Below are 144,179 nucleotides of genomic sequence, written 5' to 3' on the forward strand. Positions count from 1 at the left end.
TGATGAATATGAGGAAACAGGACCTCAGTCCTACAACCACAAGGAACTGGGTTCTGCGAACAACCTAGAAGAGCTTGGAAAGGGATTTCCCCCTGAGCTTCCCCCTGACAGCCCAGCAGGTCGATACCTTGATGTCAGCTCGTGAGACCTGAGGCAGAGGTACGGGCTGAGCCGACCTGGCCTTCTGACCACAGACCTGTAGCCAATCGGTGGTGGTCTCATCCTTCCCTCTGCTGAACTCTCTGAGGCCCGGTGCGGCAGTTACGTCCAGCCTCTCCAGCACCACGAGGCCCGTTGCCTCTTTCTCTTCTCCACGTGCTCCTCTTCCACCCTCTCCTCCAGCTGAACAAGATCCCCCGTTTCCTGTACTTGCTTCGCACAATCCCTTGGCCCCTTCACCCTGAATGCACTTGCCCAGCGTCGCTTTTCCCTCGCCTCCTCAGGGACTTTGTTCAAATGTCACTTCTCAGTAAGGCGTGCCACAGCCCCCTCGGGCCACCACTCCTGCTTTACCTCTCTCTACAGTGTAGCACACATATTTTCGCTTATTCATTTCATTGATCATCGGACTTTCCCATTGGACCAATGGTTCTCTCTCCCGGGACCAGTTGGCAGTGTCTGGAGACATTTTTGAATGTCATGAACAACCGAGGATGCTATAGGCATCCGGTGGGTAGAGGCCAGGGATGCTGCTATACATCCTACAATACACAGGACAGTCCCACTACAAAGAAGGATTTGGCCCCAAATGTCCACAGGGCTGAAATGGAGAAACCCTGTCATAAACTATGAATTCCATGAGGACAGCAACTTCCTAGTCACCACTGTGTCCCAGAGCCTAGGACAGAGGCTGACATGTGCTCTGTGGATGCGTTGGACTGAGTGAACATGTGGAGGATTGTTCCGTAGGATGTGGGAAATGCTTGCCCATCTATAACTGGCTGGTCACTGGTCATCCATTATTATCTCTTCCTTTCCCAAAGTTGGGAAACTGGGAATCACTTTCAAGTTTCCCTTTTTCTTCTCCCCACCCCCAGGGTCCACAGGGGCCCCTCACTGCTGTGCAAGGGGTCCTACCCTGGTCTCCATCCTCCCAACCAGAAGCTATGGGGGTAGGTGGGATCCCACAGTCCCAGCTACAGAAAATGGAGCAAAGGAACCAAAGCAGGCCCTTCCTCTCTGTTGCAAAAAGAAGCATCCTCTCCTCCTCCTTTCTGGCTCACCTGGCTTTCATATTCAAGAATTCAGGAAGGGAGGGAATCAGATGGAAGTCCCTGGCACGGTGGGAGACCAGCGCTAATATTTTGCTCCCTCAGCTTGGGGAACACCAGCGTCAGCGCAGCCTGCTTTATACCAGCTGCTTTAACTAAGTGAATGGAGCAGCCGCGGGGCCCTTGCAAACAAAGCCGCGCTCTCTGGGCTGCCTGCCGAGCTGAAAACCGCAGGAAGAAAGAGACGAGATCTAAGCGATGGGTCTCAAATAAGGCTTTCTCCCAGAACCTAATGTTCTGGGGAGATCTTCCTAATTAGTCATTAACTGCTACATTATCAGCACCGTGGGCCAAGGATTAAGTGGGTAATTCCCATTACCTCGAGAGCAAGGCAATGTGTCCAGTCAGCCAGACAGAGCGGCCCTTTGCTTATGCAACGGCCGCAGCCAGCCCTCGGCGAGCTCTGCAGAAACAATGCTCCTTCCCATCTTTGAAGCAAACTCTGGAGACTTCTGTTTCCCCAGCCCTGTGGAGAAGCATTTCTATCATTTAGGGCTGATCTTCATTTCCTGCTGTTGGGTATACACTTTCCTGAGAATGGATTTTTCCTCTTAAAGACACTTTATTGTTTAAGTCTTGTTCTCCGGCTGGGGAGCTTCATGTTTCCAACCTCTTGGTCATTCCAGGAGAGCACTGCAGGCAATTTTAGCGTCGCTAATTGGTTCTGCTAAAGAAGCTTATTTTAAATGAGTATGATTCAGCTCTTAATCATAGCATTTTATTATACTGTCATTACAAAAAGATAAAACCCTAGACTTTATTCTGCACTAAAAAACATAATTAAGTCATCTTAAAGTCTGGTCATTCAATATAGGGGAAAACTTTCTATATTTCTGTATTATCCAGATGTTTTACGGCCAAGGGAACAGCAGTACATGGAGAGAGAGAGGATCTGAGTCCCAGTTCATACTTGTGCCTATGGACTCTGTCTGTAGAACAGTCCCCACACTCCCTGGATCTGTAGGGACCACCGGGGTGGGGCAGCCTCGCCTCCGTGGACAGGGAGGGGATGACCTCTCAGAAGGAGAAGCAAAGGAGAACTGAGATGAGGGAAGGGCGATGAGCAAGGCGCAGGAGCGTGCCTGCAGGGCGGGAGCACCGGAAGAGGCAGTACCCTCCCTGTCTGCTGCGTCTGGTGTGTCCACCAGTGGGAGGAAGGGCCAGGGTGTGGTGGATGGGGAGAGTGTTGGGGATTAGAGAGCACCAAGGCCTCTTCAGACGGGCGAAGAGAACCTCTCTCTCTCTCTCTCTCTCTCTCTCTCTCTGTCTTTCTCTCTCTTTCTCTCTCTCTCGTCCCAGGCCTTTCAGAAACAGAGACCCCGAGGAGGGAGGACAGATGCCCCAGGGTTGTCAGGAGGAGGAAAGCTGGACACGAGCAAGCCTGGATGTGCAATGGAGATGCACGTGCCATCGGTCACGCCTGCAGGGCCAGCAAAGGACTCGGTTCATTAAGGGCTCGACACTGCTAGGAAGAGACCCTCTTGGACATGGTCCCTCCCCCGTGTTTGTTCTTCTCCTGCTCCTCTAACTTGGGGTGTCACTTACACTCAGAATCCCAGCGTCCCCTGCCGGCCAGGTTTATGCCCTCTGTTCTGCTTTCCCTTTACACTGAAGGGCCTGAGCATCAGCGCACCCCTCGCAGCGTCTCTGGGGTGTCCTCCGTGTGCACCTGGCATGTGACAGACACACCATAAGTGTCAGCGAGGTTCTCCTGAGTGATCCAGGAGATGTCCCTTTCCAGATAGTGTCAAAAGGCCAGGCAGCCCGCAGGGACACATATGACAGAGGACTCGGGTCTGGGTGAGGCCCCCTCCTTCCTAGGCGGCTGCATCCTGGGCACCTTGCAGTGGGTCTGCCACTCTCTAGCAGGCAGCCCTCTGTTTTAGCCCCAAAAGGTTTAAATGTTGAAAATCGTCAAGTCAAAGAGTGGATGTACATATTCTACTAGTTAGGGTCAGCTAGGATAACACTGGCTTAAACGGCATGAAAGGGGGCTTCCCTCTCCCGGAAACCCAGGCAGAAGCAATCCAGATCGGCTCCACCAAGCTCCTTCCACCCGTCCCCTTGGCCACCCCGACGGTTAGGTCCTTGTCTCCTGGTCCAGCTGGCGCCTCTGGCGCCACATCTGTGTTCCAAGCAACAGGAAGGCTCCACGCGGCACAGATGGACTCCATTGCTGTCACCTCAATGGCCAGAATCAGTCACGTGTCTTCACCCAGCTGCAAGGTGGCCATGTGTTCCGCTGAAAATTCTAGCCTTCAGAAGAGATTTGGGAGAAACATAGCAAACTCTGCCTCGGATATTATGGTGAGGGTAAGTGGTAGTTCCTTTTCCAGAAAACAAAAATACCTCCACTTAGAGTTTCTGTGAGCAACCCTACCCTAACCTTAGCCCCACATGTGTCCAGGCAACACAGTAGGAAGGTGACAACCAGCACAAGAGCTGGTCCAGGCGGGGATGTTGCCGCTGGTGCCACACCCAGGCCTCCCCCTCCCCAGAGGCCAGTGCTTCTCCCCAAACCTCGGGTGAGGCTGAGACGGCTGGTGGGCAGCCGTCTGCTCTCCGCAGGGACCCGCTGGATGCCTCCAGCCAGGCTCAGGTAAAGTGGTCTCCACTCCGCCAGCCCTGTGGGGCTTTATCACCAGTCCCTCGCCTCAGCCAGCCCCTGCTAGCCACCTACCTTAAACCAGAGTCTCCCACGGACACAGTGGGCTCGATACATCTTTGTTGCAGGGCTGTCCTGTGCAGTGTAGGATATTTAGCAGCATCCTGCTTTTTATCTACTAGATACCAACAGAGCCCCCAGTTGTGACAACCCAAACTAGACGGTGCCAAATGTCCCTTAGGGGCAAAATCACACACTCCCCTCCCTCACTGAGACCATTACCTTAAACCCAGTACCAGCTACTTCTACACCTCTAGCTGAAGCACCCACGTTTATAAGCCTCAGAAAAGGAGGCAGGGCTGGGACCTCCTCCGTCTGTGGGCAGGGGAGGTGTTTATGGAAGAAGGTACATAGGATTTCAAATGAAGAGATGGGAAACTGGGAAGAGGGAGACAGCCCTGGTGACATCATCTGAGACCCTGGATCCAGTGTTATTTTAAATTTTTATGTATTTATTTTTGCTTAAGCCAGTCGGAACTCAGTTTCTGTCACTTATACCTGAAGGAGTCCTGGTCACTTCAACAAGTGTCTGGGTAGTATCAGCTCTATGAAGCCCTAGTAGCTCTGGACCTAAATGGTCTTAATTTTATTTAGTTTCAATTGAGTAACATGCTTTTTCATCCAATACTTGCATTTCCTCAGCATGAAAGCAAAAAACAGAACCAAATGCAGGCCTTATTTTTAACTGGAAACTTGAGGCATAGTTTGTCTTCTGTGGTGGACAATGCCCCACTGATCCGAGCATGGCGGATGAGCTTTGGGGAGCATCTTTCCAAGAGTCAGTGCCCTGTGCTTGCTCTGAACCCCGTGGCAGCCTCATCCACACCATGGATCAAGCACAGAATGTATCACTCATTTAATTTTCTTTGCTTCAGAGAAAGCATCTAGATTATAAAGCCCTGGGTGGCTTTTGTGTTTTCAGCTCCTTTGCAAGACTTGACTCAACACTGTTGAAAGAACACAGGTAACAGATACGTGAGATTGTTCTTTGCTTTTAACAACATATTATGAAACAGGATTATCCGTTTGAAACCTCCCAAGTAGAAGACACTGTCATAAGTTTCATATACCATGGAATTATTTTTAAGCTATGGAATAATAGTATTATATTTATTATGAAAATTTGCTGGATATGGAACAGTTCAAGTTAGAGCAAAGAAAACTCAGTGCAGATGATCAAAAGCTTAGAGACAATCACAGAACAACATTTACATTTGTAATTTAAATAATATCAGCAGCTTTTAGTCGGCCCAATGGTGTCCCAGAAATGCAGCATGACTCAGATTATCACGCTTAGGATCTCAGAAACATTTCTTTCCACCTTTGGTTTTCTTTGAAACACTCCAGTACAATCTCAAAGCTATCACCCAGTGTTTTAGCTTTTCTGTTTTTATGAAAGAGTGGGGATGTTTTGTCCAGACACCACTCCCATTTCTGATCCGGGTAACCACAGGAGTGGATCAGCCAAAGTCAAAGCCTTGGTTAATGAAAAACCTCATTAGGAGGAAAAAAAATCAAAGTAATCTAGACTCCACCTTGGAGCGTGTACATATACAGACTGTTCACTGTGTATGTTGACAGTGGTTTTATAAAAAAGCTTTTTAAATGTATCCTATTAAAACTTAACTGCTACTTGTATCATTTACTCAAATAACGCATGAAAGGACTGGAGTCCATCCACCGTGGAAGCAGTTGTTTTATTACAGGGCTGACGTGTTACACAGTGTTCCCTGCCCTCTCGGTTTATGGGATGGTTAGAGCACACTGCTGGCGAGCGTTGTCTCCACATGACTGTAAAGCAGCCCTTAAAGACTGTCCAGAAACATCAACTCGTTAAATATCTCTAGATGTAAGTCTGAGTGCCTATATTTTTCGATTTCCTGGGTCATGTTTGTTTAAGAAAAACCCAACTGAGCATCTTTAGGTCCAAAAGTTGAAATTTCAACTCTGAATATGGGGTGAAATGGGAAACTTTCATCAGGATTGAGACTTAGACCCAGGGCAACTCTAAAAAGTCCCTAAGAATCACAGATGTTAGACTGAGATTGAATAGATTTCCATGGAGTGATTGCTGCCTGCATGGGACTGTGCTAGGTGCAGCATTCATTGCTAAAATCAGCTAAATTCTATGAGATTGGTTATTTTTGTCTCCTTTTTACCGTGAGGGCACGGCAGGTCCGGGAGCCTTGCCTGGGAATGGAGTCAGGTGGCTGAGCCTCAGGCCTTTGAACTGTCCTTACCAGCAGCATGACAGTCACCTGCCAGTCCTGTGACCATGCAGCTTCTGATTCAGATGGGGGGGTCGGGGGCTGGGCTGAGATTCTGCATTTCTAACAAGCCTGAAGGCCATGCCGATGCTGCTGGTGCTCGGACCGCACTTTGAAGAAAAAAATCACACCTGTCCAGCTAGTGAAGATTTGGTCACGCCCTCCTGTCTTCAGATTTCCCATTGGAATGTAAGCTCCCGGACGCCTCGAAGCTCCTGTGGCCAAAATTCCTCAGAAGACACCCAAGCAGCCACCCTTGCCATTTTCACCTGCCAAGTGAGGACACAGCACTCTTTTCGGTCAATTCAGACCTTCTCAGCATAGCCCAATGCAGACAAAGGACACGTCACCCATTCCCACAGGAATTATGGAATTTTCAATCTGGAAAAGACAGCAGATAGATGAGCTTACCTTTCACCATTTGAAAAACTATATCATGATCAGGCTTTTCTTCAATGAAACTCTGCATGGATTCTTAGGGCATAAAATACTCAAAGCAGAGCTGTGATCGTGGAAGAGGAAAGAGGCCAGGCCGGGCAAAACCCCTCTCCCCGCTGTGAAGGCAGCCCAGGCCCCTCCATGGAATGTTTCAGGCTCCAGAGGAAAGTTGGAAATGCTTGGATTTAGTACAATGTACCATTTTTTCCCTTCTTCAGTATCACTGAGGTGAAGTTCATTTTAAAACAACCATTTTAAAGTAAACAATTCAGTGACATTTAGTGCATTCACAATGTTGTGCAGAGATCTAGTTCCAAAGCATCGTCAGCCCTGAGAAGATCACCCCGCCCCCCTCAAGCAGCCACTCCTCACCTCACCCTCCCCCCAGCCCCTGGCAACCACCAACTTGCTCTGTGTTCCTATGCATTTACACATTCTAGATACTCCAAATAAGTGCAGTCATACACTATGTGGTCCTTTGTGTCTGTCTTTCTCACTTTACATAATTCTCTCAAGGTTCACCTACACGGGAGCGTGCATCAGAACTTCACTGGTTCTTATAACTGAGTAATATTCCACTGTGTGGGAGACTGCGTTTTATTTGCTCATCTGACCATTGATGGGCATTGGGGTTGTTTCCACCTTTTCACTGTTGTGAATTATTGCTGCTGTGCACTCTCACGTGTCAGTATTTGAGCTCCCGTTTTTAATTATTTGGAGTGAAGGCAGACCTCGTTTTCCTGTGCTTCTCAGATATTGCATTTTTTTACAGATTGAAAGTGTGTGGCAACCCTGCATTGAGCGTCTATCGGCGCCATTTTTTCAACAGCATTTGCTCACTTCATGTCTCTGTGTCACATTTCCAGTAAGTCCCGCCATACTGCAAACTTTCTCATTGTCATTATATTTGTCGTGGTGATCTGTAGTCCGCCGTCTTTCATGGGACTGTTACAAGAAGATAACGAGTCACTGAAGGCTCAGAGGATGTTGACCCTTTTTAGAATTAAGTATTTTCTAATTAAGGTATGTACATTTTTTTAGACAAAATGCTATTGCACACTTCACAGGCTATACTACAGTGTAAATATAACTTTTCTATGCACTGGGAAACCAAAAAATTTGTGTCATTCACTTTATTGTGATATTTGCCTTATCGCAACGGTCTGGAACCAAACCCACAATATCTCTGAGGTGGGCCGCTGTACACCTCAATGCACTAGTTTTGGAGATGAAGAACCAGGCCATAAAAGATTGGGCGACTGGCCCAAGCTCACTCAGCTAGTTCAGGGTCAAGCTGGGACTGGAAGCCAGGTCCCAAAGGTCTGGTCCAGCCCCACAGTCCCTAGCCCCCTCATCGCTCATCCCCATGCTGGTTCCCTCTCTTTCCAAACATTTCCACCTTCAGATCTCAGCTGTCCACCCTCCTTCCCCAGGAGCCTTACCTGATCAAGCCACGGTCCCTCTAGTTCTCCTTCCTCTGATGGCCACAATTTTATAAGAATCACCCTAATCCCACATGGAGAGCTGCGTCATGGTGTCTGGCTGATTCGACTGTAAGATTTTGGAGGACAGGAGCTTAATCGTGTGTCACCAGCCTGGTGGCGTCCGGTCTGGGGGTGTCCATTCTGGGGCCAAAAACTCTGCAGGTGGCTATGGTGACCATGCACCCTGTCATCAGCCACAGCCGGAGCAGCCACTCTGGCTTCCGTCCCTCTCTAAACAGTGCGCCGTTTCACCTGCTGGTTATGACACGGCAGCAGAGCCACCACGGATGTGCTGAGATATACAAGTCTTATCAGCCCCACGCTTTCCACTTTTATCCATTAACCATGTGGACAGACTCCTGGCCGGGAGGGCAGCCTGGGAGGGAATGGACACCCCTCCTCCCACCTTTGAACAAAAAATGACCAGTGGATGCCACGTGGACTCAACCGACGGCCTCTCCACTAGCAAACCTGGATCCCAGTTGCAACACTTGATCTTCTATCGAAATTTTTATTAAGGAAGTGCTTTAGGGTCTTTGGAAAGATGCCAATAGAAAACACAAAATTTTTGAAGTCCATTCCAGAGATTTCCATTCCCCAGTTAGGTCCTCATTAGAATCATCGAAGGATCAGCAAATCCAAGAAAGGCCAAAAAAGTTCAATTTTTGAAAAATGGCAAAGCTGGAAAACCTAAACCTCCCCCTCATTTTTTACTTTCCCACATTTATAGATTTAGAAAAAAATGCTATCTTTCAGTCTCAAAACTTGGAAAAAGTAATGTTCCACTATCTTTCATGTCAAATAAAGGAGACAAATATATCCATCACACAGAACAAATCTCTTCCTCTCTAATATGAAATAAAAGAAGTTTGCATTCTTTTCAGCACAAAAATAGATGCTTTGTTCAAAATATATATGCTGAAACATCAATAATTAAAAACGTATGTCCCCGAGGCAAGAGATCTCTGTGTGCTCTGATTGGAAGGGACCGGTATCGTCCTGGGTACTGAACCTTTGTTATCAATTTAATGTTCCCAAGAATGCCAAAGGCAGGCACTATAACCTCTGTTTAAAGGTGAGGAAACCCAGTGCTTGGGGACAGTTAAGTCACCAATGCTAACCTCACGTATAAATATTCATGGGATCAGGCTAGAAGCCTAAGGCCCTGCTTTTCCCACCACACTGGAAAGGAGTTAATAAGACATGAACCACCTTGCGGGAGAAGCTGCACAGGAGCCACCAGCTCTGCCGCAGCACCTCCCCTGTGTCCACCCTCTGCGCGTCCTCAGGTCTCCCGCACCCTGGAGAGGCACAAGACTTCTCAACCTCTTCACCCGCCCAGCAAGCCCCATGGTCCAAACGACCAGGTGCCCACAGGTGTTGTGTACACAAGACTCCTATAAGAGGATACCTGTGTCTATCCAATTTCCCTACCAGCACCAGCTCACCCACTGGGTGTGAAAAGGAGGAAAACTACTAAGCCACTCACTGGGTAAATAGTCATTGTTTATCCTCATGCTAAAAAACACCCTTCTGGAGGAATAAAAGGAAGAATGGAAAGATGGAGAGAAAAAGGGGAGGGGGCGTGAGCAGATAGTCCTGGGTTTGGAGCCTGCTTCTCAGCTTGTGTGGACAAGTTACCCCCTGCCCAAGTAGCCTCAGTTTTCCTCTCTGTGAATGGGGGGTAACAATCAAACCTCATTGTTATAAAAATAATGTTTGCCCACAGTAGCTAAATGGCGGAAGCAACCCAAGTGTCCATCGACAGATGAATGGATAAGCAAAACATGGTATATAGAGAATTCAACCTTAAAAGGAAGGAAATCCTGACACAGGCTCCAACGTGGAGGAAGCTTGAGGACATTCTGCTCTGTGAAATAAGCCAGCCACAAAAAGACAAATACCGTGTGATTCCACTTCAATGAAATTCAGAGACACAGAAAATAGGATGGTGGCTGCCAGGGGCTGGGGGAGGAGGGACCATGTTTAATGGGTATAGATTTTCAGTTTCACAAGATGAAAATGTTCTGGATGTGGATAGTGGTGCTGATGGCACAGCAATGTGAGTGTACTCAATGCCGCGGAAATGTGCACTTAAAAATGGTTAAGATGGGACAATTTACGTTATGTGTATTTTACCTCAATTTAAAACTACTACTAACACAACATTTTTTTTTTTTTACGGTACGCGGGCCTCTCACTGTTGTGGCCTCTCCCGTTGTGGAGCACAGGCTCCGGACACACAGGCTCAGCGGCCATGGCCCACGGGCCCAGCTGCTCCGCGGCATGTGGGATCTTCCCAGACCGGGGCACGAACCCGTGTCCCAGGCATCGGCAGGCGGACTCTCAACCACTGCGCCACCAGGGAAGCCCTAACACAACATTTTAAATCAACTATACTCCAATAAAATTTTTTAAAAATAAAACTCATGCTAGTAATAGGTACTAATGTGTTTGCCCATATTCTATCTTTGTTGCTAAGGAGAGAGGAAAGCCATCCTGCATCGTGGACCCCAATTCACTGAGTCTGCTGCTCTCGATCTCTGCTGCATCTAGAATCCACCCAATGGGTAGATGGGAGGCAGGATTAAAACCACTAACATCAGAACTTCCCTGACGGTCCAGTGGTTAAGACTTCGCCTTCCAATGCAGGGGGTGCGGGTTCAATCCCTGGTCCGGGAGCTAAGATCCCACATGGCTCACAACCAAAAAACCAAAACAGAAGCAATATTGTAACAAATTCACTAAAGACTTTAAAAAAAATGGTCCACATCAAACAAATCTTTAAAAAAATATATAAAAAACAACATCCAGAGCCTGCCCCAACAAATCAAATCAGAATCACTTGGATGGGTTTTCCTAGAGGTTGTATTGTGTGCTCGACTCATTGGCACCAAATTAGATGAGAGCTCAGCTCAGCCAGCAACTGTAGGCCCAAGGCTCACTCGCCACCCTGGTGAGAGCATCAGGACTCTTTGGGGCATGTAGGCATCTATGCGCATTGAATCCCATTTTTTATTCAGTTCAGCCTAAGACACATTTCTTGCCTCCAAGCAGCGCTGGCATCATGGCCACAAGACCCTGCCCCCAGGGGAGCCCACTCCAGTTTTAATGCTCTGCAGTCACCATCTTGAAATGCTGAGCTGTTTTTGAACGTGGAGCCCCTTTTTCCTTTTGCTTTGGGTCCTGCCCATTGTGTGTCCAGTTCTGCCTGCAAGGCCAGATCCTGTTCTAGGCCTGCCCAGAGAAGTTAGAGCTGAAAGTGGGGTGTCCACGAGTAGGGAGGCCACCGTCTGTAGAAGGAAAGGCCGGCCCTACCAGGACCTCCTGTCCACCACCACCAACTGACCGTGTGAGCCAGGGAGCCGGGCACAGAGCTGCCTGTGGAGGAGGGAGGGAAGCAGCCCTGGCCATGGAATCATCCTGAACAAGCTCATGACTAATAATAAGTAACAAACACAGGGAACGGTGACATAAAACATGGCTGTACTTTAGGCTGTAGAGCAAGGCTGGCTGTTCATAGAACAGGCATCCAAGAAGTGGAGGGTCCGAGAGCTCTGAGCTCTGGGCGTGGCCCTGTGCTAATTCTGCTTCTGGCTTTCACTGGACATCCAGCAGCTGAAGCACTGACCCCACAGCTCCTGCAGCTTCCAAGCTAAGACATGGCCAGAAACTCGACCAGCAGTAGCCAGCATTCACTGAAGGCTTCCTTCCTTCCAGGACAGTGCTGCGTGTTTTAAATAAATCCTTGCAGTTAGTTCCCGTCATGGCTCCATGAGTTGGCTATGAACTGACCCATTTTACAGATGAGGAAATGGAGGATCAGAGACGCTAAGGAACTTTCCCAAGGTTATGTAGCCAGTCAGCAGGTGATCGAATGTGAACTTGGGTCTTCGGCTTTGGAGTCTGTAACTTTGTCGTTCACTATAATACACTCTATGGTTGTTTTGAACCGTAAACAATTGACATATGGCCACACACTGTCAATGTCCTAAGGCAACGTGCGACCCAGCGCAAACTGAGCCCATCCACAGGGGCTGTAGAAGGTCAGTAGACCCACAGATAAATCTAGACCGTTCTCCTTCCTGCAAATCCTTGTGCTGGGCGAACAGCTTGCTTAAGGAGAGAAACGAGGAGAAAAAAGAACCAAAGAGTGGCAGCTCTGTAAGAACAGCACGTGTGGGCATGTTGAGTGAAAGCTCTTACCTTTCTCCCTCAGCCGGCTTGCTTAACAAGTCAGGTGACCAGTTTGTTAGAAGCACCTTTTTTTTTTTTTTTTTTTTTTTGCGGTACGTGGGCTTCTCATTGTTTTGGCCTCTCCGGATGCGCAGGCTCAGCGGCCATGGCTCACGGGCCCAGCCGCTCCGTGGCATGTGGGATCTTCCCGGACCGGGGCACGAACCCGTGTCCCCTGCATCGGCAGGCGGACTCTCAACCACTGCGCCACCAGGGAAGCCCTAGAAGCACCTTTTTAAAAGAAAGGTGAGCGTGGACAGCTGCTCTCCAGATAATTCAACTGAGCAGGGCCATTGCTATTAAAGCCACACCAGAGATAATGCCGCTTTTCTCAGGAATCAATTTGGGGGCAGGGTCAACTGAAAATGTGTAATCTCAGATAATAGATCATAAACATTCTGTTCTGGAGCTTCTAAATTAAGGCTCTGCCCCTGCTGGAGGGCTCCAGTGTCAGCACCAGGCCTGCAGATGGCTTTGTCTGCCTGCCATCCCTGGATTTACCCAATAAAATCCCACTCTCGACTTTGCCATCTGCTTCTCCCTCTTTCTTGGTGGAAATCTACCGCCTCCTTCAACCAGTGCATGGAAAAGTACATGGTCAGTGCCGCACGCAGGGCTATAGAAGCACACATATCCCACGGTGATTTCACACCATCCAGCCTTTCATCACTTAAAAAAAAAAAGTCTGTGGGCAAGGTGGCAGGAAGAATCGTGAGCCCCAAAGCTGATGACTCATTTCAGAGAGAACTGACAAGGCCATTTCTGAACAGGTGGGCGGATAGGACACTGGCCGATGCTGCTCTGCATTCACTCCTGCAGGCTCACGTACATTCATTCATTCATTCAGCCCATATGACCGAGCACTCACTGAGCCCCAGGGGGGGTTGAGGGCCCTGGGGGAGTAACAGCAGCACAAGAAGCAAAGCCCCAAATTCCCTCTTCCCTGAGCGCTTCCACTCGATGGGGGTCAGAGAGGCAACTGTTAGGAAAACCCTATCACGTGGTGATGAGTTATGGGATAAAGAAAGCTGGGGAGAAGGGCCTGGGGTAGGGGCTGGGCGAACAGGCCAGCAGCAGGGAGGGGAGGAGGGTCCACGGAGGGCCTGGTGGCCTCCACGAGTGGCGTGGGAGCCGCTGCTTTGTGCAAAGGAAGCACGGGCTTTCTTTCTAGCAGGCTCGCTCTGGCTGCTGGCTGGAGCTGGCTAAGGGGTGGCCAGCTGGGAGGAGGAGAGAGAGGAAGGCGGTACAAAGATGGGGTGCAGGGGCATGGAGAGGAGAGCAGGGTCTCGCTGGGTGTGGACGGGATGTGATGGACAGAGACACGGTAGCGACCCCTCCGGACTGTGCGTTCCTCTCCTCACCCCTGGACGGCATCCCGACCTGAGATTCTCAGCAGGAAGTCTTTCCGGGGTGGCCTGCGGGTGGCAGAGTCCCCATCTGTGTCTGTGGCCTGTGGTGACTGGTGCCCAGAGCTGTGGCCATGTGCTTCCCGGCAGCCCCAGGATTAGGTCATGATCTCTGTTTACTAACAGGAAAGAACGCTTGGATGGAGGACTCAGCTAGCTGGAAATGGGAGCCCTGGTCGCACTTTTGCCTCTCCCCGTGAGGCCACCCTGAGCCCCCGGGGGGAAGAGCCAGGTACAGACCACAACTTGTAACCCGATTCTTGTTTGCCCTAAAGACGGGCTGTTTTTTAAGATCGTGATAAGAAATGAGTAAACGCTAAGTTCCAAAGTCTTCGGGGGTTTATCGTGCAGGGCTTATCAAAATAAAATAGAAATAGTTCACGTGGAGAAAATGTTTCCCTCCTCATCCGCAGACTTCCAGGCTTGCAAGTATTTCTTTTAAACAAGCAATGTATTGATCTCCTGAGATGAAGAAGCAATTGAGCTCAAACCCCAAATGCAAACCAATTCAAAGCACACATCTTAGCAGGTGCTACTTGAGTTAACCTGGTGGGTGACCATTAACCTGGTTTTGCACCTGGTCCTTGAACTGTTTTCCAATTAACAGAACACAATTCCGTGTCATGTTTCTGACGATGCTGCTCTTCTTCACTGGAGGTCTTTCAGGCGTGACTCATATTAAAATGAGGTTGAGAAGTTTGCTTAGTAAAACCTAGTAAAAGACCTGGGATGCTCTGAGCTGTCGTGTGAAGGGGGGCGGAGATGTTAACCATAGCTGCCACGAGCCAGGCAGTCGGAGTGGCTGGAGCGAACGGTGGACCCCAAAGCTATCTCTACATCTTAACCCTCAGACTTTATAAATGTGACCTTATTTGGAAAAGGGAGCTTTGCAGAGGTGATTAAGTTCGGGATATCAAAATGAGATCATCCTAGATTTAGGGTGGGTCCCAAAACCAGCACCAAGTATCCTTATAAGAGACGGAAGACACAGATGGAGGCAGAGACTGGAGTGATGCAGCCACAGGCCAAGGGATGCCTGGAGCCACTAGTAGCCAAAGGAGTCGAGGAAGGATTCTCCCCTAGAGGGGGCATCACCCTGCTGACACTTTGATCTCAGACTCTGGCCTCTGAAACTGTAAGAGCATAAATTTCTGTTGTTTTAAACCACCTAGTTTGTGGTGCTTTGTCACAGCATCACTAGGAAACGGATACAGTTTCCAAAAGGGAACACAGCCCTTCCAGTACCTTGATTTTGGACTTGTGGGGCCCCAAGCAGAGGACCAGCTTAGTCACGGTGTGCCTCAACTTCTACCTGCAGAACTGGGAGGTAGTAAGTGGGTGTTATTTTAAGCCACAAAATTTGCAGTCATTTGTTACGGCAGCAACAAGACACTCACATGGTAGGATGTCATGTGAGTGACCAGCGGAGCATTGGCCTCAGTGGAGGGTCAGGGAGGCCTCCTTGAATGGGTGGCTTCAGGCTGAGAATGAAGCAGTGGGTCTTGGAGAAAGTCACGCATGGGGGTCTCAGGGACCTGCGGGCATTGAGCACAGAACTGATGGCCTCCGTTTCCATGTATTGTCACAATCCCAGGGCAGGAGAAGCTGCCTAGGGTCCTGAAGAGCAGGGAACGGAGAACTCAAGGGTCCGGGGTGAGATGGCAGCCTCGACGGATACTGAAGGCAGCCGTGTCCTGAGAGGCTCTGCAAACCGTCTCGCCGGCCCGGAGGTCGAAGGTGTTTGGGCCACGGCGTTTTACGTGGTACTTATGGTGACAGCCAAGGAAGCCCAGTGACTGACAGCTCCTGATGTAACCCCAACATTTCTGGGGTGAAGTCAGCCGTGGGCAATGGCACTTTCCTGTGGGATCCCGCCTCCCTGGAGACTTTCTGGGTGAGTCTAAGGCAGGACGCTGGCTTTGAAATTTCTCAGCAGCAGCTAATCCCCCAAGAAAACCATATTGCTCCAGATTCTTTCCAAATGAAATTCAAGTCTGCCTGAACGCCTGTTCCAAAGCCTGTTATTTAGACTCCGGTGGCATTAAGCGAACTGGCAGCTCTCGAAATACTTTGGTAGCTGGCCGGAGCTGTGTGTTTTATGGCCACAATCACACTAATCCACAGCATTTGCATAGGGCCTAAACCGGTTCCTAGAAGCTTCCCCCGGAGCCAGGTCCATGGACCACCAATGGGATCCCATCTCCCACAGTCAGTGAGGTCTTGTCAATATTCTAAATAAGTCCGGGGGCGGGGGGTGGTTAAATTTACTTTTATTGAAGTATAGTTGATTTACAATGCTGTGTTAATTTCTGCTGTACAGCAAAGTGATTCACCTATGCATATACATACACTCTTTTTCATATTCTTTTCCATTATGGATTATCACAAGAGATTGAATATAGTTCCCTGTGCTCTACAGTAGGACCTTGTTGTTTATCCATAAAATATATAATAGTTTGCATCTGAAAATCCCAAACTCCATGTTGGGTTTTTCTTTTTAAATATGTTTGAGGAACATCTTTTTCTAAAACCAAACAGATCACTACATAAGTTGCAAAATTTTCATTACATCATTCCAGCCACAACGAGGTGTCCTTGGTGATGGTTAAACTCAAATATTAGCAGTGTGATTCTGTCCTGAGGAATGGGTCCAAGAGAGGGGTCAGGTCCAAGCTGAGGTTTTCTCCTGCTGTGATGTGAGAACTTTTTCCATCATCTTTTTTTTTTGGCGGTACGCGGGCCTCTCACTGTCGTGGCCTCTCCCGTTGCGGAGCACAGGCTCCGGACGTGCAGGCTCAGCGGCCATGGCTCACGGGCTCAGCCGCTCCGCGGCATGTGGGATCTTCCCGGACCGGGACACGAACCCGCGTCCCCTGCACTGGCAGGCGGACTCTCAACCACTGCGCCGCCAGGGAAGCCCTTTCCATCATCTCTGACCCTCCCCTGCTCACCCTCCTTTCCTAGGTCTCCATCAACACGCACGCGGAGGATGTGGGTTGGAGTTTGACCGAAATCACAGCCCCTGAGACCTGAGGCTCTGGTGGGTATCTGTCTGCTGAGTGCAGCTGGAGTGAGCTTTCTCACAAGGGGCAGGAAGACAGTTTGCAAAGCCAAAGAAACTTTAACTCGGGTGTGTGATTGACAGTGGCTAGTCTACCACCTGCTACTGCTTCCACACTTATATCCGTTTGTCCAGAGAAAAAGTCACAACAAATCAAGCAGCCGCGTCACTGGTGCTTCTCTGACTCTGTCTCTGGTTGGGGAGCCTGCAGTGGACTTCAGTGCCCCCGACCCCCTACCCCACCCTCACCCCCGACCCCGTTGCCAAACTCTTCTCATCGGCCAACGTAACTCGTGCTTGTAAGAGACGTGTGGGCCCCTGAAATATCCCTTAGATTCATTTTGGTATTTCTCAGTGGGATTTAGTTATATGATCTTTCTTCTCTCCACCTTGATTAGTTTCCTAATGCAGCTGTAACGAACGACTACAAATGTAGGGGTTTAAAACAAGCCAAATTTGCTAACTTATAGTTATGGAGGTCAGAAGCTCAAAAATACATTTCGCTGGGCTAAAGCCAAGGTGCTGGCAGGAGCTGGTTTCTTCTTGAGGCTTTAGGCGTGAGTCCTCTTGGCCTTCTGCAACTTCTAAAGGCCACTGCACGTCTAGCCCCTTCCTCCAACTTCACAGTCAGCAGCAAGACCAGAGGCTCCTCCAAGCTCTGTCTCTTTGCTTCCACTGCCCCATCACCTTTTGCTAATTCTTACCTGGCTGCCTCACTGTTATAAGGACCCTTGTGATCACATCGGGCCCAGACAAATAATCCAGAATCGTCTCCCCATCGCAACCTCTTTAACTTATTCATGTCTGCAAAGTCTCTTTTGCCATGAAAGGGGACACATTCACAGTCCTTGGGGATTGGGAATCCACGTCCCCCAAACAAGCCAGGGTCCCAGCCACAGCACATGGGGCCTCGCATGTCAGGGAGGGCAGTAGAAGGGAGGCAGCAGCAGCTGTGGTCTCCTGGTCTGGCATCCCGGGATGACAGCACTTACGGTCCAGCTCTCCAGAAAATCCACACACCGCCACCACCCTATAAGTGTCCTTTCTCCTGGCCAGCTCAGTGTACTGATCTGGTGTTAAGAAAATGTGGTCACGGAGCCGGAGGAAGATGGCGGAAGAGTAAGACGCGGAGATCACCTTCCTCCCCACAGATACATCAGAAATTCATCTACACGTGGAACAACTCCAACAGAACACCTACTGAACGCTGACAGAAGACCTCAGACCCCCCAAAAGGCAAGAAACTCCCCACATACCTGGGTAGGTCAAAAGAAAAAAAGAATAAACAGAGACAATAGGATATGGACGGGACCTGCCCCAGTGGGAGGGAGCCGTGAAGGAGGGAAGGTTTCTACACACTACAAGCCCCTTCGAGGGCGGAGACTGCGGGTGGCGGAGGGGGAAAGCTTCGGAGTAGCGGAGGAGAGCACAGCAACAGGGGTGTGGAGGGCAAAGCAGAGAGATTTTGGCACAGAGGATCGGTGCCCTCAGGCACACACCAGCCCGAGAGACTTGTCTGCTCGGCCGCCAGAGCGGGCGGGGCTGGGAGCTGAGGCTCGGGTATCGGCTTTCAGTCGGAGCGCAGGGAGAGGTCTGGGGCTGGCGGCAGGAAGAGACCCTGAAGGGGTTAGTGCTAGCCCGGAGGGAGTCCGGGGAAAGGGTCTGGAGCTACCGGAGAGGCAAGAGACTTTTTTCCCTTTTGTTGCCTGGTGCGCGAGGAGAGGGCATTCCCCTCCCTCCCCTCTGCCTGAGTGAGCCAGAGCCCCCGAATCAGCGGCTCCTTTAAACCCGTCCTGTCTGAGCGAAGAACGGACGCCCTCCGGCGACCTACGCGCAGAGGCGGGGCCAGGTCCAAGGCTGAGACCCGGGAGCTGTGAGAGCAGAGACAGGGAAATCTCTCTGTGCAGCCTCCGAGGCAGCGGATTAAAGCTCCACGGTCCATTTGATGTGCCCTGCGTCTGTGGAGTGCATGAATGGACAGCGAATCATACCAAATTGAGGAAGTGGACCTTGAGGACAAGATTTAAGACTTTCCCCCCCTTTTTTTTCCCTCTTTTTACAACGAATTATCTCAAATTAAGGAGGTGGACTTAGCAAGATTTCAGACTTTTCGCCCTTTTCCTCTTTTTACAACGAATTATCCCAAATCGAGGAGGTGGACTTGGAGAGCAAGATTTTTGATTTTTCCCCCTGCTCTCTTTTTGTGAATGTGTATGTGTAATCTTCTGTGTAAGATTCTCTCTGTATAGCTTTGCTTCCACCATATGTCCCAGGGTTCTTTCGGTCCGTGTTTTTTTTCAATAAGTACTTTTTAATTTTAATAACGCTACTATATTTCATACTTTATTCTATTTTACTTTACCTGCTCTTTCTTTTTTTCCTCCCTTCCCTTCCTCCCTCCCTCCCTCCGCTCCTCCTTTCCTTCTTTCTTTTTCTTTCCTCCATCCCTCCCTCCCTCCCACCCTTCTTCTTTCCACTTTCTTTTTCTTTCCTTCCTCCCTCCCTCCCTCTCTTCTTCCATTCACTCTTCCTTTTGCTTTCATTCCTCCCTCCCTCCCTCCTTTCTTTCCTTTCTTTCCATCCTTCCTCCCTCCCTCCTTTCTTTCTTTCTTCCTTCCTTCCTTCCTTACTTCCCTTCTTCCTTTCTTTCAATCTCTCTTTCTTTCTTCTACTAATTATTTCTTTCTACTTTTTCTCACTGTTATTCTGAGCCGGGTGGATGAAAGGCTCTTGGTGCTGCAGCCAGGAGTTAGTGCTGTGCCTCTGAAGTGGGAGAGCCAACTTCAGGACACGGGTCCACAAGAGACCTCCCAGCTCCACATAATATCAAGCAGCGAAAATCTCCCAGGGATCTCCATCTCAACACCAGCACCCAGCTTCAGTCAACGACCAGCAAGCTACAGTGCCGGTCACCCTATGCCAAGCAACTAGCAAGGCAGGAACACAACCCCACCCATTAGCAGAGAGGATACCTAAAAACATAATAAGGCCACAGGCACCCCAAAACACACCACCAGACGTGGACCTGTCCACCAGAAAGACAAGATCGAGCTTCAACCACCAGAACACAGGCATTAGTCCCCCCCACCAGGAAGCCTACACAACCTACTGAAACAACCTTAGCCACGGGGGACAGACACCAAAAACAACGGGAACTACGAATCTGCAGCCTGCAAAAAGGAGACCCCAAACACAGTAACATAAGCAAAATGAGAAAGCAGAAAAACACACAGCAGGTGAAGGAGCAAGATAAAAACGTACCAGACCTAACAAATGAAGAGGTAATAGGCAGTCTACCTGAAAAAGAATTCAGAATAATGATAGTAAAGCTGATCCAAGATTCTATTTCCCAGATCCAAAATCTTGGAAATAGAATAGACAATATGCAAGAAACAGTTAACAAGGACCTAGAAGAACTAAAGATGAATCAAGCATCGATTAAAAACACAATAAATGAAATGAAAAATACTCTAGATGGGATCAATAGCAGAATAACTGAGGCAGAAGAACGGATAAGTGAGGTGGAAGATAAAATAGTGGAAATAACTGATGCAGAGCAAAATAAAGAAAAAAGAATGAAAAGAACAGAGGACAGTCTCAGAGACCTCTGGGACAACATTAAACGCACCAACATTCGAATTATAGGGGTTCCAGAAGAAGAAGAGAAAAAGAAAGGGACTGAGAAAATATTTGAAGAGATTATAGTTGAAAACTTCCCTAATATGGGAAAGGAAATAGTTAATCAAGTCCAGGAGGCACAGAGAGTCCCATACAGAATAAATCCAAGAAGAAATACGCCAAGACACATATTAATCAAACTGTCAAAAATTAAACACAAAGAAATCATATTAAAAGCAGCAAGGGAAAAACAACAAATAACACACAAGGGAATCCCCATCAGGTTAACAGCTGATCTCTCAGCAGAAACTCTACAAGCCAGAAGGGAGTGGCAGGACATAATTAAAGTGATGAAGGAGAGAAACCTGCAACCAAGATTACTCTACCCAGCAAGGATCTCATTCAGATTTGATGGAGAAATTAAAACGTTTACAGACAAGCAAAAGCTGAGAGAGTTCAGCACCACCAAACCAGCTTTACAACAAATGCTAAAGGAACTTCTCTAGGCAAGAAACACAACAGAAGGACTATACCTACAATAACGAACCCAAAGCCATTAAGGAAATGGGAATAGGAACATACATATCAATAATTACCTTAAATGTAAATGGACTAAATGCTCCCACCAAAAGACGCAGAGTGGCTGAATGGATACAAAAACAAGACCCATATATATGCTGTCTACAAGAGACCCACTTCAGACCTACAGACACATACAGATTGAAAGTAAGGGGATGGAAAAAGATATTCCATGCAAATGGAAATCAAAAGAAAGCTGGAGTAGCAATTCTTATATCAGACAAAATAGACTTTAAAATAAAGACTATTAGAAGAGACAAAGAAGGACACTACATAACGATAAAGGGATCGATCCAAGAAGAAGATATAACAATTGTAAATATTTATGCACCCAACATAGGAGCACCTCAATACATAAGGCAAATACTAACAGCCATAAAAGGGGAAATCGACAGTAACACAATCATAGTAGGGGACTTTAACACCCCACTTTCACCAATGGACAGATCATCCAAAATGAAAATAAATAAGGAAACACAAGCTTTAAATGATACATTAAACAAGATGGACTTAATTGATATTTATAGGACATTCCACCCAAAAACAACAGAATACACATTTTTCTCAAGTGCTCATGGAACATTCTCCAGGATAGATCATATCTTGGGTCACAAATCAAGCCTTGGTAAATTTAAGAAAATTGAAATTGTATCAAGTATCTTTTCCGACCACAATGCTATGAGACTAGACATCAATTACAGGAAAAGATCTGTAAAAAATACAAACACATGGAGGCTAAACAATACACTACTCAATAATGAAGTGATCACTGAAGAAATCAAAGAGGAAATTAAGAAATACTTAGAAACAAATGACAATGGAGACACGACGACCCAAAACCTATGGGACGCAGCAAAAGCAGTTCTAAGGGGGAAGTTTATAGCAATACAATCCCACCTTAAGAAACAGGAAACATTTCGAGTAAACAACCTGACCCTGCACCTAAAGCAATTAGAGAAAGAAGAACAAAAAACCCCCAAAGTTAGCAGAAGGAAAGAAATCATAAAGATCAGATCAGAAATAAATGAAAAAGAAATGAAGGAAACGATAGCAAGGATCAACCAAACTAAAAGCTGGTTCTTTGAGAAGATAAACAAAATTGACAAACCATTAGCCAGACTCATCAAGAAAAGAAGGGAGAAGACTCAAATCAGTAGAATTAGAAATGAAAAAGGAGAAGTAACAACTGACACTGCAGAAATACAAAAGATCATGAGAGATTACTATAAGCAACTCTATGCCAATAAAATGGACAACCTGGAAGAAATGGACAAATTCTTAGAAATGCACAACCTACCAAGACTGACTCAGGAAGAAATAGAAAATATGAATAGACCAATCACAAGCACTGAAATTGAAACTGTGATTAAAAATCTTCCATCAAACAAAAGCCCAGGACCAGATGGCTTCACAGGCGAATTCTATCAAACATTTAGAGAAGAGCTAACACCCATCCTTCTCAAACTCTTCCAAACAATATCAGAGGAAGGAGCACTCCCAAACTCATTCTACGAGGCCACCATCACCTTGATACCAAAACTAGGCAAGGATGTCACAAAGAAAGAAAACTACAGGCCAATATCACTGATGAACATAGATGCAAAAATCCTCAACAAAATACTAGCCAACAGAATCCAACAACACATTAAAAGGATCATACACCATGATCAAGTGGGGTTTATTCCAGGAATGCAAGGATTCTTCAATGTACGCAAATCAATCAATGTGATACACCATATTAACAAGTTGAAGGAGAAAAACCATATGATCATCTCAATAGATGCAGAGAAAGCTTTCGACAAAATTCAACACCCATTTATGATAAAAACCCTGCAGAAAGTAGGCATAGAGGGAACTTTCCTCAACATAATAAAGGCCATATATGACAAACCCACAGCCAACATTGTCCTCAATGGTGAAAAACTGAAACCATTTCCACTAAGATCAGGAACAAGACAAGGCTGCCCACTCTCACCACTCTTATTCAATATAGTTTTGGAAGTTTTAGCCACAGCAATCAGAGAAGAAAAGGAAATAAAAGGAATCCAAATTGGAAAAGAAGAAGTAAAGCTGTCACTGTTTGCAGATGACATGATACTATACATAGAGAATCCTAAAGATGCTACCGAAAAACTACTAGAGCTAATCAATGAATTTGGTAAAGTAGCAGGATACAAAATTAATGCACAGAAATCTCTGGCATTCCTGTACACTAATGATGAAAAATCTGAAAATGAAATCAAGAAAACACTCCCATTTACCATTGCAACAAAAAGAATAAAATATCTAGGAATAAACCTACCTAAGGAGACAAAAGACCTGTATGCAGAAAATTATAAGACACTGATGAAAGAAATTAAAGATGATATAAATAGATGGAGAGATATACCATGCTCCTGGATTGGAAGAATCAATATTGTGAAAATGACTCTACTACCCAAAGCAATCTACAGATTCAATGCAATCCCTATCAAACTACCACTGGCATTTTTCACAGAAGTAGAACAAAAAATTTCAAAATTTGTTTGGAAAAACAAAAGACCCCGAATAGCCAAAGCAATCTTGAGAACGAAAAACGGAGCTGGAGGAATCAGGCTGCCTGACTTCAGACTATACTACAAAGCTACAGTAATTAAGACAGTGTGGTACTGGCATAAAAACAGAAAGATAGATCAGTGGATCAGGATAGAAAGCCCAGAGATAAACCCACGCACATATGGCCAACTTATCTTTGATAAAGGAGGCAGGAATGTACAGTGGAGAAAGGACAGCCTCTTCAATAAGTGGTGCTGGGAAAACTGGACAGGGACATGTAAAAGTATGAGATTAGATCATTCCCTAACACCATACACAAAAATAAGCTCAAAATGGATTAAAGACCTAAATGTAAGGCCAGAAACTATCAAACTCTTAGAGGAAAACATAGGTAGAACACTCTATGACATAAATCACAGCAAGATCCTTTTGGACCCACCTCCTAGAGAAATGGAACTAAAAAGAAAGATAAACAAATGGGACCTAATGAAACTTCAAAGCTTTTGCACAGCAAAGGAAACCATAAACAAGACCAAAAGACAACCCTCAGAATGGGAGAAAATATTTGCAAATGAAGCAACTGACAAAGGATTAATCTCCAAAATTTATAAACAGCTCATGCAGCTCAATAGCAAAAAAACAAACAACCCAATCCAAAAATGGGCAGAAGACTTAAATAGGCATTTCTCCAAAGAAGATATACAGACTGCCAACAAACACATGAAAGAATGCTCAACATCATTAATCATTAGAGAAATGCAAATCAAAACTACAATGAGATATCATCTCACACCAGTCAGAATGGCCATCATCAAGAAATCTAGAAACAATAAATGCTGGAGAGGGTGTGGAGAAAAGGGAACACTCTTGCACTGCTGGTGGGAATGTGAATTGGTACAGCCACTATGGAGAACAGTATGGAGGTTCCTTAAAAAACTACAAATAGAACTACCATATGACCCAGCAATCCCACTACTAGGCATATACCCTGAGAAAACCATAATTCAAAAAGAGACATGTACCAAAATGTTCATTGCAGCTCTATTCACAATAGCCCGGAGCTGGAAACAACCTAAGTGTCCATCATCGGATGAATGGATAAAGAAGATGTGGCACATATATACAATGGAATATTACTCAGCCATAAAAAGAAACGAAACTGAGCTATTTGTAATGAGGTGGATAGACCTAGAGTCTGTCATACAGAGTGAAGTAAGTCAGAAAGAGAAAGACAAATACCGTATGCTAACACATATATATGGGATTTAAAAAAAAAAAAAAAAATGTCATGAAGAACCTAGGGGTAAAACGGGAATAAAGACACAGACCTACTTGAGAATGGACTTGAGGATATGGGGAAGGGGAAGGGTAAGCTGTGACAAAGGGAAAGAGAGGCATGGACATATATACACTACCAAACGTAAGGTAGATAGATAGTGGGAAGCAGCCGCAGAGCACAGGGAGATCAGCTCGGTGCTTTGTGACCGCCTGGAGGGGTGGGATGGGGAGGGTGGGAGGGAGGGAGATGCATGAGGGAGGGGATGTGGGAACAGATGTATATGTATGACTGATTCACTTTGTTATAAAGCAGAAACTAATAAAAAAAAAAAAAAAACTAAAAAAAAAAAAAAAAAAAAAAAGAAAATGTGGTCACTAGAAACCCTGCGCTGTGGATGTCATCCCAGGAAACAAACACCCACTAGAAAGCTCTATGACACCTGCAGATGCCACCTGCCACATCCGCATTTTCTAACCCACATCCTTGTGGGCTGTAACCTAATAATGCTCTGCCTATCTGGGCAGCTGTCAACCAAACTTATTCCAAATCCATCCCCTCTCTCTGGCCACCGCTCCCCCTGGTCCAAGCTGCCTGAGTCTCTCCCCAGGACAATGGCAGCAGCCCCTCAAACCATCCTTCCACTTCCCCACATGGCCCCGTATGCCACTGACCCACGCAGCAGCCAGCGTGTGTCCCCAAAATGTACAGCCATCATGTCATTTGTTGCTTAGCAACTCCCAGTAGCTTCTCACCACACATAGTGTGAAAGTCAGCAGCTTCAAGCAGCCTCAAAGCCCTGTGACCTGGCCAACCCCACTCCACGCCGCCCCCTAACTCAACCCCTGCAGCCCCAAGGTTTCCTTTCTGTTCCTCAAATACCACTCACTCCTGCATTAGACCTTTGGCCCCAGTGGTTCCCTCTGAGATGAATCTGCCCCCCAACAGCTGCCCCTTGGCCTGTGGTAGAGTGTAGACCTTCCCCATCTCCAGTCCGTCGGACTTTGAGGTCTTCTTCCTACAGAAGCTGAGTGCTGTGGGCACAACCGTGTCCCCCAAAGTCATATGTGGAAGTCCTGACCCCGAGAACCTCAGAATGTGACTTTGTTGGGGGATAATATCCTTACAGATGTAGTCAGTTAAGGTGAAGTCATTAAGGTGGGTCTTAATCCGATATGACAAGCGGCCTTATAAAGAGGGAAATTGGGACACAGGGACAGGGACACAAGGGACAACATGATGTGAAGGTGAAGGCAGAGAAGGTGTGATGCCAGCAAATTCCTGGAAGCTGGGCGGGGGGGCGGGGGGCGGTGAGGCAGGAACACACCCTCCCTAACAGCCCTCAGGAGGACCCAACCCCGCTGACACCTTGGTCTCAGATGTCCAGCCCCTGGTGTTGTGAGACAACACCTATCTATTGTTCAAGCCACCCAGTGTGTGGTGCTTCCTCACAACTGCCCTAGGAGCGCTGCAGGGGGAAGCCAACCACCACCTTTCCCAACCCCCAGGGCTGGGATTCCACACTTGCAGGAGATGGGGAGGGGGAGAGGAGGACTGGAGCTGTCCTGCAGCACGGTGATGGCAGCACGGGGACCAGAGGGGGAGTCCTGCCCAGCCACCAAGGCTTCTCTGTGGGAGCAGTGGCCAGACCCAGCTTTGTGGGCCTCCAGGGGCACTTCCAGGAGCTTCCCGAGCCCTGGATCCAGCCTCCGACAACTTCCTGAGTCAGACTCCCCTCACTGGCTGCTGGATCCCCACTTTCCTGATAGCTGCAGTAGGTGCAGCTCCTGGCAGGCCATGTGGGTGGCCCAGGGCCTTCAAAGCGTTCTGAAAGCACCTAATTCCCCGCATTAAGTCCCGTTCTGCTTAACATGGCCAGAATGGCTGCCTTTCTGAAACTGAAGCAACCCATAGCCTCCACTTAGACTCAAGGGCCACTCTCCTTAAAGACTCAACCCCACTCTTGCTCGGTCTGCTTTTTGGTTGCCCTCACTGACGTCTAAGTAGTCATGCTTACGTGTCTATTGTCTGAATGGTGGAAACACGGACCTTGCCTGTCTCACTGTCCCGTGTCCCCTCATCTAGCACAGGGCTCGGCTCACTGGGGCGCTCCCTGGGTATTTAGGGAAGAAGCGGGTGAGGGTAGCAGAAGATGCCACCCCTGAAGGCATCTCTTTGGCAGAGGATTATTTTGAGCTGGTTATTTTTGAGAAACTACAGATAGTGGAAAAGCTCTGAAAACAGAGTCGAGGTTACCCTTGTGCAAGGAAAATTTACATGTATAAAGGAAATCTCCATTTACAAGGGGGCCTCTCTCTTTACCTGGAAGAGAAGGCTGATGCACTTTGCTGTACGCCTGAAACTAACACAATATTGTAAATCAACTATACTGCAATAGAACTTTAAATAAATGAATAAATCCATTCATGAAATATTGGGAGAAGCTATGTATAGTATTGATAATAATAAAAGTTATCAACTTAAATAAATAATAAATAAATTACAAGAAACTCTTGTAAATGGAGAAGCCCCAACTTAAACCTGCAGAACCACCTGCCCTCGTACGACACTTTTCCCATCACCTCCCGTAACCGGCCTGCCTCTCCCAAGTGGCATCTTTCTTTGTCTGCAGCTGAAGATGCTTAGACGGTGGTGGCTTGGGCCGTCCCGGGGAGTTTCCTCGTTTTCCTTGGTATCTGCCGTGTACACAGGCGGTATACATCTTAATACACTGCCTTTTCCTCTTGTTAATCTCTTCGATTACTCTGGTTTCAGGCAGAAGTCAGAAGGGCAGAGGGAACATTACAGGAGAGGAAGAAGCAGTTTCTAAGTTCAGCGTCTCCTTTAAGAAACTTCCAAAGGCGTTTTTAGAACACTTGAAATATTGGAAAATAAGGGCTACGTGGGTCATAGGTGAAATAAATTATGCTTGAGAAGGCACTGCGGAAAACGCGCCAAGTCCCGTGGGCGGTGGTGTGAGGAAGGGGCCAGCGATCTGGGCGCCGGCGAGCGGGGCCGCTTCTGGCGCTCCTCGGCGTCCCGGGCGGCGCCGCTTCGGGGAGGTAGTCGGGGCCGGCGCCAGGCAGGACGGAGCGGCCGCCCGGGGTTCCAGCCCCTGAGCGCGGACGGTCACTCCCCGGCGGGGAGGGCGATGGGCCCGCTTTTCCGTGGGTCGCGGGCCGCCGCGGGATCGGGGCAGGGGCTCCGCTGTTGCCTTGGACCTCGCTCTGGGCCATGACCAGGTATGACCGGTGATTACCAGGTGCCTGTATAAATTAATTCTTGTTAACTCCATGGGATTTGAAGAGAAAATGCCTGTTGTCATACCTAGTGAAAGTAATGGGCTTTCAAGAGGTAGTCCATCAAACAACAACAACAACAACAACAACAAAAACCCAGACTTTCCTTGAAGCATTTTCAGAAAAAAGAAACCAAGAGAGGCTTGGATTTCACAGGTTCTCAAGAAAAGGAAGAAAAACCTTCTGCATGTAGAGGATCTGAAACTGATCAAGTTGTTCCTGCAGCAGTCCTCACCTGTCAACTGTGAGAAGAGAGAAAACTTGTTACCCTTTGTGGGACTGAATAACCTCGGCAATACTTGTTATCTTAAGAGTATACTTCAGGTATTATATTTTCGTCCTTTTTTTTTTTTTTCTTGCGGTACGCGGGCCTCTCACTGTCGTGGCCTCTCCCGTTGCGGAGCACAGGCTCCGGACACGCAGGCTCAGCGGCCATGGCTCACGGGCCCAGCCGCTCCGCAGCATGTGGGATCTTCCCGGACCGGGGCACGAACCCGTGTCCCCTGCATCGGCAGGCGGACTCTCAACCACTGCGCCACCAGGGGAGCCCCCAAGTAAAGTTTTGAACAAAAAAAATGTAGACGCTATTGGACTTCTTGGAGGACAAAAGAGCAAAGCAGATTATGAGTTATACAACAAAGCATCTAATCCTGATAAAGTTGCCAGTACAGCATTTGCTGAAAATAGAAACTCTGAGACTAACAATACTAATGGGACCCACGAATCTGATAGAAACAAGGAATCCAGTGACCAAACAGGCATTAACGTGAGTGGTTTTGAAAACAAAATTTCATATGTAGCGCAAAGCTTAAAGGAGTATGAGGGGGACTGGTTGCTTTTTGATTCTGAAATGAAAGTTTCTGAAGAGAAGGACTTTCTGAATTCTCTTTCCCCTTCTACATCTCCTACATCTACTCCTTACTTGCTGTTTTATAAGAAATTATAAAGTGACTGTATTTTCCTTGTGTATATATTAAACAGACCTGGACAAACATTGGCAAATTGATTACAGCAAAATGTCTTTAGCTTATCTTTTGAAGCTATTGGATATTATTTGTCTCTATGTTTTTATATAAATAGTGAAATTTGAATTATTGAAAACCATGTTAATTTTCAGAATTCATTTTCCTTAGTGGAGACTAGTGATTGATGCATTAGCTTCTGGGAACAAACTTGTATAGGTTTTTAATTGAATTATTCAAAATGGAAACATTTAAACACTTTGAATTTACACCTACCTTTCGTGCTTTTTCAAATGAAGTGCTTGTATTTGTATCCCCATATTTTGGAATAATTATCTACATGATGTTTATAGGTCCTGTGGTTTCTCAGCTAAGAAGCAGAATCTCATTTCAGTACATTTAGTTTTGTAAGTCACGAAGCCAAATCTTTGATGGGCTGTATTAGAGACACATGTATGTATTCACAATAGTGCACATTTTGTGCCTTGAATCGCTTTGAAAAGTGCCTCAGAAAACCTGAAGAGTCAGTCCTCTTCTATCTTCACAAGAATTTTATATGTATTTATGAAAATGATTCTGTACTCTAGTAAATCTTTTTCAGCCTGGACTAATTTGTATCTCTTTGTAGTCATGCTCTGCACGATCTGTATATAGTGCATCAAACTTAGAGATGTGACCTCAAACTTAGAGATGTGACCTTAAATTTAACTTTTTAAAAAAAACCAGGGGCTTCCATGGTAGCGCAGTGGTTGAGAGTCCACCTGCCAATGCAGGGGACATTGGTTCGTGTCCCGGTCCGGGAGGATCCCACATGCCGCGGAGCAGCTTGGCCCATGAGCCATGGCCGCTGAGCTTGAGCATCCGGAGCCTGTGCTCCGCAACGGGAGAGGCCACAACAGTGAGAGGCCCGCGTACTGCAAAAAACAAAACAAAACAAAACAAACCAGGAGGTCAATAAAATTTAAACTGCTTAACAACTAAAAAAAAAAAAAAAAAAAAAAAGAAGGCACTGCAAGAAGCTAAAAATAGAATTGCCATATGATCCAGCAATCCCACTCCTGGGTGTATATCTGGACAAAATTAGAATTCAAAATCATGCATGCACCCCTATGTTCATAGCAGCATGATTTACAGTAGCCAAGACACCCTAAATGGAAACAACTTAAATGTCCAACAACAGATGAATGGATAAAGAAGGTATGGTGTATATACAAAATGGAATACTACTCAGCCATAAAAAAGAACAAAATAATGCCATTTGCAGCAATGTGGATGGACCTAGAGATGAACATACTAAGTGAAGTAAGTCAGAAAGAGAAAGACAAATACCATATGATATCACTTATATGTGGAATCTAAAATACGACACAAATGAACCTAACTACAAAACAAAAAAAGACTCACAGACATAGAGAACAGACTGGTGGTTGCCAAGGGGGAGGGGGTGTGGGAGGGAAGGACTGGGAGTGTGGGATTAGCAGATGCAAACGATTATCTAGAGAATGGATCAACAACAAGGTCCTACTGTGTAGCACAGGGAACTAGATTCAATATCCTATGATAAATCATAATGGAAAAAATATGAAAAAATGTGTATATATGTTTAACTGAATCACTTCATTGTAGAGCAGAAATTAACACAACGTTGTAAATCAACTATACTTCATAAAATAAATTTAAAAAAAAGAAGACACTGCAGCTGCTATCTTTTCTCCTCTGCTTTAAAATGTCATGTTTTGCCACTTCAAATAAGAAACTAACAGTTCCAGAACAGGGAGAGAGTTTCCTTCTCTTGAAAAAGTCGTAGGAGTAACTGAGGTCCTTTAAGAATCTGTGGGTCAAGGGTAGAAACTTGACATCTCGACATCCAGGTTACTGAAATCCTGACTGTGGTCATTTCTGACACATTCACACACCCCTCACTTTGTCTAACTCCTCATAGGAGCCCTACCCCCCTGACAAATGAGAAGCTTCACTTGGAATGTTATGTTTTTATTAAAAACTCAACTGGGGCTTTCTAAGGGATGATCTTACCCTAAACCAGGCTGAGCAAACTATGGCCCACCTGTTTTTGTAAAGAAAGTTTTCTTGGAACACAGCCACGTCCATTTGTTGACACGTTGTCTATGGCTGTTTTCCAAAGATGAGCAGTTGGGACAAAGACTCGATGGCCACAAAGCTTAAAATATTTACTCTCTGGCCCTTTAGAAAATGTTTGTGGACTCCTCTCAACACACCTCACTGGCCAAAAGGCCTCTGGCCCTGCCTGTGGTTTCTGGGAGTGGTGGAGGCCAGCTGTGCTCGCTGGCATCCCATCGCCCCACCTTGCTGGGGAGATGGGAGCCCGCCCTTCCCAGCCTGTGCGACCTGTTCTGGCCCATGAAATACAAATAGAAGCGATATGTGTCACTTCCAGGCTGGGGCGGTGACAAGCCCTGTGCAATTCTTCACTCTCTTCCTTCCCCTGTCATGGCGATCAGCAAACTTCCAGCGAGTGAGGCCAGGGACCCTGAGTGATAATGTAGAGCAGGGTCCCCACTGCTGCTGCCCTAAGATGGGCTTGCAATGAGCAAGAAATAAACTTTTACATATTATGCCACTGAAATTTGGGGGCTGTTTGTTGCAGCAGCGTAAGCCTAGGTTGTCCTGACTATTACAGTGGTCTTTGGGGAAAATAATTTATTTGCATTTTTCAATGATTAAAAGAGTGTGTTTGCCCCAAATCTCAAATGGGCATTTATTTATGAACTTGCCCAGAGAACAACTAAGCTCAACAATCTTTTTTTCCAGCAAAGATGGCAATTCATTAGTACCTCTAGGCAAATTAAAGACTCCCCAAGACTCTGGCCTTTCCTGCAGGCCACTGGGCCGATAAGAGCACATAAGTGGACACTGATGACTATGACGACAACTTCTACTCCTAATAATAACTGTGCAGTGAGAACATTTTAAATATGCCAGGCACTGTGGCAACTGCTTTCCCAGCATTACCTTACTTAATCTGCACAGTGCCCTACGAGGTAGGGATTATCCTGGTCCCCATTTTATGGATGAAGAATCTGAGGCTTAGAGAGGGAAAGTGACTTGTTGAAGATCACCCACGGCTACCAAATGATAGGACTTGGGTATAAACCCAGGCTACTTTCGCAGAGTCAGAGAAAAAGCAGAAAATACAGGAAGTAAGGGACACTACCTCACATTGTGTCCTTGCAAAGGGGGGCAGGCTAAGAGACACAAAGATGGCCATCTGGGGGAAGCCTTTCCCCGATTGCAGGAGGGAGGTGGCCGGCTACCTGCAGTTGTCCAGCCAAGAAGGCCTTGGGGACATGCACATCAGGCTCTGCTTTTCTTTCCATCGGCAACCTCAATGCCACCCCCTTGAAAAACATGAGAATATGAAAATAACACTATTTGATTTAGAGTTGATTTTCTTAATCTTTTAAAAATGTGGCCAAAAGCCTCTTGCTCCTTTTATTGATCTGAAACATGACATCTAAGTAGGAGTTTGTCAACTGGATGTCCAAACTTAACCTTTTCCTTCAACCAGATTATATCCCCAAGCCTCTCCTTGGGAGAAGTTCTGGAACCTACACTGCTGCCCAGCCCATCTGTGACCAGACCTGAATCACGGCACAGGTATGGGGGGCAGGGCAAGCCTGAAGGGTACATCCTCTCAGTAACGAGCAATCCCTGGCTCCTCCTAATTTCTGGGTTAGAAATCTCCTCGCTGGCCTTTGACATCACGACCACCCCCTTTCTTATTGTAGACACTTGTTTTTCATGTTTCAGTGATTTTGTTCTGGTTTTGAGATTTTGGGGGGAAGTTTCATGACATTATTAAATAACCAGGAGGTCCTATTACCTGACAGGTCCTCTATAGAAAATCATCACCCTGGGGAGAAGGAATAAAGACAGCTAAGGCATCTTTCCTCGTGAACTGGAGTCGCAGCACCTCCCCTACCCCACAGTGACCAGACCAAGAATCGAAGGGTGGTTCTTGTTATACTTTATGGCATTGTAATCCAGACTCGGTCATTTTGGGGATCATAGTTCTTAGCACTCTGGCTTGTGTTTTGTGATTATGGAAACATCTACTTGAGTCCTGGATGGGTCACAATGCCCTTAAGCCTCTGGGCCCCATGTCTTGAAGCCACATGAAAGTTTGAATGTGCTGGTCCAGAGCAGAGAACATCGAGAGGCCAGACATGTTGCACAATATCTTACAATGCACAGGACAGCCCCCATGACAAAGAACAACCGGGCCCAGAAGGTCAGCAGCACCGAGGCTGAGAACCCCTGGGCTAGCTTAGTGTGTTTGATAAAGAAATGAGAGCCATGGGCTTCCCTGGTGGCGCAGTGGTTGAGAATCTGCCTGCTGATGCAGGGGACACGGGTTCGAGCCCTGGTCTGGGAAGATCCCACATGTCGCGGAGCAACTAGGCCCGTGAGCCACAACTACTGAGCCTGCGCGTCCGGAGCCTGCGCTCCGCAGCAAGAGAGGCCATGATAGTGAGAGGCCCGCTCACCGCGATGAAGAGTGGCCCCCATTCGCCACAACTGGAGAAAGCCCTCGCACAGAAACGAAGACCCAACACAGCCAAAATTAATTAATTAATTAATTAAAAATGAATATCTGGTTAAAAAAAAAAAGAAATGAGAGCCACGATTGATTCTGGAATTCTAAACTCTTAGGAGAGCCAAAAGCCAGTTTCCAATCTGCTGGGCAATTACGCCTGGGCAAAGAGAGCTAGCAATCTCATAAAACTAGCTCTCTAACTGTTGTGGTTAACAGGCTCAGACCTCAGGCTGAGCAGGAGAAAAGGAGAACAGCACCCACAGACGCCAGACAGGGCACCTCCGCAAGGAGCAGGGAGAGAGGGCAGGGAAAGTGCAGCTGGGCTCAGCCCTACAGTTCCCGTTGGGTTTGTGGAGAATACAATCTCCTGGGCCATCCATAAGCATGATGTCACGTTCAGGAGAAAACAAGTGAAGCTGAGCTGGCGATTTAAATAGGCTCAGTCATCCACCAAAATTGTAAGATGAGTGTTATTTTATTCCAGTAAAACCTCAGTGACCTATGGCTATGTTACTATCCACAGTGACTATCTCTTTTGGCTGATGAGCACGCTGAGGTTTGGGGAGGTCCAATGACACGTGAGAGGTTGTACAACCCCCAGAGACAGCCCCGGGCAGCCCAAGGTCTGCCTTCTGGACCATTGGCCATTCCACACACCTACTTCAAAGCCAAGGGGGAGGAAGGATAGCACAGACTCATCTGTTTCAAACCCTTTCTTTCCCGGGAGGCAAGGTGAAGCTCTCATCTGACCTAATACTGGGCATCTTCACAGAGTGGGCTTCGTATGGAGTCAGCCTTGACCTTGACTCATATAGAGGACAGAGCCTTGGAAGAGCCTTTAACAAACAGGCCATGTGTCTAGACCTGGAGGTTCCTGGTTAGGGCCAGTGATAGATGTGGGTACCAAGGGGTCCATTTCATTTGAACCAAAGAGGTCGTGTCAATTTCAGTACCGTTCTCTCTTAAATCGCCCATGCTAATGTCCTTCTATGTCTCTCTCGAAGGATCATCTGAATGGGAAATGGGATCAGAGCTTTGATCCTGGATTTTTTTGTCTTTTATTCTCTCAGTTCCTATCCATGTTTTTGCCATAGTCTCTTCTCAGGTCCTATGAAACAGGAGCTGGATTGACCCAAGCCTGTTTACAAATAGAGATGAAGAAACAACATAAAATATTAAAGATTCTGTCTTACCCAAGGGTGTCCTTGCTTACCATGGAAAAGGCACTAACAGCTCCTATACCTCTTTTGTGGACACAGAAAGGGAAAGCTGCTCTCCAGATAGGATCCTGCACTCTCTTTACCTGTAAAGCCCATGGCAGCCCCACTCTTGAGACTCACACAGTGGGTACACCTCACAGGGCTGACATTAACCACCCTTTGGAGGCCATCCTTTGTGTCAGGGCCTGGGCTACAGAGAGTCTCCATATACGCTGAGAAAATGAAATGAATGATGTTAGCTCCATACCTGGTACTGCTTACCAGGTGGGCGCTCACCTTACAAAAGGGGGCGTGGCCAAGAGGTGAGGGTATCCATTAGAGCTGGATTGCTGGGATTAAACCCCAGCTCCACCCCTTAGAACCACGTGATCTTGTGCCTCAGCCTCCACTTTTGTGGAAAAGGGATAATAACCAAGCCTGCTCCTGGGGTCAGTGTGGGGATTTGCTGGGTCAGCAGGTATGAAAGGCTCAGCCTGGGGCTGGCCCAGGGGAGCCTCAGAAACAGCAGCTGTTACCGTTCATCTTCATAATGGCCCTGCAAGCAGATATTTGGGGGCCTTATTATAGAATAAGAACCAGAGGCTCAGAAAATGTATGTGACTCGCTCAAGGTCACACAGCTAGTAAGTGGCAAATGGGTGCAACCCCAAAACCAAACACACTCCCCCAAACTCAGCCAGTGAAGGGGTCAGCGTGGTGGGTGACCAGCTGGGAGGAGGGGCTCCCCTTGCTTTCGGCAGCTGTACAAAAGGTGTGTTTTTGTTGTGACTCTAATTTGCTTTTAATGGAAATCTAATTTTTTGAGTCTAAGGGAGATGATGTGATACCATGCAGCGCTTTTGCTTTTTTTTGGGGGGGGTGTGCAAAAGCCTAAAGCGTCAGGATGCAGCACTGCCTTGCAGTGGGTGTACAGGAGTATTTGTGGGCTTGACTTGAAAAGCTCTCACAGGAAGGGTTAGGACTCAGTTAAATTCCCCATTGAAATGCTGGGGTAGCAGACTTATTAGAGAGCACAGTGGGGACAGATCCCAATGGCTGCTGATTGCTTCGCTTCCTTATGTCTAGCGGTGTCAATGCATCTGAATCTGCCCTCATAGACAAGTGGCCATCTGGGCGCAATCCTGCCCACCCCATGGTCGGGTGTGGGTCTGACATCATGAGAAGGGGTAGGAGTCTGGGAAGGCAAAACCAACACCCCCTCCAAGGGCAGAGGACTGGCCCTCCAAGGGCAGAGGACTGGCCTTCCATGGGTAGTGGACTGGCCCTCCAAAGATAGAGGACTGGCCCTCCAAGGGTAGAGGACGGCCCTCCAAGGGTAGAGGACTGGCCCTCCTCTGGACCCAAGACTCATTACCCTCTCCTCTCGCTGAACCTCCTCATCTCCCCGTGGCAACCAGACTACACCCCTTTATGGCCCTAGTCCCCACCTTCCTAAGATTGCCTTTATTGGTGGGCAGTTCACATCAGGGCTAAGAGAGTACATGATGTGTTCTCTCAGCCTGGTGACAAATGTTGAATGATTGAAAAAAGGAAGGAAGGAAGTGGTCTGACATCTTTCTGCTCAAACAATAAAAAGTCGTTGCTTCAGCAGGCTGCTGTCACCAAGCCCCCTTTCCTGCCCTCAACGCCAGGAAACCAGACTTCAGCTGAATCCTGACCTCACCCAAAGGCCAAGCCAGCAGACCTTTCTTATGTTGCTGCTGTCCTTGCCAACCTGAGCACTGGGGTCGCTGAACAGGGGGAATCAGTGGTTTAGAAGAGCCCATACCTGGCCGGTCTCAGGCAGCCTGTGAGGACAGAGCAGAGGAGGGTCTTGCTGGGAACAGTGAGCACAGCCCTTCCCGCCTGAGGTGTGTGCACGCACACCTGCACTCAGGTTCCCCACACCCTGGCCCCAGGCTAAGCTCCGTTCCTTTTACTTGGTGCACTGGAGGCCTTAGCATCTTAATCATGGCTGTTTTAAATTCCCGCTCTGATGATTCCATCAGAGCGGAATCATCTGCCATATCTAAGTCAAGATCTGATGCTTGTTCTGTCTCTTCAAACTCCTTGTTATCTTTTAGTGTGTCTTGTCATTTTTTATTGAAAGCCAGACATCTTGCGCTGGGTAAAAGGACCCAACACTCATTTCAGGGAGGTTTCTGCTCATGCATTTCTGCTCCCAGGTTCTCTGTATCTGGTTGTTGATTTTCAGTTTGTTAAGTGTTTTTCTTCTTGTGTGGGTGAGAGGGATGACTCCCAAGCTCCCTACATGCTGGACAAGAAACTGGAAGTCTAACCATCACTTTCACTGCCAACACAGCTTCTGAAACCTGTTATAGCACTGCCTCTGAGCCTTGGATGATACTGTGAACTCCACCTGGGGGTCCTGTCCCCTCCCTTCCCTCCATTTCTCCATTTCCAACATCCTTGAGGTCCGGCTGAAGGCTTGTTCCCGTAGCAAAGTCTTCCCTGACTCCCCAGCTGGAACTTTCAACAGCACTGCTGCACCTCACTCTGGGCACAGCAGAGGTTCTGCTTCAGGTAGTAGTGCTGCTCACTCGGACTGTCTCTCTTATGAGCCTGAAAGCTCCTGGAGCATGGAGAGCCCTTCCGCCCCCAAGAGTGGATGCTTGATAGATACTGATCAGACAAATAAACGTGACTTTAAATTCCCGTCCTACAGCCAACCCATGTCATAGGCATCTCCAAAAATGTACTATCTTAAGTTTACCAGACTAGACCACCTCACACCGGTCAGAATGGCCATCGTGAAAAAGTCTACAAATGACACACGCTGGAGAGGGCGTAGAGAAAAGGAACCCTCCTGCACTGTTGGTGGGGATGTAAATGGGTGCAGCCACTGTGGAGAACAGTATGGAGGGTCCTCAGAAAACTAAAAATAGAGTTGCCATAGGATCCTGCAATCCCACTCCTGGGAGTATATCCAGAAAAAACTCTAATTCAAAAAGATGCATGCACCCCTATATTCATAGCAGCATGATTTACAATAGCCAAGGCATGGAAACAACCTAAATGTCCATCAACAGATGAATGGACAAAGAAGATGTGGTATATATATATATATATATATACACACACACAATGGAATACTACTCAGTCATAAAAAAGAATGAAATAATGTCATTTGCAGCAACATGGATAGACCTAGAGATTATCAAACTAAACGAAGTAAGTCAGAAAGAGAAAGACAAATACCATATGATATCACATATATGTGGAATCCAAAATATGACACAAATGAACTTATCTACAAAACAGACTCACAGACATAGAGAACAGACTTGTGGGAGGGGCGTGGGGGAGGGATGGATTGGGAGTTTGGGGTTGGCAGATGCAAACTAGTATATATAGGCCAGATAAACAATGAGGTCCAACCATATAGCACAAGGAACTATATTCAATATCCTGTAATAAATCATAGTGGAAAAGAAAATAATAATAATAAAAAATTTAGGTTACCAGGGTATCTTTTCGGGAAGCAGCTGTCTCTGTTTAGCCCAACATCTCGATCCAGCTGCTTGGGGTAGAAATTGAGAACCTAAGGACATGGGTTAGTGTAAAAGAAGGAGGTAAATTGCAGCACTGGGGGTTATCTGAGGAATTTGGGAAGGAGGAAGAGCCAGGAAGGGCCTTTTCAAGGAAGGGGAGATGGTGAAGGAGCCCAAAACCACAAGGAGGAGGTGAGTTGCAGCTGAGCAGATGGCCCTGAGCAAAGGGGGACTGTTTTGGGCACAGAAATAGTTCTTTCCAAAGTCACTGGTGTTGCTAGAGCATAAGTGCTCCAGCTCCCCAAGCCACTGGCCAAATCACACAACGCTTTGTTGAGTTATTTGTAGTGGAAAGATCTGGAACTCCATGTCTGGCCACCCAGGGTGCACATCCCCCACAGGGAGAAACGGGGATGGCAGAAGAAGCTGATGAGATGGTCCCTGGAGGGAAGCAACTCAGCTGAAGCAGAAGCTCAGAGAAATTGGACTTCCCACGACCTGCAGAATGGGTTTGATGCAGCCTCGAACTTCAGAGGCTGAGTGATCACAGGTGACGTCTTCGGCACAGACCCCCAAACCAACAATGAACAGAGGTACTCTGAGCAGTCGCCCTGCAGAGGGAACCCGAGGGTGCGGGCTCTGACCGTGAGTGAGGTTCAGGACTGGCCTCGGGATGGAGCATGGAGGAAAATACCACCCACACCACAGAAAAGCCATGTAGAGGAAAGAGGCCTCTGCCGGTTTGCTTTATTCCACTGTATTTTGCAAAGCAGACACAGCAGGGACTTCATCTGACCCAGTGAAGAGGACCAGGATGGATTTGCAGCTATGGTCTGTCTGCGAAGAGCAAGGCAGCCACTCAAGTCGGGGGCAAAATACTCAAGCCACTGGGCTCATCATCCGGCCTCTCCTGGTGTGGGCCTGGCCAGGGGACCCACGGTGACCTGCCATCCCGGAGGGGCAGAGCCTGGGCTCAGGGCTGACCCAAGGGTGGGTTCTGCCCTAGGATGGTTGGCTTGGTTGTAAAGAGCCTCTCTCTCATCTCTATTATTTGTCCCTGGAGCCCAGGTGCTGAGAAGCCTGCACCCACAGATTCCACCTGTTAATCTTGCAGCCAGACTCCTTCCAGTAATCTCATTGTCCAATGCAGGGAAGAAACGAAAGACAATCCCCAAACACATAGTGCACGTTAATTAATTGCCGGGAGACCTCCCCAGAGATCGCATGGAAACTCTACAAAAGCAAAATGAATCCAAACCAAAAAAAATCCCTCGACCAGAGGCCAAGGTCCTGAAGTCAGTTGTAATACAACGTGAGTAATTTTTCTTGGGAAAACAAAGAGTCATATAACACAAGCTTTTAAAGAAAGTTACTGAATGTCCTCAAGCAGCTTCAACAACAGAGCTCGGTGGATTAAAATCCGTAACTGTATCTGCAGGTGTATATCAAGTTCAGACATCTGATTCCAGTTATCAGGCCCTGGCAAGGCCGGCAGGCTCAGTATTAGACATAACCATTCTGCTTAATGCTGTTTTCAAAGTCCATGCAATTCACTGCTGGGGTTGGATTTCATGTTTAGGTTGTCTGGCTTTCTTTGTTCTTAAGAAAACAACCAACCCATACCAGCGGGCCAAACATTTTAAGAATTGTGAAATCATAGAATGTCAACCCTGGGAGGCAGCTCAGAAATCCAGATGCCAGTCTCTCTAGTTTTCAGACCAGGTAACTGGGAAAGCAAGTGGCCTCTTGGGCCAGAGGAGGAAAGAGTCTAAAGGAGAGACAGGATAACCCTCAGCAAAGAACCAAATTCCAGAGCTTACACGAAATGGTACCTCCAAATTTCACACCACCTGGATTGAACAATAATAACACCTACTACTTGTATGATTTTTTCCAGTTCATAAAGAGCTCTCAATTGGAATCTCTTTTGATGCTCAAAATATGCATCTAAATGCATGTATTAGGATTCCCATTTTACAGAGTAGAAAACTAAGGCTTAGAGAAATTCAGGGATTTGCCCAAGATCTTAAGGCTTGGGGCTTACGTTGAAGTTAACAGTATCTTTGACTAGTTTTGAGAGTTGAAGGGTCACTAGTATGAACCATGACTGCCCCAGGCAAACCGGGGGACCAGGTCACCCCATCTATGACATCAGACCATGCCAGTCCCATTGGGCTACATTGCTCCCAATCCCACCATCCACTGCATTAGATCTTATATTTTTCAAAGGACATTTATGGTTCTCTGGAGCTAAGTGACCCTGTGGGTTTGGCAGGGTAGGCGTGCGGGTCTTTTACACAAGAGGAAAGAAAGCGTCCAGAATTGGGTTTTTCAAGGCCATGTGGACGCTAAGCATTACGGCCCAGGTGCAAAGCCAGCGTCTCTCACTCCTGCTCTGGAATCCTCTTCCCCACGTGTACTTCCTCTACCCATGAAAGTGCGGAAGTAAAAGGATGTATTAACAGACTGGTAACATATGAAACCAAAACAGATCCCTTAAGAAAGAGAGAGAAGCAGCTGGGGAGGGAAGAGACACCTCCCTGGAGTCAGGCCTCCAGGCAAATTCCGGGAAGGCCAGCCTGTGTGTGTGGGCTCTGGGACAGCAGGCCTACCCACTGAACCTGGGGAGATTAGAAGGGTCCTAATTCCCCACAGACCATGAAGCCCACGGCCAACAGTCCCCTGAGAAGAAAGTGTCAGCCTGGTTATGTTGGCCTTGGGGCCAAATCACATCCTGGCTTGATGGAGGCCCTGAATCTGGCTGCCCATAGGAGTAGCCTGGAAGAGGAGGCCCCTGGGATCTAGGAATCAGAGGCTGGTTTTAACCAGATCTCCAGGTGGTCCCAATGGGCAGCCAGGTGGAAACCAAGGGTTTGAACTAGGTTCAACTGGTATTACAATATATGTAATAATAACTTCTGAAATCTTCCTTTTATTTCAAATGAGATAATGAATGGAAAACCATTAAATCCATTTAAAAATAAATAATATAATTATTATTTTTACAAAGCAATTTTAGGCTATTTGGGTAAAGCATGGATTTGAACAGCGGAAGGACCCAAGTTGAGGTGCTGGCTCTGACCCTAACGAGCTGTGGGATCTCAGGTAAGTCATTCGATTTACCCCAACCCTGGTCATCCCAACTGGACAATGATGATGACGATGGTAATTATGGTGATGGTGATGATGATGGTGATGATGATGGTAATGGTGATGGTGATGGTGATGGTGATGATGATGATACTGATGGTGGTGATGGTGATGATGGTGATGATGATGGTGGTGATGATGATAATGGTGATGGTGATGATGATGGTGATGGTGATGGTGATGATACTGATGGTGGTGATGGTGATGATGGTGATGATGGGGGTGGTGATGATGATAATGGTGATGATGATAATGGTGATGGTGATGATAATGGTGATGGTGATGGTGATGATGATGATACTGATGGTGGTGATGGTGATGATGGTGATGATGGTGATGGTGATGGTGATGATACTGATGGTGGTGATGGTGATGATGATGATACTGATGGTGGTGATGGTGATGATGGTGATGATGATGGTGGTGATGATGATAATGGTGATGGTGATGATAATGGTGATGGTGATGGTGATGATGATGATACTGATGATGGTGATGATGATTGGCTGAGCATTGAAGAGCTATTGTAAGAGTCAATTATAACATGTATATAAATCGCCTGGTGCATTGGGGGCATTTAAAAAATCATAGCTTCGGTGCTTTGTGACCACCTAGAGGGGTGGGATAGGGAGGGTGGGAGGGAGGGAGACGCAAGAGGGAAGAGATATGGGAACATATGTATATGTATAACTGATTCACTTTGTTATAAAGCAGAAACTAAGACACCATTGTAAAGCAATTATACTCCAATAAAGAAGTTAAAAAATTTTTTAAATAAATAAATAAAACAAAAAGGTCACGTCTTACCTTATAAAGTTTATCAAATGGGAATTAAAGACTGGTTAAGCAAATGCCAACAGCCAGGACCATTGTTGGGGATGGAACTGGCTATTTGATATTGTTCTGTTCCATGGGAAATAAAAATTGTCTTTGCTTTTGGATCTTTTGTAATCTTCTACTCATGTTTTTTAAATTAAGTTAAAGCAAGAGTGGTCAGGCATTTGACCAGAGTGCAAGATCTGGGTGGGATCAGTAAGTAATTTAAAGGAACAGTGTCCTTTCATAACAAGGCTGTGTTTTCCAGGCTGCTGTAAAAATGGGCAGATTTTCTACATTTTAGGCATTTATTTACAGCCTGCCTTTGTTTCTCATGCCATGTTCTCTTTCTATTCTTTTGCCTGGGGGTTGTTCTGTAAGATACAGTTTCTGAAGAGCTCTGTGAAAGAGGATAAGTCATACCAGACTCAGGTGCAAACCTGGTTTTTCAAGAGAGTTAATGGGTTGCTAATTATTGAAGCTGGGCAATGAGTATATGAAAGTTCATGATTCTAGTCTTTCTACATTTGTGATTTTTGAAATTTTTCATAATAAAATGTATAGAATATAAAAAAATTGTAGCTTTTAGAAATATTGTTTTGTTATTATTATCCTTGGTAATTTGGGCAGTTCACACTGTAAAGTGTGGGATTTTTACTTCTCTCACTGTGTCACCATATTCACCACCCAGTTTAAGCCAACACATGTAACTGTATTTTGTCATGCACTGTGCACCCAGCCAGGCTGTCTGCAATAGCATTTTGCTGTTCTGCAACCAAGGCAATCGAAAGAGGATGGGGTAGTCCTTCTACTGAGTGTTTTCCCAGGTCAGGTTCAGACCCAGACCTTCTGGGGGAGGTGAGGGTGTTCAGTGAAATCCCTTCCCACGAGTCAAGTAGGAGAATCACCGTGACAATCAAACCTAAAACAGTGTAAGCATTTGAAAGGCCCAATAGGAGTTCAAAGGTGTGACTGGGAAAGTCTGATGGAGACGGAGGCATCTTAGCCAGACTTTGATGAACAGGTGAGATTCATGCAGGGAGGGGTGTCTGGAAGTGCCCTCTGGGTAAGGGAAACAGCAGGGTAAGAGCTCAGAGGACAGGCAGGTGGCCCCAAGCCTGGGCAGTCGGGAGAGTTCCCAGGCCTGATCAGTGATGCATCCACACTTGGGAGAGAAGAGAGGGTGGAGAGGGTGGGGAGGGCATGAGGCCAGCCCTTCCCATGCCACTCAGCCTCCCCAGCAGATGGGGCTGCCAGGAAGCCAGGGTGGGGCCCAGCTCCTAATCCCCTAAGGAGGGGCTGACCCTCAACCAACCCTCTGCACAATGGCGCATCAGGCTTTGTCCTTACTGCTTCTGGTCTTTACTTATACTGCCTACATTCAGAGCCAAGGATGTCCCAATGGCCATGGCTTTGACTTTGCAATTCAACCACAACCAGCCCCGACTCTGTGAATATCCAGAGGCATTTATACCAAGAGTCATCAGAGTTAGACTAGTGGGTACCCGTATGCTGGAAGGTGTTATGGAGCCACTGGACAGACTGGCCCAGGTGAGAAGCTACCAGGAGGTAAAGGTGACATCCCAGCTGTGGTACTTCTGGCGCTCAGCACTGGAGTTATGATTGGATTGGCCAAAAATGGGAGTTGGTTTTCAGAATGACAGTCCACAGCCTTCCTAACTTCTTTTAAGACACACTCCAGGGCTTCCCTGGTGGCGCAGTGGTTAAGAATCTGCCTGCCAATGCAGGGGACACGGGTTCGAGCCCTGGTCTGGGAAGATCCCACATGCTGCGGAGCAACTAAGCCCGTGAGCCACAACTAATGAGCTTGCGCGTCTGGAGCCTGTGCTCCACAACGGGAGAGGCCGCGACAGTGAGAGGCCCATGCACCGCGATGAAGAGTGGCCCCCACTTGCCGCAACTGGAGAAAGCCCTTGCACAGAAATGAAGACCCAACACAGACAAAAATAAATAAAAATAAATAAATAAATAAATAAATAAATAAATAATAAAAAAGACACACTTCACCTTGGTTTAGCACTCAGGCCAGGGCAGGGGTGGGGAGTTTCATTCGGCAACCCAGCTTCTGCAGCATCGCACCTCGTCCCGCTAGATGGGGACTCGCGTTGATTTCCTGAGTGGTTTTGGCATTGAACACATTGCTTGGCTATCAGAAGCCCTGCATTCCGAGACCATGAACCTCAAGAGTCATAGTAAATGTTGAGTGGTCCTTTCTCGGCAAGAGATTGGGTGTCTCAGTTGAAGAGAGAGGAAGGACGTGTGGAAAGGAAAGCAAAGCAATGGGTGTTTGGGGCCTGATCCCATTCCCTGGACCTCAGGCTTCCTAAGGGCAGGCCTGGGGTCTGGTCTTGCTCCCTCCTTGTTCCCCCATGCCTGGCACTTGGAAGTTCTCAGTGAATCATGATTTAATGATTGGGGGGTGGCTTGTGTACGTTCAGGGCTCCCACCTCACCCATCTGAGTGTCTAGCATTTACTGGCATTTTGGCAAATCCCCATTTGTCTCATTGCTAACTCCCTTTCCCTGGATGCTTCCTTCCCAGGGCTGGGAGGGAGTGTTTACAGAGAGGAATCTGAGAGACCCTAGACCTCTGACATCTCTGCTGTGCCTGGGTTAGAGGGACCAGGCACATCCCCACATGTTCAGGAAAACACAGAAGTCACAAACAGGCTTTTGAGCTGCTCTTTCATAAATGAGTCAAGACAACGGAGAGGAAAGATGTCCCCAGACACTGGAAGTCCACAGCCCTTCCCAGGACCATTGGGACCCCAGATCGGCCCTGCCCTTGCAGTTTGGTTTGTGGCAAACTGTAAATGCAAAAGCAGCAGCTTCTCTGTGAGGAAGCCACCCAGGGGCGCAAAAAGGAACCCAGGCATCATGAGCATAAGGAGAGGGTCCACAATAGCCCCCAGCCCCCAGCTGCCTCATGACTCTGGGACACACCCCAGGCAACAGCCCTGGCTGGTCACCAGTAGACCTTCCATCCTCTGACTTGTGTGCTCACCCACTGACCAGTCCTGGGCCTTGATCACACACTCCCTCAGTTTCCCCAGCTATCAGAGAACATGAGAAAGTGTTTTCCATCCTTATCTGGACCAAGGATGTACAATGATGATTACCGTGGCCTCTAAAACTTGCCTACAGCTTGAACCTGCCTCTCCTACAAAGGGCAAAGTTCATGAAAGCAATACTGCCACCTCCCCACCCCATCCCTGCCAAGCCCCATCCCCATTCAAAGGCACTAAGCTACCCTGAGCAGAGCCCACTGCACTATCTCCTTTCCAGTGTGCCGGCCGTGAACTCCTCTGGCCACTGGTGTCCGCTGTAGCCCCTCCACACCCCCGCCTCTTCCAGGTCCAGCTGCCACCTCACCCAGGACCCCAACAAGGTCTGCTCAAGCTGTCATCATTGGAGCATGAACTTCTGCCTCCATTTTGAATGTATTTTCACAGGAGTCATTATAAAACCAAGGTGGATATTAAAGAAATCCCCCAACTGCAAGAAAATGGCAGAATTGGTCAGTCCAGTGGCCAACAGGTCCTCTTCCCTCCAATCTGGGAACACGGATGAAACTCGGTCAAGTGGAACACCCCCAAAATAAGAAGTTTAAGTTCATTTTACTGGCTAATTCAAGGAGATCTTTGCAAAAGCTGGGCATTTGTGGAATAAGCCCAGTCTACCTTCTTGCCCTAGTCAGTGTAATGGAGTGGATATAATTTACTCTTGCTTTTTTGAATGAGGATGGCCGCCCGGAGGTCAGGGGTCCATGATGACCCCATGGGACTCCTAGGTGGAGCTACACTTGGCCATTCTCCCGGTATTACTCAGAATGTGGTTGGATTCTATAAATCTCTCTTCCATTTGTCTGCCTCTCATTTTCTTCTTACTCCACAAAGTTATTTGTTGAAAAAACTGTCTGGTTAATTGAGGATTCTGGTTAGCTGTTATGCCATTGATATAGGTATTATTATAAGATAAATATAAACATTGGTCTAGAGCAGTACCACTCAGTCGAGCTTTCTGTGCTGACAGAAACGTTCTATGTTTCTGTGTTGTCCAATATGGTGGCTACTCCCCTCCATTGCCTTGGAGGAACTGGATTTTACTTAGATTTAATTATTTATTTATTTAATAATATTTAATTTATTAAATATTATTATTTAATAATAATAGTATTAATAATATATTATTATTAATATTATTGTTTAATAATATTATTAAATTTATTAAATATTATTAAATAATATTTAATTATTTCTTTATTTTAGATTTTATTTAGATTTAATTTAGATTTAATTATTTTAAATTCAAATAGTCACATGTAGTAAGGATCTAATATCCTGGATGGCACAGGAAGGCCTTGCAGGTCAGCTGATGAGAGCACCAGGAATGAAGCTATCTGGATTCACTCCAGGACTGAGTTGTGGATGAGAGCAAGTTAATCTCTCTGAGCCTCCATTTGCTCACCTGTAAAATGGGAATACAACAGCCCTACCCCTCCATGTGGTTGTGAGGACTTAGTGAGTCGATTCACAGGAGCTCCAGGCTCCATGTCAGGCACAGTGCAGTTTCTCCAGAAAGCCCGGCTTTGTGGTTCTGCGGCAGCCCAGATGAGGAGACTTTTAGTTTCTCCACTCTCCTGGTTTCTACACTCCATCACTCCTATAGACAATGTCTGACTCGGGTATTTTAGTGAGCTGAATTGTGTCCTCAGAAAAGATGAACAGGGAAGAGGCCATATGAACAGAGCCAGAGCTGAGAATGATGCAGCCACAAACCAAGGACTGCCTGAAGCCACCAGGAGCTGGAAGAGGTAGGAAGGCTTCTCTCCTGGGCCTTCAGAGAGCTTGGCCCTGCTGACACCTTGATCTGGGGCTTCTGGCCTCCAGAACTGTGGGAGAACAGCTTCCTATTGTTTTGGGCCACTTTGTTACAGCATCCACAAGAAAAAGCCCAGGTGCAGGTCGGTTGCCTTGCTGAAAACCAGGCTTCATATTTGGTGTCTTGTTTCTTTGGAAAAACTCTTTCAAATGGAGTGGACCCATTATATGGGCTTAGACCCATATAAAAAGAACCAACTCACTCAATTTGGTTTGACTCCTTGGAAGGGGGTAAATTTCTAGCCTCATCACGAGGACCCAGTTCAACCAAGAGACCTTAGGGAAGATGAGCCAGGACTCAGAAATGGCAGGAGGTCAAAGGTCATCAGAGCCGCAAGGCCAAGCAAGGATCTGCACACAGGAGAGCAGGGGCAAGGCAGCGCCCACATGTGTCCGGAGCCGTCACCACCGGGGCACAGAACACAGGGGCTTCCCTGAGTTAGAAGTCTAGCCATCTGTAAACTTGGATGGGAAAGAAATTTTATTGTTATTTTCACTGACCTCCAGCAGAATATAGCATTTCCCTGCTTCAGAAACACAGGAAACGAAGCTCACAGGCTCTGCCATGCCTGTGACCACCGAACCCACAGATATTTTCATATTGCATTGCTGCTGTTGCAAGAATCTTACATACCTTCCATGCTTCTCTCTCCTTTGAAATTATGGTAGTTATTCGACAGACCTCTCAATCTTGTTTTTAATGTATTAATAAAGAAGCACATGGATTACCATTTCACAATTCTGTTTTTTTGTAATATTTTGTGAACTGTGTTTCAGCATAATGGTTTCCTTGGTAACCCTATATAATTAAGTCCTTATTCTGAGAAGACATCCTAGGCTTCTCCAGGCTGCTGAAGGAATCCTAAGGAGTCCTAAGCACGAAGTAGGTTAAGAACTCCAGATTTAGACATGAGAAACCTACACAAGTGCTGTTGTGTCTCTTTCAACATAAGCTCTGTGCGGCTGGAATTTTTAAAGATTCACTGTCACGTGAAGAAGACAGGTGATCTTCACTAACCAGAAGCAAAGAGATGTCCCTCCATCTTTGTAAAACAATGCAATTGATGTATAACCAATAATCTCCACCAGATCGACACCAGTCCACTGCCTAAAGGGAATAGGCATATTCATCTTCATGAATTGTTGTATTGTGACACTGTCTCATTTCCGGGAATCAGAGGGTAAAAATGATATATGTTTGTGGTTTAGCATTTGGAACTTTGCTCTGGCTTTGCCGGTGACTGCCAACATCTGCAAATTATTATGTGCTTAAAAAAAAAATCAACTGCTACCACAAGCTGCACCCATGGTCCCTGGGAGGGCCAGGCCTCCTGCAGGCCCACAGGGAAAGTTCTGGGGCCAGGAGGTGGCTGGGTCAGGACCCCGGAATGCCTAGGAAGTCCTTGAAGATATTTGTGAGTACAGCTGGGTGTACCCTACGTGCGTGAGTCTCTTGGTTCCCAGGTCGTGGCTCACTGGTCATTCATTCATCTGTTAGAGAAAAGGGAAAAAAAGCTGTGGCTGCCCCAAATAAAAATTACTCAGTGTATTCACGTCAATGTCAAGAGTCATTTGGTCCCTAGACCCATTTTTGCCCCCGGCCACCAGAACATGTGAGCACAGTATCCGGGGGGCTTATTTCTAAATGCAGCCACAGAGGCTCTGCCAGTCAGGGATGACGGGTCACACAGTTTGAGAGGCCCAGGTTGGGTGCCTAGAACTTGGTAGGACCCAGCACCTCACCCAAGAACCCATCCCTTTGCTAGTCTGAGCCGGCTGCTGTCATGACAGACTTGGAACAACAGAGCAGATGTTTGTGTGGGAAGGAAACCGCACCTGACATCTGTCCTGCAGTGGGGAGATGTGTGTGTTCACAGATAACGCTGGAGTTCCCTGGGGGGTGGGGCAGGCAATTAGCTGGCTGCATCACAAGTAACCAAATTATAGGGGAAATGGGATAAAACCCCGGGTGATAAGCAGGGCGACTGCTCCAGGTGGCTCTGCAATTTTTCCTGTTAATTTTCTCCCTAACTCACATGAATGTCATAAACTTTCTTTAAGAAGGGCACTGGTGGAATCATGTCACGTGTGAATGGACAAAAAGGCGCTGAGCATCGGCTCATGCATGGAAGAGGAGGGGGGAGGAGTGGCCCATTGGGCGTAGAGTGAAATTTGAGGACTCTGAAAAGAGACCAAAAGGGGTTTTGGTGGAATCAGACACACGCTGCAAAGCAGTGTATCACTGTGAACCCAACTATGATATATTTATTTAGATGGATTATATAAACGATGAGGATGTCAGGCAAAGGAGAGATTCCAGGAAGCCTTCCTGGAAGAGGCGAGCTCTTAAAAGAGATGATGTGCACAGTTGGGGGACAGATATAGGGAAAAGAAAGGGCACTAAAGCCAAGGAAAGAGTAGGAACAGAATTGAAAAACCCAAAACCAGATGGCTGAAAGACAAGAAACCCGACTCAGGGATGAGTGTCCTTCAGAGGTGATGCCCAGTGTGGGGAAGGGGTGGGGAAGGTAGAGGATGTTCACCCCTGGCTGTAAGCAAAGGTCTGACAGACCCCCAACCTTAATTTGTAACCCATGTCAAAACAACCGAGCCTTCCATTAATGTCACCCAGAGTCCCTATGACGCCAAATGTCTAGACACCTGTATACCCGGTACACCTAAGCCTGGTGACACCTAGGATTTGCACATAGTGGGCAATGAATAAACACTTCTGTCTAATTAAAGAACTTTGACCTCAAACTCATCACCTCTTTTTGCTTGTGGATGAGCTGAATGAAGTAGAGTTGAACAATTGAGATTGGGAGTTATCCTAAGTGATGGGGAACATATCTGTTCTTTTATTTGAATGCATATAAGATCACACTAAAATCACTTTGTAGTTTCAGAATATACAGCAACTGATGGAAGTCGGGGGTGGAACAGAACACACGTCACCCTTGAGCAGAGTGTATGTGAAAGACACATTTCCTAAGAGGGTGGAGGCTCCTCTGACCTAGATATTAGACTGACATTGGCATCTTGACTGTCCTGATCTACTCACCTTGATGACAGAATCTCAAGCAATTATTTTAATGTGAGACTTCATAATGACAATCAAGAGTATGACCCCTACTGGGGAAGGCATTATATACAGAGTGCAGTCAATATATACTATATATTATATACAGAGTGCAGTCAATATATACTATATATTATATACAGAGTACAGTCCACAGATAATGTAATGGAGTTTTTATCTACACCCACAGACACACACATAGGTTAAGAATACCTGAAATGTGTTTCTGGTGTCACCAAGCCTATGGTGGGTGTCGGAAATAGCTCCCTCCTGGGTCTGGCCAGGTGCTCTTCTGATTTTTGTGTCTAGAGTCACTAATCCTGGTGAACCGTCTCTGTTTTTGTATCCCACTCCGCTGGTTGTTGGAATAGCCTCTTCCTTGACTTCAGGACTTGGAATTCTTGCAGAGCATCCTCAGACTTTCTGCTGGCCATCAAAAGACAGCCACTCTGTTAGTTTCCTGGAGCTGCTGTGACGAAGCACTGCAGACTGGGTGGCTTAAACAACAGAAGTTTACCTCTCAGTTTGGAGTCCAGAAGTTCAAGATCAAGGTGTCAGCAGGGTTGGTTCCTCCTAAGGGTGGTGAGGGAGAATCCGCTCCCCACCTCTCTTTTAGCTTCTGGCGTTGGCAACAACCCTCGGCATTCCTTGGCTGGTAGACAAATCACTCCCATCTCTGCCACTGTCATCACGAGGCATCTCCCTGTGTTATTGCTTCTCTTCTTATAAGGACACCAGTCCTATTGGATAGGACCCATCCTAAGCCACTATGAGTGCCCTCATCTTAACTAATTATATCCGCAAAGACCCCATTTCCAAAGCAGGACACGTTCTGAGGTACCAGGGGTTAGGACCCTGACCTATCTTTTGGTGGGGGACACCATTCAACCCATAGCAGTCCCGCGAGTGGACGGTCCTCAGTAACTGCGTACAGAGACCTACTTCCTGCTGTTTCTAACGGATGCACTGTTCTGTCTGAGGCTGAAAATTAAGGAGACCCCCTCTCTGCCGAGGTACCCCACCCACAAGTCATTGCTGTAGCTGCTCGCTGCTAGAAGATTCTTTCACTCCCTACAGTCCTGCAACAAAGGGTTGCATGTTGTGTCTTCACACACACACCCATACATAGACACCAGGGCTTTTGGCAGTAAGGGAATGACACCTCGGCTAAGTCTATTTGAAAGAGTCTCCCTGCAGACGGGGCACCATATTTAGCAAAACCAAAGGTTAACTTTGAATTTCAGATAAACAATGAATTATTTTTTTAGTATAAGCATATCCCAAGGAGTATTTGGAACGTCCTTATACTGTAAAAATAATGAAATTTCGATGTAACTGGGTGTCCAGTATTTTATGAGGTCACCCTCCCCCCACCACCATGTGACAATGGTCGACGTGGGTCATGTGATCATCCCCCACCCCATCCTCTGTCCTCTCCCCATCTTCCCTGGAGCCTGGGGACAAAGGTGCTACAAGATGTGAGCAGTGGCAAAGGGGACCCAGGTGGAATTTAAAACGTGTAGCAGATAATCCCCCAAATAAGTAGTTCACGTGGGTGGGCCTTTCCAGTTTTCCATAAAATCGTTTCAGAATAACACACGTGATGGTTTTCAAAGTGGATTTTCATTTCCAAATTGCTCTGACAACTCTCTCCAAGAACTCGCCAAGATAATCCTCCTCCTCAAACCCTTTCTTCTTATCCAAACCTGATCGGAATGATGTTCTTGGTCTGGGAAGCCTTCCTCCTCTCCTGCCCCAAGCAGTTAATGCAACTGGAGATGGTTTCTCGGCGGCAGCATGAGCCAGGGGCTGGCCTGAGGATAATCAGCTTGCCTTCTCGCCCCTTGCCTCTCCCCTCCAATGCCCATCCCCACCCTCACCCCCATCCCAGGGCTCCCCACCTTCATGGTCTCCGCCAACAGCTCTTCCAGACACATTTGGGATCGACCCACCGAGTAGCGATAGGAAGAGTTTTCAGTCTGCTTCTGACCACAGGTCTGCTTTGGAGCTCTAATCTTTCACATGCACTATTTCTGCCCCACTGTTGCTCCATCTTAAAAATGAGAATAGAGCAGGACAGGAATAAAGACACAGACGTAGAGAATGGACTTGAGGACACGGGGAGGGGGAAGGGTAAGCTGGGACGAAGTGAGAGAGTGACATGGACATATATACACTACCAAATGTAAAATAGATAGCTAGTGGGAAGCAGTCACATAGCACAAGGAGATCAGCTCGGTGCTTTGTGACCACCTAGAGGGGTGGGATAGGGAGGGTGGGAGGGAGACGTAAGAGGGAGGAGATATGGGAACATATGTATATGTATAGCTGATTCACTTTGTTATACAGCAGAAACACACACACCATTGTAAAGCAATTATACTCCAATAAAGATGTTTAAAAAAAAAAACGAGAATAGAAATGTCCCTTAAAAATAAGGCTTTTTTAAACTATGAGAAAGCATGTAATTTTCTAAAACCGCTGACCTAAAATCTGATTGCTAATTTCCAGGATAGTACTGTATGTATTCCTGACTTTCCTGTCTGTACCTTCTTCAGGCCACACCCATCCACTGCTTTGCAGCTGTCTCTCTCTAGGCTCGAAGAACTAACCACTGAGATATCCAGGAAAGGCACCACCACCCTCCCCGCTGGGCTGGCGGCGGCCCTTTGGTTTACAGCTGAACATCACTGGCAGTTTGGAATCCGACAACCCTCCCTTACCCACCCCTGGTCATGGGGAAGCTTTGCATCGCTTCTGACTTTTTGCAGGAATGTCCCAAAGCACAAAGAAAACTGTAGGTGCCCAAGACCATGGATGCAGGTACAGGTAGAGTCTAGGTGTCCAAAGCTGTGATGAGTGGAAGAGACAGTGAGTAGAGGGGATGGGTGAGCACTTAGAGGTAGTAAATATGAGAGAGGTAGGCAGCAATCCACATGGAAATTGGTCCACCAGGTGAGTGGGTCTGCCTTGCTATCTGTCAAATAGATGTCCTTGTAGGTGGGAAAGCTGTTCTTCCGACAGGTTGCCTGGAACTAGGCTGATCCTGGAAGCAGAGGCTTGGGTCTCCACCCGCAGAAGAATTGGAGGGTCCTTATCTGAGGCCCTTGCTATGACCCCTGACACCCTCTCTAGCCATCATTTTCCTCTCAGGATTACTGGTCCCTCTAACAACAACAACAACAAAAAGTGATTAAGGTGATAAGTAATAAGTGAAAGGTTATTCTTTCTCAGCTAGAAAATTTGTAACAGCATCTCTCCCCGTGAGCCTAGGCAGATGAGGCTATGGAATGGTTGAGTAGATTATCCCTTTTAACAGAATCCCGTGGTGGTCACTGTGGTCTGAACACCAGGCTGGTGTCAGGCTGGTGATGGCAGGAAAACAAAAACTGCAAGAACATGAGCATAAGTTTAGCATCTGTAGGGGATTTGTCTGTTCACATCAGGGTCACATGCCCTTTTCATGTCCTGCTCTAAGAAATCCCCACACCGAGGCTCAGAGGGAGGGGGCACCAGCAGCGTCTAGGTGGCTGTCCATCCACCCCAGAAGGTTTCTCCTGCACTTCCTGATGGGTGCCATGGGAGTCTGGACCTTTCTCGGGAGTACTTCTATGGAGCAAAAATGCACAGACTAATCATCGGGTCACCTGCCCTCTTTGCATCTTCTAGGGAGCCTTTGCATCAGGTTGTACCCAGAAGGACTTTTTCTGCTCATTTTCTTCTTGACTTCTTTCCCCCAAATCCACTGAAAACACTTAAAACCACTATTTCACTGACTTTTTTTCTGAACCATTGGAGAAAGATCCCTTTGGCAAGAGCTCTGCCAATGAAAGACATGGAGCTGGAATCAAAACCTGGAATCAAGGAGCTGGAATCAAGGAGCCGGACAACTGGTCTAGGCTGGAGACCACAGCCACAAAGGAAAAACGCAGCCCCTGTACCTCCCGGGGTCCCCTGCAAATAGAGGGGCTCTGTCTGCAATGAACTTACCAAAATGCGGCTGGGAATTGCACTTTGGAAACCAGAAGTACAGGGCTGACGAAGCCCATCCTGGCTCTGCGGGCGCCCGACCTCGACGGAGTGAGATCAGCCTTTCCGAGAGGGGGTGGCCAGTCCAGTTCCTTCCACAGGTTTTCTTCACCTGGCAGCCAGCAAACGCCCCGATCGACTGATACAGGGCTCCTCAGAGAAGCCCACCTCCATTCCCACCTCCCCACACACAAACCTCTTTGCCAGTTTGCAAAAGTGCGTGCCAACACAAGAGTGTGTGCACTCGTGTGTGTGCACGTGTGTATGTGCGTGTTTAATGACAAGCGGCCTGTTTAGAGTTGGTCAGAGGCTTCGGAAACCAAACGTGGCTTTGAGCTTCTCACTGCAGAGTGAGTCCACTTTGAGGACAGGCCTTGATTGACCAGAACATGGGACCGGGAGCCTGGAATGTGGCCCGTCCAAACCTGGCCCCAGCCCTGAGGCACAGATCGCAGGGAGTATTTCATTTCTCTGTGTTTGTTTTTTCTTGCATCAACAAAAGTGTAGACGTAGAAGGGAGAAGAATGTGAGACCAGAAAGGCTCATTATTACCTGAACAAGAGGGTCATGGGATTGACTAAAGTCATTGAAATGCTTTGAAGATTAATGGGCCCATATAAATGTTAATTTGCTATGAGGTTTCTCCTAAGAAATTAAACAGGGCACAGAAGGCTTGCATATAAAACACAGAATGGAGTCCTCAGCTATAATTAATGTCTATAAAGTTCTCTTTATCAGATTTAGTTGATGCCGTTGCAGGAGGGGTGGTGGAGAGCTATACCAGCACTCTTTCTCTCAGGCGAGAAAGTGGAACTTTGGGTCGCTAAGCTCTTCTGAAACCGCATGGGAAGCAAAAACACCAGGGTGAGGGGTTAATGACAGTCCCAGAAAGGGGAATCAAATGGAGCCCCTTGGGGAGAACTCAGGGCCCTTGAGGGGACCGAGTGGTTGTCCAAATACTACTCAGCCATAAAAAAGAAGGAAAGTTTGCCATTTGTGGCAACATGAATGGACTTGAGGGCATTAAGCTAGGTGAAATAAGTCAGACAGATAAAGACAAGTGTTGTATGATATCACTTATATGTGGAATCTAAAAAGAATACAACAAACTAGTGAATAAAACAAAAAAGAAGCAGACTCAGATATAGAGAACAAATTAGTAGTTACCAATGGGGTGAGGGAAGTGGGGAGGGGCAATACAGGGTGGGGAGGGAAAAAAGGGGGTTATTACGGGATTATATGAAGTCATATGTGTGAAACTTTTGAAAATTTAAAGCTCTATTGAATGTAAAGAATCTTTCATTCAATAAAAATAATATTAAGGTAAAAAAAAACTATGATTATTCACCATCAACCATAGCATGCTTGCTCTATCCCATCTGCTTTAATGAGGATGCAACCCAAGGTGGCCCAGTAACCACAGTCCTTTCAAGGGGACCCTAACTCAGGACCCAAGAGCTGGGAAATCCCACCTCCCTGCAAAGTCAGGGTGCTTCTTGTGGGGAACACACCTCACACTGATTGACAGTGAAAGGGGTTCAGCTGACCTTGAAAATCCTCTCAGGGTAATAAAAACTAAAGCAAATGAGCAGAAGTTTACATCCAGCTCAGTTTCACCAACCAGTAAACAGCACCTCCTAATTGTGGTCCGAGGGTCCGCACAATCCGGAAGGGTCTGACCTCACGGCATCTTCTCATGCCTCCTGGACATTTGCCCTCTGGGCTAGAATGTGGCCATAGAGGTGGCTGAGGTTTGAAACCCAATGGGGAACAAGGGGGAAAATCAAGAACAGGTGAGTAAAGGGTGACAAATTTCAGGGTATTTAGGTGACGTTTACATACTCTACGGAGGTGCGCAAACATTACACAAACGACACACATAGCGTGTGCCTTAGCTACTATTGCGTTGAATTGCATTGCATCCCCCCTACAAATTCCTGTGTTGAAGCCCTAACCCCCAGCACCCCAGACTGTGACTGTATTTAGAGATCGGGTCTTTACAGAGGTGACTAAAGTAAAATGAAGCCGTCAGGGTGGGGCCTTAATCCAATCTGACTGGTGTCCTCGTAAGAAGAGAAAATCTGGATGTAGAGACACCAGGGAGGCTTGGACACAGAGGGGTGGCCACGTGAGGACACAGGGAGACAGGGGCCATCCACCAGCCAAGGAGAGAGGCCTCAGGAGAAACCAGCCCTGCCCACACCTTGATCTGGAACATTCAGCCTCCAGAACTATGAGGAAGTAAATGTTTAAGCCACTCAGTTTCAGGCATTTGGCTATGGCAGCCCTAGCTGACTAATACAACCACCATCAGAGAGCCAGAGGCCACAGGGCTCCCACCAGCCTGGACACCTTGGGCACCAAACTCCCACCTGTGGTCCTGGGAGCCCTGCCACCACCCCCGGCTCCAGAGCACAGCTCAAGACCACAGTTCCATGGTTCCAGGAGCCTAGTGGGCAGCACAAGTCAGTAAGGAGAACACTCATCTGAGGCGTCACCTCCTCCAGGCAGCTTTCCCTGACTGCTGCCCCTCCCCTGGGCTGGGCATTCTGCATCCATCCTCCAGCCTCTCCAAGAACACTAGAATCCCATGCAGAGGACCACTTTCGGCACCATGTTGTAATTCTCTGATTCCCTCAGCCCAGCCCCAGGAAGCCCCGGTCCTGTGCCTTTTTCTCATCGCTGTGTCCGGGCACCTTGCCCAGCACCTGGCATTAGGTGCGCAGGACTCTTTATTCCAGCGGCTACCAACTGACCCTGACGTGCAGGCCCTCGGGAGAGAGCGGTATCACACAGGTCTGGTCCCCGCAGAGCTGATGTACTAGGGTAGGAGGTGGCTGAGCCCAGAGGCCGACCCACGTGGTCCAGGCTTTGTCATCAGGGAATGTGTGAGGCGTGTGGGAGCACAGGATCAGGCCCCTGATCTGTTTAGGACGGCCAAGGATGACACCCTCAGGGGTGCCCCACGGAAGCTGAAACCTGCTGGAGGATTAGGACGTGGCCAGGCTGGGGGAGGGAAGAGTGTATCAGCAAAGGGAACAGCATGTGTGACAGCCCAGAGGTGGGCAAAGGCAGTTCCAGTAGCTGGAAGAAGTTCAGGATGGCTACAGGGCAAAGCTACGCGAGCTAGAGAGAGAGCTTGGATGCGGCTGGACAGGTTAGTAAGGCAAGGCTTGAAGCCCCTTTGTCAACCAGGGTCAGGGCTGTGAGAACCTACTGAGAAAGGAATGGCTGTAAGGGAGCAGCCCCCGGGGGTTTTCTGCTGGTTCCCAGCCCTCTGGTCCCACAGGGCCAGCGGTCTTCAAATACCATGGCATTTGCCCTGAAGGACATCCACAGATGTCCCAGGTTATCCATCATCACTGGATGAGGCTTCAGCAGCACGAAGCCTAGCAGAGCCCCCTGCAGGGCTCTTCACAGAGTTGGGGGGGGGGCGGGGTCCAAGGCAGAGGCCATAGGCTGACGCTGACCCTCAGGGCTTGCAGGCAGGCTAGGAAAGGCGGGAGCTCGTCTGATCCGGGGTACAAAGCCCTGTCCCCTCCTCCTGGAGACCTCATTCTACACCCCCTCCTCCAGCCCCCCGAAATAAGAAGGTCAGATGGGAACATTAGTCACATCAGCAGTCAGACACCAGCCCTGTGCTCCAAACGAAAGAAGCACTAGGGACCCAGGGCACTTTATCAAAAAATGGCCAATCTGGTCTTTGCTCTGGGAGGACTCCAGCCTGTGGCTCGTGGAACCACAAGCTTCTGCCCAGGGTAAGCTGTGACAAAGCGAGAGAGTGGCATGGACATATATACACTACCAAACATAAAATAGATAGCTAGCGGGAAGCAGCCTCATAGCACAGGGAGATCAGCTCCATGCTTTGTGACCGCCTGGAGGGGTGGGATGGGGAGGGTGGGAGGGAGGGAGACGCAAGAGGGAGGGGATATGGGAACATATGTATAACTGATTCACTTTGTTATAAAGCAGAAACTAACACACCATTGTAAAGCAATTATACTCCAATAAAGATGTTAAAAAAGAAAAAAGAAAAAAAAGTATCCGGTGATAAAGCATAATGTAAAAGAATATGAAAAAGAATATATATATATGTATAACTGAGTCACTTTGCCGTACAGCAGTAATTAACACAACATTGTAATTCAACTATATTTTAATAAAAAATAAATTAAAAAAAAAAAAAGACAAGCTTCTGCCCAAGTGGCAAGTGACAGCACAATCTGGTCCCCAGGGTATGAACTTAGCTGGCTTTCTGGAAAGGGAAGGATTTCACACTGCTAGATTGTGCTTGGCTGCAAAGAATAGCTGGTCATAGGGGGTGATTCATTCAAGAGTCAGGCTGAGCTGGGACAACGATACCAGAAGCTTTCCAAACAAAAGAAGGAAAAGGCCAGGATAAGCGTTTGGGACCTTCAGCCAAAAAATATAGAGGAAACGATCATTTCCAGACTGCTCTTGAACCTGCATTTCTGCAGTATTTGTAAGAACTCAAGTCTGTTCCCTCCTTCTACGAATTGTGCCAACCTGATCGGAGGTAGAGTCATAGTTTACAGAATTCAGTGAGTGTGGATGTCATCTCTTCTACAGTTACATCAATAGCACCATATTTTGCTGATAATTTGACATGAAAACACAATGGTTGGCTTTAGGAATGTTTTTTAATCAAGTGACATAAGAATATTGAAATAACATGCCAAGGATTATTCAGAGTTCTTCTAGGATGCTGAAGAGATGGGAAAAATCACTTCTAGAATAAAATTACTCCACAAAAGTGTTTAACCTTTTGGCAAAATTAGCGCCGTACGATGCATGTAGTGAGAGGGTGCTAACTCTCCGTTGCTTGACTGAATCAGTGAATCAATAAATCACAGGCACTCAAGAAATATTTGGTCAACGGTTAAGTGAGTGAAAGAATGAATTCAGGGGCCAGGAATGGCATATTCAAATTCCCATAATAAGGAACCCTCATAATAAGCGTCAGTAGTTGCACAATTTATTGGTGACCCCCTAAATTCTGAAATGTAGTACATTCTACATTTTCTTCTTATTTCCTTTTCTGAGTTTCTAACAAATAAAACAAGACATTCTTGGATGCAAATAATCCCTGGCAACCCACCCTTGCATACACTCTTCTTCTTTGTTATTCTCTCTGAGCATATTTTCTTGGCCTCTGCTCGTCCCCAGATAATGTCCAGACAGCTACAGGTTCAAACTGCCCGGAAGCAGTCCGCTAATCCAGCCGTCCACAACACGCCCTGCATCTGGGTAGACCCGTTACCTTCTTCAAAGAGGCTTTCATTTTATTTTAATAACCGAATGTGTTAATTCAGGCATCCTCTCTCTCTCATACACACACGTACATGTGTACATGCATGCACAAGCCTACACACACATGAACACCCACCCAAGCATGTGCATACATGTGCACACCTGCACACATGGACCCCATCCATGGAAGCCATGGTCCTCGTCTTCGAGAGAGTAAGAGGTGAGTCTGAGGACCTGCCAATGAGAGCCAACACCTGAACTGGCTCAAGATTTTCTCCCCAGTCCAGAGCTTTCCCATTTCCTGTGCTGGGCAGCCACCCGTGCGTTCCGAAGAAACAGGCTCCAACTCGACTTTCCCATTCCCTGACCCTAGGTCAGTCCTAATTCTCTCTGTGATGAAGTTTAGACATTTGGAAAACAGTCAACATGAATGCAGGCCCTGTCCTGAGGCCTGGAGGGCTGTATCTCAGATGAGCAAAAAAATCCCCAAGAGGCTTCTGAGGAAATGTGGCGCATACATACAAAGAGACCTCACATTCTGGCTGAGTCCTGGAGTTTCTTTTTCCTTCCAGAAAAATGTATTCATCACATTTGCCAAATGCCAATATCCTGACAATTGATAGGATTAGATCATGTTACATGAAGAGGAAGGAAGTCTGTTAAACTTCATACACATGTGTTCTCTCTCTCTCTCTTTCCCTATGTCTCTCTTTCTCTCTGTGTGTCTCTCTCAGTCTCGCTGTCTCTGCTTCTGTCTCTGTCTGTCTGTCTCTCTCTCTCTCTCACACACACACACACACACAGCACTGCACGTCTGATTCACTCGCACACCAGCCTCCTCCCACCTCCTGGCACCTCCCTTGGACCAGCCCACCTACAGCTGACACTATGAAGTGACGAAGTGCTAACACTCAGAACACCTCCGCTCACCACCTACCACAGCCTAGACTCCAACTCGGAGAGGGCGCGGAGAGTATCCCCATGTGGCTGAGTGCAAGGCCATGACCGCAGACAGAGAGGATTAGATGTGTCAGACAGCAGAGAGGCAGGAGGAGAGGCTGGGGCCGGAATGGTTCTGGAGTCCCTGGCTGCAGACACCCTTGGGTTGCAGTTACTCATCAAAGTGATGACCAGAGGAGATGCTGGTCTGCAGAGGCCAAGACCAATGAGTGCAGTTTGGGGCATTTGGGCTTAAGAGGTGACCAGAGAAGGAAACCAGCAAAGATTATTAAAAAGGAGAGATTTGTAAAACCTTCCATTCAACAAACTTTTGCCCCAGCAGAGCATTTTCTATCTATCAGGTGATGATTTAGTCCCTGAAGCTTCAGCACCGAACAAGATAGACAGAAATCACACCTTTATGGGGTTGACACGGGGATGAAGGGGGCTTTGGGACAGACAAAGGACAAGATAAAAAAAACATGGTGTCCCAGATGGTCATAAAGGCTAAAGAGAAAAATCAGGCAAGGAAAGAGGAAAAAGTGTTGGGGGAAGTTGCCGCTCTAGGTATTGTCTTAGCTCAGGCTACTGTAGCAAAGCACCACAGACCAGGCTGATTCAACAACAGAAGTTTAATGTCTCATAGTTCCAGAGGCTGGAAATCCAAGATCAAGGTGCAGGCAGGGCTGGTTTCTTCTGAGGCCTCTTGGCTTATAGACCATCATCTTCTCCCTGTCTTCTTACATGGTCTTCCCTCTGTGTGTGTCTGTATCCTAATCTCTTTTCTTATAAGGACACCAGTCAGATTGGATTAGGGCCCACCCTAGTGACCTCATTTACCTTAATTATCTCTTTAAAGACTTGATTTTCAAATAAAGTCACATTCTGTGGTACTGGGGGTTAGGACTTCAACATATGAATTTGGGGGGGACATAATTCAGCCCATATCAGGTACGGCAGTGGCTGCATGCTTCTGCTCGCCCCTGTAGATTCACTCTCCCTGCTTTTCCACTCTGCACTTTGCCACAGGATCCTGGGGGTGAAATGCATCAGTGGCCCCCACCTGCCAGCCTCTGTTGGGAGCACATCAGAAGATCACAGAGAGGAGGGTGTTGAGGTATTTATTCCCCCCCAACCTTCCCTGCTGGGTTGCTTCAGAGATGCACTGCCTTGAGCTCACTCTCCAGGTTCTGTCAATGACAAAACTGCTCCCCCACTTTTGACCTTCAGACCAAGAGTCAGCAAGGGCTCCCCACTGTTGCTGGTCCTGGGGTGCTGCACCACCCTGCCCCCAAGCTGGTAAATTGTCCGTTTATTAAGTTCTCCTCAAACTACCCCACTTCAGTGGGCCGTCTAACCAATACAGGAAGCCAGGGCAGGCTTCCCTGAGAGTCAGAGGAATAAAAGGCAAATCAAGAAAAAATGGTATCCCAGAAACCAAGAGAACTTCAAGAAGGCGGCTGTGATCTGTGGTAAGAGCTACAGTGAGTAAGAATCCGCCAAGAGGCAATGAATAGAGAAAGACCCAGGCCCCCTCAGCCGCGGTGGTGGGGGACAGTAGAGTCAGAACGCTCCTCAAAGCCAAAGAAACTCTTGGTTAGGGAGAAGGGGAGTGAATTTCATAGTAAGCACACACACCAGAAACCTTATCTACCCTGCAATCCAGACACAGTGAATGAGTAGCTGTTGCCTTGGAACGTTCAGCCTCTCCAGCTTTGTACGCAGCACACGTGTATGGGCATTGCACGTATGTGTGTGTGCATGCGTACAAACATGCACCAGCAAATGAATGAACTGTCCTTGGGGCCTACCACTACAGATGTTATTCCTTTAGTGAAGATGTGTATCTCCCACTTCAAGCCAAACAATAGATATCAATCTAGCTTTGAAGATAAAGCCTTAGTTATTCAAGCTACGCCTCTCAGAAGACGGGCTTTGTATTACCGCTTAATTTATGATACGATCTCTGTAGGTTTGGTGCTGACGTAGTAGGAGATCTCTTTTTCAAGAGTCCTTTCTTTCTTAATAGACTTTATTTAGAGCAAAATTAACTGGAAAATACAGAGTTCCCATAATCTCCCTGCCTCCACACCTGCACTGCCCCCTTACTATCAACCATCCTGAACAATTATGTCCATTTTTTAAATATGTTTTAATCCGGGGCTTCCGTGGTGGCGCAGTGGTTGAGAGTCCGCCTGCCAATGCAGGGGACACGGGTTCGTGCCCCGGTCCGGGAAGATCTCACGTGCCGCGGAGCGGCTGGGCCCGTGAGCCATGGTCGCTGAGCCTGAGCGTCCAGAGCCTGTGCTCCGCAACGGGAGAGGCCACAGCAGTGAGAGGCCCGCGTACCGCAAAAAAAAAAAAAAAAAAAAAAAAAAAAAATATATATATATATATATATATATATATATATATATATATATATATATATATGTTTTAATCCATTTAACCAACCATAGAATTTTTCCAAAATCTTTCTGACAATAAACAGCATTTATATGTGCCTATTGGCTAAGAATAACAAAAAAGATTAAAGACTTCCTTACAAAGGGCTCTCAAAGCCAAGAGTTAGGCGTAGGATAGAGCATCAAGCCTCCCCACTCTGCCTTGGCCATTCCGCCCAGTTAACCACAGCTGATACTTTCAGTGGTTTCAGCCACTTGCTTTCTGGGGCCTCACAAAAATCTTCCTTTTTGCTCCAGTTCCAAGAAGGAGTGTTGGCTTCAGCAAATCACAAACTCTCTGAGCGCACTGGGGAGGCAAGGAACCAGCAAGAGGTGAAGACCCCGCCTCCCTCTAGAGACAGAAGAAATATGGTACAGAAACATTTTTGCCTAAGTATAACATTGCCCAGCCAATTACAGAAACAAGTTTCTTTCCTTCAAAGAAAATTCTAAAAGAAAATCTTTTTTAAAACATTGGTATCTTATAGCTCAACTAGCCAGCCTTCCAACTGCAGGTAAAATCAGAGACCGGCTTCAAAAAATGGATAAAGAACTTGAATAGGCATTTCTCCAAAGAAGATACATAGGAATTTCCCCGGTGGTCCAGTGGTTAGGACTCTGCCCTTCCACTTCAGAGGGTTTGGGTTCGATCCCTGGTGAGGGAGCTAAGATCCCACATGCGGCGCAGCCAAAAAAAAAAAAAAGATATACAGATGGCCAAAAGCACATGAAAAGACAGGCAGCATCGCTAATGATTAGGGAAATGCAAATTCCACAATGCAATACCACTTTACACCCATTAGGGTGGCTACTATTAAAAAAAAATCAGAAAATAACAAATTTGGGGAAGATGTGGGGAAAATGGAACCCTTGCGCATGGCTGGTACGAATGTAAAATGGTGCAGCTGCTATGGAAAATAGTATGGCCGGTCCTCAAAAAATTAAACGTCATTACCATATGACCCAGCAATTCCACTTCTGGATATATACCCAAAAGAATTGAAAGCAAGGACTCAAACAGATATTTGCACACCAATGCTCACTATCTATAATAGCCAAAAGGTAGAAACAATCCAAGTGTCCATCAGTGGATGAATGGATAAAGAAAATGTGGTCTATCCATACACACAATAGAAGAGTATTCAGCCTTAAAAAGGAAGGAAATTCTGACACCTGCTACAGCATGGGTGGGCCTGGAGGACATTATGCTCCGTGAAAGAAGCCAAACACAGAAGGATAAATTCTGTCTGATCCATTTCTGTGAGTGGTCAAATCCATAGAGACATAAAGTAGACTGGAGGTGACCAGGGGCTGAGGCAGGTAACAGGGGGAGTGAGTGTTTAATGGCATGATGGATGAAAAGTTCTGGAGATTTTCAGTTCACGATGAATGAAAAGCTCTGGAGATGGATGGTGGTGATGATTTCACAACAATGTGAAAATACTTAATGTCACTGAATGGTATGTGCCAAAAAGGGTTAAAATGGTCAGTGTTATGTTATATGTATTCTCTCACAATAAAAAAAAAAAAAAATTCAACTCTTTTTAAAAAAGGTCAGGGCTCCCCTGGTGGCACAGTGGTTGAGAATCTGCCTGCCGATGCAGGGGGCACGGGTTCGAGCCCTGGTCCGGGAAGATCCCACATGCCGCGGAGCAACTAAGCCCGTGAGCCACAACTACTGAGCCTGCGCGTCTGGAGCCTGTGCTCCGCAAATGGAGAGGCCGCGACAGTGAGAGGCCCGCTCACCGCGATGAAGAGTGGCCCCCGCTTGCCGCAACTAGAGAAAGCCCTCGCACAGAAACGAAGACCCAACACAGCCATAAATAAATAAATAAATAAATAAATAAATAAATAAATAAGGGCGTTCCTTTAAAAAAAAAAAAAAAAAGGTCAGTGGCATTTTTTACGCCAAGTCTTTCCTTAGTCCATCCCATCAGAGCAGGGTGGGGGCAGGGAGGCTCCTGGGTCACCGTGGCCTCAGGTGCGGAGGGCTCTGGGCGGGAGCTGCAGCCTCCTTCCCCCTCTCCTTCCTCTCACCTGTGCTCACACAGGTAAGTGGTGGAGCCGGCACCCGACCCAGAGCCCCAGCCCTCGCTCTACTCGCCTCGTCCCTGCCACCGCCCAATCACCACTCCTCCTGACTGTTGCTCAGGCCTGGCACAGAGCAGCATTGGGACCCACCTCTTCGTTCTTTAGGTGCCGGCCTTTGTTTCGGGTGTCTTTGATTTTTCTGCGCTAGTAAAAGGAATACCTGAGAAAGATATTGACAGCCGACAGTAGGGAAAATAAGAAGTGTCTTTTTCCAATTGGAAAGCAAAGTGAAAGACCTCATGGGTGATGCACTTTTTATAGAAACCCATCACATCACAGCATGATTATATTCCCACCCCAGACCTCTTTGGCCCTGAGCGCGCGGCCCGCTATAGCCACGGTCCACCCTCGGATGGAGCTGCACACGACGTGGATGAACAGGGGCTCAGCGGGGCCAGCAGCATCCACAGTTCTATCTGACATCATCATAGGTTCCCACCGCAGCCCTAATGGAGGTCTGCATTTGTAAGAAAAGCCTCATTCTCAATCCCACCAAGTCCTCCGTGGAATGTTCTAGACAGAAATGGAGCGGACGGTAAGACTGCAGACACTCTGAATGTTTCAGGACCATACAAGGTCATGAAGTCCATTTTCCCGCCCCCAGGCGGGCTCACCATGGATGGCAATCACCCTGCTTTTAGGGATATCTAGAGTGGGGGGGTCGACATCACACCCTGGACGTCGCATCCCGAAAGAGGTCCTGTTTCCGTCCCATCTGAATCCCTCATGCTGCGGGGGGAGGGGGGATCTTGCTCTCACCTGGCTGCCACCTACTGGAAGGGGGGTGATGCTCACTCATTGTCCCCCGACTCTCCTACAGGACAGATGATTTCACCTTGAATCACCTGAGTGACTCTCCTCTGAAGCCTTAAGCCCCACCAGAGCCTGTCACAATGGCAATTGCCAAGTGTCGGATCTGTGAAGATGTGGCATCGGCCATGGGGCACGACTGGACAGGGGAAGTACGGAGAGGAGTGACCGAGAGACAGGAAGGCAATAGGACGGTGGTTCTCCAACCTGAGGGGCATCGACATCCCCTGGAGCGCTTGGGAAACTCAGATGTCTGGGCGGCATCCCAGTGCTTCTGATTCAGGAGCTCTGGGATGGGCCAGAGAATCTGCACTGCCAACGGCTGGGAGGGGCTGCTGACACCATGATGGATAAGGACACCCTCTCAGGAGAAACACACAGAAAACCCCGCTGGCCGTCCAGCTTCCTGTGCCAACCTGTCATCACCATGCTGAGGAATGAATGCCTAACAAACCAAAACCTATCCCAATATCACAGGTTTCTCTCCCATGCCTCCTGCCCACACTGAAAGAGGGGTGGCCGTCCTCTCTGTGATGTGGCCACACACCCCCGTGGTGACCTGCCGTCCTCCCACTTCTTTGCAGCATTTGAACAGGGAACCCTAAAACCCATCCCATCAGATCCATCCAGTCACCCCAACTTCCTCTCAGGCGTGCATCCAAGTCACCTTCTCAAAGCTGATTCCCAGGGTCCCAGGGCGTCTCCAGCAGAGACCCAGATGCCCCCAGCAGACTTGCCCCTCCTCTGGCCCAGGACAGGCCCTCATGCCCCCCACCAACCTCTCCCAGGTACCCGCTGTGGGGTCCGTCCTTCCATCAGCGCATCTGAGTCCTGATGCTGGAACCAGGCCCTGTTGCTCCTGGGTATTTCACTGTTTTGCTCCAAACCTCTGCAAGTTGCCCAGGGCCTGCATCCTTGGGGAGGCCCTAACCTCCCTAATTTACCTTTCCTTTGCCCCTTGTTAAATCCTCTACTACAGCTCAGCTGCCCAATACGTCTGCCCTCTGGTCCCTGACCATCCTGATCTCCTATCTCCATGGGTCCAACCCCCTCCTGTCCTCCAAGCCCCAGCCTCAAGTCCTCCAAGCATGCCTCCCCCTCGAAGACTTTCCAGCCCCCAAGGATAAAAATCACCCCTCCTCCTCTGGTACCCATAAAGCAAGAACTGTTCCTCAACTATGATTTCTTGTGAGCAACAAGTAAAATTAGATAGATAATAGACAGAGAGGTAGGTAGGTAGATAGATAGATAGATAGATAGATAGATAGATAGATAGATAATGATAGGTAGACGATAGATAGAGAGATAGATAGATAGATAATAGATAGATATACACCATATTATGTTGTTATTTGAATGTATGCTTTCCCAAACTAATCTTCCCCACCCTACCCCTACTGCTGTTACCTGTCAACTCAGGTCCAGAACACCTACTTGCCCTAGACAAGCACCCTGAGCAGTTGGAATAACTAATCTATATTATATTAAAATTACTGTTTATAGGTATCAATATATCAGCTCAAGTTTATATCATATTGTAGTTACTACTTATGTGTATATATATATTTCTTGTAGGCAGAATAATGCTGTCCCGTCCCCAAATTATGCCGACGTCCTAATCCCTGGAAACTGTGACTTTGTTACATTACATGGCAAAGGGCCTTGGCAGGTGTGCTTGGGTGCAGACCGGGTGGGTATCCTGGATGACCCAGTTGGACCCCATCTAATCACAGGTGTCCTGTGATTAGCAGAGGCCCTATCCCAGCTGTGGTCACAGAGGGACATAATGGCGAGGAAGAAGAGTCAGAGATGGACAGAGGGACCACCAGCCGAGGAGCCAGTAGAAGGTGGAAAACGCAAGAAAACAGAATCTCCAGAAAGAAACGCATCCGGTGTTGACACCTCGCTTTTAAACCAAGGAGCCCTGGGTCAGACTTGTGATTACCAGGAAGTAAGAGAAGAAACTTTTGTCATTTTACGCTGCTAAATTCGCGGTAAATTGTTACCACAATAACAGAATTACTGCAACATTATATTCTGTGTGTGTGTGTGTGTGTGTATGTGCACACGTACCCTTGCTACGCCAGAGGTCTCGAGGACAAGATGATGTCTGATTTGCCTTTGTGTCCCTTATAGAACCCAGGAAGTGCCGTCATATGGTGGACACTTCATATGTACTTGTGTAATTCCCCCTACCTATGAGTAATTTTTTGAATGATACAGAATATACTGGGGCCAACGTTCATTTCTAGGCTCAGAAAAATGGGAACGGGATGCAATGGGGGGCTTTTGATGTCCTCAGGGTAGCCAACATTTCTCAGCTGGGAAGAGGCTTTCTGGGAGGAGCTGTGGCCCAAATCACGAGAATGGCCTTTCTGGCCTGTAATTATTTCACTAGATAATGACAACCTGAAACTCAGGCTGCTGCCAGGGTGAGCCCTGGAGCTGCTGTGTCTTGTTCTAGGGCCTTCACCTCCCCCTGACCCCACTCACAGGCCATAAGCAGCAGCAGAGGCTGAGTAGCTGCAGGGCATCAGAGACAGAGGGAGGGCCCTACCCCGCCCCTACCAGACTTAGTCAGCGGTCAGAGGGATGGAAAGGCCCCGGCAGGTACTGGGTACCAGGATGCTGGAGGGAAGCCCTGGGTGGGGAGCGGAGGGTGTCCCAGGGAGGAGATACCTGCTGGGAAGCCCTGATACCCACCTAATGGGCAGGACGTGGGGCTCCCTGCTGAGTCTAAAAGCCTGGTCATGGACACAGCATCTGAAGGCCCAGGCCAAACCAGTCGGGCCAGATGCAGGGTGACACTGCAGCTCTACTTATCCCACAGCTGATCAAAATCGGCCTCAGGTCAGGGATAAAGAAACACCAAAATTGGGAATGTGAATTGGTACAGCCACTATGGAGAACAGTATGGAGGTTCCTTAAAAAACTACAAATAGAACTACCATATGACCCAGCAATCCCACTACTGGGCATATACCCTGAGAAAACCATAATTCAAAAAGAGTCATGTACCAAAATGTTCATTGTAGCTCTATTCACAATAGCCCGGAGATGGAAACAACCTAAGTGTCCATCATCGGATGAATGGATAAAGAAGATATGGCACATATATACAATGGAATATTACTCAGCCATAAAAAGAAACGAAATTGAGCTATTTGTAATGAGGTGGATAGACCTAGGGTCTGTCATACCGAGTGAAGTAAGTCAGAAAGAGAAAGACAAATACCATATGCTAACACATATATATGGAATTTAAGAAAAAAAATGTCATGAAGAACCTAGGGGTAAAACAGGAATAAAGACACAGACCTACTACAGAATGGACTTGAGGATATGTGGAGGGGGAAGGGTAAGCTTTGACAAAGCGAGAGAGAGGCATGGACATATATGCACTACCAAACGTAAGGTAGCTAGCTAGTGGGAAGCAGACGCATAGCACAGGGAGATCAGCTTCGTGCTTTGTGACCACCTAGAGGGGTGGGATAGGGAGGGTGGGAGGGAGGGAGACGCAAGAGGGAAGGGATATGGGAAGAGACGTATATGTATAACTGATTCACTTTGTTATAAAGCAGAAACTAACACACCATTGTGAAGCAATTATACTCCAATAAAGTTGTAAAAAAAAAAAGAAAAAGAAAGAAACACCAAAACAATAAATATAGAGAAAAGCTCTCATGCTGATTAGGCCAAGGCAATAAGATGTGTGGGTGGTTTCTTGCAGAATCCTTGAAATGTCCAAGACTGCCTTCATCTGATTAATCAATCATGCTTGCAGAGTTAGCATGGCCAGGCAGCAAGGCCTCAGAGGTGACACTTCCAGTCTTGAAGGACGAAGAATAGATAAGGTCTCTTGGGAATAAATCTGACAGGTGCTTTACACACATCATGCAATTAATCTTCACAGCAGCCGATGAGGTATCTGCCAGGATGCCCATTTTACAGAAGAATACACTGAGTCTTGGGGAGGTTCAGTAATTTACCCAGGGTCAGAGGTTAAGTGCTCAACCCTGGGTCCTACAGCGGGTGAGTTGCAGGGCCAAGCATCAGCCCTAGTCCAAGCAGCATCCCTCCCATTTCCTTGTGCGGCATCATCGCCCAGGCAGCTCGATTTCGGGTATGGGGGAGCAGGAGGATATTGTGTTAAGAACTGGAGCTCTGGAACCACACTGCCTCACTCCTGATTATTTTTCCTCTCTGCCTCAGTGTCCTCAGCTGTAAAATGGGGATGAAGCCTGTATCACGGAGGTCGTGAGGAGTCACAAACTCGTGCACGGAGGTCACTGAGCAAGGACTGGCTCACAGCACGGGCTCAGCACAGGTGAGCTCTTTGATTGACATTCTCTCCGTCGCGGCTTTGGTGCTAAGTACCCTTGTGACCTTGAGTAACTTACTTTCTTTGCAACCCAGCATGAAAGAAGGTGACCATCCGTCAGGGAGCCGATTGCACTGTTGGCAAGTACCCCGCTTCCGAGAAAGCGGATCCCCAAAGGAAGAGATGACTCTGCACCCCTGCCCAGGAGAGTCACACGCTCGGAATCCTAATTTTCGGACCTTGGTCTTTGGTTTCTCAGTCGTTCAAAAGGGCCAATACTGTGAAAATATCCCATTGCTCCCTCCCCATGGCTCAGAAGGTCTTGTCAGGAGATAGTATCTTATAGAGGAAGGAGTCGTTTTCTAAAAGCTCCAAGTCCCAGAAACCTTTTTTAAAAGCAAAGGTGAAAGGTCGGTGTGGCTCCCTGGGATGGTCACACGCATCTGTCACCCTGTCCACGTCACCGTAGCACAGGGCATGACAGCGTGATTCAGGGTACGTGTGTCACGTGTGCGTGTATGTGCGTGTGTGATGCCCTCGGAGCAGCCTCGTGCCTGGAAGCACAAATTCACCTACATTGAAGACAACCCTGGGGGGTGAGAACAGGATCAGCGACACCCAGGTCAAGTACCACAGCTCGGTTGTTGGCTGGGAATTTGCCAAACAGCAACATCTGTTACCAAGGCAACCGTGGTGTCACTACCATTTGAAAGCACTTGACAGACGAGACAATAGACTCACACCTTCACTCAGTCACTTTATCCTCACCCAGGATGCACGGTTGTGCAAGTCATTAGCCCATTTCTCAGCTGAGGAAACTGAGGCAGCTCATAGCCACGTCCTGCTGGAGGTCATGTAATGAGAGGCAGAACTGCGACAGCACAGGTCTCTGACTCTGATCACCTGGCAAAGGCCATTCCGGGCATTGGCATCAAGGAGACACCACTGGGTCACTAGTTCTGGCAGTCATTCCATCACTGTCCTCTGCGCTGAAGTCCCCTCCCCCCGACTTCCTCCCTGTCCCTTATCGCTTAAACACAAGGAGCTACCACTACCGGACACAAAGGAAAAGAACAAGCCCGACACACCAAGATTTACACCCAGCTTGTGACGTGGCCCAGCCAGGCCTCTTGCCTGCCTGCCTGCCTGCCCGCCCGCACCCACGAAGGCTTAGCCCGGAGAAAACCAGTGAGGAGGGAGGGAGGGGTAGCCTAGAGCCTCTTCCTGGCCATCACAGGAATGTGTTTATTTTTATGCATTTGGATACCCGAGTCCCTGGAAAAAAGGCTTCCCTGCTGTATTCATATCCTAGGGCTGCACAGCAAAGGGACTTTGAACGGCTCTAGAGCCAGAAGTCCCGACATCATGGTGTCAGAGGCCTCAGCCCTCTGAAGGCTCCAGGGCAGGATGCTTCCTGCCTGCTCCAGCCCCTACAGCCCCTACAGCCTCTGGTGGCTGTCGGCACTCCTCTGTGGCTCCCGGCTCGTGGCCGCGTCACCCCGACCCTTGTCTCCATCCTCACACGCCTTCATCCCTGTGGGTCTCTGTGTCCCCTCCTCTTCTCATGAGGACACCGGTCATTGGATTTAGAGTCCACCCTAATCCAGCATGACCTCATCCCCACTTAACTAATTATACCTGCAAAGACCCTATTTCCAAATAAGGCCACAATCTAAGGTTCTCGGTGGACACGAATTTGGAGGGTGGACACACCAGATGATCGCTGCCCCAGCCTCACCCCACCACACCTCCTCTGAAAACTGGAGCTGGAGAAGACCACCCAGAGGAACATCAAATCAGCATTCCAGCTCCTGGCAGAGCTGAGTCACTCCATCATCAGGAAAGCCAGAGAAGGGGGCTGGGGTCCCAGCACCCCACTTCCTGCCACCTCTCGGCCCTTCTAGTGCAAACGTTTGTATCTATCCATCGATACAAATAGCCAAGAACCTTCCATTTGTGTAACACGCCATCTCCTTCCACAGCTAAAGAACTCTTGGGGTAGTAGAATACGGATGACTTTCCATGTTTTCCCCATGTATTCAGACGTGACACAGCACTCCAAAATTTCCAAAGGATATGGATTTGGGGTGGGGGGGAGCGGGTGGGATGTAGGCTCATCCAGTTTGACTTAGTCCATACTGGGGGCACCACTGCAGTATTTCCTGAGGTCTATAGAAGCTGGGAAAGACACGTTTCTGTAATGTCCATGGCCCTCATTCCTCAGAGAGTCTGCCTTGCACAGCATGTCTGACAACTTAGTTTCTGAGTAGATGGCTTCCCAAGTTAGATGACTCTCCGTATTGGAAAGACCTGTGTTTGGGGTCGGAAATCCTGGCTGGGCTTCTGGGCTTTATGACCTCGGGAAAATCGGTTCATTCTCAGCCAGAGTTTTCCCACTGGTCTTACAGAGAGAGATGAGGGTTGACAACACCCTCACGATGGCCTGTGACGGCCGGTGGTGACAATAGGAGTGAGGATGCCACACAGTTATACACGCTACACACGCAAGCATCAGTCTCATCACTTATCAGAATGTATCGCAGGACAGCTGAGATGTTCCCCCTGGGTCAGAAAGGAGAGGCGTGTGGGCAGATGACAGCTCCCCACGATAGGGTTCTCTATGAAGGAAAGTCCAGAAGAACATTACGGACGGCCGATCACTTGGAAGAAACACCGCTTGTCGTGTGGCCAAGAGATTCAAGGTTTAGATCAGAAGAAGTGTTTAAAGTATGAAGGATCCAGGGAATCACTCTAACCTTCAGTGAGTGACACTTGATGGAAAAAAAAAAAGATACAGAATTAACCCAAGCAGTGCCAGTCTCCACGGCATAGCCAGCTGTCCCTGGGGAACTCTTGACTTTGAGCTTGAAATGTTTCTCTTTTTTTAACCTAAACTAAATAGAGGAGCTCTCCGGCAGCACAGAACGATGGGACAGCTCACTCGAGGGCCCTGGCACCTCCCGCCCATCCCACCCAGCTTCCCACCCACTCCTTCCTCAGCTGAGAACCCTGCCAGCCTGACCAGGCCCACGGAAGGTTCTTTATTGCCCACCAACAGCCAGCAAGATGCAGAGCCTCACGTGGACACACACCCCACACAGCGCTTCACATCCAAGGACCGAGGTCCCCGGGCGCAGCCCAAAGCCACTCAGCGAGGAGAGGGGCTCAAGGCTCAAATCAACCCCTCCCCGCCCCCTCCCTTCCCCTCCTTCCTCACTGCTCTTAAGGGTATGTGAAGAATTAGCAATGTTTCTGCTGTGGAATAATGTTTCTAAGGTTGTATTCAGCGGGCTGCGTCTTTTCCAGAAAAATGTTTCAATTTTATGTTTTCATTTCAGTGATAATATAAATGTAAAAAATGATTCTAGGGGCTTCCGTGGTGGCGCAGTGGTTGAGAGTCCGCCTGCCAATGCAGGGGACACAGGTTCGAGCCCCAGTCTGGGAAGATCCCACATGCCTCGGAGCGGCTGGGCCCGTGAGCCATGGCCGCTGAGCCTGCGCGTCCGGAGCCTGTGCTCCGCAACGGGAGAGGCCGCAACAGTGAGAGGCCCGTGTACTGCAAAAAAAAAAAAAAAAAAAAAAGATTCTACTTTCACAAATTCACAGTTGAAGGATAGATTCATAGAATAAGACTAACTCAGTGTTTTACAAATGAGAGAATCCTTGATTTTTCCACCTTTAAGTGGGATCTGAGCATTACTCAAATTTGGAGGGATAAAAAATAAGTGTCAGGATATAATCCATAATCCAGTGGTTCTCAAGGTGTGTTTTCCCAACGAGAAGCATCAGCATCCCCTGGGAGCTTCTTAGAAATGCAAACTCTTGGACCTCACCTCAGAGGTGAGTTTTCTGAATCAGAAACTGAAATCTGGGTTTTAACAAGCCCTCCAGGAGATTCTGCCCTTAAGGAAAGCCTGAGAAAATGATGAATATTCAAACTATTATGCTAGAAACTGGAATTAGAGCCGATCTTGCAGCATTTAATTGAATCAAGGGCATTTCTGCACATATTTTCACCTGCAGCCTATTTCACTTTGGAACGGGTCCCTTTTGACCAATCACATAACACACAGCTCCTGATGCTGCTCTGTGCTGGAGAGCTCACGTCATTCACTGAGCACTTAATCCTCCCAACAAACTTCGAGATTTAAAAAAAAAAAAAGACTTATTAACTGCATTTCACAGATGAGAAAAACTAGGGCCCAGAGAGGTTAAGCAACTTGCCCAAAGTCACACAGCTGATTGGGACAAAGTTAGAGATGGCATCCGTATTGCCTGATCCCCACTCTCACAAGTCATCAACTCTACAGGAAAGAATCATTCGGAGATGGTTTCTAGAATAGAAGAGACACCTATCCTGCAAGGGACTTCAGAGGCAATCAAGTCCAACCCTGAAGGCCCAGGCGGGAGGGAAAAACCCCTGGTCCCCAAGCAGAGCCAAGACAAACCCTGATGCCTGCGACTTCTCGGCTGGCATCCTCCTCCCGAACCATAGTGCACTTTGCACTCAGAAAGGCAATTGGGGGCTTCCCTGGTGGCGCAGTGGTTGAGAGTCCGCCTGCCGATGCAGGGGACATGGGTTCGTGCCCCGGTCCGGGAAGATCCCACATGCCGCGGGGCGACTGGGCCCGTGAGCCATGGCCGCTGAGCCTGCGCGTCCGGAGCCTGTGCTCCGCAATGGGAGAGGCCACAACAGTGAGAGGCCCGCGTACAGCAAAAAAATAAAAAAATTTTTTAAAAATTAAAGAAAGGCAATTGGCCCTGGACAGCATGGGAGGGGAGGGCTCTGAGGCCAGGGGTCCATGGGCACTTCCAAAGCTTCCATGGTTCCCAAAACATAAGAACTAGAGGCCCAACCTAACGTGAACAAGAGAATTTCTGAATGCCAATGAATAATGGACTAAATAGCTATCTTCCTTGGAGAAGAACGTTTTATCAGCAGCAGGTCTAGTTGTCATAATTCAGCCTTTTCTGAGGAGGTCACGACTCTTCCCGACACCCTGTAGCCTGCTTCCGGTTCCATCCCACCTGGATGCGGAGCTGTTCCAATGTAACCCTCCTTTTTCTCTTTTTTCTTCCCTGTCACTCTGTCACTTTTGTTTTCAGGACTACTGCCCCCACCCCACTCCCATACCCCACCACAGTCTCTGCAAGTCTCCTGCTCTACGAAGGGTGAGTTTCCTTTTTTTTTTTTATTCTGGAAGGTTCTAGCACAATTGGCTCTCACCTTTATCCCTGGACTCCAGGATGGACTTTCGAGCTCTGACCATTTTCCTGGCCGTGCCCAGTTTTTCTTTAAAAATGTACCTCTAGATGCCCTTATTTGTGTCCACCTCTGCATCCTGAATGACTGTTTCTTCTGTGTGACCACAATGTAGGGTTTTTTTTAAATAGTTGATTTACAGTGTTGTTCCAATTTCTGCTGTACAGCAAAGTAACTCAGTTATACACATATTTACATGCTTTTTAATATTCTCTTCCATTATGGTTTATCACAGGATATTGAGTATAGTTCTCTGTGCTATACAGTAGGACCTTGTTGTGTATCCATTGTATATGTAATAGTTTGCAGCTACCAACCCCAAATTCCCAGTCCATCCCTCTCCCTCCCCCTGACCCTTAGCAACCACAAGTCTGATCGCTATGTCCATGAGTCTGTTTCCATTTCGTAGATAGATTCATTTGTGTCGTATTTTAGATTCCACATATAAGTGATATCATATGGTATTTGTCTTTCTCTGTCTGCCTTACTTCACTTAGTATGATCATCTCTACGTCCATCCATGTTGCTGCAAATGGCATTATTTCATTCTTTCTTATGGTTGAGTAGTGTTCTATCACAATGTAGGTTTTCATCAGAGATTTGTTTTTCCCCAAACACTTGGGTCTCAGCATCTGGCCCTTCTGGTCCTGCTACCATGTCATCTTAACAACATGCTGCATTTTGCACCTTCGCTACACAAGGTACTTGCTGCCTGGCATCATCCCTGCCATGCAAGAAGGCTTACAAAGCCCCCCGGGAAGACAGGACATATATTCACCCAACAACAAACTCAGAAACACGGTGAGCTCACTGAGTAGCTTAGGTAATAACACCCCCACTGAGTGAGCCACAGGCCTGGGCTTAGAAAGCACAGAATTATGACAAGGGGGCTATGGGTACAGAGGTCAATCAAGCACTGTCTGAAAACTCAACAAGTACAATGAACTGTGTTTTTGATAACATGTAAGGATTAGGATTGTTGAGATTGATGAAACCCACCTTCCTTGAAAGAGTTAGGAATTTACAACACCTTTTTGACAATTGACACCTTTTCTCAATCAACAAATGCCAAGATCCTATGGGTCTTCAAGATGTGTTGAATCACAAGGACCCTCATTTTCCAAAGAGCTGGGAGACCCTGGTCCGGGCAGTAGGTGTGTTGGGAGGTTGAGGTCTGAGAGGGGTGGGGACAGGCTCTCCAGGGGAAGGGACTTCTCGGCTTTTGTTTTAACCCCATCCCCCCAACCCGCCGTGCATCTGCTTGTTCGCATCTGAAGATCAGAAAGCACTTTTGTTCGGGGCAGCCATTCGCCTGGGCAAGCTTGGCCTCTCAGGACACGGCTCCCCGCGACATCCTCCAGCACCTCCAGGCCTTGCTCACTCCCCACCCGGCCAGGCAAGATGGGTCGATGGGAACTGCAGCCCCTGGAGCCAGAAGCCTCCCCTGGGGACGCAAGCGGAGCCGGTGGGTGTCCTACACTCGGGTGCGGAGCGCCCACCGTGGGTTCCGTTCCCGTCCTGTCAAGCCCCCTGTCCCACTGAGGAACACGGATTTGCTCTTTGGAGCTTCCGTAGTGTTTTGGGGTGGGAGGCGGAGGGAGGAAGTGGAATCACCTCAAATGCCCACAGACGACTGATTTGCACAAATGGTAACGTGCTGGGAAGGTAGAGTAATTCTCGTTGCTCTGGAAGCACGTTCATTGTATAAATAAAAGAGCCGATCGCCAACTTCCAAGATGGGGAAAAGGAGCTGAGGGGCCAACCCCACACACCTCCCCCAAATAGAAATATTCATTTTGAATATTCAGACCTGGAGGTTCACCCTCAAGTGTCCTAAGGAGGCCAGGCTAGGATGGAAAGCCGCCCCAAGCTACTCCAGTCCCCTTATTCCTGACGCCTGTCCTGTTCCTGCAGCAACTCACGGAACCTGATCCTGAGTCGGCCCCTGCAGCCAGGCCCCCTCCCCAGGCTCAGGCTCACATGGCATCAGCACCCACCTGTCCTGCCGCCCGGCCTCCCACCCGACGTCCCCCAGCCAGTCACTCCCCCGCTTTGCATCCTTACTCGCCTCGCTCCCGGGTGCGTCCAGGCCCCGGGGAGCCATGCGCTGGGCCCTCCGGGCTGTGGTCCCCCTGCCATCGCTAGCCCCTCCCTCCGCCGTGTCCAGCTCGCACGGTTTCCCAAAGGTACCAGGGCCGCTGCGTTCACACTCTGCCTGTTCCAGGAATTCCCTTCCCCCTCGTGCCCCTGGAGACTCCACCAGTCACGCCCTAACCCTTACGGAGCCCACCCTGGAGAGGGCTGGGGGCAGCGGCATTCACAGGACAGAGGCACTGTGCTCTCATGAAGCCCAGTGTTCGGGAGAAACTCAACAGTTACCCGCGTGGCTATTTAACTACAATTAACGTGAGTGCAGCAAAGGAAGAGAACGCCCTGTGCTACAAGATGACCGGTGGGCCGGGGCCCTGGGGAGAACGGGGCAGGGGATGTCACCTGCAGGGGAGATACGGGCCACCCTTTTGGAATGAGAAGCAAACGTTCCCATCAGGATGCCTAACGAGCTCCCATCTCTCACCTGGATGGCCACGAGCTGGTCATCTGGGCCATCCAGGTGAGAGATGATGAAGGCTTGGTCCTGCAGGAGATACTGGAGGCTGAGCCAGAGGCACAGGACTCAGGCCGTGGGAGAGGAAGGCAGTGGGTATCAGCCAGCATCTCTCAAGAAACCAGGGTTAGAATATATTTATAAGGATTTGGCTCCAGTAGTTACAGAGGCTGAGAAGTCCCTGGACCTGCAGTCAGCGAGCTGGAGACCCAGGGGAGCTGACCGTGCGGTTTCGGTCAGAGTCTGAAGAAGATGGATGTCCCAGCTCAAATGGTCCAGCAGAGCGAGCAGAGGCCCCCTTCCTCCATCTTTTGTTCTATTTGGACCCTCAAAGGACGGGCTGAGGCACACCCACCCTGGGGAGGGCAACCAGCTTTATACTCAATCTACCGATCAAATGCTCAGCCCATCCAGAAAAACCCTCACAGGCATGCCCAGAACAAGGTTTAACCAGAATCCAAAGCACCCTGTGACGCAGCTGCACATACATGAGCTATCGTAGGGAGTTATGACCCCAAGAAGCAGGGGCCGCGTCCCCAGGGGAGGAGAGAGGGCAGGGGACGGGAGGGAGGCCGTGCGTGCGGTCTGGACCCGCTGAGTCTGGGGGCCTGGGACACACCCGCGTGGAGACGTAAGTCACCCACGTGGATGTAGAGCTCAGATGTGGAGAAGCAGCTGGGGTAAAGCTGGGGCAGCGCAGGCACCTGGGGCCCCAGGCGATCACGAACTTGCCAAAGGCAAAAGGGGCCGGAGGGACAGGCACATTCAGGGCTGAGCCCTGAGGAGCCCCCCTCCCCTGGGGGCCCTGCCACCCCACCTACACCGGCCCCCCATTCAGCGGCTCGCTCACCCCACAATATAGCTCTGCGTGATGGCAAAGGTGTATTCATGTTAGATGTTTCTGATGTTCTTTTTAAAATCTCCTCCGCTAGTTTCCTGAATAAAAGTCTGGATGCATGAATGCTTCCTGCTCCCTGAGCTTTGCCGCTGCAGGTGCACAAACAGCCCATTGCTGCTGGGAGCCCGCCCGTCTCCGCTCATCAGCTCAGCCAGACGAGGGGTGCCCCGCATCCCCTGACAGAGGATTCTCTCCCGGGAGAATGCAAGATGATCTCATCCCTGTTCCAGGGGCTTTTCCCGGGAACTACTCTACGGACAGACTCCCTGGACGCCCCTGGGTAGAGGTGTGGAGGGGCTCGCTGTGGGCCACGTGGAAATCCTCCTCTCTAGGTACCTGTCCCTCCCCACCTCCCCAGACTCGGTTTCAGGCAAAGCAAACCATTCCCTTTGCAAGACGCGCCTGTAAGGCAGCGTCGTACACGGTTTAGAACAAATCCAGCAGCAGGATTGGTTCACCTGCATGATCGGGTGTTCACTGCAGGCTCAGCCAGACAAGCCCTGAGCTTCCGTAGTGATGCTCCCCGGAACGTTCTGGGAACAACTGTTCTGGGAGTTGCCTCCAGGGCGGGGCTTATGAGACAAGCCCGCTGCGGCCACGCTGCGTGCACGCACACACACTCACACTTACACACTCATATACGCACACTCTCACAAGCTCACATTCATGCTCCCATACATGCTCCCAGGTGTGCACACGCATCACCATTCTTCCTAGTGGCACCTCCACTTCTAGCTCATTCCCTTTAGCCTAAAGCATGTCTTCAGGAGACTAGGGCCCTGCACGTGGGCAGGTGGGGACGGAGGGCGCTTCCAGGGCACAGCCATCAGGAGACAGTTAGATGGTCCTTCGGAAGCAGCTGTGGGCAGGTGAGCTGGGCAGCTTCGTGACTGCAGCTTAACCCATCAAATGAAAGCACTGGGTGTGTTGCGTCGGGGCCCTGACAGCCCCTCCACTGTCCCCTGCCCTGGCCCTGTGCACGGACACAGGAGCCCAGTACCACCTTCTGCCTCAACGTTGACCACAGAGATACACAGCAGGCAGGCTCGAGGAAGAAGAAAGGGCTTTAATGCCACCACTTGCAGAAAGAACCATGATTTCACTCTGCGAGGGTTCCCTGTGCAAAAAAAATGTGTGTGCCCCATTCCTGAGAGTGTTTTAAAATTTAAAGAAGTTGGGCTTCCCTGGTGGTGCAGTGGTTGAGAGTCCTCCTGCCGATGCGGGGGACACGGGTTCGTTGTCCCGGTCCGGGAAGATCCCACATGCCGCAGGGCGGCTGGGCCCGTGAGCCATGGCCGCTGAGCCTGCGCGTCCGGAGCCTGTGCTCGGCAACGGGAGAGGCCACAACAGTGAGAGGCCCGCGTACCACAAAAAAAAAAAAAAAAATTCAAAGAAGTTAATATTTTTAAATGAAAATAGTCATCATCTTACGGGTGGATTGGGTGTTTTTCCACTTATTTCTTTAATGTGGCCATTGTTTCACACTTTTAAAATACTTTTAATGAAAGGGGAAATGTCAGTCCATTTCCTCTGACCTTGCAAGTGGGCCCTGTCTCCACAGCAGGGGCTGGAGCTCCAATTCCTGCATCCGCTGACACATTGTCACCAAGCATCCCGGGAGACCGGCTTCAAGGGGCGGGGGTATCTGGCCCTCGCGTCACCCCATGGGTCACCACGCCCTGCTTTCCATGAAAACAAAACTTCCAACGTGATCACTAACATCCAGAGATTTGCATTTCCTGGCTGCTCATCCACAGGCACCACCCGCCCCCACAGAAATCTCGTTCGCGGTCACCAACGTGCAAGCAAAGGAGATGTGGGCACTCTGCCCACTGGGGTGGTTATTGCTTTCCTGGAAAGTTTGATTCATACGCCCTTTTGCTTAAGTCACCCCATTGTATTAGTAAGCAACGTTTATTCAGAGCTACGTGAGGTGTGTGAGCTGAGTCCAGTGAATGTCACGGAACACATCTTCCTCCTGTGATGAAACTGTCCATCTTCCCTGAGTTAGGGTTGCCCAATGGGAACCATTTTTTTCTCATCGGCACCCAGAGGTTTTCCTCTTACTATCCTACTGGACTGTCCCTCGGTGAATGACACAGACTCAGAATCCAGTTACATCTTTTGTTTCCTTCCAACGTTTGGAATAAGCCACTTCCTTCCCCAGGGCCTATGGTCCCTCTCAGGTCGACTGGAGACTAACCAGTTTTCTAACCAGAATACCCTCTCTCACCTGGGTTCTCCAGAGCTGCTTTTTTGGACATCTACCAAAAAAAAAAAAAAAAAAAAAAAATCCTACTGAGATGAACTTTTTACCCCTTGGCAGGATCCAGTAGTGCTTCAGCGAACCTTTGACATAAACAGGGCTCCTTGACCTAAATCTTCCTATACACCGTAGCAGAGCAGTGATCAAACGGGAGTCTGACAAGCAAGGTTGCATTTTTGGACCCACTGAGGTGCAGCAGCTGGACCCAAGTATTCGCCTCCATTCTTGGTTTAAAAAAATACACAGAGTAAAAAATACCTGTGATCATCCAGCTGGCTTTGCTGGAAAGTCCTCCCATGTGGATGAGGATTTGACTGTTTTTCTTTCATGTGTCGAAAGGGAAGTGAACTGATCCCGAGACAGATTAACCCATGGAAACACCACTCCCAGGGAGGTTATGGGGAGAAATAAACACACACGAGGGGACGGGAGCTGGGTAAGCATAGTGCAGGCAGTGGGACCGCGAACACGACCACAGTGATGCCTCTCTAACTAGGGGGTGACTCCAGCACTGACATTCAAAGACAATAACAGGTTGAAGGAACAAGGATCACTTGTCCTGGATGTGCTCCTATCCCATCATCAGCTCTCTGTGCAGTTTCTTGATTTCTTCAAGTCTGACTTCAGGACTTTCTTGAGAAAGCTTCTCAGCTTTTCCCTGCTTTTCCTCCACCACCTCCCACCTGACCTGCAAAATGCTCTGCAAAGGTCCTCCAAGACACACGCTGCAAATTTCTTAAGGAAGTTACACTTACCCAGCTTAAGAATACTCCTTCCAGAAGATGTGGTACATATATACAGTGGAATATTACTCAGCCATGAAAAAGAATGAAATAATGCCATGTGCAGCAACACGGATGGACCTAGAGATGATCATACTAAGTGAAGTCAGCCAGAAAGAGAAAGATAAGTATCATATGATATCACTTATACTTGGAATCTAAAAAAATGATACCAATGAACTTATTTACAAAACAGAAACAGACTCACAGACAAAGAAAACAAACTTATGGTTACCAAAGGGTAAAGGGGGAAAGGGATAAATTAGGAGTTTGGGATTAACATATACACACTACCATATATTTATAAAATAGATAACCAACAAAAACCTGCTGTATAGCACAGGGGACTATATTCAATATCCTGTGATGAACCATAATGGAAAAGAATTTGAAAAAGAATATATATGTGTGTATAACTGAATCACTTTGCTGTACACCTACAACTGACACAACATTGTAAATCAACCACACTTCAATTAAAAAAAAATACGCTTTCCACAAAGGTCAGTTGGTACAAAAAATACTGTGTCAGGACCTGAAGCCAACAGTCCAAGGGCAGGGGTGGCAGACTTTCTCTTTAAGGACCAGCTAGTAAATATTTTTGGCTTTTAGGGCCATTTGGTCTTTTTGCAGCTACTGAGATCTGCCATCAGAGCGTGCAGAAACAGCACCGACCCCATGTAAGTGAATGGGCATGAATATGTTCCAGTAGAACTTTATTTATGGACAATGTTAACATTGAAATTTCATGTAATTTCCATGTGTCACAAAAAACTGTTCTTCTTTTGATTTTTTTCCCCAACCATTTAGATATGTAAAAACCATTGTTAGCTTGTGGGCCATACAAAACCAGAGGGTGGGCTGATTTTGGCCTGTGGGCCAATGTATGCTGACCCCTGGTCTACAGCACTTCTACCAGTAACAAAGACATTATGCTCATGTACACTACATTGTGTATGTTATAAAACACACTCAAAAAATCAACAAGGTGAAAGTGAAAAACATATAAATTGACATTCTGGAATTTTCTTCCTGAGCTCCTCCATCGGATTGTTTTACAGAGTCCTGGAAGCGCATGCACCCACTTTGGATATATCTGATCTGGTAAATGAGAAAACTTCTACGAGATTTACGTTTCCTATTAGCCCACTGTTTCCAGAGATCAAGGAATGATGGGGCGTTCAACATCTCAGTCTGAGATATTTTGGTAAAATGAAGACATGTTGGCTTATAATCACAAAGCCTAGATGTGAGGAGTGAAAAAGAACTCAGTATTTCAAAATCTGAGAAGGGCCGAGGTAGAATCATGCGGCCTCAAATAGGCAGAAGGACCAGTTCATCTTGTTCTACGGGAACAATAGGTCTATCAGTTTATCTCGATTGGAGAAGAAGGATGTGGCTGCCCTCCACCCACCTCCTCCTTTGTTTTGTGAAGGATTGAAACCATCCCAACTTCTTTTTCAAAGTCTGATAATGAATCTAAGGGGTCAGCTTAGGCCTGGAATAAGCCATTATTGGATGTCCATAGAGACAGTCTGTCTATGTGGGATACATCCGTATTTATCTTCCGTAGCCCATGGGTCCCAGCCCAAATCTGGATCAACCAACAATCTGAACCCCTCAATGATCTCAGGTTTAAATCTGTCCCCCAGAACTAGATGTTGGCTCAAGAATGGTCTAACAGCCCTTCCCCAGTGCCCCACACCCAAGGGGAAAGCAGTGTCAGGACTGCTGCTAGGAATGAAGCAGGTGCAATAGTCATCACGGCTCCTAAGGGTCTCCAGTACCTGTGAAATTGACACCAGGAAATCTGCAAGATCCTGAACATTCCGAAAAGCTGGCTAGGGTGTTAAGAAGTTCCGAGGACTGTGGACATTGCTCCCAAGTGCAAGGTGACCATGTGGCCTGGACTCTCCAGGTTAGTGTCCATTGCAAATGTTCCATCTCCTTAGCTTTTACATACCTGTTCTCCCAAGACAGGCCTTGGTCAGACCATGTGTCCTGATTTGAGGGTGAGAAAATATGGTCATCATCCCTCAGGAGATGGACTTTAAACATTTCTACAAACGGTGGCAAATGTATGCTCAATTCACTGGCCGCTAAATGCTCTATTCTACCTCTTTCTCTCATTTTATGAAGATGTTGAGAGGCCTCGTTGGTCATGTCTGAGAATTTCTGAAGCATCCAAAGTCATGGCCATGACATAGCTCATGGGCCATTAGAAAAATCTGTGGAAAGTCTAAGTGAACCAATATACCTTTGGCCTCTAAAGGCTTCTGATGAAAATCCTGGAATTATCTATATGTTCTAAGAGATGAAAATCAGGACAGCAAAGGGGAATGGCGAGTGACCACCCTGCATGGGGGAAAGCCCAGTTGCACCCTGCCCCCCCACCGTCATTTGTGTGTGTGTGTGTGAGTAGGTGTGTGTGTGAGTGAGTGTCAGTGTGTGTGAGTGTGTGAGTGAGGTGTGTGTGTGTTGTGTGAGTGCACGTGTGTGAGTGTGTGTAGGTGTTGTGTGAGTGTGAGTAGGTGTGTGTTGTGTGTGTGAGTGTATGTTGTGTGAGTAGGTGTGAGAGAGTGTGTGTGAGTGTGAGAGAGTGTGTGTGAGTGTGTGAGCATGTGAGTGTGTGTGTGTGTGGCGTTCCTCCCCACCACCCCCCTCCACCCTCAGCAGCACGGGAGCACCAGCAGTTACCTCCGCCCATTTAGGACGGATGCCTACTGGCTGATCCTTGTCTCTCCAGCCCAGAAGAAAATCATGGGCCTCCTGAACCTCCATTGCCAGCTCAAGCAAGACCAAGATGCGGATCGACTCCCAGATAAATTCCTCTCTGTTGTCCTGTGATGTGCTAATTGCCCATAATTAGAAAATTATAATAATTACGGACAATGACACAAAATCTTAAGCAGCAATCTTTTACCATGAATTGCAAAGCCTTTCCTAAATGTTAGTTAAAGGCCACACCAGCCACCTGAACTAAGGCCATGTTATCCCACTTTAGAGATGGGGAAAACTGAGGTGCAGGGTGGTGCATTTTTTATTCTGCTTTGTAAGACAAAATTGTACATTTCAATCCATTTAAATTAAATTTTTCAAATAAATGGCTTAGCCTTTCCATGGAACAGCAGGTAGCTGTTAAAACTTCACGTTTTCAAAGATGGGGGAAAATGCTGATGATGGAATTTTTTACGAAAATAAGAGGATGTATGCTGTATTTGTAGGATGGTCTCCTTCATGAGTGAAGGGGTAAGCGTCTGTTTATGTGTCTGTGTGTCTGTCTGTTGATCAAGACTAAACCATAAAGTTAATAAAGGTTGGTTGTCAGTTTCTGGCGGAATTCAAAATGATTTTTTGCTTTATCCTGAAACTTTTCTCTCACTTCTAGATTTCCTACAGTAAACATTTCATCTTTTATAATAAAAAAAAATGTTATTTTTAAGACATTTTTAATTTCTAAAAAGTAAGTTTTTTAATGTTAATAGCATATTTTATTTAACCCAATATATTCAAATATTATTTTCAACATGTAATCAATAAAAAATTATTAATGAGTTTTTTTTTCATAATAAGACTTTTAAATCTAGTGAGTATTTTCCACTTACAGCACATTTCAATTCAGATTAACAACATTTCACATGCTAAATAGCTACATGTGACTACTGGCTACTGTACTAGCACTAGTGGTAAATACTCTTGCTAACATGTTCATAAACTCATTTTAAGCAGCTGTAAAAAGCAAATACAGAGATAAGAATAATTTCATAGGAGAATTATAATATAACAAATTACCACCACATAATAGTAGGTCTCGGCCAAACAAATATTTACTTTAAAGTTATATATACTTCAAAATATATATTCGAATACGTTTCTTCTTCTGCTTATCCTTGGGGGTAGGAAATAATCCATTTGATAGGTGAATATAGACTAAGAACCTATAAATCACATTAAAAATGAAGCTTTTTAAAGGCTTTCCTCTTCCCTGTTTTAAATCAGGCTCCTTAACTCTTTAACTGCACTTAGGGCATTTCTTTTTCGACCCTCTCCACACAGTAAGTAGCACAGATGCCCAGCTCCTTTCCCCTGTGGTAAATGAATAAGCATGACCCCAGGGTGGGCCTCTTGCTAGAGTTGCCACGTGGCTAGGATTCACCTAGAGAGGCTGGAAGTGGCCACAGAGGATGGAGATGAGGCCAGGGGCCAAACTCGGGTCTCGGATCAGACAGGGAGAGACTCAGGAGTCCCAGGTCCCTGCTCAGCTTGTCTGGAGTGACCTTTGCCGCGGCTGCTTTCCTGGAAACGGAAGCCTGCCTCCGCCTCCCTCTAAGCCCACCCAGCTGTCCAGTGGTCGGGGAGAGAGATCAAAGACATAGCAAGTGCCTGGCGAAACCCTCCCCTGCCAGTCTGGAGGTGTCACTTCCTGCTGTAGGGCAGCTGCTGCCTCATCCGGCCCTTCAGCTGAGGGGTAAAATGTTCACACCACCTTGTAAATATCACCCTCCGCCCTTAACATCCTCGCCCTAAAGAAAACAGCAACCGGGGCAAACCTGATGCCCCTGGGACAGGCGGGGTGGAAGGGCTCGTGCCCACCAACAAGATCCACCCGCCACACACCAGAAGGACAGCAGGTGCTCCGTTATCACTTTTGGATCCGCCCCCAGGTGCTCAGGCCCGCTGCCAGGCGTGGCTGCACGTCTCTCTGCAGCCACCGTGGGAATTCTGGCTACACTGGGCTGGAAACACGGATGCGGTGCGCAGGGGGCAAAGCTGCAGCCCGACTTGTCTGTGGCTCGGGACTCTGTAGAGCTGTGTCCAGGCACGTGGATGTGCCCTGGTAGGTACAGAAATCTCTGCTGTGTCTGCCTGCTCTGTGTCCCTGTTTCTGCAGGGCTGTAACCATTTTCAAGGAACCTTGTACTAAAGTCCTGTCTTCGTGAAGCTATGCGTTAAACACAGTTTCTAGTAGTAGAACAGTTCTCCCAAGACGTGCCATGGACCTTGGGCGTTGGGGAAGGCAGGGTGGGCCAGAAGGAGCCGCTGGAAGGGGGTTCTAGGTGGGGGGGAGGACCCCTAGAGCTTGCCTGACCCCACAGGGCTCAGGTTCGTGCCGCTGACTAGGCCTGGTGGGTGTTCAGGGCCCTGCGTCCCGGAAGGAAGCCCTGAACACAAACTGCTGCAAGGAGCAGAGTGGGGAGGGGACAGCCCCTCTCACAGACGGCTCGGGGGAGGGGATCCTTGGAGGAGAAAAGGGGAGGGAAGGGAAGAGAGCAAGAGGAAGCCACTCTCAGGGTCCAGTGGGCTCTGGCTCTAAGCTGCCCCTGAAAAACCCGGGTCTCCCTTCGACCTTCCAAGTCACCCACCAGCATCTCTTCCCTGTCCTTTGTGGGAAGCTGCAAACAAGAGCAAACACAATCTTCACGCCCAGGGGGTCGCAGCCCAGTTGGTGAGAGCCTTTACATTTTGAGGGAAGATGAGAGTTGGAGGGTGGTGTCCAGCCCTCCCTGCCCCAGGCGGGTGACCCAGCCTCTGGGCTTAGCCCCTTCCCCAGGGGGCTGGCTCACTTCTCGGTGGTTCCTCCTCGGCAGCCGCTTTCTCCCAGCACCTGGCCACAAGGGCCTTCCCCTGGGGGCCACCCGAACCCCGTCTCCAAGCTGCACATGGCGTTTCTGGGTTAGCTCAGGCTTCTGGAAGCTGTGGCTCAGGGAGAGGCCCCGCCCCGCCTCAGGGGGTGGCCCACAGGCTGTCACCGTCCACAGGTGCGGACCCCTGGGGAAAGGCAGTGTCCAACCGCCATTCCCATTGGACAGGCTCATTTAGTCTCTGGGGGTGATGTCAGTAATAACATCGATTGTCACTAATCCCACAGCCAGGTGTTCTTCCGTCCCAAATGTGGGACAGGGACAAAGCACGGGGCAGGGAACCCAGGAGACTGTGTCACGTGACATACCTCTCCACCTCCACTTCCATTCATTTGTAAAGGCACTGACCAGACACTCGGAAATCCGTTCCAGCCATAAAATCAAAGAGCTGATCATGGGACCTGCAAGCTCTCAAGAGCTGTTTCCCAGAGCTCACACACTCACCCACCACTACCAAGCCAACATCCCCCGGCCAAGGAGGGGCTGGGTGGTGTCAGGGCTCCACTGAGGCTGGGTTGTCACCAAGCTGGTGAGAGGCTGAGACTAGACCCCCCCACAGAGCCCACACCCTACCTTCCCATCTGTCATGCATGTAAGAAAAAAAAGCCCCTACGGGCCATTGTCAAGGAGGTTGAAAGAAGAGGAAAGCCCTGCACCAAGGGCCGGGAAGCATCTTTTTTAGGAAGAGGCTCGCCCAGTTCCCGCAGGACCTGAACCTCCAGCCTCCTGTTCCTACCTCTGCAGGGATCAGAGCTGGTAGAGGATTTCATGTCTCTGAAGGCCCAGCTAATACCTCCAACTTAGCTCTGAGTCCAGGGAGGGACACTGACCCAAAGGGAGGGGGGAATCGTCTTTCTGTGCCACCAGAGAGCACCTGTGAACATGGCAACGCCGCGAGCCAGTCAGGGGAGATGCGCCGTTAATTCAGGGCTGGCGTGGGTAGGTGCGCTGAAGCGATGATGCAGTTTCTGTGGGTTAGAGGCAAGCCCACAGCAGGGTGCCCCTCGGATCAGGGCTTGAACTGTACCCTGGCTGCACACCTGCCGCCGCACCGTCTGGAACACAAATGACATCCAGAGTTAAGGAGGCGCAGGCAGCGTCCCAGGCCCTGCTGGGGGTCACTTAGGGCCCGGCTGAGCTGCATGCCTGTGTCTCAACACAGGGGCTCAGCTCCAGACCCGAGTGCTGAGGACACACAGCCAAGTGCAGAGAAAGGACGTGAGGCTGGCCACCGAGGTCACCCCGGCTGAGCTTGACAGGCAAAATCTTCGGAGTCCATCCTTTTACAGAGGACCCTACCAGCCAGGCTGGAGGAAGGCCGAGGCCTCTGCCCCTGTGTAGCCCGCTGGAGGCTGAACCACAACGACGGCCTCTTCCCAGGGCGGCTGGACCTGTACCAGCTTGCCTGGTGCCAGCAGTCACCCCCGGCCAGCAAGGCAGAGTCATGGGATGCGGGCGCATGCTGTGTATGTGACAGAATATCAGAATTAGAGTCTGTGTCAGTTCCCTGGGGCGACGGTAACAAAGCGCCACAAGCCGGAAGGCTTAACAACCACGGAAATGTCTTCTCTCAGCGTCTGGAGGCCGGAGTCTGAATCAAGGTGTTGACAGGGTCACGTTCTCCCTGAAGGCTCTGCAGGGGATCCTTCAGTGCCTCTCCCAGCTTCTGGAGGTGGCAGGCAGTCCTCGGCTCGTAGACGCCTCACTCCAGTCTCTGCTTCTGTGGCGTTTTCTCTTCTTCTAAAGACACCAGTCATTGGACTAGCACCCACCTTAAGGACCTCATCTTAACTTGATGACATCTGCAAAGAGCCTATTTCCAAAGAAAGTCACATTCAGAGGTGCTGAGGGTCAGCACTTCAACAGATATTTGGAGGCACACATCAACCCAGGACACCTGGGCTCAAAGGAAAGACAACAATACAGTTCAAACATTTCCACTGCAGCGTGATGGTTTAAAAATATAGAGAAGGGGGCTTCCCTGGTGGCGCAGTGGTTGAGAATCCGCCTGCCGATGCAGGGGACATGGGTTCGTGCCCCGGTCTGGGAAGATCCCACATGCCATGGAGCGGCTAGGCCCGTGAGCCATGGCCGCTGAGCCTGCGCGTCCGGAGCCTGTGCTCCGCAACGGGAGAGGCCACAACAGTGAGAGGCCCACGTACTGCAAAAAAATAATAATAATAAAAATAATAATAATAAAAAAAAAATAGAGAGAAGGGCTTCCCTGGTGGTGCAGTGGTTGAGAGTCTGCCTGCCGATGCAGGGGACATGGGTTCATGCCCCGGTCTGGGAAGATCCCACATGCCATGGAGCGGCTGGGCCCATGAGCCATGGCCGCTGAGCCTGCGCGTCCAGAGCCTGTGCTCTGCAACGGGAGAGGCCACAACAGTGAGAGGCCTGTGTACCGCAAAAAAATAATAATAATTTAAAAAAATATAGAGAGAGAAATAACCTGAAGGCAGATCATTTGGAATTTTTATTTGTTGGACTATTTTGCAGTCGTTAAAAATGATTATTGCGAGGCTATGTGGCCACCTGACAAGTTATTTCTAACAAGACTGAGTCACACTTCTTGGGACGGCTATGAGAGATGCCTGTCACACGAGCAAGGCCTGGTGGGGAAACAAAAAGAGCTGTATTGGAGGCAAGGGGTTATGGACAGTTTTCCTCTTAGCATTTTATCTTAAACTTCTCTTTATTTAATATATTTTTAAAATTAGAAACAAGGAAGAAACAATGGATTTGCATCACCTCTACCACGCAGCTGCTGTGAGATTAGGGGAAAGTGTTTAACTCCGCACACCTCGGGTTTCTAACTGCAGAATGGACAACATATGTGTCCCTTCGACCTCTGAGAATGGCTGTGGGACACACGGGTCGAAGTGACCTAAGGATAGGGAACCGCCTTGACAGCCAAGGCCACTGAGCAAAACCTTTCATCATTCCTGCCCTTTTAAATACCTGAGAGTGTTCTGTGGCCAGCAGATACTTGTGGCAACACAAAGAGAAGGAAGAGGAGGAATTAACGGATGAAAAGAGCACAGAATCAAAGTGAGCTCGCCAGCAGACATGAGGAGAGCAGGCACAAATGCCCAGAAGCTTGGTTCACTCTCAGTGATTCCCTCCGGCCGCCCAAGGACGTGCAGTGTGTTTCACTGGCAGTGCTGGAGCCCGTGGGGCTGGCCAGCCCGCTGCCTCTCCACCGGTGAGGGACGCATCCCTTCCGCATCTGCCTACGTGAAAGCATCCCTCTGTGATGAGGGCGGGGCGGTGGTCCACACGGAGTCCAGAGCCAGGAGGGAAAAGTAAGGCCACGTGAACGGAGCCCTCCTGCGTGAGGGGACATTTGGGCGAAGATGTCGAGAACTGGGGGGCGGCGGGGAGAAGGTTTCATCCGGGAGGACCAGCCCGCAAGTGCAAAGCTGGGATGAGAAGGGCTGGGACGGGTGTGTGTATTCAAGGCGCAGCAAGGGGGCCAGTGTGTCTGAAACAGGGAGAGTGCCGTGGGGCGGGGGGGAAGAGGCCAGGGAGCGCGGGGGCCAGACCACCTAGGGTCTTGAAAGCAGAGGTCTGGGCTGGGAGATTTTATTCTGCGTGAGAAGGGAAGACGCTAGAGGGCTCTGAGCAGAGTGATGTCTTTAAAAGCCTCACTCTGCTGCTGTATGGGGGGCGCGGGCAGTTGGGGGACACTAAGGCGGGGACTGGGAGATCAGCGAGGGAGGGACGGTGGCCGCTTGGACTAGGGCGGAAGTGGCGGGAGGGATGAGACGCGGCCAGGTTCTGCCCAATCCTTAAGGGATTTGCCGATGGATCGGATGTCAGAGAGAGAGAGTCTAGAAGGACTCAAAAGTTTGGGTCCGAGGAACCGGAATAATGGAATTTCCATTTCCTGAGACTGGAAGACCCCAAGAGGAGCAGCCTGGGAAAGGGAGAGGTGGAGAGGTCACACTGGGAGATGATTATGGTGAACGAAGCCTTGGGGTGGGGCAGGGAGAGGATTCCACCCACGCCGCGTCTCCAGGCTGCAGGGAACTGGCTGGAGCCAGCCTGCTTCCAGAACCTTCCCAGACTGCACTATGTCCAGAACCGTGAGTAACTGGAGATGCTCTTCCACTCGGGTTCTGCTCAAATCTCCAAGATACTGTTGAAAGGAGGACGTGTCATAAGCATCCCCGGGTCTCTGATAGGGCTGCTCTCCCCACTGAGAGGAGGGAGGGGGGGTGTCTGAGCTCCTCCTAAACCAAACCTGCGGTGAGTTTGTTTTTTCACCCCAGGAAAGGGATCCTGAAGGTGGGAGAACAGGCAAGAGGTTTAAAGACCGCTCCAATGCCACAGGCTGCCGCAGTGGGGACCGGTGTGGGCTGTGGGGAGCTGGCAGGGCTCAGAACCCATAGGACCGCCATGGGTTATGGTGAGAATTCGCCTTATGCGACGTTGGAAAAGCTGGGAAGCCTAATGCGTGGGTAAGGACAAGCCAAGCACATCCAGATGCTGAGGCAGGACCGTCAAGGGATAGCTCGTGGCTGGGAGGCAGGAAGCTGTCAGCAGGGCCAGCAGTGGGGACACAGGGATGCCAAGAAGAGCAGAGAACAAGCTGGAACCCGTGGGCACCTCTGCCCTGGCCCCTGCCGCCTCTGACCATAATTACCTTCCGAGCCTCACACTAGTATCTCATGCAGGATTGCCATATAAAAGGCAGGATTTCCCATTCAATTTGAATTGTGCATCAACAATGAACAATTCTTTAGCATAAGTATGTCCCATGCACTATCTGACCCATAATAAGAAACTACTTGTTGTTGATCTGCAATTCACGTTTGACTGGGAGTCCTGTGATTTTATTTGCTCAATCTTTGGCCAGCTCCTGCCAGAACTCTCGAGGGAAGGGGAGTCAGGGCAGGGCTCCTGCCCCCAGGTGGTAGGGCAGCCGCTGCCAGGGTTGAGTGCTTACCCCACACCAATCCTGCACACACAGCTCCTCATCAAATCCCCACCGCCCAGGAGCACAGATTTTATTACTACTTCAGACGGGAAAACTGAGGTTCAGAAACAAGAAACGATTTACCAAAAATTTTAGAAGTGGGAATAATAATAATAATAACGGCTAACACGTAAGCAGCAATTACAAGGTCAGGCAAAGTTCTAAGAGGTCTATGCATAAGATCTCATTTAATTCTTTTTAACAACTCTAGGAGGAATTTTGGACCCACTTTACAGATAATGAAATAAAATCACATTAATAGTAAGTGGCCTGAGGGAGAGGACTGGGGTTGGCTGCGTGAACACAGCCTGAAAGGGGCTGGTGCGCCACAGCTAGCCAGGAGGGAGTCCGGGAAAAAGTCTGGACCTGCCTAAGAGGCAAGAAACCATTGTTTCGGGGTGTGAGAGGAGAAGGGATTCAGAGCACCGCCTAAACGAGCTCCAGAGACACGCACGAGCTGCGGCTATCAGTGCAGACCCCAGCGACAGGCAAGAAATGCTAAGGCTACTGCTGCAGCCACCAAGAAGCCTGTGGGCAAACACAGATCACTGTCCATACCTCCCCTCCCGGGAGCCTGTGCAGCCCACCACTGCCAGGGTCCCATGATGCAGGAACAACTTCCCTGGGGGAACACATGGCATGCCTCAGGCTGTTGCAATGTCACAATGGCCTCTGCTGCCACAGGCTTGCCCCACATCCGTACCCCTCCCTCACCCTGGCCTGAGTGAGCCAGAGCCCCCCGAATCAGCCGCTCCTTTAACCCCGTCCTGCCTGGGTGAATAACAGATGCCAGAGGGTGACCTACACGCAGAAGCGGGGCCAAATCCAAAGCTGAACCCCAGGAGCTGAGTGAACAAAGAAGAGAAAGGGAAATATCTCCCAGCAGTCTCAGGAGCAGCAGATTAAATCCCCACAATCAACTTGATGTACCCTGCACCTCTAGAATGCCTGAACAGACAACGAATCAACCCAAAATTGAGGCGGTGGACTTTGGGAGCAACTGTAGACCTGTGGTTTGCTGTATGCGACTGACTAGTTTCTGATTTTTATGTTTATATTAGTTTAGTTTTTAGTGCTTGTTATCATTGGTGGATTTGTTTATTGGTTTGGTTGCTCTCTTCTTTTTTTATTACTTTTTTATTTTAATTATTTTTTATTTTAATAACTTTATTTATTTTATTTATTTATTTTCTTTTTTTTTTCTCCCTTTTCTTCTGAGCTGTGTGGCTGACAGGGTCTTGGTGCTCTGGCTGGATGTCAGGCTTGAACCTCTGAGGTGGGAGAGCTGAGTTCAGGACATTGGTCCACCAGAGACCTACCAGCTCCATGTAATATCAATCAGCAAGAGCTCTCCCAGAGATCTACATCTCAACACCAAGACCCAGCTGCACTCAATGACCAGCAAGCTGCAGTGCTGCACACTACATACCAAACAACTAGCAACACAGGAGCACAACCCCACCCATTAGCAGAGAGGCTGCCTAAAATCATAAGTTCACAGACACCCCAAAACACACCACCAGAAATGGTCCTGCCCACCAGAAAGACAAGATCCAGCCTCATCCACAAGAACACAGGCACCAGTCCCCTCCACCAGGAAACCTACACAACCCACTGAACCAACATTACCCTCTGGGGGCAGACACCAAAAACAACAGGAACTACGAACTTGCAGCCTGCAAAAAGGAGACCCCAAACACAGTAAATTAAGCAAAATTAGAAGACAGATAAATATGCAGCAGATGAAGGAACAAGGTAAAAACCCACCAGACCAAACAAATGAAGAGGAAATAGGCAGTCTACCTGAAAAGGAATTCAGAGTAATGATGGTAAAGATGATCCAAAATCTTGTAAATACAATGGAGAAAATACAAGAAACATTTAACCAGGACCTAGAAGAACTAAAGAGCAAACAAACAATGATGAACAACACAATAAATGAAATTAAAAATTCTCTAGAAGGAATCAATAGCAGAATAACTGAGGCAGAAGAACGGATAAGTGACCTGGAAGGTAAAATAGTGGAAATAACTACTGCAGAACAGAATAAAGAAAACAGAATGAAAAGAATTGAGGACAGTCTCAGAGACCTCTGGGACAACATTAAATGCACCAACATTTGAATTATAGGGGTCCCAGAAGAAGAAGAGAAAAAGAAAGGGACTGAGAAGATATTTGAAGAGATTATAATTGAAGACTTCCCTAATATGGGAAAGGAAATAGTCAGTCAAGTCCAGGAAGTGCAGAGAGTCCCATACAGGATAAATTCAAGGAGAAACAGGCCAAGACATATATTAATCAAACTATCAAAAATTAAATGCAAGAGGGAGGAGATATGGGGATATATGTATTTGTATAGCTGATTCACTTTGTTATAAAGCAGAAACTAACACACTATTGTAAAGCAATTACACTCCAATAAGGATGTTAAAAAATGCAAAGAAAAAAATTAAATACAAAGAAAAAACATTAAAAGCAGCAAGGGAAAAACAACAAATAATGTACAAAGGAATCCCCATAAGGTTAACAGCTGATCTTTCAGCAGAAACTCTGCAAGCCAGAAGGGAGTGAGAGGACATATTTAATGTGATGAAAGGGAAAAACCTGCAACCAAGATTACTCTATCCAGCAAGGATCTCATTCAGATTCAATGGAGAAATTAAAAACTTTACAGACAAGCAAAAGCTAAGAGAATTCAGCACAACCAAATCAGCTCTACAACAAATGCTAAAGGAACTTCTCCAGGCAGGAAACACAAGAGAAGGAAAAGATCTACAATAACAAACCCAAAACAATTAAGAAAATGGTAATAGGAACACATATATCGATAACTACCTTGAATGTAAATGGATTAAATGCTCCAACCAAAAGACATAGACTGGCTGAAGGGATACAAAAACAAGATCCATATATATGCTGTCTAAAAGAGACCCACTTCAGACCTAGGGACACATACAGACTGAAAGTGAGGTGATGGAAAAACATATTCCATGCAAATGGAAATCAAAAGAAAGCTGGAGTAGCAATTCTCATATCAGACAAAATAGACTTTAAAATAAAGACTATTACAAGAAACGGAGAAGGACACTACATAATGATCAAGGGATTGATCCAAGATGAATATATAACAATTGAAAATATTTATGCACCCAACATAGGAGCACCTCAATACATAAGGCAAACGCTAACAGCCATAAAAGGGGAAATCGACAGTAACACAATCATAGTGGGGGACTTTAACACCCCACTTTCACCAATGGACAGATCATCCAAAATGAAAATAAATAAGGAAACACAAGCTTTAAATGATACATTGAACAAGATGGACTTAATTGATATTTATAGGACATTCCATCCAAAAACAACAGAATGCACTTTCTTCTCAAGTGCTCATGGAACATTCTCCAGGATAGATCATATCTTGGGTCACAAATCAAGCCTTGGTAAATTTAAGAATATTGAAATGGTATCAAGTACCTTTTCCAACCACAACGCTATGAGACTAGATATCAGTTACAGCAAAAGATCTGTAAAAAATACAAACACATGGAGGCTAAACAATACACTACCAAATAACCAAGAGATCACTGAAGAAATCCAAGAGGAAATCAAAATGGCCATCATCAAAAAATCTAGAAACAATAAATGCTGGAGAGGGTGTGGAAAAAAGGGAACACTCTTGCACTGCTGGTGGGAATGTGAATTGGTACAGCCACTATGGAGAACGGTATGGAGGTTCCTTAAAAAACTACAAATAGAACTACCATATGACCCAGAAATCCCACTACTGGGCATATACCCTGAGAAAACCATAATTCAAAAAGAGTCATGTACCAAAATGTCCATAGCAGCCCTATTTACAATAGCCCAGAGATGGAAACAACCTAAGTGTCCATCATTGAATGAATGGATAAAGAAGATGTGGCAAATATATACAATGGAATATTACTCAGCCATAAAAAGAAACGAAATTGAGCTATTTGTAATGAGGTGGATGGACCTAGAGTCTGTCATACAGAGTGAAGTAAGTCAGAAAGAGAAAGACAAATACTGTATGCTGACACATATATATGGAATTTAAGAAAAAAAATGTCATGAAGAACATAGGGGTATGATAGGAATAAAGACACAGATCTACTAGAGAATGGACTTGAGGATATGGGGAGGGGGAAGGTTAAGCTGTGACAAAGCGAAAGAGTGGCATGGACATATATACACTACCAAATGTAAGGTAGATAGCTAGTGGGAAGCAGCCGCATAGCACAGGGAGATCAGCTCGGTGCTTTGTGACCGCCTGGAGGGGTGGGATAGGGAGGGTGGGAGGGAGATGCAAAAGGGAGGGGATATGGGAACATATGTATATGTATAACTGATTAAATTTGTTAAATAAAAAAAAAGAATGTAGTAGAAAATATGAAATAATTTATTTCTAATTTTAAAAAGTTATTAATATTATTTACAGATAATGAACCAGGAAAAATTTTAGCATAGATGAACGGCAAAAAAAAAAAAAAAAAAAAAAAAACCTAGAAACAAATGACAATGAAAACACGACAACCCAAAACATATGGGATGCAGCAAAAGCAGTTCTAAGAGGGAAATTTACAGCAATACAATCCTGCCTCAAGAAACAAGAAAAATCTCAAGTAAACAACCTAACCTTACACCTAAAGCAATTAGAGAATGAAGAACAAAAAAAACCCAAAGTTAGCAGAATAAAGAGATCATAAAGATCAGATCAGAAATAAATGAAAAAAAAAAGAAGGAAACGATAGCAAAGATTAATAAAACTAAAAGCTCATTCTCTGAGAAGATAAAACAGATAAACCATTAGCCAGACTCATCAAGAAAAAAAGGGAGAAGACTCAAATCAACAGAATTAGACATGAAAAAGGAGAAGTAACAACTGACACTGCAGAAATACAAAGGATCGTCAGAGATTACTACAGGCAACTCTATGCCAATAAAATGGACAACCTGGAAGAAATGGACAAATTCTTAGAAAAACACAACTTTCTGAGGCTGAACCAGGAAGAAATAGAAAATATAAAGACCAATTACAAGCACTGAAATTGAAACTGTGATTAAAAATCTTCCACAAACAAAAGCCCAGGACCAGATGGCTTCACAGGTGAATTCTATCAAATATTTAGAGAAGAGATAACACCTATCTTCTCAAACTCTTCCAAAATATAGCAGAGGGAGAAACACTCCCAGACTCATTCTACGAGGACGCCATTACCCTGATACCAAAACCAGACAAAGATGTCACAAAAAAAGAAAACTACAGAGCAATATCACTGATGAACATAGATGCAAAAATCCTCAACAAAATACTAGCAAACAGAATCCAACAGCACATTAAAAGGATCATACACCATGATCAAGTGGGGTTTATCCCAGGAATGCAAGGATTCTTCAATATACGCAAATCAATCAATGTGATACACCATATTAACAAATTGAAGAATAAAAACCATATGATCGTCTCAATAGATGCAGAAAAAGCTTTCGATAAAATTCAACACCCATTTATGATAAAAACTCTCCAGAAAGTAGGCATAGAGGGAACTTACCTCAACATAATAAAGGCCATATATGACAAACCCACAACCAACATTGTTCTCAATGGTGAAAAACTGAAACCATTTCCACCAAGATCAGGAACAAGACAGGGTTGCCCACTCTCACCACTATTATTCAACATAGTTTTGGAAGTTTTAGCCACAGCAATCAGAGAAGAAAAAGAAATAAAAGGAATCCAAATCAGAAAAGAAGAAGTAAAACTGTCACTGTTTGCAGATGACATGATACTATACATAGAGAATCCTAAAGATGCTACCAGAAAGCTACTAGATCTAATCAATGAATCTGGTAAAGTAGCAGAATACAAAATTAATGCACAGGAATTTCTTGCATTCCTATACACTAATGATGAAAAATCTGAAAGAGAAATTAAGCAAACACTCCCATTTACCATTGCAACCAAAAGAATAAAATACCTAGGAATAAACCTACCTAAGGAGACAAAAGACCTGTATGCAGAAAACTATAAGACACTGATGAAAGAAATCAAAGATGACACAAACAGATGGAGAGATATACCATGTTCTTGGATTGGAAGAATCAACATTGTGAAAATGACTATGCTACCCAAAGCAATCTACAGATTCAAAACAATCCCTATCAAACCTACCAATGTATTTTTCACAGAACTAGAACAAAAAATTTCAAAATTTGTATGGAAACACGAAAGACCACGAATAGCCAAAGCAATCTTGAGAAAGAAAAACAGAGCTGGAGGAATCAGGCTCCCAGAGTTCAGACTATAATACAAAGCTACAGTAATCAAGACAGTATGGTACTGGCACAAAAACAGAAATATAGATCAATGGAACAGGATAGAAAGCCCAGAGATAAACCCATGCACATATGGTCACCTTATCTTTGATAAAGGAGGCAAGAATATACAATGGAGAAAAGACAGCCTCTTCAATAAGTGGTGCTGGGAAAACTGGATGGCTACATGTAAAAGAATGAAATTAGAACATTCCATAACACCATACACAAAAATAAACTCCAAATGGATTAAAGACCTAAATGTAAGGCCAGACACTATAAAACTCTTAGAGGAAAACATAGGCAGAATGCTCTATGACATAAATCACAGCAGGATCTTTTTTGATCCACCTCCTAGAGAAATGCAAATAAAAACAAAAATAAACAAATGGGACCTAACGAAACTTAAAAGCTTTTGCACAGCAAAGGAAACCATATCAAGATGAAAAGACAACCCTCAGAATGGGAGAAAATATTTGCAAATGAAGCAACTGACAGAAGATTAATCTCCAAAATATACAGGCAGCTCATGCAGCTCAATATCAAAAAAAACAAACAACCCAATCCAAAAATGGGCAGAAGACCTAAATAGACATTTCTCCAAAGAATATATACAGATTGCCAGCAAACACATGAAAGGATGCTCAACATCGCTAATCATTAGAGAAATGCAACTCAAAACTACAATGAGGTATCACTTCACACCGGTCAGAATGGCCATCGTCAAAAAAATCTAGAAACAATAAATTCTGGACAGGATGTGGAGAAAAGGGAACCCTCTTGCACTGTTGGTGGGAATGTAAACTGATACAGCCACTATAGAGCACAGAATGGAGGTTCCTTAAAAAACTAAAAATAGAACTACCATATGACCCAGCAATCCCACTACTGGGCATATACCCTGAGAAACCATAATTCAAAAAGAAATATGTACCACAATGTTCATTGCAGCACTATTTACAATAGCCAGGACATGGAAGCAACCTAAGTGTCCACTGACAGATGAATGGATAAAGAAGATGTGGCACATATATACAATGCAATACTACTCAGCCATAAAAAGAAATGATATTGAGTTATTTGTAGTGAGGGGGATGGACCTAGAGTCTGTCATACACAGTGAAGTAAGTCAGAAAGAGAAAAACCAATACCATATGCTAACACATATATATGGAATCTAAAGGGAAAAAAATGGTTCTGAAGAACCTAGGGGCAGGACAGAAATAAAGACGCAGACGTAGAGAATGGACTTGAGGACACGGGGAGGGGGAAGGGTAAGTTGGGACAAAGTGAGAGAGTGGCATGGACATATATACACAAATGTAAAATAGACAGCTAGTGAGAAGCAGCCGCATAGCACAGGGAGATCAGGTCAGTGCTTTGTGACCACCTAGAGGGGTGGGATAGGGAGGGTGGGAGGGAGACGCAAGAGGGAGGAGATATGGGGATATATGTATATGTATAGCTGATTCACTTTGTTATAAAGCAGAAACTAACACACCATTGTAAAGCAATTATACTCCAATAAAGATGTTAAAAAAAATGGACGGATGTATTGGGTAAAGCTATAGAAGTAAAAAAGGAAAATAGTAAGTGGCCTCGTCACTGACTATTTGAACGCAGAAATGTGGCTCCACCCTGTCCCCTCACCAGCATCTTAAACTACCACTGAGCCACCACCTCCTGCTCTTGGTGAAGCGATATTTACACGCAGGAAACTCACTGAGTCCCAGCTGCCAGGGAGCTCTTGGGGTGCAGTAAAGGACTAAACTGACAACGGAAGAGAGGAAACCTCTGTGGTATGGGAGGGGGCGAGGGAGGGTTCATGCAGGCAGATAAGTGGAGACCGGAACATTGGGAGATGCGGCAAAGGGGAGGTTAACACCCACCCACGTTAGGAAGTGTAAATATGGCAAGTAAACATTGCCGGTCCCTGAGTGCGTCATAGGAGCCAGGTGCTGTATGGAGAAGAATTGAACTACCTTCCTTGGTCCTCACGGTCACTCCCAGAGTACTGGCCCCGTCTTACAAGCTGGAAACTGGGGCTTCAGGGGACCAAGCAGCTTGGCTGAGGTCACCCCATCCGGAAAAGGCAGATGCAGGACAGGAACCGAGTAGGTGATCCCCAAACCAGCATATCTTTCCTGCCACCATCCTTCCTGGCTCGCTTGTAAGGATGTACGTCTTTAAATTCAAGACAGAGAGGCACGTGCAGTACAGCTAGATCCACTGAAATATATGTCATCTCTGCTTCTGGAAGTAATGAACGGAGGGGTCTGCTCTGAGAAGCACGGTCTTCATCTCAGAACCCCGCAAACGCTCTTCCGGGCAGCGCTGAGCAGACTCCTGCTGCCCGGAGATGGAGGGAAGGAGAGCCGCCTGCACTGGCTCCCAGAGAGCTGAGGTCCCCTCCCTGGGCACAGGCTTCCATCTGGGGAGAATGGCGCCTCCCCAGGGAGACCACCTCTAACCATCCCTGTTGTTCACAGCATCATTCATACCTTTCCTTGTTTTTTCTTTTTGTTTGCTTTGTTTCTGGGTTTTTGTTTTGTTTTTTGGGGGGGGGTCGTGCTGCGCGGCTTGTGGGATCTTAGCTCCGCGACCAGGGGTCGAACCCGGGCCCTCGGCAGTGAAAGCGAGACCTCTTTACCACTGGACCGCCGGGGAATTCCCTCCTTTCCTTGTAAATCCACGAGTTTCCCAAGAACCCTGCTGGGGGTTTCAGAGCTTTGGCTCTAGGTGGAGAGCCTGAGGTTCTGATCCAGATTTGCCACCTGGGCAACTTGATGAATCTCTGTTTCTGAAAAAATTCTGGGGAGAAATGCAATAAAGGGTATAAGAAAGGTGAAGGAACGGGATCTGGAGAAAACTTACCAGCCTGGATCTGAGAATGGAAGGACGTCCTCACAAGGCCACCCAAACGCATGACAACCAAGGCAGCCCTGAGTTACTGATTCCAGTTAGGAAGAGGTGGGCATTCCGTTGTGTCTCAGAAGTGTCAATGGGTCTCCATGAAGCTGGGTTTCTGGGGAAGGATACAGATACAGATATAGATATAGATATAGATATATAGATCCGAGGTCCATGTCGCTGCATCTTTTGCTCATTTGCTTCCATCAGCCCTCGGCTCAGAGCGTTTGGAGAGGATCCTGTGAATGGTTTCGGCTGGCCAGCGCCCTGCTCGGTTACAGCACCAACGGCAAGCCTGTTGCTTCTGTCACCGTCCGTCTCTGCACTCTTCCTAGATATCAAGTCATAATTAAGGCAAGGCCAGAGCCGAAAGTTGGAGGAAGTGCAGATGGAGTCAAACCAGCTCTCAGATTCCAGAACAGCTGAGAAAAACATCACGCACCAATAAGCACGTGAGCACACCTGCGAGGACAGCCCAGCTCCTTGGTGTCGGTGCTGTGACACAATCTAACCTTTGCTGGTTTTGTTTGTAATTTTTGAATTTTGTATAAGTTTGTGTTCCATTCGAAATATGAAAATAACTCTTTTACGATTTAAAAAAGTAAAGGAAGCTTTTAAAAATTAAAAAAGAGAGGGATGTTGAGAACAGCAATTGCCAAGCTTTACTCTGAGCTGCAGACTTAACGCCATCTCACCCACACAGCACATGATGTTTTCTTTTTTACTAGATGATGACGCCCTTGGTAATAAAACACGGAACCACACTGCAGGGGTGACGTTGACCCGAAGCACTTGCATTGACCCTGGAAACATGGGATCAAATCCAGTCCATTCTGTCTGTTGAAGGAGGCTTTTCTCCTTCTCTGGTTTAAAATAACTCAGCAGATGGCACTTAATTTCAGAAATTGCTCTGTGCATTTATTTTCCCCGCAGAGGTGGGCAGCGTGGGCCTCGGAGGCTCAGTCTGCAGCAGCAGCATGTGGTCGCTTCTGGAAGGTTTCTCCGTGGGGCCCATTGCCCCGACTTGATGGTTCTACACCTCACAGAGGAAAATCGCTATTAATACCCGTCTCCAGGTTGACGCAGGATGTCCAGCTCACTCCAGATGCCACTTAACAGTTAATCCTCGTGCAAAAGAAAGAGCACAGGAAGTCGACGTGGTCCAGGTGGAGGAGTGCTGGGGAAGGACATCCCGCGGGGGCTGGGGGGATGCTCATTCACGGTAACCATGACCGAGTTCCTAAAGCCAGCCTGCAGAGGGCTGAGAAAGAGCAGGTAGGTACTGATAGAAAAAAACTTGTGATTCAAAGAGTCAGGTACCACAATGTTCATTGCACCTCTATCTACAATAGCCAGGACATGGAAGCAACCTAAGTGTCCATCAACAGATGAATGGACAAAGAAGATGTGGCACATATATACAATGGAATATTACTCAGCCATGAAAGAAACGAAACTGAGTTATTTGTAGCGAGGTGGATGGACCTAGAGTCTGTCCTACAGAGTGAAGTAAGTCAGAAAGAGAAAAACCAATACTGTATGCTAACACATATATATGGAATCTAAAGAAAAAAATGGTTCTGAAGAATCTAGGGGCAGGACAGGAAGAAAGATGCAGACGTAGAGAATGGACTTGACACAGGGAGGGGGAAGGGTAAGCTGGGACGAAGCGAGAGAGTGGCATGGACATATATACACTACCAAATGTAAAATAGGTAGCTAGTGGGAAGCAGCCACATAGCACAGGGAGATCAGCTCGGTGCTTTGTGACCACCTAGAGGGGTGGGAGAGGGAGGGTGGGAGGGAGGGAGACGCAAGAGGGAAGAGATATGGGAACAGATGTATATGTATAACTGATTCACTTTGTTATACAGCAGAAACTAACACACCATTGTAAAGCAATTACACTCCAATAAAGATGTTAAAAATAAATAAATAAAGCAGAAGAGGCTGAGGAAGAAAAAGACAAAAACGTGCGGAAACAGGCTCTACCTCACCGGCTGCCCCGCCTCCCTCTGCCATCACTTCACCTGTGGGCCCCAGTGTCATCCCTCACCTGCATGACTAGGGTGATGGCGGCCGCCTCCTGCCCGCTCACCTGCTCTGCTCTGGGCCCAGAGAGATTCTCTTACAAAGTCAGTCGGGTGGCAGCAACCCAAATGTCCATCCCCTGATGACTGGATAAACGAAACGTGGTCCATCCATACAACGGAATATTACTCGGCCATCAACAGGACTGAGGTTCTGACACCTGCTGCAGTGTGGATGAACCTTGCCGACATTACGCTCCGTGAAGAAAGCCAGGCACAGAGGACCCTGTATCGTACGATCTCATTTATATGAAACGTCCAGAATAGGCAAATCCATAAGGACACAGAGTCGAGTACTGTGTGCCAGGGGCTGGGGGGAGGGAGAGGTGAGGAGTGATTGCTCGATGGGCTAGGAGTTGCTCTGGGGAGTGATGAATTGTTCTGGAATTAGATAGTGGAGACAGCGGCACATCATGAATATACTAAAAACTACTGAAGGATATGCTTTAAATAGAAGAGTGAATCTTATTTTATGTGACTTTTATCTCAATTTTTTTTAAAAAGTAAGTTAGGACATGACATTCCTTAGCTTAAAGTCCTCAATCTGGAGGCTTCCCCTCCCCCTGTGAGTACAAGGCAGAGCTTCCCCCTGACCCGCTTGGCCCTCCCTGTGTGTTCCCGCTCTCGCCACCTGCCTGCCCACACCTCCTACCACTTCCCGGTGCCCACACTGGCCTCCCTCCTGCACCTGGAACTGCTCAAGCCTGTTCCTGCCTCAGCAACTTGGCACAGCTGCTCCCTTTGCTGGATAAACTTTCCAGGTTCTCCCATGACGTGTCCCTTCCCTGCATTCAGGTCTCACCTCGAATGCCACCTTCTCTCACACCTTGAGCTAAAATGCCTGCGAGTCCCCCCTTCATGGCCCATTACCCCTTTGTCTTGACTCTTAATTTTCTCTTGGGGTCACCCCTACTGAAACCACATATTTTGTCTTTTACGTATCTGGTTGCTTAGTATCTGTGTCCCCCACCAGCAGACCATGACATAAGGGAACCAGGTCTGTTCTGTCCACTGCAGCATCCCCAGCATGCAGAACAGGGCATGGACTCACAAAAGGTATTTGTTGAATAAATCCAATAACATAAAGCTATTTATTTCCAAACTATAAAAAAATAGCTATTTTCAGTATTAATAATATCAAGTAAAATAGTACCTAAGGGAGTCATAGACACAGGTGACAGGGGTTTACATGAAGGTGAAGTTGTTTCTACCTGGGTTTGGGGGAAAAAGAGACAGGGCAAAACGGGAGCTGAGGAACACAGCCAGAAGTCACCAGGCTTGGGCAGGAGACAAGGACTAACTTATTACACTCAGAGCAGAGGCACAGGAGAATGCTGGGTGGAGAATTCAGCCCCGGCCTGGCCTGCCCATTGGCCTTTTTTTAAATCTTTGCCAATACATTAGTTGAGAGTGGAATTTTATATTAATAACATTTCTTTGATTGCTAGTGAGGTTGTTGACTCCTTTTCTTATGAGTATTAGTCATTTCTATCTCTTCTTGTGAATATCTGCGTAGTTTGGTGCTCATTTTTCCATTGGGTGTTGTTGGCTTAATTTCTGTTGAAAGGGATCCTTAGTAAAGAGATGGGTGCTCCTTCTCACACACACATATACACATATAGGTACATATATGATACAAATGTACAGCAAATAGAGATTCCTGGTTTATTGTTTAGCTTTTAATTTCATTGATGTCATTTTTGGATATGTAGTTAAATCCTTTCATTTTTTCGTTATGCTGTATCTTTGCTTCTATATCTAGGAAATCCTTTACCCTGAGAACAGTCAGTATGCATCTACATTTTCTAACTCTTCTATGATTCCTTTTTTATACTTAACTTTTATACACGTAGAATTTATTTTAATGGCAATATGAATCAAGAACTTCTAAAAAGTTCCCACTCGTTAACCCTGCAATTCCATTTTTGCATCTCTCTGCTGAGGTCTGTTTCTCAGTCTGGTGCATGTTTGTCCCCTGAGGTGTGTGACCACTTACCAGGTGAGACTGAGGCCTCAGGGTCCCCAGGTCACATCTTCCTGGGACATCTGTTGTACTGAAAGGCTTTGGGGGTAAGGCTAGAAGAGGTCATTTAAGTGATCAGTAATTGAAAGCATTATTTTAACATTAAAATAAGCCAGTCCACTCTAGAGAAGATAAAATTCATATAACATTTTAAGAAAAAAATGAAGACTTCAAGGTTGCTATTAGATTCACTTTAGGGTTAGGAAGGAAAGTTGAAGAACCACTATCCAAAGCAAGGAATCTGAGCTATGCACCAAGATTTATTTGCCAGGGTGTTCATTGCAGCGTAATTGGTTATGAAAAAAACTGGAAACAGACTAACAGTATTAAACTGTTAATAACAATTGTGATAGCATAAGATACAATATGATGATAGGGGTCAATTAAAATCATTTTCATAAAGATGATTTTAATTACAATCATTTTTTCAAAGTTGAACGCAATCACAAGATAATAAGTTTAAAATGTGAGAAACAAAAATGTACCCAGTTTTGTAACACCATCAAAACACATACACAATGGACTTGAGGATATGGGGAGGGGGAAGGGTAAGCTGTGACAAAGTGAAAGAGCGGCATGGACATATATACACTACCAAACGTAAGGTAGGTAGATAGTGGAAAGCAGCTGCATAGCACAGGGAGATCAGCTCGGTGCTTTGTGACCGCCTGGAGGGGTGGGATAGGGAGGGTGGGAGGGAGACGCAAAAGGGAGGGGATATGGGAACATATGTATATATATAACTGATTAAATTTGTTATAAAGCAAAAAAATAAAAAAAAATAAAAAAGAAAGATTCAACATAATCCCAATCAAAAAAAAAAAAAAAAAAAAAACACATACACGTAGAAAAAAGCCTGGGAAGGAAATATGCCAAAACATTAACAGTGACAGAAGAGTGTGTGGTTTTAATTTTCTTCTTTATAATTCTCTGAATTTCCATTTGCTTCCCAGTGATTTTATGACTTTCTTCTCAGAAAAATAAACTGGGGTTTGTGGTTGATGCTACTTTGTTTGGCAGTTGTTTAGAACCGTTTAAGAAAAGAGACAGAGGCTCTCTTATAAGACATTTGTGGTTGCATTCAGGGCCTACCTAGATAATGCAAGATAACCTTCCCATTTCAAGATCCTTAATTTAATCACATTTACGAAGACCCTTTTCCCATATATGATCATATTCAGAGGTTCCAGAGATTGGGGCCTGATATCTTTGGAAGCCAATATTAAGCCTACTACAGTGGTCATACCATTTTGCATCCCTGTGAGCAGTGTGGGAAAGGACATGGTTTTCACATCCTCACCAACTGAGTGTGTTGGCAAACCTTTGGATTTACCAATCTATCAGTTTAGAAATGGTATCTTAGTGTGGTTGTAATGGCAACTCTCTTACTTGAATCAAGTTTGAGATTCTTTTCATGTGTTTAAGGACATTGGCCATATTTTTTGTAAATTGTTGATATTTGTTACGTGTCTTTGATAAGGTCATTGTGTTTGATGCCTCTATATTGATGAACTTATTTATAAAAGGAATATCAACACTTTGTTAGAGGGAAAAAAGAAAAGAGAAGTGGCAGGGGGCACTGCCCATGTCCATAAATGGCCCCAGGAGACTCTGGGAATGGGGTCCCTTTTATTTCTTTTCTGCACGTTAGGAATGGTGGCATATTAATATTTTTGCATCTATTTTAGCATCACCCTCCGCCAGCCCTGAGGTTTGGAAACAGCCCAAACAATTTTTATGTGTTCCAGAGCAAGGCACATCCCCCTCGGCTGCCCTGCGACATTCACAAAGTGACATGGGGTCGCATTTGTCTGCTACAAGTTTTTGATCAGCTTCATCTCCAAAACAGATCCCTCACCAGGGAAGTTTGTGACCATTAGTGTGAGATGGATCTTCAAAGCCGTTCCTTGGTCGGGAAACCTTCAGGAACACCACAGCCTCGCCTGCTGTCTCTCTGCTGGGGGCGGTACCGCCCATATATCACATGTGCCTTCACACACACGACAGCCCAGGGCAGCTGCCCACCTGGAACCCCAACCTCGAGGGCAAACGCCCTGGGACCTGCAGGGTTGCAGCAGAGCCAGAGGGACCCTGACCCCACTGATCCTGCCTTCCAGGCCCTTGGTTGTTGAGCACTAAATTATTTAATAAATATTACATGATTCTCTTCTACACACACACGCACCAGATTAAAAATCAAAGGGAGATAGGCAATTCAGGAAAAGAGAAATAAAGAAAATCGTTGTCCAAAGGTAACAGGATATGAAGAAAAGTGCCCCCAGGCTGATCTGCTGAAACATTTTAAGTCAGCAGAACAGAATGAGCCCTCTTTCTCATCTCTTAGCCTGACATTCCTGCTTATTTCCTTTCAGCTTCATACCACCACAGGGGAAATGCAGAAAACTATGGGAGTCACTCCCTCAGCTTGGCTGTCCCAGGACCCCTTTTTTTAATAATTCCTGATACTCGCAGTTATGCCCCTGACTTGACACAGGAGTACTTTTTGAGCGTTTAGTTCATGCCAAGCACACATGCAGAGAAGCTGTGTAGGTGAAGAACGTAGGTGCTGGAAGCAGATGGCCTGAGCGAAGCCAGCACCACCTCTTACCAGCTGTGTGAACTCAGGCACGTAATCTCTCTGTGACTCAGAATGACCAGCTCCCAAACAGAAAGAATAATCCACTTACCTCGTAGCTATTGTGAGGGTAAATGAGTGAACGCAGGCAAAGTGCTCAGAGTTTGGCCCATAGTGAGAACCATGACACATTAGCTACTGTTATTGTCTTAACAGAACCTATGTGTTCTACCTCTGTTCTCACTCACACCGGGGTCTTCAAGGGTTGGATGCCGACAATGATTATCCCCGTTTCACAGCCATGGAAACAGAGGCTCAGGTCTGTCTGATTCCAAAGCCCTTTCTTCTCACCTTCACACCACGTCTGCCAATAAAACCCAAGTCGTGGGCCCGGTGTGAGGTTGTCCAACTCCAGTTACCTTCCCCACCATCTCTTTACTCCCTTTCCTTCCTCTATCCTCTCCTCCCCTCCTTTTCCTTCGGTCACCCAAAATACTAACATCTGGGGACAGCCAGTAATGGACAAAAGCCATCCACCCACCCATTGATGTCTCCAGCCCAGATCTCCCTCCCGAATTCCAGACTCGCTTATTCACCAGCCAACTCAATACCTCAGTCCCCTCATCTCCTGACCAGTGCACCAAAAGCTGAGCTCTTTTTACCCAAACTTACTGCCCTACCACTCCCCACTTCCCTTGACTCCAACCTTAGCCTTCTGGTTGCTCAGGCCAAGGGCCTTGGAGTCGTTCTCTACCCTCCTTTCCCTCGCTCTCCAGACCCCCAAGCCCCCCCCACCTCTAATTAGACAGGAAACCCTGCTGGCCCATCCTTCAAACCATATCCAGGACCCAGGCATTTCTCAGTGTCTTGGCCCTTTGCCCACACTCAGCTCACTCCTGATTCGTACACCAGCTTCCTGACAGTTCCTGTTCCTGTTCTCAACACCTGTGGTTACCTGGTGTCACTCTTCCGCCCTCAGTTCACTCAGAGTTAAAGGCAGAGTCCTTATAATGGTCCACAGGACCCTCCGTGATGCCTGTCCCTCTGCAGCTCTCCCCCCCAACCCCAGCACTGCCTCTGTCCCAGCCACACGGCCTCTCGGGGACTCAGTTCCGGCGGACCCCTCCTCTTGGAGCACACTTAACCCAGAGAGCTGTCTGGCTCACCCCCTTACCTCCGTTAAGCTTTCTCTCCATCTTATTTTCTCATTGATGCCTACCCTGACCTACCCTGTAGTGGATCAAATAATGTCCCTCCCCAAAATCCATGCCCACGTGGAACCTGTAAATGTGACCTTAGTTGGAAATCGGGATGCTGCAAATGTAATTAGTTAAGAATCTCGAGATGAAATCATCCTGGATTTGGGGTGGGTCCTAAAAACAATGACTGGTGTCTGTGTAAGAAGAAAGGGAGGTTTGATGCACAGAGAGACACATAGGGGAAGAAAGCCAAGAAGACAGACGCAGAGATCAGAGTGATGTGGCCACAGCACAAGAACTGCTTGGAGCCACCAGGAGCTTAAAGAGACAAGGAAGAGGCAAGCCTTCCCTAGAGCCTTCAGAGGGAGCATGGCCCTGCGGACACCTGGATTTTGGACTGCTTGCCTCCAGAACTATGAGGGAATACGTTGCTGTTGTTATAAGCCACCCTATTTGCTATGGCAGCCCAAGGACACTATTCCACCACTCTACTGACTATTGCGACCTGCCCATCCCCTCCCACCCCCAATAGCCCACTCCTTCCTCCCTGCTCTGTGTTTTCTTTCTTTTTTTAAAATATGTGCATACAGACAGGCATACCCCAAAGATACTGCAAATTCAGTTCCAGACCACCAAAATAAAGCAAATATCGTAATAAAGCAAGCCACACAAATGTTTTGGTTTCCCAGTGCATATAAAAGTTATGTTTACACTGTACCGTAGTCTATTAAGTGTGCAATAGCATTATGTCTAAAAAAAAAAGTTACATATCTTAATTAAAAAATACTTTATTGCTAAAAAATGCTAACCATCATCTGAGCCTTCAGTGAGTCATAAGCAGTAACATCAAAGATCACTGGTCACAGGTCATCCTAACAAATACAATAATAATGAAAAATTCTTCAATATTGTGAGAATTACCAAAATGTGACATAGAAACACAAAGTGAGCAAATGTCGTTAGAAAAATGGTACTGACAGACAAGCAGTGTTGCCACAAATCTTCAATTTGTAAAAAAAAACACAATAACTTTGAAGCACAATTAAGTGCAATAAAATGAGGTCTACTTGTATGTGTACATACACACAAAAACCTACTTTTACACATATTATTATTTATTTTTTCTGAACCACTCTAGAATAGGTTATATTCATGGCCCTTTACACCTTAATACTAAAATAGTAATTTCCTAGGAACATAGATATTCCCTTACAGATCCACAGGAAAGCAACTGAATTCAGAAAACTTAGCTTTGACGCAATACTTTTATCCAATCTGTAGTCCGTATTCCATTTTCATCAATTATTCTAATAATGTCCTTTGTAGCATTTAATCCCCTTTAATACAGGATCTGGTCCAAATTTTAGTTGTCGTCTCTTTAGCCTTTTTAAATCTCCTTTAACAGCTCAACTTTTCTTGTTTTTCATGATATCTGTAGAATACAGGCCAGTTATTTTACAGAATGTCCCTCTACTTGGGTTTGTTTGATGTTTCCTCTTGGTTAGATTCAAGCCATGCCTCCCAGCTCAATGCATCCTATGGAATGCTGTATCCTCCTGGGGGTACCCCATCTGGAGGCGCCCGGTGTCATCTGCCCTCGAATGGGATGTTAATTCCCAGTTAAAGGTGTTGTCTGACACGTGCACAGTATTGTCTCTATTTCCCCCTTGCAAATAATGAGTCATCTATGCAATCCATGTGGAGACTAACTCACACATACACTCACACACACACGATTTAGCATCCATTGATGTTTCTGCTTAAACCAGTGTTTACCATGATGCATGCAACATGATGATTTTTACAACTGCAACACTTGCATTTCATTTATCAAGCCAGCATCCTCCTGTAAGAAAGTCTTCCTCCCCCCTCATTTGTTTATCAATTTATCGTCAGTGTAGAGAACGCCTAGCCTCTGAGATCATCGTTTTCACTATGCACTTAAAAATCATTCAACACTTACAGTGGAAGCTGAGCAGTGACTTTGGTTCTCCATTCCATTTGCACTCTGACAGAAGAAACAGATGCCTTGGCATGCACAAAAATTACTGAGAACAAAAAATAAACCAGGCAACCTTTTAAAATATTAGTCGTTGATGGCTGTATTCCAACTCAGAGAACATAAGTTTGTAAGCAAAGTAACATTACAGTTTTAAGAGAAAGAAGTAAATGTTAGGCATTCCTGTAACTAGGTGGAAATGATTGATAATTGAAGCAGCAATGAACTAGTCTGTACTGTGTTCCAGCAACCAAGAGAGGAGGAGGAACGCGGACACGGTAGTCGAAGGGCGTGGATGAAAATGCACGGGGCCTTCAGAAGACTTAGCCAAGGAGAACATCAAAGATGACAGAGGTGAGGTTGTTTTTGGAATATATGACAGGCCACCCAGCCAGGGAGAAGATGGGCAATGTTTCCAAATACAGATGGAAAAACTGGCTCCAAGGCCAGATCCTGTGGTGATGGGGGCTGTCGACAAAACAGATGTTGGCAGAAAGCCCGATTCTGATTGAAGTGAGGCATCTGATTAATTCGTGGCTTGCCTCTTTGGAAATTTCATCTCTTACAAGTCTGAGGAAACCCTAGAACAAGGGGCTGGTGGGTAGCACTAGTCCCAATCACCAGGCGGCCATAAAAGCCACCAAACTTATAAGCAACCAGGATGTCTTTCAATAGGTGAATGGATAAACAAACTATGGTACATGCATACAATGGAGTATTATTCAGCCATTTTAAAAAAGGAGCTATCGGGCTTCCCTGGTGGTGCAGTGGTTGAGGGTCTGCCTGCCGGTGCAGGGGACACGGGTTCATGCCCCAGTCTAGGAAGATCCCATATGCCGCAGAGCGGCTGGGCCCCTGAGCCATGGCCACTGAGTCTACGCGTCCGGAGCCTGTGCTCTGCAACGGGAGAGGCCACAACAGTGAGAGGCCCGCGTATCACAAAAAAAAAAAAAAAAAAAGGAAAAAAAAAAGGAGCTATCAAGCTACAAAAAGACACATGCAAGAACCTTAAATGCATTATACAAAACAAAAGAATCCAATCTGAAAACTGCATACTATATTATTCCAATGATATGGCGTTATGGAAAAGGGAAAAACTATAGAGATAGTATCAAGATCAGTGGTTGTCAGGGGTTCAGGGTGGGTAGGAGGGGAGGGATGAATAGTGGGAACACAGGGGACTTTTAGGGCCGTGAAACTATTCTGTATGATACTGTCATGATACCACATGTCATTCTACATGGGTCAAAACACATGGAATGTACAACACAAATGGTGAACCCTAATGCAAACCAGGGACTTGTTCTAATAATAATGATCAGTACTGTGGTTGCCAAGGATGGGGGACTGGGAGTTGGGATTAGCAGATGCAAACTATTATATAGAGAATGGATAAACAACAGGGCCTTATTGTACAGCACAGGGAACTATATTCAATATCCTGTGATAAAACATAATGAAACAGAATATGTATGTGTACATATACATATATATTATATATGTAATATGTGTATATATAGTATATGTGTATATATAATATATGTATTATATAACCGAATCACTTTGATGTACACCAGAAACTAACACTGCATTGTACATCAACTATACTTCAATAAACAATAAATTTAAAAAAATAACAATCCATATTGGCTCATCATTTGTAGCGAATATAACACTCTAATATAAGATGCTCAGTACAGGGAAATGGGGGGTAGGGGGAGTGAGATGGTATATGGGAACTCTCTGTAGTTTCCACTCAACTTTTCTGTAAACATAAACTGCTAAAAGAAAAAGAAAAATCATCTAATATATATATATCTATGAAGCTATTTTATAATTTTATAGTCTCTCTATTTATAATTTTATAATCCAGTATAAAAGCCACCCTTAAAATTATATAGAATTCATATGATGTTGTTGTGTATGTTAAAATTAATAGGCTAACAATGTCAATATCATTTACCGAATTTGGATCCCACAATATGCATGGCTGTACACTGAGAAGGAACACTGCGAACTTTCAGACTGAAGTGGGAAGTTATTTATCTTCCAACATGCAGAGAGAGGCGAAGGGAAGATAGTAGAATAAAACACAAGAACATAACTTCTAAATTTTTTAAGGAAAAAATTCATTTGGATGTTTAAGTCTTTATTAAATGATTGAGTTAAAACCGTAGCTCTCTGCACAATTGTTCCCGACACATCCTGATGAAGCAGAAAGTCTAAAACACAAGGCTGCTCCCCAGGGAGTGTCCTGCTGTTCCTTTAGAATATTCCTGCTTAAATAGAAGGATTTGTTGTTTTAACACATCCTCAGTAAAACTGAGGGCTAATCCTGCAGTAGGACATGGCATCGCATTTTCAAAACTACACACAAAGTACTCTCGGTGAAAGAGCAAATGCTTACCTAATACACTCTCTGAAATTAAAACTCTTCACACGTTCCAAGAAAAATAGAAGACTTTTTCCCTGGTAGCTCTACCGATCATACTAAACGTTCAAACCTAAACACACAGCCAGCTCTGATGACAAAGCTGTTTAAACACTCAGTACCTCTAATAGAATAACTCGATGGTGCCAGGTTTCATTTACCTTAGATGGGGCTCTGGTTTTCTGGCTCCCGGGCCCCTCCTATCCTAAGAACAAACATCTCGTTCCAGGAAAGATTATGAGCTAATTATCAGGGATTATTGTACAAAACTACTCCTGAGTAGACAGATGACCTCTTATAGAAAACCAATCTATAGAGTGCGTGTAAAACGAAATAAAACTCAAGAAGAGCAGACCTCTGTTTTAAAGCATATTCGACCTGACACAGTTAATTAAAAAAAAAAAACCCACTATCATGGAACTCTGGTTCCAGGTACAATAAGTTGAGTGCAAGATGGCTATATAATTTGGGGGCCCATTGCAAAGTGAAAACATGGGACCCCCACTTAAAGAATTAAGAAATTACAACTGAGCAGTAAACCAAGAGCAGTTCACTTCTGAGTGCGGGGACACAGGCGGGACAGCACACAGGTGGGACACCAAGGAAGCCTAGACAGGTTGACTTGGCTTGGACCTGTCCTGATGGTCATCTTTGCCATTTGCGGGCACTGGACAGTCACTGGTGCACAGCAGGAATATTTGAGAAAAGGGGGAATGCTTCAAACCTCTGTCTCCTCATTAATTAAACTAAAACTCTGATGTATGTTCACTATGTAACCGTATGAGAATCATGTGATTTTTGAAACATTTTGAAAATGATCATTTTTAAAAATTTTACTTTATATTGAAGTTGTGTTAGTTTCAGGTGTACAGCAAAGCAATTCAATTATACATATACCTCTTATCTATTCTTTTTCAGATTCTTTTCCCATGTATATATAGGTTATCACAGGATATTAAGTAGAGTTCTCTGTGTTATACAGTAGGTCTTTGTTGATTATCTATTTTACATATAGTAGTGTGTATATGTTAATCCCAACCTCCTAATTTATCCCTCCCCCCAGCTTTCCCCTTTGGTAACCATCAACTTGTTTCCTAAATCTGTGAGCCTATTTCTGTGTTGTAAATAAGTTCGTTTGTGAAAATGGTCATTTTTGTCAGGACCCAAAATCCTTTTCTTTACTGCTAGGTTTGAGACATCACAGAACCCATCCTCACCACACCTGCACTGAAAACGCCACTTACCTTCTTTAGCTGCTGTTCCTTGAGAGCTTCCCCAGAGACACAGCAATCCTGTCACCCCAGTCGGCTAAGTACCTGCCCCCGCTTGGCACTACATCCTTCCCGGGGACGGGCTAAACAAGGGGCTGCCTTGGGGTCTAACCTAATGGATTTGCACACTCAGGCCCTCTCTCCAAGGATGTTCACAGCCCCTGAAACCTGTCCAAAGAAAACTGTAAAACTTCCACCCTCGATCCAGCAGTTCTGAACACTGGGTCTGTGTGTTTCCTTGCTGAAACCAAGCCAATGAGACGTGACATGGATCCATAAAGGTTGGTTTTGCTGAGCCAACCTCAGCCAATTTTAGTGTGTGCCGTTTTGCATTTATCACAGTTATGCAGTCAGAAAGTCTGACGTCCGTTAAAACTAAAAGGTCATTCAAGTCAACAGCAGGACTGTCTCGGTTTACAGCGGGGCTCCTTCTTGTCTAGAAAAAGCAAGGGGCTTTAGTGAAAAGGATTTGGGTTGCTTTCCATCTGGATTTTATTTTAGGTTTTTAATTATTTTTAGACATAGTTAATGTTTGACAAGGTAATACTTGCCTGTTATCAAAAAGTGTGAGAAGGTATACAAATAAGAAGTTTCCCTCCTGCCTCATCCAACAAACCTCCACACTTAGTGGGTGGTTTTACATATTACCTTCTATCTAATAATATTCAGAGATTATTATGCAAATACAAATAAATGGATACCCTCCCTTTTGTACAAACGATAGCATACCCTATACCCTATTCCGTACAGTTCCATTCTGAGAGCGCGTTCATAAGTCCAATTTGTTCGTATGTCCAACAAAGTTAGCCTAGGGACCCAACTAACACAATCGGCTATATAGTACTGCACTGTAATAGGTTTATGATACTTTTCACACAAATAATACATTAAAAAAACACAAAAAGCAAAGAAAACATTTTAAGTCTTACAGTATTTTTTTTTTTTTTTTTTTTGCGGTACGCAGGCCTCTCACTGTTGTGGCCTCTCCCGTTGCGGAGCACAGGCTCTGGACACGCAGGCTCAGCGGCCATGGCTCACGGGCCCAGCCGCTCCGCAGCATGTGAGATCTTCCCGGACCGGGGCACGAACCCGTGTCCCCTGCATCGGCAGGCAGACTCTCAACCACTGCGCCACCAGGGAAGCCCCAGTATATTATCTTGAAAAATACAGTCATACAGTACAACAGCTGGCATACAGGGGCTGCATCAAGTGAACAGGCAAGAAGAGTTACTGACTGGAGGAGGGAGAGGAGGTGGGAGATGGTAGAGCTGAAGGGTCGTCAGCAATAGGAGACGGAGGGCAGGCTGCAGTTTCACTCTCGCCTGACGTTGATGGCACAGGTTCTGGGTTTGAAATAAAGATACTGTACTACTGTACTCTATACAGTACTGTACAGTAAAGTACACCAAAGCACAACCACTTGTAGAGGATGCACGCATGTGACAACATTCACCAGACACATGAACTAACTTACGTGATTGGACATGCGAACACACGTTCACATCTTTGAAAGTTCGCAACTTGAAGTTTCGTATGTAGGGGACTTGCTGTACTTTCCTTTGTAATTTAACACTCTTTCTTGGAACCATCTCATTAGTACATAAAAGGCACACCCCTTTTAGCATTCCATTGTATGTATGGATGTCCCATAATATACTTAACCAGTCTTATTTTAGGGGACAATTATGTTGTTGCCAACATTTTGCTGTACAAAATTACCCAAATCTATTTTTCAAATGTGATCTGTTCACTAGTGCCTGAAGAAGCCATCGCGTAATGAAGAAATCACTGCCAATCACACCAGGGCCCCAAGGCATGTGTCTCAGTTGTAAAAAGTGGATTTCCAACAGGGAGCACACATTTTTACCCCACAGAAGTTGGGAGCTGAAGATTTTTCCCTCTCCACCGAAGTTCTTCCAAGAATTTTTCTGAGAATATGCCTCCAATTTAAGGACTGTGAGACCCTCTTATGCCCAATATACAAAAGAATCTCTGGGTATTACAGGTTCACACAAGAGCAAAGCCATCACACAATTAAAGGGCTCACAGCACCTTTAAATTTTCACTAACACCCGATTCTTTCGATTCAATCCCTTTGTATGTTAAGAGCCATGCAAAGGATAAACTAATTTTAGCAAGAGAAAGCGCTCAGCAAAATGACTACCCCATAGCAAGTGCTCAGTAAATAACAGCGAAAAATCAATGAGCCACCTACAACCTGCTTCCTGTAGTCAATAAAATACGAACCACTTAAACACTCAAAAGAGACGAATAAACACTAAAAGGAAAGTTTAATGCCTGCAGCCCACCTCAGTTTTCCCCCACCCCCAATTTCTAGGTTAATGTCTGATGATCTAAGCCAGACTTCAACCCTGGATCATATCACAGCACTAGATCTGTGGGTTCTAGAATCAAGGCAGTAACTATACCACATCGCCAGGAAGGCCACTGTCGGTGGTTGTCAAAGTGTGGTCTATCCAGAGACCCCCGGGAGTCTCAGATCCTTTCAGGAACTCCATGAGGTCAAAGCCAGTTTTACAGTAACACTAAAACCTGTCTTTCTCACTCTTGCTCTCTCAATATACTGTGGAGTTTTCCAGAAGATTTGTGACATGTGATATTGCAACAGATTGAAAATAAAGGCAGGAATGAGAAAGAATCCAGCTCTCTTCCAGTAGGCCAGCCATTAAAGAGACTTGAAAAAAAATGCAAAAGAATGCTGCTCTTCCTAGTAGATGACTTTGTTTTGGAAAATATAGTTTCTTTAATAAAATATATTATTTATGTCAACCTGTAACGGGCCTATTATTTTTTAGTCAATAAAATATATTTAAAATTTCACAGTTTTAGTTTCTAATACAGTAAAAATGCTCTGGTTAGCACAGTCCACAAAAACAAAAGCTCTTGGAGGTCTTTAGTAATTTTTAAGAGTGTAAAGGGGTTCCAAAACCAACAAGTTTGAGAACCCCTACCCTGTATGACAAATAAAGATATGCTGGTTATCAGTTCCTTCGCCTGAAGTTCTAGGGGGTCAGCCAGGCTGTGGACTTAGTCACACTTACATTCCCAGCACCAGCACAGCACCTGCATGCAGTGGTGCCCAGTGTGTGAAGGAGGGAAGAGGGTCAGGGCAGACCCGAGGACCTTTCCATCAATTATCACTAAATAGTGCAACTAAGGCAAAAGTAGGAAAACGCACCAAGAGAATATGGAAAGTTGTTTGGGGTGAATTGCTTACCATGAAGAAAATAAGCAAATGGAAAAAGACTTGGAGATCTATGTCTAAAGGAAGGGAAGGCAGGAAACACATAAACAGATATTCATGTCCCAGCAAGGCTTGTCTGGCGCATCTGGTCCATCCCCTCTCACTGCTGCTGATGCTCCACGAAGAACACCTTCGCACGTGACCCACCCCCCAGCCCCAAGCCTGGGCAGCCAGGTGTACCCAGGTTTCTGGGACCACCCTCAACTGTGCACCACACACCCTCACCCACATGCCCTTATGGTTCTGATAAGAATGTATCTCGGAAGGGAACGGAGTCAAGATGGTGGTGTGGGAAGACAGGGAGATAGCGTCTCCCCACAACTAAGGCTTCTGCTGGCAGCTGGTGGAGGACACTGACCCCCAAGGAGACGGGAGGAACCCCAGAGTGAGCTGGCAGGACGTAGGGGGACTGAGGGGGGAGGAGAAGTGGAGGCCAGACAAGATCGGTGTCCCTGAGACCCCGAGATCAGGAGACGCAGGTGGGAGGGACTCCCTAGGAAGAGCAAGAGAGGAGCAGAGGGAGATCGCCTGGCCCAGTCGGGTGGGGGAGCCTGCTGAGCTCCCAAGCCAGTACCCCCCCTCCAAAGCCCCATCCAGGCCACGTGGGCCCTGTGGGCATAGGAGGGAGGCTGGGGAGATCAGGAGTGGCAGGCAGGAGGGACCATGCAGGAGAAGCAGGTGAGGAGAGGAGGGCGATTGCCCTGCCCACTCGGGCCCAGGGAGCCTGCTGAGCTCCCAGGTGAGGGAGACCAGGGGTGGGGGGTACGCCTGGGCCCCGTCTGTTCCTTGAGCCTAAACCTCACCCCCCACAGCCCCCAGCGCCTTTTCCAGCCCTGTGGGTCCTGAGCATAGGCCCTGCCCACCAAGCCAAGGCCTTCCCCCTCAACCTTTTTATTTTTTTCTTTTCCTTCCTCCTCTTTTTTACTATTGTGGTACCAATGTACTTTCCGGTTGTTGATTCATCTGTATTTTTATTTTTATATTCTTTCTAACATATCTGTTAGCTTCCTAGTCTAATTTTATTTTTTAATTTGTCATTGTTCTCTCTTTTTTTTTTTTTGCCACCCCACACGGCTTGCAGGATCTTGATTTGGGAGCCCAGGGTCGGGTGGAAACTCCTGCAGTGGGAGCTCTGAGTCTGAACAACTGGACTAACAGAGAACTTCAGACCACAGGGAATATTCACTGGAGTGAGGTCTCACAGAGTTCCTCATCTCAGCACCAAGACCCAGCTCTACCCAATAGCCTACAAACTCCAGTGTTGGAAACCTCAGGCCAAACAACCAGTAAAACAGGAACACAATTCCACTCATTAAAAAAAAAAAAAGAAAGAAAAGACAAAAAAATATGTCACAGATGAAGCAGCAAGGTAAAAACCTACAAGACCAAATAAATGAAGAGGAAATAGACAATCTACCTGAAAAAAGAATTCAGAGTAATGATAGTAAACATGATCCTGAATCTCAGAAATAGAATGGAAACACAGATTAAGAAAATACAAGAAATGTTTAACAATGATTGAGAAGAACTAAAGAACAAGCAAACAGAGATGAACAACACAATAACTGAAAGGAAAAATACGAATCAATAACAGAATAACGGAGGCAGAAGAACAAATAAGTGAGCTGGAAGACAAAATGGTGGAAATAACTGTCGAGGAGCAGAATAAAGAAAAAAGAAAGAAAAGAATTGAAGACAATCTCAGAGACTTCTGGAACGATACTAAATGCACCAATATTTGAATTATAGGCATCCCAGAAGAAGAAGAGAAAAAGAAAGGATCTGAGAAAATATTTGAAGAGATTATAGTTTAAAACTTCCCTAACATGGGAAAGGAAATAGTAACCCAAGTCCAGGAAGCATAGAGAGCCCCATACACGATAAACCCTACGAAAACACACCAAGATACATATTAATCAAACTAACAAAAATTAAATTCAAAGAAAAAATATTAAAAGTAGCAAGGGAAAAACAAAATATAACATACAAAGGAATCCCCATAAGGTTATCAGTTGATTTTTCAGTGGAAACTCTGCAGGCCAGAAGGGAGTGGCAGGATATACTTAAAGTGATGAAAGAGAACAACCTACAACAAAGATTACTCTACCCAGCAAGGATCTCATTCAGATTTGATGAAGAAGTCAAAAGCTTTTCAGAAAAATAAAAGCTAAGAGAATTCAGAACTACCAAACCAGCTTTACAACAAATGCTAAAGGAACTTCTCTAAGTGGGAAACACAAGAGAAGAAAAAGACCCATGAAATGAACCCAAAACAATTAAGAAAAAGGTAATAGGAACATACATATGGATAATAACCTTGAATCTAAATGGATTAAATGCCCCAACCAAGGGACACAGACTGGCTGAAAGGATACAAAAACAAGACCCATATATATGTTGCCTACAAGAGACCCACTTCAGACCTAGGGACACATGCAGGCTGAAAGTGAACGAATGGAAAAAGATATTCCATGCAAATGGAAATCAAAAGAAAGCTGGAGTAGCAATTCTCATATCAGATAAAATAGACTTTAAAATAAAGAATGTTACAAGAAATAAGGAGGGGCACTACATAATGATCAAAAGATCAATCCAAGAAGAAGATATAACAATTATAAATGTTTATGCACCCAACATAGGAGCACCTCAATACATAAGGTAAATGCTAACAACCATGAAAGGAGAAATCGACAGTAACACAATAATTGTAGGGGACTTTAACATCCCACTTACACCAATGGACAGATCATCCAAACAGAAAATAAATAAGGAAACACAAGCTTTAAATGACACAGCAGACCAGATCGATCTAATTGATATTTACAGGAGATTCCACCCAAAAGTGGCAGAATACACTTACTTCTCAAGTACACATGGAACATTCTCCAGGATAGATCACATCTTGTTTCACAGATCAAGCCTCAGAAAATTTAAGAAAATTGAAATTGTATCAAGAATCTTTTCTGACCACAACACTATGAGATTGGAAATCAATTACAGGAAAAAAACTGTAAAAAACACAAATACATGGAGGCTAAACAATGCACTACTAAATAACCAAGAGATCACTGAAGAAATCAAAGAAGAAATTTTAAAAATATATAGAAACAAATGACAACAAAAACACAACGACCCAAAACCTATGGGATGCAGCAAAACCAGTTCTAAGAGGGAAGTTTATAGCAATTCAGTCTCACCTCAAGAAACAAGAAAAATCTCAAATAAACAATCTAACCCTACACTTAAAACAACTAGAGAGGGCTTCCCTGGTGGCACAGTGGTTGAGAGTCCGCCTGCCAATGCAGGGGATACAGGTTTGTGCCCCAGTGCAGGAAGATCCCACATGCTCTGGAGCGGCTGGGCCTGTGAGCCATGGCCGCTGAGCCTGTGCGTCCAGAGCCTGTGCTCCACAACGGGAGAGGCCACAACAGTGAGAGGCTCGCGCACCGTCAAAAAAAAAAAAAAACTAGAGAAAGAAGATCAAAGAAAACCCAAAGTCAGTAAAAGGAAAGAAATCATAAAGATCAGAGCAGAAATAAATGAAATAGAAACGAAAAAAAACAATAGCAAAGATCAATAAAACTAAAAGCTGGTTCTTTGAAAAGATAAACAAAGTTGACACACCCTTAGCCAGACTCATCAAGAAAAAAGAGAGAGGACACAAATCAATAAAATTAGAAATGAAAAAAGAGAAATCACAACTGACACTGCAGAAATAAAAAGGATTATAAGAGACTACTACAAATAACTATATGCCAGTAAAATGGACAACCATGAAGAAATGGACAAATTCTTGGAAAGGTACAATTTTCCAAGACTGAACCAGGAAGAATTAGAAAATATAAACAGACCTATAACAAGTAATGAAATTGAAACCATAATTAAAAATCTTCCACAAAAAAAACCAGGACCAGATGGCTTCACAGGTGAATTCTATCAAATATTTAGAGAAGAGCTAACACCAATCCTTCTCAAACTCTTCCAAAAAATTGCAGAGGAAGAAACCCTCCCAAATTCATTCTACAAAGTCACCATCACCCTGATACCAAAACCAGACAAAGATGTCACAAAGAAAGAAAATTATAGGCCAATATCACTGATGAACATAGATGCAAAAATCCTCAACAAAATACTAGCAAAAAGAATCCAACAGCACATTAAAGGCATCATACACCATGATCAAGTGGGGTTTATCCCAGGAATGCAAGGATTCCTCAGTATACGCAAATCAATCAGTGTGATACACCATATTAACAAACTGAAGGATAAAAACCATATGATCATCTCAATAGATGCAGAAAAAGCTTTCAACAAAATTAAACACCCATTTATGATTAAAAAACCTTCCAGAAAGTAGGTATAGAGGGAACGTTCCTCAACATAATACAGGCCATATATGACAAACCCACAGCCAACATCATTCTCAATGGTGAAAAACTGAAACTACTTCCACCAAGATCAGGAACAAGACAAGGTTGCCCACTCCCACCACTATTATTCAACACAGTTTTGGAAGTTTTAGCCACATCAATCAGAGAAGAAAAAGAAATAAAAGGAATCCAAATCGGAAAAGAAGAAGTTAAGATCTCACTGTTTGCAGATGACATGATACTATACATAGAGAATCCCAAAGATGCTACCAGAAAACTACTAGAGCTAATCAATGAATTTGGTAGAGTAGCAGGATACAAAATTAGTGCACAGATATCTCTTTCATTCCTATACACTAAAGATGAAAAATCAGAAAGAGAAATTAAGGAAACACTCCCATTTACCACTGCAACAAAAAGAATAAAATACCTAGGAATAAACTTACACAAGGAGACAAAAGACCTGTATTCAGAAAACTATAAGATACTGATGAAAGAAATCAAAGATGACACAAACAATGGAGAGATATACCATGTTCTTGGATTGGAAGAATCAATATTGTGAAAATGACTATACTACCCAAAACAATCTACAGATTCAATGCAATCCCTATCAAACTACCAATGGCATTCTTCACAGAATTAGAACAAAAAATCTTACAATTCGTATGGAAACACAAAAGACCCCGAATAGCCAAAGCAATCTTGAGGAAGAAAAACAGAGCTGGAGGAATCAGGCTCCCCAACTTCAAACTATACCACAAAGCTACAGTAATCAAGACAGTATGGTACTGGCACAAAAACAGAAATATAGATCAATGGTACAGGATAGAATGCCCAGAAGTAAACCTACACACATATGGGCACCTAATTTATGACAAAAGAGGCAAGAACATACAATGGAGAAAAGACAGGTTCTTCAATAAGTGGTGCTGGGAAAACTGGACAGCTACATGTAAAAGAATTAAATTAGAACACTCTCCAGCACCATACACAAAAATAAACTCAAAATGGATTAAAGACTTAAATGTAAGACCAGACACTATAAAACTATTAGAGGAAAACATAGGAAAAACACTCTTTGACATAAACCACAACATGATCTTTTCTGACCTACCTCCTAGAGTAACAGAAATAAAAACAAAAATAAATAAATGGAATTTAATTAAACTAAAAGCTTTTGCACAGCAAAGGAAACCATAAACAAGACAAAAAGACAACCCTCAGAATGGGAGAAAATATTTGCAAATGAAACAGCAGACAAAGGATTAATCTCCAAAATATGCAAACAGCTCATGGAGTTCAATATCAAAGAAACAAACAACCCAGTTAAAAAATGGGTGGGAGACCTAAATAGACATTTCACCAAGGAAGACATACAGATGGTCAAGAGGCACATGAAAAGATGCTCAACATCACTAATTATTAGAGAAATGCAAATCAAAACTACAATGAGGTTATGACTTCGTGCCGGTCAGAATGGCCATTATCAAAAAAGCTAGAAACAACAAATGCTGGAAAGGGTGTGGTGAAAAGGGAACCCTCCTATACTGTTGGTGGGAATGTAAATTGATACAACCACTATGGAAAACATTATGGAGGTTCCTTAAAAAACTAAAAATAGGGGCTTCCCCTGGTGGTGCAGTGGTTGAGACTCTGCCTGCCGATGCAGGGGACACGGGTTTGTGCCCCAGTCTGGGAAGATCCCACATGCCGCAGAGCAACTAGGCCCATGAGCCATGGCCACTGAGCCTGCACGTCCGGAGCCTGTGCTCCGCAACGGGAGAGGCCACAACAGTGAGAGGCCCACATAATGCAAATAAAATAAAATAAAATAAAACTAAAAATAGAACTACCATATGACCCAGAAATCCCACTACTGGGCATATACCCTGAGAAAATCATAATTCAAAAAGAGACATGCACCACAATGTTCGTTGCAGCACTATTTACAATAGCCAGGACATGGAACCAACCTAAATGTCCATCGACAGATGAATGGATAAAGAAGATGTGGTATATATATATATATATATATAATGGAATATTACTCAGCCATAAAAAGAAACAAAATTGAGTTATTTATAGTGAGGTGGATAGAGCTAGAGTCTGTCATACAGAGTGAAGTAAGTCCAAAAGAGAAAAACAAATACCGTATGCTAACTCATATATATATGGAATCTAAAAAAAAAACAAAAAACAAAAATGGTACTGATGAACCTAGTTGCCGGGCAGGAATAAAGAGGTAGACATAGAATGGACTTGAGGACACAGGGTGGGAGGGGAAGCTTGGGTGTAGCGAGAGTAGCATCAACATATATACACTACAGAAAGTAACATAGTTAGCTAGTGGGAAGCAGCCGCATAGCACAGGGAGATCAGCTTGGTGCTTTGCAATGACCTAGAGGGGTGGGATAGGGAGGATGGGAGGGAGGCTCAAGAGGGAGGGGTTATGCGGACATATGTAGGCATATGGCTGATTCACTTTGTTGTGCAACAGAAACTAACATGGTATTGTGAAACAATTATACTCCAATAAAGATCTATTTAAAAATAATAATAATAATGTATCTGGGACACATGGTGCTGATGCTGTTGCCCTGGGTGCCCATTGTTGCATGTGCCTGGGCACTTAGCTGAAGTGCTGCCATTTTGCCCTTCTGTGAACACCCCACCAGCAAGGTCTGAGGGCTCCTCTCTCCACTCCCCAACCAACACTTGGTATTAGCAGTCTTCTTAATTTTGCCTAATGGATTTAAAGTGATATCATTTTCTTTTGCTTTGCATTTGTCCCATTCCCATTCCTAAAGAGTGTCTCCTCCTAAGCTTAAGCACCTTTGGAGGTCTGCCTCTCCTGTAAATCACCTGTTTATATCCTTCACCCTTTTTTCCATTAGGATTTCTTCTTTTTTTTTTTAATTGAAATATAATTGATTCACAGTGTTGTGTTAGTTTCTGGTGTACAGCAAAGTGATTCAGTTTTATATATGTATATTTTCTTTTTCATATTCTTTCCCTTTATGGTTTATTACAAGATATTGAATATAGTTCCCTGTGCTATACAGTAGGTCCTTGTTGGTTCTCTATTTTATAGACAGTCGTGTGTATCTGTTCATCCCAAGCCCCTAATTCATCCCTCCCCCACCCCCTTTCACCGTTTCCTAACCATAAGTTTGTTTTGTATGTCTGTGAGTCTGTTTCTGTTTTGTAATTAAGTCCATTTGTATCAGATTTTAGATTCCACATGTAAGTGATATCATATGGTCTTTGCCTTTCTTTCTTTTAAACCAGTTTCTGAAATAAAGTCATTCTACCAGTTAGTCTATAAGTCTCTGTTGGCTTATGCATTCAAGAGTCTTTTTATTGAAGTATGATTGATATACAATGTTGTGTTAATTTCTGCTGTACTTATTTGTAGATATGTTCATTTGTATCATATTTTAGATTCCACATATAAGTGATATCATGATATTTGTCTTTCTCTGTCTTACTTCACTTAGTATGAGAATATCTAGGTCCATCCAGGTTGCTGCAAATGGCATTATTTCACAGAACTCCTTCTCTGTCTTACTGGTTTGTAGGTGTTTCTTGTATACTCTTTATTAGTTTCAGCTGTGGACACATCTTTCTGCAACCTGACACCTTCTCCAATCTGTCGTCTTTCTCTAACCTTGTCCATGGGGTCCTCACGGGCAATAGGTTTTATTGATTTTTTTCGTTTGTTTGTGATGTGAGCTTTTAAACTTTGGCTTACTAATCCTTTTCCCTCTCTAAAGCCAAAGACATCCTCCTACATCTTCTTCTATTGAATTTATGGTTTTATGGTTCACATTTAGGCCTTTACTCCAGTGGGAGTCAAAGCTGGTAATGAAGTTATCTTTACATTGCAAAACAAGCCGTGCAATAGGCAATGTATAAAAGCCAGGCATTTCCTTGCAAAGGCCAGAGAGTCCCCGTCTTGAGCCTGTACCTCTGGGGACAGCTCAGCAGGTATGTTCTAAATTCCAGTGGCTGAAGGCTTTACGGAGGCTTCTTCTAATGGAGCTGTTCCATCCGGAGCCCCCCCGGCAAGAACACCCATGCACGCCTTCCTCCCCAGGACAAACCCCACTGAGCCCCAGTATGTTGGGGCCATCTTAGTTCATGGTTTCCAAGAAAACCCAATTTGTGGTTTCAGTGTGGCAGGAGCAGGTATCAGAGTAGTACCTGAAATACCTACATATTCCAATAACCAGCGCCTGCTCTCTGCCAGGAACTGTCGTAAGCACTTAGCACCCTTTATCCCAGGATCTTTCTTGTGGTGTAAGGTCTCATTGAAGCCTCAGTGGAGACATTCCAGGGAGTGATGAGACATGGCTGGTGAGAATTCATCAGGCGCAGAACATGAAGTGACACACATTACACCCTGAGAAACCAATGTCATTGGCCAACCTTCCAGCATCTGCTACAGGAAACCATTCATGGCTTGTACATCCTTTGAGCCCAGCCCTTTGCTTGAGGGTCCTGGTAACAGCATGACTGCTTGAAATCCGGCTGGGGCAAATGCAGAACCATGACAAGAAATGCTCGCTGTTAAGGTTGTAACACAAAGCAGAATCTAAAAAATAAAAAGTTCACGAGCCTCCCTAGTGGCACAGTGGTTAGGAATCTGCCTGCCAGTGCACCGGACACAGGTTCAAGCCCTGGTCTGGGAAGATCCCACATGTTGCAGAGCAACTAAGCCCGTGTGCCGCAGCTACTGAGCCTGTGCTCTAGAGCCCGTGCTCCACAAGAGAAGTCACTGCAGTGAGAAGCCCGCACACAGCAAGGAAGACCCAACGCAGCCAAAAATAAAATAAATAAATTGATAAAAATTAATTAATTGATTTAAAAGTCACCAAGGGGGGAAAGCAGCAGGGGGGTGGTGGGATGAACTCGGAGATTGGGATTGACATGTATACACTAATATGTATAAAATGAGTAACTAATAAGAACCTGCTGTATAAAAAAATAAATAAAATAAAATTCAAAAAAATAAAAATAAAAAAGTCAAACTCATAGAAACAGAGAGTAGAATGGTGATTGCCAGGGGCTGGGGGTGGGGGAAACAGGAGAGGCTGGTAAAAGGGTACAAACTGAGTTATGAGGAAGGTCTGAGGTTCGAATGTATAACATGGTGACTGTCATTTAGAATACTGTGTTGAATAATTGAAATTTGCTGAAAGAGTGGAACTTAAGGGTTCTCAAAAAAAGAGAGAGTAAATACGTGAGGTGTTGGATGTGTGGTAATTAGCAGGATGGCGGGAATCTTTCACAAAGTATACAGATATCTAATCACCATATTGTACATTTTCAATACATTACAATTTTATTTGTCAACCATACCTCAATAAAACAAAAAATAAAGCTGTAGCCACATGTCGAGTGGGGTTCTCCCCATCCCCCAGACCTCGACGACGTCAGCTTGGACCCCCAATTCCATGTCAGATGCGGCAGTGTGAGGTCCTCTCCATTCATCCAATGGTTTCCTGAAGTTTCAGCCTCCAGGCCCCGGCTTGGGGCAAGGTCTCCAGCATGTGAACACACAAGCACACATGAAAACCCAAGCATAATAACAAATGCTGGAGAGGATGTGGAGAAAAGAGAACCCTCCTACACTGTTGGTGGGAATGAAAGTTGGTGCAGCCACTATGGAAAACAGTATGGAGGTTCCTCAGAAAACTAAAAATAGAATTACCATATGATCCAGCAATCCCACTCCTGGGCATATACCTGGACAAAACTATAATTCAAAAAGAGACACGTACCCCTATGTTCATAGCAGCACTATTCACAATAGCCAAGACAGGGAAACAACCTAAATGTCCATTGACAGATGAATGGATAAAGAAGATGTGGTGTATATATACAATGGAATACTACTCAGCCATAAAAAATGAACAAAATAATGCCATCTGCAGCAACATAGATGGACCTAGAGATGATCATACTAAATGAAGTAAGTCAGAAAGAGAAAGACAAATACCATATGGTATCACTTATATGTGGAATCTATAATATGGCACAAATGAACCTATCTACAAAACAGGAAAAGACTCACAGACATAGAGAACAGACCTGTGGTTGCCAAGGGGGAGGGGGTGTGGGAGGGAAGGACTGGGAGTGTGGGATTAGCAGATGCAAACGATTATCTAGAGAATGGATCAACAAGGTCCTACTGTGTAGCACAGGGAACTAGATTCAATACCCTGTGATAAACCATAACGGAAAAGAATATTTTAAAAAAGAATGTCAGAAAAAAGAAAGAAAAGCCGAGCACAGCAAATGTGTGCACGTGTGGGCACGAGCATGCATGGCTATTCATGTGTGCGTGCATGAACACACATGGAGAGGTATACACATGAGAGGACACATGTACATGAACGGGCGTGCACACTCGCACAAAACCAACTCACACAGAACACCTGTTAGGGGTAACTGGCTTCACTGCAGATTGGTGGCCAGAGAGATGGAGAAAGGTTCAAACTGAAGTTCACCTGCAAAACTACCTTCAACTGCAGATCCTCAGCCACTGCAGCACCACCACCCCCGTCCCCTGACCTCTCTCTCCTCCTCCTTCTTTTCTCATCCTCCTCTTCTCATCTCTGAAAAAGCAAGGGGTCTTTCTCCTACCTCACGTTTCATGGTGTTTTCCAAATATCACGACGATTTCCTCCTTGAGAAAAATTCTGCTGCCAGTTGTTCAGATGACCAATGCTTTTAAATCACTTTATATAGTAAGAAGAGATGTACAATTTCAAGAAATTCCTCTCCTGGGCTAGCCTTCCCATGTGGATTCTTGAATGATGCTCTTTGTCACCTGCCACGGATTGTTGGGTACCTCTTAACTATTTCACCCCTCATGTGTTTTTCAGGATCAGAACCGATGCCAGGATCCCAGGTGTCGTGTCAGGCCAAGTCGTTTGCACTCTGCCCAAGAGATTCTAAGAGAACAACACACTGACACATTCTCAACAAACAGATAAGCAGTTCACAAGGGTGCCTGATAAATGTTTTTAATCCTCAGGATATTTTCTTACCAACCACTTTCTCCACTCCTAGTTTAGTTGCCCATGAAGTCCATTAGCTTAGAATGGGGGTTAGAAAAGCCCATGGCAATGACGCAGTAAATTTGGAACCCTCAATGACCAACGCTCAAGACATCTACAATTGATATGGCCTTTCAGGAATGTAGATGAGCCTGTAATTTTAAGTACTGAACAAAAGTCTCCATGACTAATGAGGAGGTGCATTATCAAGGGTCAGAGGGTTGTCCTCCCCAGGAAGAAAAGAAGCTTATCTTCGATTTTACAGTAGGCTCATCATGGGTTGTCCCAACTGTTTGATGGATCAAATGTCAGTATTATTTATTTTATAGCTTAAAAAGGCGACATAAATTCTCCAGTTTCACATTTTGCCCCATTGGAATCCACAGTAACAAACATCACAAAGGAATTTCTGGACTCTTCCCACACGTTCATCCAAAAAACTGATAATTAGAGCATCGGAGTATGGTCCCACGCTTGGAAAGCAGTGACTGTACCAAGCACACAGAAATTCAGGCTCAGTAGAAACTCTAAACCTAAGGATTTGGGGGATGTGGAGGGACAGTTTTCCAACATTTGCAGAAGCAGCTTTGAGACTTGTCACCAGTAAGATCAATTTTGGCAAAGACCTTTCCACATGCCACCTCCTCCAATCCACACAAAGATTGCAGGAACCAGGTATTGGAGCAACTTTTAAGTGTCTAATTCTCAGTGTTCTTGACACCTTCACAAAGACTCACCTTAGAATTAGTAGTTACTGTCTAGTTAAATATTGGTTGTGTGTGGCTGGCATGAAGGTGCTCACCACATTTTAAGTAAACAGGCTCTTTTAAAAGCATTTTCCCTTGGGGCAAAGATGCATTTCTCTTGGCTGGGTCTAAGGGAAGAGGTTGGATTCTATTTGAAAATTTCCAGCTCCTCAGAGCCTCACTGGGGAGTTTAGACCAGTAATGACCACCAGTGTGGTCATTAGTAGTGGTGTGAACTGGTTTCTTCCCAAGAGGATTCTGTGTCAATATCTAACAATGAAAAGAAGAAATACAGAAATACACATTGCATTTGGAAAAGTGTCCCCTTTGCCTTGTCAGTTCCAATAACACATATCCTCCAAGTTACCAAATATTCAGTGTTTCACACTTCAAGGGCTGGGCAAGGATTGGCTTTTAGGAAAGAAAACTGGCTTAGGGCACATCCTACAATTGAATTAGACCCTATTGGGTGTCTACTCTGTGTCAAATGTTATCTCTAACTAATAACAAACCTACCAACAAGGTATGTTGATCCTGTGTTACTTGTCAAGCTCAGAAAGATTAAGTAATTTGTCCAAGGTCAACCAGCAAAGTGAAAGAAGCAGAATTCCAAACTAATTTTGTCTGGTCCCAAACTATTGGTCTGTATTAGTCTTCTCAGGCTGCCATAACAAAATATCACAAACCAGGCAGCTTGAACAATAGGAATTTATTTTATCCTAATTTTGTTTTTTTTTTAAAGCACTTTATTTTTTTAAATTTTATTTTATTGGTTATTTTGGCTGCTTTGGGTCTTTGTTGCTGCACACAGGCTTTCTCTAGTTGGGGCGAGTGGGGGCTACTCTTCATTGTGCTGCACAGGCTTCTCACTGCAGTGGCTTCTCTTGTTGTGGAGCATGGGCTCTAGGTACGTGGGCTTCAGTAGTTGCAGCATGCGGGCTCAGTAGTTGCGGCACACAGGCTTAGTTGCTCCGCGGCATGTGGGATCTTCCTGAACCAGGGATCGAACCCGTGTCCCCTACATTGGCAGGTGGATTCTAAACCACTGCACCACCAGGGAAGTCCCTATTTTATCCTAATTTTGGAGGCTGAGAAGAACTCCACGATCAAGGTGTCACATTGTTGGTTTCTGATCAGAGCTGTCTTCCTGGCTTGCAAACAGCTGAGCTCACTGGTGCCTCTTCTTACAAGGACACTAATCCTCTCAGAGAAGGGTCCCACACTTATGACCTTGTTTAACCTTAATTACTTCCTTAGAGCTCCCAATTCCAATACAGCTACACCAGTGGTCAGGGCTTCAACACAGGAATCTGGGGGGACACATTCAGACCATAACATGGTCTTTCTAGTATATCATGTGGCCTCTCTGTATCAATATATCAATTAGAGAAAATACACTAAAATTTTGGATATTTTCAGTCACAACATCACACACTAAGACTCAGGTCTTCGCTGGCCTAAATATTTTCAACCATTAAATTTTTTTTACCATTAAATCAGGAAGCAAGAGCACAAGTTAGCAAGATAAAGTCAATCTTTTTCTTGACAAGTTCCAAGAATTTTTTTGTATCATTTAATCTCAATTTTAATCTTCTTCAGTTTTAGATATTACAAATACTTTCTCCTAGAGTGAGTGACACTTGCATGTCTGCCTTATCTTCTTTACTGAACAGGTCTTCTTTATTGAACAGAAATTCTTCTGTTCATTTTAATGTGCTCAGTAGAATACTATTGGCGCAGACACATGGGGAAGGACAAAGGACAACTTGGAATTTTGCTCCGCTGGGCTCAGATGACTTTCCCCAGTTCAGTAATCAGCAGGAGTTTGTCTAATTGCACAATGCCAGCCATGCCAACTAAATCTGTTCCTTGCTCAGAACACTGTAGAATTAAGATATTCCCAAAAGACTAATGAAGCGCAAATCAATGAAAGACAGGAACCATAGAAAAATCAGAGTTGCTCCCAGCTGTGAGAGACATAATCTTCCTTTAATATTTTGATTCCCTAGCAGAGCAGAAGTCATTTTTCTCCATGCATCACACTCAGAGGGACTGCAGACATTATCATGCTCATATTGAAGGCTCCAGGGATTCACAGAGAGGCTGGCCTGCTTGTTATGATGTTGCAGAGGGACAGGAGGCATCTGTGATATTGATCGCTCCCATCCCAGAGATGCTTTCAGAGATAATGGGAATCAGAGCTGAGTTTTGAAAAATGAATGGCCATAAAGAACAGTGGGTAAGACCATGGGCCTTGGGATAGACTGACATGGGTTCAGTTTCAGCTTCCAGCACTTTCTAGCTGCATGACCTTAGGCAAGTCACTTAACTGACACAGGGCTAGAGTGAGCCTTGGAAGGGAGCTGTGTAAAAGGGCTTGGATCAGCCTGGCACTTGGTTTTCCACTTGGAACAAGTATTTGTGGGCAAGAGAGAATTTACTCTTGAGAATAGAGGTTCCACTGCAAATTAAGCATCTTGATCTCAGGACAGAGAGAAGACTTGCTCCTTCTTCTGGACTCAGAGGGCAGGATGCAAAGCCCAGCTGAGAAGCTGAATGATAAGAGAGCCCCTGTCATGGTGCATCCAGCATTTTGGAAGGACCATTTCAAGTTCCTCCCAGTGCAGGAGGGGAGGTTGTTCCTCAATAGTGTCTTTTTTTAAACTTTTTTTTTTATTGTGGCAGAGTATACACAACACAAAATTTACCATTTTGATCAATTGTAAGTGTAGAGGTCAGTGTCATTAAGCACATTCTCATGGTTGTACAACCATCACCACCCTCTGTTCACAGAACTTTGTCATCATCCCAAGCTCAAACCCTGTCCCATTAAGCAGTAACTCCCCATCCCCTCCCCTCTTCCCTGGCACCTACTTCTCTAGTTTCTGTCTCTATGAGTTTGGCTACTCAAGGCACCTCATATCATGTAGAATCTTTACAGAATTTGTCTTGTTGTGACTGGCTTATTTCACTCACCCTAACGTCCTCAAGGTTCATCCCTGTTGGAGCACATTTTAGAATTTCACTTCTTTTGAAGGCTGGATAATATTCATAAAAAGGAATAAGGCTGGATAATCCTATGGATGGACCACATTTTGCTTCTCCAGGCATCCACCGATGGACCCTTGGGCTGCTTCCATCTCTTGGCCACTCACTGATGCTGATGAGCAACGGTGGACAGGTACCTGCCCACATCCCTGCCACCCCCCACAGTGCCCTCCACCCGGCCCTGGCCCTGGAGATTGTCCCTGTATCCAGGCTCTGTGATGACACCAATGCCCAGACATCTTCCCCTCAGGTCTCAGTAAAAGCAAGGCTGACTTCATGCCTTCCCTCTGTGCTCATCTGAGGAGGTGACTATTCTGAGAAAAATTCCAGAACAATTCTCAGGAGGATGTCTTGGGGCCGCAGCAGCTGGGAAGGAGACCTGAGTTCACCCCCTGCTATCACCTGAATGTCACAGAGAAGCCATTGCTTATCTTTCTTGCCAGACAATATATGGGGACCTGCCTTAGGAGGACACAACATTTTCTCTTGGTGGTTGTTAACAGGTTAAAAGCCATGCAAACCTGAGATAATTGCATCACACTCCATAAATTATTAGTGTGTGTGTGTGTGTGTGTGTGTGTCAGTAACATAGACCGGTACCCAACAGCACTGAGTAGAGAGAATGACCTAGAATTTCCTGGTGTTTCCAAAGTCAGATGACCTCTAAGCAGGAGACCTCCACTCAAGCCTGGTGACCACAACTATGACCCTCTGGGGACCGTGGGTCCCAAGCCGGAGCTCAGCAGTCCTCCAGATGGGCAATTCACATCCACCCCCAGGTGTGAGTCCAGATAGCTTGGCCACCCATCCCCAGAGCAGAGGTTTGACCAGGAGATCTGAAAACATGTTGGGGAAGCTAGTAAAATAGTCTTGTTCAGGCTTCAGAGGAAACAATAGGCCTTTGACTAAACAAAGACCCTGAAAGAGCTACATGCCGAACTGCTAGACTACATGCAGGTGAGCAGAAATGGTGTTAGCAAGTCTTGGGAGCCAATAGATAAAGAAGAGAGTAAGTCACGAAGCTTCTTGGGCCTTGGGGATCTGGCTAGTTCCTGGGGATCAGGGAATATTCTGAGACTTACAACTAAAGTATCAAAGCATTTGCAATAATAGCCAGAGCTACATATTTGCACGCAAGCTGATAGTCATCAGCGTTAAAAGCAGGACTCCTTTGGGCGGCACTGTGAAGTGTCACCCATGGGGTGGACGCACCGCCTGGGACCTTCCCAACTGGGACTCCAGATTGCTGTTCAAGGGACTTCCCAGCTGCTGCTTGGATCTGGAAGTAGGTGTCAGCCCAATTCTGTGATGTATGCTCTGTTATATACTCTGTTAATATTCTTATTCCTTTCCTTTTAATGATTGTATATTGAAATTAAGTTAAATCACTTTTTTTTTTTTTTTTTTTTTTTTTTTTTTTTGCGGTACGTGGACCTCTCACTGTTGTGGTCTCTCCCGTTGCGGAGCACAGGCTCCGGACGCGCAGGCCCAGCGACCATGGCTCACGGGCCCAGCCGCTCCACGGCATGCAGGATCCTCCCGGACCGGGGCACGAACCCGTGTCCCCTGCATCGGCAGGCGAACTCTCAACCACTGCGCCACCAGGGAAGCCCTGAATCACCTTCTATTAAAGATGTGATTGAAGCTGTTTATTTGTGTGAGACAAATTGCCAGCGAATCCAATGAACCCTAAAACCGAAAGCAGGCTTTTGGCCAAAAAGGGCAGGGATGGAAACATGGAGGAGAGGATCAAAAAGTCCAATATTTAATTGGTGACCAATGTACCTATTATAAGAACAAAGCAGGCAGCTACATAGAAACATAGAATCCAAAAATTCTCATGAATTGCTACAGAACATGAGAAAATCTAATTGAAAAACCCTCGAAGACCAGCTCCACCTTGGTACGGGAAAAGTAGAACATGTCCTGTCTCTCCCCCTCCCTGGAGAGGTCAATGCCACAGTGGGGGAGGGCAGTTAGGAAGGAGCTGGCTGGCAGAGTAAAGAAAGAAGAACCAGACCCCTTCCCTGTTTCCCTTTCCCAAGGCTGGGGAAGGAGTGAAGTGAGGGGTTTTCATGAGTACATGGGGCTGGACATGTGCTAATTACTAATCTGAGACCTTGAGGGAAATAAGATGCCCAGAGAATTTTCACTGATCTGAAAGTAACCAGAAGAGCCATGGGGCCTGCCCTGATTCCAAACAAGGTGACAGGAAAGATACGCCTGTATTACAGGACGAGATGCAGAAAAGAGATAACCTGAACACCCGCCCTGGAGAGCTTCCAGGAAAACCCTCCCTGGCTGGCAAAACAGATAACAAACTATTTAGAAGTAACTCGGGAAACCTTCCAAGGCAGGGCATTCAGAGAGCTGGAAGCACCTCTGGGCTATGAGATCAGGAGCCTCCAGGCTGATTTGGTCTCTGATTCCAGGTAGCCTGGGGGTGGGGGGGCAGTGGTTAAAAAACAGTGACCCGCCCCCCACCCCAGCTTGAATCATTCTCAAAGTTATTCTCACATGATTGCTGTGCACTCAGGTGTGAGGTTGCCACATAAAATACAGGATGCCTGTTACAGCTTGAATTTCAAATAAACATGACGAATTTTTTAGTATATCCCAAACATTGTAAGAAACATACTGATACTAAAAATTAGTCACGATGTATCTGAAATTCATATTTAACTATGCATTTTGTATTTTTAACAGCTTTATTGAGGTATAATTCATATTCCATACAATTCACCCATTTCAAGAATATAATTCAATGGTTTTTTGGTATATTCACAGAGTTGTGCAACCGTCACCTCATCAATTTTTTTAGAACATTTTCATCACCCCAAAAAGAAACCCCATGCCCATTGGTGGTCACGCTCCACCCCCTGCACCCAGCCCCACTCCCTGGCCCCTGACATCCACTACTCTACTATCTGCTTATTCTGGACATTTTCTATAAATGAAATCTTGCAATACGTTGTCTTTTAGAACTGACATACTTCACTCAGCATAATTTCTTCAAAGTTCATCCATGTTGTAACACATGTCAATACCTCATTCTTTTTTATTGCCAAGTATTACTCCATTTGACAGATATAACACACTTTATTCACCAGAACACCAGTTGATGAACATTGAGCTGTTTCTACTTCTGAGTTATTATGAATAATGCTGCAGTGAACATTTGTGCACACGTTTTTGTGTGGATATATTGTTTCATTTCTCTTGGTTGTATACCTAGGGGTGGAATTACTGGGTCATATGATAACTCTAACGTTTTGAGAATTTTCCACAGCATCCAAACTATTGGTATTTTTTTTATATTCCCACCAGCAATATACAGGGTTCCAATTTTTCCACTTCTTTACTACACTAATTAGTTTCTGGGCTTTTTTTTATTATAGCCATCTTGGAGGGTATGAAGTGCTTGCTATCTCACTGTGGGTTTGATTTGCATTTCCCTAATGGCTAACAGGCATCTTTTTATGTGTTTTCTGGCCATTTGTGTATCTTCTTTGAAGTCATAGCTATTCAGATTCTTTGCCTATTTTTCAATTGGGTTGTTGCGTACAAAGGGTTCTTTGTATATTCTGAATACTATACTTGTATCAGATATATGACTTGAAAATATTTCCTCTCATTCTGGGAGTTGTGTGTTCACTTTCTCGTTTGTGTCCTTTGAAGTACAAACCTTTTCAATTTTGATGACGTCTAATTTATCTACTTTTTCTTTTGTTGCTTATGCTTTTGGCGTCCAACCTAGGAAGGCTTTACCTAGCCCAAAGTCACAACGATTTACCCTTTGTTTTCTTCTAATAGTTTTACACTTTTAGTTCTTACGTTTAGGTCTATGAGCAAGTTTCGTATATGATATAAAGAAGGGCTTCAACTTCATACTTTTGCATGTGGACATTCAGCTGTCTCAGCACCATTTTTTCAGGCATCCTATATGTTTATTTGCTAAACCTGGAAGCCCTAGTCAGAGGCTTAACCGCTGGAACAAAGCTTGGAACTCCCTAATCCTTGGCAGTTTCGGGTTGATCTTTTCTGGCGGAGGTGCTCATTTCCTTCTTTCCTCTTAGTGTGAATTCACAACTTCCTCCAACTCTTGCCCTTAAACACTGGGTGGGAGCTGCTGAGGAGTGACCATGGGCTGACCTCTCTTAGCACGTGCTGGCAGTGGCACCATGGTTGATGTTCCAGCATTGACACAGCCCTCGTTGGGTCTGGCTTCTTGGCATCTGGTCTCACCCGCTGTTCTGCTTCAAGTTGGGCGCTCTAAATCCCGAACCAGCAACTGAAACTCACGAACGTTTCTTCTTCTCGTAAGCAAGTTCCCACCCCAGGCCTCCGATAGAAGATGTGGACTTTTCCAAAATGGTGGGCACCAGAGGGCCTTTCATCTCTGGGCCATGGCAGCGGTGGCCTTTGGGCTCTCTGTCCTCTGCAGTGAGACAGTCACCCTCCCTGCCTTCTGCCACCTCAGTTCCCAGAAATCCCTTTCTTGTCCATAGGCCATCGGCCAGATTGCACAGAGGTTTCTGCCTGTGAGAACTGAAACACTGGTTGAACTCTGTTTCTATGAGCTGGCATTGGGGTAACTCATCACAGCCACTTTCTGTGAAAAGACAGAGCCCAGTAGCTTGTGCCGGGCCCCCTGCCTGGCACTTAGCCTGGGCGCCAACCAGGTAATTTACTTTAAGGTTCAGACCCAACATGGCTCATAGCTTTCTTCTGAGCCCCTGGAGTCACTTCTCCAGACCAGCTCTGTTGTCTACACAAGATGACTTACTCATTAGCAAGAGTGAATAATGCCTAAGCACACCACTGGATTTTCCCACAAAGCCCTACTGGGGAGTGCATGACAGGGCATAATCTCACCTGCAGAGCTGGAATTAGGCAAGCATCTATGATGCCTGGGGTGTCTTGATTCATACCTGGGAATCATAAGTGAACATCTCCAAGGCCCGTAGAGCCAAACTGGGGTTGGGGGGTGGGGTGGGCAGGCAGAGGGGCCCATTAATACATTTCTAGGTTAACAGAAGTCTCAATGTCTCTGAATGACCCCTGGGGTGAAAACAGAAGAACCAAAAATATATCCACCTTTTCCATTCAAGACAGGCTTTTTTTTCTACCTTTGCAGTGGAAAACATCATTAAAATTTCACTTTGTTAATTAAACTCATCATCACAATTACATCTCAGTTTTGCTCTTACCATGCGTATCAGCTCAGGGTTCTGAGCAACAGAACCAGCTGTGTGTGTGTGTGTGTGTGTGTGTGTGTGTGTGTGTGTGTGTTTAAAGACAAACAGGCAGATGGATTAACTGATTTCAAGGAATTGGCATATGCAGTTGTGTGGTCTGGCTGGGCAAGTCTGAAATCTGTAGGGCAGGTTGGAAACTCTCGGGCAGGAGCTGAAGGTAGAATTTCGGTCCACGGGTAGAATTTCTTCCTCGGCGGGAAAGCCTCAGATGTGCTCTTACAGCCTATTAGCTGACTGCACAAGGCCCATCCACAGCATCGAGGATAACATAATCTCCTTGACAAAATCAACCGATCATTGAGGTTAAATCAGCATCGTACCTACAAAATATCCCCACGGCAGCGCCAATACTATCATTTAATGAAATAACTAGGTACCATAACCAGCCCAAGGTGACACATGAAACTAACCATCAAACCATGAAATGCTTTTCTGTCATCAGAGGAGGAACACTGACACCATTTCCCAGATGAAAACACTGAGACACACACCAGGTGAAGAATCTGCTGGCCACTCCGAGATCACACAAATACAAATGGCTGAACATAGGGGGTGCTGGGAGTCACTAACCCAGGCCCTGGACCAAACCTGCAGAGGACTCAGAACTCATCCAAATGTCCTCGGGCCAGGGCCAAGCATGGGCATCCCACCTACCTCCCATCTCCCCTTCTCATCACCCTCCCATTTCTGATCACATCTGTCACCTGCCTATAACTCAGTGGCTTTGCAGCAGTAATAGGAAAAAGCCCACATTCCTTGCATAAGGCAGGAAACCATTCACGACCTGGTCCTGGCCTGACTCACCAGCCTCCTCTGCTATTGAAGTTACCCCCCGTCCTTGACCTAGGCAGTGACACACCAGAGCACGTGGGCGCCCCACATACTCCAGCTCTGCTGTGTCTCAGTGCCTTTGCACCTGCCATTGCTTTTCCCTGAATCCCCTTCTGGCTTTGACCTCCTGAAATTCCCACTTCATCCTCAAAACCCATCTTGGCACCATGACACCTGAGAAGCTCACTGACCCTCTCCACCCTCCAAGTCTTTTCCCCCAACCTTAGTTCTCATGTGGGGGAGATCAGGTGCCCCTCCCCCATGCTCCACCAGCACTTCCCACCCTCCTCTGTCTGCTCTGTTCTTATCAGAGTGTGATATAATCGAGCTTTTATATTCCATAAGCTGAGGCATTGAGAAACTAATTAGTGCCCTACCGTTCTTTTTCAGTGGGAAGAGAGAGTTACTATAGACCAGAAGTCAGCAAACTGCAGCCCACTGCCTGTTTTTGCAAATAATGTTTATTGGAACACAGCTGTGACCACTCATTTAAGTATCACCCATAGCTGCTCTCATGCTATAATGGCAGAGTTGAATCATTGTCTAGATGACCAGCAAAGCTTAAAAAAGCTGCTATTCGGCCCTTTACAGGAAAAGTGTGCTGATCACTGCCACAGACTCACCAGCAAGAAGGTCCTTTTCCTCCTGCCCCTCAGGAATGCAGGCATGCTCTTCGGTTCCAGAATTCCTTGCACCTAGGGGGCTAGCAATCATTGTGGGGTTTTCAGTGTTCATTGCAGCATTATGTACAATAGCCAAGACATGGAAGCAACCTATATGTCCATCGACAGGAGACTGTATAAAGAAGGTGTGGTACGTATATACAATGGACTATTACTCAGCCATAAAAAGAATGAAATAATGCCATTTGCAACAACACGGATGGACCTAGAGATTACCTACTAAGTGAAGTTAAGTCAGACAGAGAACAACAAATATCACATGATATCACTTATATGTGAAATCTTAAAAATAAAAGGTACAGATGAACTTATTTCCAAAACAGAAAGAGACTCACAGACATAGAAAACCAACTTACGGTTAGCAAAGGGGAAAGGCGGGTAGGGGGAGGAATAAATGAACATGTTAGGATTAACATACACACGCTACTACATATAAAATAGATAACCAACAAGGACCTGCAGTATAGCACAGGGAACTCTACTCAATATTAATAACCTATATGGGGAAAGAATCTGAAAAAGAATGAATATATGTATATGTATAACTGAACACTTCGCTGTACACATAAAACAAATACAACATTGTAAATCAACTGGACTCCAATAAAATTAAAAAAAAAAACACTGGATTGTTCCCTTTAAAAGGATGACTTTTACAGTATGCGAAAAAAAATGGTTGTGGGGTTTCAAGGATGGCCCATGAAGATCTCCCCAACCCTGGTCTTTGCTAGGTGGAGGCTGCCCAAGAAGGGGCAAGGCCATGGAGGCAGAGTCTCAAAGTGCTTAAAATCTGCACAGATCTGATTTAACTGCTGGCTCAGTCCTTATTGACTGGTCGCCCTCAATGAAATTCCATGGGAAAGACTCCACAGACGAAGAGGATCTCTTTCAAGGATGTTGAGATTCTTGGGAATCTGATGAGGCAACTAGAACAAGTGCTTGTTCTGTGATGCTCTGGAAAGGCAATATCTGCTATCCCCTCCTCCAGGAAAAGGTCAGCCCAAAAAGGGTCGAGGGAGAAAGGGACAAATCCCTCCTTCTCCTCCCATCAGCACATACCCAAGTCTCTGGAGGGGGTGTCCCAGGCCCTAAAATTGGCCATGTCTTGGCAGTGAGAGGCCCCACGAGGAGGTTGGCCTCCCACAAGAAACCACAAATCTACAGTGATGGTAGCCAGGATCCAAACAAGGAGACATTCAGATGCCATTTCCATCCATTGGAAGGTGCTCAGCTTCCCAGATGAGTAAATGACTCTAGTAATTTCAAGTCAGAACAAGAGCCCCAGGGGAAACCTTCATCTGGATGCTTCCCCAACATAACTGAAGCCATCTGCCAACTTTCTGAAGTCCTAGGTGCAGGACAGACCCGCATTCTCTGCAGGCAGGTCTTAAAAGGAGAGTTCAGCCATGTCCAAGGACTGAGAGATTGGTCAATATCCCCACTGTGAGATGGTCAATGTCTTATTGGTCCACCCTTTCTAGGTGGGCAACTGGCATGATGTATGTGTGTGCTCTGGTGGGGATTCCATTCATCTCAAATATCTACTTTCCCAAAAGGTGGCACAGACCCCCTCTTCCTGCCAACCCAGGAGAATTTCCCTGGGATTTCAAATTATTTGCAGAGCCATGTAGCCATTTATCACATCGATGCCAGCTGAAGCTTCACAGACGGAATCTGGCAAAATCACACACTGCTCAAGAAAAGCAAAAAATATTCCATCTTCCCCCTCCCCAAAGGAAGCCAGAAATTACACTTGTTTTTCCAAGACACTCATACCAGAGGCGTTACAAGCGACCCAGAGAGATTTCCCATCAAAGGGATTCAAGGCAATGACAATTTCCAACATGATTGGAATTGCAACTGCAGAAATGACTGCTCTGCTACTCAGAAACTTTTTAATTGCCTTGGCTGATCTCTACCCTTGCTTCCAGTAATTTTATTACTATTATTGGGGTTTTGTTTTTTTATATAAAACATCTCAGGGTGTTTTCAATAGTCATCATGGAGAGTTGGCCCCAGAGAGACATCCTGGAGAAAAATTATTTCAAAGGCTCGTGTCCTCTAGACAAACACACCAAAAAACCCCCAGATTTTGCAAGGGAACAAGAAAGGAACTTTAAAGACAAAAACATCATGATGTGATCTATAAGTTCATTTCTCTCTCTGGCACCCATTTGGAGCCCTACCATCTGCCATCACCTACAAATTATTGGCTTTTATTACAATGTTATGATTACACATGACAGCAAATATGAAACTTTAACAAATTAACAAAGCATAATTAACACAAGTGATCAAGAAACAACTGCAAATAAAAGCTCTAATGAGAGGCGGAGGCATCAGGGAACCCGTCTACACGCATCTGTTTGGAAACATCTTTGTATTGAGGCCACTTGTCAGCTCAAACGCACAGGCTGATTACCACTATCAAGAGACATTTCATAACTTCTAAGCAAGTTTAGAGAGGATGGCGCCTGAATAATAATCCACAAAGTCACTTGACAAGTCTGTACAAGTTCTTTAACGTTGGGTGTGAAGACAAAGCAGTCTGCATTTTTCAGAAATGTATACATGCATAAGACCTAAAACACTGTCTCTTTCAACCGTAAGGACCATATACATATTTGGAAAAATGGACAGGACACAAAATACCATGAGGCCGTGCTATGGAAGAAAATGTGGTCTGTGCTCCAAGACTGCAACCTACATTACTGGGGTTGCTATTTCAGGAAGTACGAGAAAGGAAGTGCAGAATTCCAAGAGCCATTTCTTCTTTCTAATATGAGGCAGCTTTGAGAAAAGACATCAAAGAGAAGACCAAGGATCAGAATAGGAAAATCAAGCCATCAGGTTTGTGAAGTGTGCATCCTTCCTTAGGCCTTTCTAATGTTTATGCGAAAAACTCGACCTTCCTTTATCTTGTATTTCCATCCATTCATCTCTCTCTGGGAGACAAGAGTCACCAGTGGGTGACTCGTTTGGGACCACTCAATTCTTGACCATCCACGTCTACTGCACGATCATTTCATTTGTTTCTCTTTCCTCCCTTTTAGATGCTACTTGGACACTTTTCCTTTTCAATAGTCTCCTTTTAGAAATTTAGAACAACCCACTTTTAAGTCTCATCTGTCATTTTTTCCCCTTTGTTAAATGCCAAGTTCTGCTGGAAACACTTGAGGGGGAAGCAATCAGGAGAAGAAAAGAAGATTTAAAAGAAAGTGAAAAAAAAGAAAAAGCTACTGTCTCAGCAGCCAGAACAGAGCCGGGAAGATGCACCTCATGTAAGCTGCAGAGATCACAGTCACATGGAGGTGGAAGAATTTGGGAAGGTCCCCTGCAAAGGAAAGAAAAGTCCTTTGCTCCCAAGAGCAGGAGGAGGGTTTGGTTTTATTGCACAGCTG

This window comes from Hyperoodon ampullatus, assembly GCF_949752795.1.
Source record: "Hyperoodon ampullatus genome assembly, chromosome: 5".
Taxonomy (NCBI): Eukaryota; Metazoa; Chordata; class Mammalia; order Artiodactyla; family Ziphiidae; genus Hyperoodon; species Hyperoodon ampullatus.